The sequence below is a fragment of the Cyprinus carpio genome, chromosome A10 (assembly GCF_018340385.1).
Source record: "Cyprinus carpio isolate SPL01 chromosome A10, ASM1834038v1, whole genome shotgun sequence".
NCBI classification, from domain to species: domain Eukaryota; kingdom Metazoa; phylum Chordata; class Actinopteri; order Cypriniformes; family Cyprinidae; genus Cyprinus; species Cyprinus carpio.
In genome coordinates this window covers 1134370-1278548 of record NC_056581.1, presented here as the reverse complement: position 1 = coordinate 1278548, position 144179 = coordinate 1134370, and the positions used below count along the sequence as shown (strand labels likewise).

The following is a 144179-nucleotide window of genomic DNA, read 5'->3' as shown; positions in this document are numbered from 1 at the left end:
TGGTATTTAATACAATCACCCAAAACATCTTAAACATGTCAAAACATATCATATTTCCTAAAAGGTGAGGGGAGTAGAGTAGTTCTTGGAAGGAAGTGCTGCTAGAAGAAAATGAAAATATTTAGGCAGTGAGGGATTTTTTTTACCCTGCAGGGATTCAGTGGAAAGAGTGAGGTAATGTAACTTTCACAAGAATCTGAAATGTGTCATTTCTCTGAGCTAGAAGTGACTCGTGCTGTTTTCCTCAACCAACTGCTGCCACGGCACATCCAGAAAAATGATCTAGAGGTATTTTGGGAGCTTTGTTGAAGAATGCGTCACCATTCTGTACAGACACTGAGAAAATCAGGGAGAGATTATTTACTTAAGTTAATGGGGATGAAAGGTGTTGAGCTTCATAAAGGCAAACAAAGCACCAATTATATTTAATTACAGATTGTTAAGATTGTTACGAGTATAAAAAGAGTAAGCATGAAGCTCCAGATTGTACGGATGCGTACAAATGAAAATATATGAATTCAGATGAATTTACCAAAATGTAAAATAGTTACAAACTGTCATAGAAGTGTGTTTGCACCTTAAGTTCAAATGTATGCAAGCATAAATTAGTTTGGGTACAGATTCGACCACAGCTACAGCAAAATGGATGCTATTCAGTAAATGTCAGTAAAATGTCCATTTCAACGTTCATTTCCAGAAATAAAAGGCCACATTAGGACTTGGAATATAGCTGATGAGTTATACGGAAAATGCCTCAAGCTTGTGTGTGTGTGTGTGTGTGTGTGTGTGTGTGTGTGTGTGTGTGTGTGTGTGTGTGTGTGTGTGTGTGTGTGTGTGCTGGGTAGTAACTGATTACATGTAATCTGGATTATGTAATCAGATTCCAAAAATGAAGTGCTTGTGATTACATTATATTACATTTTAAAATACTCATAATCAGACAACAGTTACTTTTTTATTGATTAGATTGAATATTCCCACAATAGCAATAAAATTACTCAAAATGTACTGATTCTCCCTAATTCTTCTTTTTTATCTTTTAAATGTTCCTTAAGTATATTCAGAAAATCTGTGACTTTTCAAATTTGGTTAATGGAAATGTGACATGCAGGTAAAAAACATTTTTAGTAAGTTGTTGTTTTAAAATTATTTATTTTAACTTTATATTTGTATTGTTTAATTAATCATTAGCTTTTCATTAAATTCACAAACTTCAGTTTGGGAAAACATTGACCTAATGTAATGTTTAATGCACTTCATTTTATGCACTTTATTAATTATTCAAATTATTCAATTATTCAAATGATGGCAACATTTTTATTTTGGAGTGAACCAAACAAGGAAACATGTACTCTACACATGCAACTAAGTAATGCATTTTCATATTGTAATAATAATAATAATAATAATAATAATATGGGACATACTGTGGAGTGTTATAGTTTAACTGAGTGATCTTGAAGTTTAGCAATCTTAAGTGGAAGAAAGCCGAGTTGAAATTATTTTCAGAAATTATGATCAGAATGTGAGAAAATGACTCGAGTTGGACTGATCAGGGCCTTTCGAACCGCATTAGTTCCAGAACTAAATGTACAGTACTAAAGTACTGGGACAATTTTGCGTGAACTATTTCCCAGTACCATTTAAAGGGTTGCATTCGCACCAACAGTGTGTACTAGGAAGTTACGTACGGTGGTCGACAGCGACGTCATTTGTGCGTGGCGTTCAACAACGAAAACAAAAAAAAACAATGTTAACAACAGGAGGATAGAGGACACTGTGATCAGAGCTGTGTTTTTGTTGTATCTTGTGGGTTTCACAAAAATGGACATGGAATGTCAACATATATGTAAAGCGATTGAAAGAACGGAAAGGGGGACTAAGAATCTCCAACGACAACTGGCAGTGCTACATTTGCTACAAGTACCTGCACTTCAGCATCCGTCCACCTATCGCTGTTCATCATACTTGCGAAATAAGTTGACAATGTTTACAGTATGTTTACACAGCTTTTTAAATCATGGGGGGTGAGAGTGTTTTCGCACACATTTGGCCAATTAATGTATACTTACGTCACGGGTAGTACCAGTTGTGCTGGTTAGACCCTGCTCTGGAGTAGGAGCTAATTTGGTTCTCAAAAAAGGCAGTCCAGTACTAAAATCGTACCCAGTTCCGGTGGTGCGAAAACACCAAAAAGTGGGTAGTTCCACAGTTTGTTCTGGTACTTCGAAAAGGTTCCTTGCGGTGCGAAAGGCCCCATTGGGTCTTTTTGAAGAACTAAACCATTATCCAAAAGACAAAAGGATACAGTACCTCATATTGTCAAGAAAGAAAGTTGTTCTGAGGTTATACAGTCCCCGGAGAGCATTCAGACAGACAAACCACAGTTTGACCATCACACTTGCTTTGCTCTCAGACAACCAAAACCAGCCATGAGTCAACACATCTACAACACATTTAACTGTCCCTCAAAACAATAGAAACATCAGGATCCAAGTCTCCAGTGAGCACTTCACCTTGTTTTGCAAAAGTTGCCATGAGAACTTTTCACATTTTTTTGGTGGAAACTTTTAGAGAATACATATCCTGAATGGTCAACACAAGTGGAAAAGGTCTTGTCCCCAAATATAATTTGGTGGGGCTAGATGTTATAAAGTAAAACACCCTACTGAAACATTTCCCTTCTTTTTTTAGAGACAAGAACCAAATTGCTTGTAGATGTACTGGGAGGAAGGGAGGGATCATAAAGTCCCGTCTGAATGCAGGTGCACATATGAGCGCCATGTTTGAGTGTTTTAAAGACCCTCCGAGGAGCAATAGGGAACATTCATAGTTTAATAACCTCCTAACCTCATAGAGAAGAACACTTTGAGGCTTGGACTTCACACATGGTTTTGTGGGTTGTGTTCATAACACTTTATTTCATTGTGTAAGAACAATCTCTTAAGGTTCAGCCAGACTGCTTGGACTAGGGTCAAATTATCAACAGATGGTTGGATGTCAATTGCTTCATTGCTCCGTTTTGTGTGACCAATTTTAAGACCCTATACCTGAGGGTAAAAAATAAATAAATTAATTAAAAATAGTGATATTTAGCAAACAACACTAACAAACATTCCCAGAAAAGGATGCAGTTATTCAGGTTGAAAACAAAATGATCAATATCCCACCACAAATCTGCTTCTAACTGGCGCTATCAACAGAACTTAGCGATAATATCTGTCAAATGTGAAATAAAGAGCGTAAGTCTGGCAATTTGCTAAGAAAGGCAAATGCCATATCAACCTCCATTGACAGTAGGAGTTCCCCCATATGTACTGTTTTTTTCCATGAAGTTTTCTCAGGCGGGAACGACATACCCATCAACATACAGTAGGTTTTTTTATCCCTCTCACATTGTGTAGCTGATTGGGTGGAGGTAGACTTCAGTCTGAGTGTGTATGTTGTAACTACTGGTTAAGTATAAGGGCTGGCTATAGAAAGGGAGGACAAGGCATTCCTTCATACAGTTTTAGCTGTGAACACACCTTGGCAAAGGAGCTTTGTGTGGAAGTGGGTGTGTGATGATTACATACGCCGCAACATTCATGTGATTTTATCACTACAGGAACCAAAACTGAATTTTCTCATGAGCTGGACGTCTGAATTTCCATTTATTCATTTCAATGACAATTAATGGATTGCACATCTGGCCTTTTTTCCTTTGATCTCTTCGAAATACATTTTGAATTTAACCCAAATCTCTTAACCCATGCCACTGCGCTACTTTTCTATTGGTTTTCCATGTAAACATGTGCTAGTCCAGAGGTCTCCAAACTCACAGGAGGGCCGCTGTCCTGCAGAGTATAGCTCCAAACCTAATTAAACACACATGAACCAGCTAATTAAGGTCTTACTAGGCATACTAGAAACTTCCAGGCAGGTGTGTTGAGGCAAGTTGGAGCTAAACTCTGCAGGACCCCGGGCAGGACCGAGTTTGGACACCCCATTGCTAGACATCTGTGTTTGAATGTTGCACTCTTTTGAAGAATCAGGAAAATGACACAGGAAAATGACACAGCATTCTAAATACACACTCCTCAAAAAAAACACACTGGTTTTTATTATTATTTTTTTACCCAAATTTCACACAAATCCTGAACATAAAAACTGGGTACATGCTGTTTTAATATTTTATGAAATACCTTATAGTATTTATTTCTAATTTATAATTAAATAACTGATTTAATATTTACACAATTTCATGACATATAAATAGGCTTTAATTCCTGCTAATTTGGACTAGCTAATGACCAACTCCCATGTTTCCAAAACACAGATACCAGCTTAAAATGGATTTTCCAGGATTTGGATTTTTCCATGGATTTGGTTTACGGCTAACTTCAAAAATAACTGGTTTAAATAAGGGCTTTCTGCCACACCAAGACACAAGGAGTAAATCAAGCAAGAGTGAAAAATGTTAAAAGGGACTAAAAGCCTTCATTCTAGTATTGAACTTGTAGGTACAAAGTGGGATTGTTCCATTCCTGGGTGTTAGCTTACTGGACAGGAAGTGCACATTAGGGTCACTTGGGAATGATTGGCTACAGGCCTGCCCACATCTGTTAAAATAAGAAATACCTTTGAATTTGAGAGGAAACTTAAAAAAAAATCTATTCACAAAGTGAGCTGTGTGACTGCCTGTCTGATCAAGCCTTTCCAAGAAAAAGGTTATGGCTAATACTGGAGGGGTAATACACAATTAAGTTTAACAGTGGCCTTTCATTCTGAAATGTCACAGAAATAACTAGTTTGAAAATCTGATTTGTGCAGATTCTCAGCTGTTTATATAATGATACTGATACCTGATAATCAGACAAAACATTTTACAGCAGTGGATCTCAATTGGTATTGCTTAATTCCTATGAAATCCACATTTAATGTAATCTGGTATGAATTTCAGATAATTTTTTTGACAAAATTGTGCCAGCAGTTTTCTGATTTGGGAGTTTTAACTCCATTAACACATCATTAACACATCATTGTTACACATCATTAACACATCATTGTTACACATGTAAGATACCCATAAGTCCATAAAGTGGGGTGAAGATGGTTGAATTATTTTTTATTATAATTATTTTAAAGAAAGAAAGAAAGAAAGAAAGAAAGAAAGAAAGAAAGAAAGAAAAAATGATTCCTAAATCCAAGATCTCTGAGATGCTACTGTAACGAACGTGGCACCTGATGACTACTTCACTTTTTTTTCTCTCTGTTATTTTGCTTTATTTGATGTTTGATACATTGCTAGTTCCCTCATATGTCATACTATGGGGTTCCCTTGAGTCCACATATCTTAAATCCACATATCATACTAACTATTTCTATAAATTCATTTCAGTCTGACTGCTCAGATGGGATTTTGTGTAGCTTTTTGGCCTATATGTCACTTTCTCACACCATGTAAAATGTAAACACATAGTATCGTGTATCGATGATAGTCAGAGATATCGATGATAGCAGATATCAGTATATTATTTAGATTACTCTCTCTTGCCCCCAACCACCCATGCACGATAATATCTCACTGCTATCGGCGATCTCACAAGCTGGTGATATGACGATTTGAAAAATGACCATATCGCCCAACACTAAAACATATAAGACATTGTTTGTAGAAAACATGATGAATGTCTTTGTAGAAACAAGGCTGTGTTGTTACGAGTCAAGCAAGTCAAGCAGAATTAGAATAACATATACAGAATACAGAATACGTAAACAGAATAAAGTCTTTCTATGTTCTGCCACTGCCTCATATGACACAATATAATCCAGTGACAACATCTGTACTGCTTGTCAACTGTATTGATGTTACTGTTGTTTTTAGTGTAGGCTTACCAACACAACTTGGTTTCCATAGAAACCAATGCAACTATTCAGTAAAACGAAAGAGCGCCATGCACGGACACCCAAATCAGATCTGAACAGTTGTGATGGACAGTCAAACATTTAAACCAGATTTCAATCGTATGCACAAATGATAAGATTTGGATAGTCTAAACAAGGCTAACATTGGTAACATTGGAACTTGTGACTATAGTTGGTGACTAAATCTGCTTTGGCAAACTCCTGAAATTAACTTCAAACTAATTTTGTTTTTGTCTGATTTTGTTCAAAATGAAGTTGCACCAATTTGTTCTTCAGTTTCACTTTAATTATTTAAAGGGATAGTTCACCCTAAAAAGAAAATGACCCCATAATTTACTCACCCTTAAGCCATCCTTCTTTCAGACAGATACAATCAGAGCTAAATTTAAAAATGTCCTGGCTTTTCCAAGCTTTATAATGGCAGTGAATGGTGGTTGAGATTTTGAAGCCCAAAACAGTTCATCCATCCATCATAAAAAGTACTCAACATGGCTCCAGGGGGTTAATAAAGGCCTTCTGAAGCAATGCATTTGTGTAAGAAAAATATACATATTTTAAACTTATAAAATTTCTCACCACAGCTTACGCTACTCCTACGTCCTACGTCATCCACTGGAACGCCACTCTCTCGTGAACGCGTGTATGACAGTTAGAGGAAGCTAGAGACTGCAGTTTATAAAGTGGGAACTGATTGATTATGTGCCCATGTGGAACACAGAGTTGATCATGTTACTTTAAGAAGTTACTCCTAATGTCAGCTCGTTAGTTGTATAATGGCGCTTTTCCACTGCATGGTACGGCACAGTACGGCTCAGTACGGTTCACTTTTGGGGGGTTTTCCACTGGGTTCAGTACCTGGTCCTTTTTTTAGTAACACTTTGGCTGAGGTTCCAAGTGAACTGTACCGTTACCGAAATTGATGTGTAAACGTTACCGAAATTGATGTGTAAACTTGATGTGTAAAGAGAGAATTGTCGCTACCTGCGTCACTGAACTTGCAACACAAACACAAAAGAACCGCTAGATTTAAATCAGCACAGCCAGCGAAGGATCGAACGCAACTGTTTTGAACCAGCGCACCTTTTTTTAACAACCAAAAAGTTTTGTTTCTGTTGAGGAAGTACAGACGTTCCTCTCGTTGATAGCAGAGGAGTGGATCCAGCGAGAGTTTGATTGGGCGACGCGGAATGAAAAAGTTTTTTTAGGAGTCGTGGCAGTAGAGGCGGTGCAACTATAACGACATGTAAATAATCCCGCCCTCTCTAAAGCGATACTTAACTGCAGTGGAAATGCAAACCGTGCTGAGCCAAGCCGTGCCGTACCGTACTGAGCCGTGCCGAGTCATATCACACGGTGGAAAAGTGCCATAAGACACCTGTCCACACAATCTGTATCTTTCATTCCAACCTCTCCCAGCACCATGGGCAAGACTCAAGAGCTGTCAAAGGATGTCACAGACAAGATTGTAGATCTGCACATGGCTTGAATGGGCTACAAGACCATCAGCAAGAAGCTTGGTGAGAAGGAGACAACTGTTAGTGTGATTATTCGGAAATGGAATAAATACAAAACGACCGTCATTCAGCCTCAGTCTGGAGCTCCATGCAAGATCTTGCCTCATGGGGTAAGGATGACCATGGTGGTGTTTGGGAAAGTTAGGGGTAATACACGGGATGAGCTTGTTGATGTTGTTAATGAAGTTGGGACCACAGTCACCAAGCAAAACATTGGTAACACACCACGCTGCAATGGACGGAAATCCTGCAGCGCCCACCAAGTTCCCCCTGCTCAAGAAGGCACATGTACAGGTCCGTCTGAAGCTTGCAAATGAACATCTTAATGATTCAGAGAAGGCTTAGGAGAAAGTGCTGTGGTCAGATGAGACCAAAACTGAGCTCTTTGGCATTAACTCAACTCGCCATGTTTGGAGGAAGAGAAATGCTGGCTATGACCCCAAGTCAAGCATGGAGGTGGAAACATTATGCTTTGGGGCAGTTTTTCTGCTAAAGGTACATGATAACTTCACTGCATTGGGGGGCAACTGGACAGTGCCATATACTGTAAAATTTTGGAGGAGAACCTCCCTCCCTCAGCCAGAACACTGAAGATGGATCGTGGATGGGTCTCCCAGCATGACAATGACCCAAAACCAAAGTTCAAGCCTCAAAGTCAAACCACAAAGCTTGGCAGGAACTTACTAAGATGAAATATGTGAGCGGTGTCAAACAGAGGAGTAATTCACCATTGCCGCACACCTGCTGTCTCTGAATCCACAGAGCTGAGCATGACTTTCCCCACACAACTGTTACTTAGTCAAAGAATGTGCTGTATGCCCATAGAATAGGGGAGTATTGTCTATCCATGTAATTCTGGAAACAACTGCACATCCTCTAACAAATGGACTCCTGTATATCTGGATTGGAACACAACATTGGATTCGTTGTGCTTGTTACCTAATCTTTTCTTTGTACTATAGGATACTATAAGAGTAGTTTATCATAATGCACTTTCACTTGTTATCTACTGCAAAATTGTTTAGTCCAATGACAATGGGGGTCAACAAAAAAGTAAAGAAAACTTCTAAATCTCTTGAAAGATTTGTTTGTAACCTTAAAGTTGCTGCTGCTGCTGACACCCAACAACAATTTTTAAATAATTTTTATCCAGTCCAGATTTTGAAAATTCAATGATTTTATTACAGTTTAGTTAAAAGCATAATTCATAGAACAGATATAACAATGCAAGGCCGAGGAGTGTTGTTTTGGACCCCACTGACTTTCAACATACTGTATGCATACAGGTTTGGAGCGACGTGGTGAGTTATCGATGACAGAGTTTTCTTCATTTTGTTTTGACTGAACTCTGTGATTTATACAGTAAGTCAGTTTGGATAAATTTGATCTCAATGGCAAATTAGTAATTATGCGTTCAAACATTAGCTTTCTAGATGATTGCAGTGAAACAGACTTCTTAAAACTCAACCCGGATCAACCAGAACAAACACATGTGCAGAGGTGGGTAGAGTACCCAAAAACTGAACTTAAGTAAAAGTACTTATAGAAATATTTACTCAAGTAAAAGAAAAAGTACTAGTCTGAATAGTTACTTGAGTAAGAGTAAAAAAGTATCGGATAAAAAAAACTACTCAAGTAGTTAGTTACTAGTTACTTTGGGTCATATAGACTGAATATCTATAGTCTATTTATATTTAGATATATAGATAAAATGTATATAATGTATGTATATATATCATCAGCCTTTACTCCAGTCTTCAGTGTCACATAATCCTTCAGAACTCATTCCAATATGTTGATCTACTATCAATGATGTTCTTTTTATCTTTCTATTCATCAAACAATCCTAAACAAAATGTCACAGGTTCCAAACAATATTAAGCAACAAAACTGTTTTCAGCACTGGTAATAAATCAATATATTATAATTATTTTTTGAAGGATCATGACTCTGAAAACTGGAGTAACAGCTGATGAAAATTCTGATTTGCATCACTGAAATAAATTATATTTTAAAGTATCTATTATATATGTATAAATAACCTCTGACACAGAGAAGAGTCAAAACGCCTCACATGATGGCTAAGTTACCGAACATCTGAACATAATAAACCAAATGCACATTGATGGATCCTCTTCTGTCTGTTCTGCAAAATGTATATTTCTGCAAGCATAAATATTGTGGAAATATCAGTATTAATTGTGTCTAGGCAAAGGCATTCCTCCTGGAACAGAGCTTACACGGGATTGGAGGGTATTTATTTCACAATCTGTGACAGCTTATTTAAAAAATATATAAAAATAATATTTTATTTAATGTATAAGCAGGGGAGTCATGCACTCATTACTTTTGAGGGGGCACAAGGGAAGGGGGTGGGGGGGGGTTGGGGTGTTGTCATGTGACACACAGCAGCCACAACAGCATATTGGCAAATTATTATTAAGCATAATTTATTTATTTATTTATTTATTTATTTATTTTTTTTTTTCATTTTTAATTTAAACATTCCCAGACGCATGAACTATATCATGAAATATCTCGATTCTCACCTTCATAGATTATGTTTGATAATATGCAATGGTCAAAGTAGCCTAATAATGTAATCTATTAATTATGCATAAAAAGCTGTCTGTTTACTTAAGTAACAGATATGGGTGTCATGCCATAACATATTTTTATATTTTATATCTTTATATTAAATGTGAATTTAACATACAAAGTTAATGTGATATAAAAACGGCTAATCTTTCATTGTACAGAAAGAGAGCAAATAACATTTACATTATCAAAGAACATTTTCACTGACAGTCTAGAGTTCAATCACTCTCAGAAACTCCCATTAAAATAGATGAAACTGTTAACACTGTGAAATCAATCTTATTTACAGATTCGTACACACATCTGCACTTTGTTGTTTCTGATGAGAGAACGCAGACGTGAATTTAGCAGCTGATGATAGACTCGCTGAATGATCTCACGCCGGTATGATTGTATCAAATATAGAAAATATTAATCGGCTATTTTTTGTCTATTGGAAGCTGCTTTCAACTTGGCTCCTCTCTGTTATAAGTTACAGGTACAACAAACTAATCTCATACCTAATCAAATGTAAGTTATACCTGTCGAACCGTAGACAGCACACGCGGTGTTCATCTAATAAAGATCTTCATCGCAAGCAAACAATATTCTTTGCAGATTTGCTTTCAATTCAGTGCAGATCCAAAGCCACGTCTTCAACGCTCTTGATGTTCTTAAATTTTCTGTTATAACTCTGAGTGAACCGCTTCAGACGCTCAGCGCGTGCTGATTCACGAATCAATTCACTGGTTTGCCAACTGGTTTGATCAAGCCTTTGAACAGAATTGACTCAAAAGAATGAATCATTTGCGAATGGGCATCGCTCATTGCCCAGAGAAAAGTAGACAGCGTGTTTGGAATAAACTGAAGCATTTTTAACATTTATTGCATTAAGATAAAGTAACGAGAGGAGCGTCGCCCACAGTAACGAAGTAAAAGTACAGATTTTCCCCAAAAAAATTACTTAAGTAAAAGTACCCATCTTTAAATATACTCCAAAAGTATTAGTTACCCCAAAAATTTACTCAAGTAAATGAATGGAGTAAATGTAACTCGTTACTACCCACCTCTGCACATGTGTATTTGGGCCACATTTGCATTTTGGATGCGCATCCTGTTTCCACTTGCCTCAAATTCAAATGACAATCTCTATGCTTCAATGACTGAGAATTTATACGTTGTTGTGAAGAGAGCCAGCCTGAGGGAGTCAAGATGTTTACAGCACCACCTATTATGACAGTGTATTGTTGTCTTTTCCACAAACCACCAAACTTCATCACGCTATTCTTTCCTCATGGAAATTCTTCCCTAGATGTGCCTCATAATGATGTTTTTTGCCCAACTTAACTTTTATTGCTCAGATGTTGCTCTTTCAAAACACTGGTGACTTAATATTGGAGTTATGGAGTTATTGCTATGAGAATTTTAGCAGGTAAACAGAAAATAAATATGAGATTATTGATATCCATTAATATTTAAATTTTATAATTAACATGGAGATTATTGCTCTTGTAATATTTTGTTGAGACTTATATTACACATATACAGTTCAAAAGTTTGGAGTTGGTAAGTTTTTATTAAGTTGTTTATTTATTTATTTTTTTTTATTTATTTTTTTTATTTAAATACTGTTGTAAACTGTGTAATATTTCTTATCTGTTGTTTTTTTATATATGTTTTTTATATTTTTATTTATTGCTGTGATCACAGCTGAAATTTTAACATAATTTCTGCACTCTTCAGTGTCACATGATCCTTCAGAAATCATTCTAATATGCTGATTTGATGCTCAAGAAATATTTTTGATTATTTATTTGTTTGTTTGTTTGTTTGCTTATTTATCTAGCTATGTTGAAAACTGCTTCATCATTTTTTTTGTGGAAGCGGTGATATATATATATATATATATATATATATATATATATATATATATATATATTATATATATAATATATATATATATATATAATATATATATATATATATATATATTCATTCATTTATTTATTTATTTATTGTTTTCCTGTTACAATGTAAAATTATTTACTGTCACTTTCGAACAGTGTAATGATTCCTTGCTGAGCAAAAATATTAATTAAAAAAAAAAAATTCTGGGAAGCAATGGACTGTGGAAAAAGCCCCAATTTGCTCTCAGTTTAATGTCACTGCTGTCAAGAAGTATAAAAAGAGACATTAACAAGTGATTTTCTTCCTACAAAATAGAGGTGTCTTTGAAAACCTTTTTGACTTCATGCAAGAGCATTTATTGTCATTTTATAGCCAGCAGAGGTGTCATCTAACAAGAAATCACGAAAACAACAGCAAAATTCATCTCTCAAGGTCACCAGACTGTTCTCCAAAAACAACAAACTTTATGCTTCATTAGAGCATTTAAACTAACATGTAGTTACACTTGGCTTGGTCCAGACAGTAAATAATTCAGGTTTGTTAATGGACAGCTCCAGACTGTGTTGACGTGATATTCACTGTTTCTTTGTATTACAAAGGATGTGACCTTTTAATTTCCCCATGCCTCAGAGAATAACCAATTCAGTTGTTCCTGCTGCAAGCAGGGGCTGAAACAAAGGCAAGCGGCGTAAACTGAAATACAGAGACCTTCTGGAATCCTACATAGCTGCCTCACACCCTGCAGAATCATTTAACTCAGGCTGGGAGTTGCAAAAAGGCAGCATGGGAGTTCCCTGGGACGGCTGTTTTTATACAGCCCCTCCGTGAAACGCTGTTTCAGTGACCCGATCAGCCTGAGAGCTCACGTCAGCTCGTAAAAACTAGGACATGGAGCTAAAGGAAAGATGCTTTTCAGATTTACACCATTCAGTTATCTGGAACCACCTAAAGTGCACATAAACACGTTGCATATAAACATTTTCATAAACATGAACATAGGATTTATAGGATCTTACAGGCATGTACACAACGTCAAGAGTCTTTTATAATAGGCTGTGATTTCTTCTATTAGAGAAGCATATAGATTATTAGTGAGTCATGATTTTAATTTGTATTTTTTCAGCAGGTTTTGCGTAATAGTCCTCCAGTGCAGTTCAGGCCGACTCACATGGCACAAGCACATGTCACACTTCCTGCTTTTGTGCCCCATCTAGTGGATCAAACAGCAGAGACACAACTGTGATTGGTCCATTTTCTCTGTACTGCTTGCATACAAATGTGGACACATATTCCATAATATAATTCATTCCACATAACACTGCATATAAGTATTAGTATGCTTAGTCTGGACTACTACATTATATTTTACATACAGTATTGTATATTCAATTATGTGTTTTATTGAACGTAAGACTGTATATTGTATATTTAATATTATATTTATTCTGGTCCACTTCTATTGCTCTTATTTTATTGTACACTTGAGTAATAATCAATAATTGTAATTGTAATAATAATAAAATATGCAATTTATTTATATAATATAATATAATATGCATGCATTTTTTCTTTTTATGTTATTGATATTTTAATATGAATATTTTTTTAAAGATGTGCTTCATGATGTTTTTGCCCAAATAAAAGTGTATTTCTCTGAAATTTTATTGCTAAAATATGCATATAAATTCTTCATATGACAACTTTGGCAATAATATGGAAATAGCATATATATAATAGATTATATATTATATATATATATATATATATATATTATATCTATATATATATATATATAATATATATAGTTTTATTTGGTTCTACTCCTTATTTGTTTTTGTAATTTTGTTTTTTGTGTTGCATAGTATGGTATGTCTTGTAATATTTTGAGATTTTGTAATATTTATTATTTAATAATGAAAAACACGTTTCTTGTGCTCACAAAGGCTGCATTTATTTGATCAGAAATAAAGTTAAACAGTAATATTGTGAAATATTATTACAATTTCTATTGTAATATATTTTAGAATTTAATTTATTCATGTGATTCCAAAATTAAATCAATCAATCCATCCATTCATTCATTCATTTATTCTTTGATGAATAGAAAAGTTTACAAGATATGATTTGTTTTATTTTAGAAATCTTTTGTAATGTTAAAAATGTCTTTACTACCAATTTGGATCAATTCAATGCATCCGTGCTGAATGAAAGTGTCAGTTTCTTAAAGGGTCTATATTGGTACCCTAAAGATACACATTATTACCAAAAAAGTACAAAAGTGTACCTTTTGAAAAGTGACAGTTTTTGTACTTTTCTAATAGTACAAATGTGGACAATATATTGTGATGTACTGTAAAATTATAAATGCCTAGTGATATAAATATAACCATTAACTAATATTAATTGTGTATACAATATATTCATGATTTAATTTATTTCTTATTTAATTTAATTTAATTTAATTTTTTTTTTTTTTTTTTTTTTTTTTTTTTTTTTTTTTTTTTTTTTTTTTATTTTGTTTTAATTTAATTTAATTGTGTGTGTGTGTGTGTGTGTGTGTGTGTTGGAAAGTATAATCTATAATACAATTAATCAATAATTGTAATTGTAATAATAATAAAATATGCAATTTATCTCACCCTATGGAAGGATGGAACATCGAGTTCTGAATTATATCGCAGCCTCTGTCTCCTGATTTCTTCTTAATAAATGGCAAAGAGTGTACAGCTGTACCAGATGTCTAGAATCTATCCGTAGATGCTGCTTTTGTTTCTCTTTTGTAAAACGCTTTGGATAAAACTGTCTGCTAAATGCTCACATGTCAATAGAAATATCAGTAGCAAATTTAAGAACACATTATCAGACCCATGGATTATCTGGAGATCATGGATGAGGACACCTCAGGAGCAGCTGGGATACAACATCCTTATTGGAGCATTATGAATCAAATAAGCTGAATACCATATGCTGGTGCACCATATTGAAAACTCATTGACCCTCACATCCCAGAGAGCTTGGTACTTTTTATCAAGGTTGAAATATAAGGCTCTGTGAGTCTGGCATTTTAAGATTTAGAGCTGTTTGATTAATTTAATTTCAAATAAATAAATAAAGAAATAAATAAATAATAATAATTAAATAAATAATAATAATAATAATAATAATAATAATAATAATAATAATAATAATAATAATAATAATAATAATAATAAATAAATTCTTTAAATCTGAGGAATTTCATTTGGGAATTGTCAGACCATTGGGAATATTTAGGTAAAGCATTTGGTGGACTTACTGTGTATGCAATCCAGAATTTCTGAATATTAACAAGGTTAATTAAACTCCTCCACCATATGGTGTCTGGTACTTCAAGAAAATGAATCCTGACGTTTCGAGTGAAATCCACAGACAGTATGTAGCTTTTGGCTCAATCTTACCTCAAGCAGCAATGGATATTTCTCTCTGCAGCCTGCAGATCTCAAAATAAGGGAGCTCCAATGAAAATATTATGACATATTTCATTTCAAATCTCTCACCCTATGGTGAACTCCCAGAAGTGTGAAGGATGGAACATCGAGTTCTGAATTATATCGCAGCCTCTGTCTCCTTTAAAACCCAGAAAACACATTTTGTTCTGAATTCTCTTTATTTTTGCTTTCTCGTGTAGCAGTTAAGAAGACTTCAAAACCTGAGAATGAACTATGCTGACACCACAACCAGCCTTTCATTATGCAGTTATTCCCCTCAGAGCCGACCTACCGTCTGTTAATTGGTTGCTCCATTTCAGTGCTGTTTGACGCCAGCGCTCCACTCACCTTGTGTTAGACCAGACTGACTAGATTAAGATGTTGCTCCTTAAGAAGCATGAGAAATGTGGACTCTCACAGCGGAGGAGATAGTCTGACGCGGTAGAGGGAGAAGACAGAACTTAGGGGAGCAAACGATGATTTGAAGGTTATGGAGTTCAACCAGGAGTTGATGCTCTCTAATTAAGCCAGTTGGGACCGTGAAGCCGAACACATCATTTACTTTTCTGGGTCAAACAGAATGCCTAATAAGAGCTTCATTCAAGACATTCAAAGCAAATCCTAAACCTAAATGTTTCATATTTGTTTGATACCAAATACAATGATTCAAAATATACCTTTAGAGCAAACGCAGCGCAGGCTTTGAGTTTTGCACACGTTTAATGAACCTATAACTGCTAACTCTACTACATTCTGTACTCTGATTCAGGACCTATATGTTAATCAACGTGTCAAAAGTACAAATAACAGTGGTATAAATCTCAGAGACAAAAAATATCCTTTACACATTTAAGAACCTAAATGCAGATGTGAATGCTTGGTTAACGCATTGCGGAGGCAAAAAACTGACAGTGGAAGAAGACATTTTGTGCTAATTAAACTCAGTTGGACTGGCGTAATAAAACCATGCTTTCATTTTTTATTTTTATTTTTACTTTTTTATTTTTTTTGTGTGTGTAAAGCTTGTTTCGAGCCTAAGACTGAGTGAGGTATAGTCAAGTGCTGAAAATAACATTTTACAGTGAAAGAATGCATATGTTGAGTCTAGCTTGAGCAAATTCAGTTTCAGTTTTAAAAGTGCTTATGATGTTTTAAGATAAACCACCATCAGAATGCAAATATTTGAAGCAAATGATTTAATAAAGCAGTCATAATGGGGATTATTCATGACAAGGATGTTGTTAATTTGCTTGAAATGTCTTTAAAAAAAGCTTGGATTTTATTTTACAGTGTCCTTGTTACATTACTCAATAGTAATAAAGCAGTAAATTATACGTAATTACGAACAGCTGACCCTATAATCCTAACCCTATACTATAGAATGTTGTCAATTAATATTACTCAGTACTCTGTTGTATAATTGCACTGTAACAAGGATACCTTAATGAAGACAGAGTTATATGAGAACCAAAATATATTTGTGCTTTTGTGATTAAAGTTCAATGATTTTTTTTCTTTAATATTTATATTATTTAAGGGGATTTTATTAAATATTAACATCGCTGATATGCCAAATTTTTGGTCAGTGCACACGCTCGCTGACTGAATTCTTCACTTTGGCAAATTCTCTAATCAGAAACAACAAAGTGCAGATGTACATGCAATATAGCCTAAATAAGATTTTTTTTTTTATGCACTGCAGACAGCTTCACTTAGTATAATTGGGGCTTTTTTGTTGTTGAGTGCTTAGTCTCCATCTCCGCCAAGGGTTGAGGGTCCTCTGTCTATGCCTCCAGCATCCAAGTCATGGACTCCATCTTGGTCTTCCCACCCACTGGCTCCGCCTTGGCTCATTTCTCCCTCTTCTCCGCCGTGGCCCATCATCCCACTGGCTCCACTGGGCTCCCTTGTCCCTCTGGCTCTGCCTTGGTCAGTTGTCGACCCACCTCTGCTACGGGATTCCACTCCTCTGGCTTCACCTCGTCCCGCCATTCCCTCTTGCTCATTTTGGCCTCTCCTTCCCTCTGCCTCCACCTTGGTCCTTAGTCACTAAGGTCTTCCGGGTCTCCGCCTCAGCCTTAGTCGCATGACCCTTCAACTCTGCTTTGGCCCTCCAGACCCACAGCTCTCCATCTTTGCCTGGGGCTCCTCCCCATTGGCTCTGTCTCTGTCAGTTGGCATCCTGGTGTTGTCAGTCTTAACTCCACAATGGCTCCTGCCTCTGTCAACTATGCAGTGGGCTGACATCCCTGCTTTGCTCTGCTGCAGTGGGCATCATCCGTCACTTCCGCTGGGGCTCTGTCGTTTGCCTGTTGCCGGTGCTCTGTCTGTGAATGCCATCCCTTTGCCTGCTCCTCTTGCCATCACTGCGCTTTCTCCTCTACCTCCTCCAAATGCCCCTCCGGCCATCCCTTTTCTGTTTTTATGGTGTGAGTCTGCACCTTCTCAGAGGGAGGCATAATGTCACCATCATGTTCAGTTAGTTTCAGTTTTATGGACTTTTAGCTTGTATTCTTTAGTTACTGTCAGCCTTGGTTTGGTTAGTACTTAAGTTCATCCTTTTCCTGTGTTCAGTGTCTGGTCTCAGTTATGTTAAGAGTGTTGACTACTACCTTCTGTCCTGTTTATCTGTGCTTTAATATTAAAGACTCGATCGTGTAACTAGTCTGACCATCTGCAACACTTCATAACAGTTCAAGTTTTCAGATTTATAAATTTAAAATAGCATATCAAAAGATCTTGAAAACAAGTTTGTATTTTCACAATTGCTTGTTTTGTTTAGAAATGGTTTGTTGGTTTTTAAAAGAACAGTAACTGTTTTAATTGAAAAAATGTATCCTTCAAATTCTAACTCCAAAATTGTATTTATATAATAGTTTTCATACAAATAAGTAAAATACATTACATTTACATTTATGCATTTAGCAGACGCTTTTATCCAAAGCGACCTACAGTGCATTTTATTTTATTTTTTACCAGTATGTCAAAAAGACAAAATTCACATGGGCATAAATCAAGGGCAAACAACTATGTAAAAAAAAAATATATATAATAATTAAATAAAAAAATACATTCCAACCAACATTATTAAAGTACTAAATGTTGAGGCAGGTTGTGACATCATTATTAAATGTATTTTAAAAGACCTTTGACAATGTACCGGCAATTGTCAAGCACTCAGCCAGTGCTGAACCAGTAGGAGGCAGCAGTCTTTATTGTATCAGACAGCTGAGACATACGACAGATGTGTGTGTGTGTGTACATGTGTTGGGGATCTTCTTGCAGGAGTCTAAGCGCTTTTAGGGGGCACTATCATGTTTGTTTATAGAAGTGAGATGGAGGTGTAATTAAATGGGTAAGCTACACCATGCTCCCATTAGTATTGATCCACTGCTGCACGGTTACACCAACAAAGTAGCCCCTAGCTGGCAGGGGAAGGGAGTTTTATGTTTCCTCCAATCGGCAGCTTTTTTATATTTAATGGATACATTTTATCCAGTGGATATACCTGTAATCTTAGCTGAGAGACCACCCTGAAGAGGAACTGTTAAAATGGCAGGTTAGCAGCTCTCATGCCACAAACACCTCAACACTGAAGAGTCACATGTGCGCTTATCATTAAACAAGGATGTGTGCGATGTGACGGATTACATCAGCTCGGCTATTGTAATAACCATCAGCATGTAATCTTGGAAAGGACACCTTTGTAAAGCAATAATCATAAATTTGTGGTCTAACAGAAAAATCTGACAGCAAGTTTTCAGGTCAAAAACACTATTAGTATCGCTCATCTTCTATAAATAACAGCGCTAATATAATCACAGTGGATCCAGATGCAGTATGAAAGGCTTTTTTAAAACCATGAATGCGTTTATGTACAGACTGAAATGCCATGCCAACAGTTTCTTATCACAGGCTAAGAATTCAACAACAACAACAACATCAACAACAATAATAATATAAATAAATAAATAAATAAAATGTTTTCTCCTTGGCCTTTGACACCTGATGTTGACTTTTTGTTTAATTATTTTAGTGTTTCTATGGTATGTTTTATGTCTCTTAATTTGTTTTATTTGAATTTTATGTCTTGTATTGAGTTGTATTTTATCTTTGTAGTTACCATTGTTACCAATATTTCGAACAGTTCAATAATTATATGTAATTAGTTATACCACTATACACTATAATTTATTCATTATTAAACTGAATTAAAACTTAATTAATCGTTTATTGCATTAACTGAATTGATGTTATCCTAAATTCAAACTGAAATATCATATATTCCAATATATAACATTAAGACTATGTACACTTATATTCAGTATTAGTTATTATTGTACAGTATAATAATTATAATTCCAACAAACCTTACAGCAAATAAAATGGACTACTTATGTGAAACATTTAGGGTGCTTTGGCATTCTTTTTAAAGTTTTCCGGGGGCCGGGGAAGGTTAGCACATTCAAAGTATGCAATGACTTTGGCAACTTTAACATTTGAAAGGATACTATGGCAAAGTTATTGCTTTCTTTATTCAAACTGATTTTCTTTTTCATTAATATATGGTTGAACTGAAGAATGAAATCTATATCATACACTTGGAAAATTATGAGCTATATCACCGCTTATCGACACTAGGGGTGTGAAAATACACTTAGCTCACGAGATGAGACAAAATACAGATACTTGGTTCACTAGAACATGACAATATTTTAATACTATTTTAAAGAAAATTTCAGTGACAAAACATTTGTCTTTTACTTAAAAATTTTCTATTTTAATTTGGTTTTTTTTTTAAATATTTTAACTAATCTAGGGCTGTAACTAATGATTATTTTGGTAATCAAGTAATCTACTGATTATATCGACAACTGAGTAATCTGATATTTTTTTAGTAACACAAACAGACCTAAGTGAAAACCATGACTATTTATATATATATAAAAAAAGATGAGGCAATAATAAGTGGCTCAAATAAAATATCAAAACCAATAAATTACATGAGTGTGTTGAACAACACTGTTAAAATGCATAATGTAATATGCCCATACATAATATGAACATAACCAACTTAAGTACATGATGTGTTAAAACGAATACCTGCAGAGGGCGCCAACGGCCTGGTGACGTTTCACTTTACAGCGTGATTAAATGTTTAAATCCATTACATTTTAATATTTGGCCACATGCAGAAACTTTTATTTTGATATCGCGATGTACAATACATGGAATATTTAGACATAGGTTGATGTATTCTCCTGTGTTGGCAAAGGTTTATAAATGATTTACGATACAAATCTACTGAGATAATGCACACTGTTTTTCAAGATGAACGTTATTGCAATTCAAATTCACAATACAGAGGAAGAGTTTAGCCTTTCACACATACAGACTTTACTGGTAAATTACTGGTAAGTTACAATTAATAGATCATGTGTGAACAGGACCTTTTCAAAAATCTCAGTAAATATGTTCTGGCAATCATATAATTTTTATGGAGTTGACAGGATTACTCTGAGCAGGTTACAGAGCTCTGCTGCTTTATAATTATCTAATATGCACTAGATGGACCATTGCACCTAGCAGCTTTTTGTCGCGTTTCTCCATTTATCAGGGATGGGACTCTGCAACTGGATACTATTATGTGTGTCTCGTGTTTATGAGAGCAAAACATTCTGATTGACTTGTAATGTTAGTTTGGTTGAGAGTACAGGCTGCTCCTCTCATACCATTGGTAGTTGAACTCATGGACTCGAAAGTGATTTCAATCAACAATATTTTTTTTTAAATGTAGGATTATTTTTTTCTGCAGCCAAACGCTGCACGCCAGAGATCCAGCACAGTGTCGGAGAACTTTAAGCCCTGCAGTCCCCATGGGGGACTAATTGCATGAGTAAGAGCAATCAGTACAATTCCCCACTTTGTGTTTCAAAAAGAACGTAAATCATATGGGTTTGGAACAACACTTGTATACAGAATTGGGCCTCTTCATCCTTGCACTTTACAATTTATACTTGCCTGTGTGTAACGGAGGCCAGCTAGTAAGAGCTGTGCAAGTTAACCTCAATCCCCTGATCTCAAGAGGTGCTCCAGCAATGTTAATGGCTGCGGTCTTTGGCGTCTTTGTTAGCATGACCACCTCCCAAAATGTAGACATCAATTTGAATTTGTGGGTGTTCCACAAGGCTCTGCTCTGGGTTCTCTACTTTTTCTATTTTTATTAATGATCTATCTCTAATATGTTCAAATTGTTCTGTACATCTCTTACTATTGAGTTTTAAATGCCAACAAAGATTTTAGTTGTATTTCTGTTTTAATAAATAAACTGTTATTTTTAAAATGTCTAAAATGGGAAGTTATTATTTTTTGTGTTCATATACTTTATGCACTTAAAATGAATCTTGTACTGTTTTCTTCTAATTAGCCTTTGTCTATCTATGTTTTTATTCATTTTCCTTCAACTCCTCATAATTTATAATTATCACTTTCGTCCAAATTCATAATGTCAGCAGTCTAATTGACACAAACAAGCATTTTCACACTTGCTATCTATTCATGAGTTACGACCACACCATGGTGAGATTTACACTCAAGATGCAAATGACTGTGGATTTAGACATGCTGCTGATCTGTACCTTCAAGGCATCTGCACTGTATGTTATTACTCACAATTCAGAGCTAACCACATCCATTTAAAATTGGATAGACTACATTTTCTGCCCTGTTCCTCTGTTCTTAAAGTTTGTTATAGCAGTGAATAAAAAGTTGAGCAAAGATACCTGACATTGAGGAACCTTGTCATTATGCTGTTCATTACAACCTCTTATTGTTTTTTTTTTTTTGTTTTTGTTTTTTTTACTTGTGTGTTGAAATTCACTGATAATGTCCCTCTCCACTGTAGCATTCATATTGTTTTTGCATGTCACCCTTAGTTCTTGGCTAACTAACACATATTAGATTTGAACTTACACTTCAGTCTGCTCCTAACTCAAAGCTATGAAATGGCTTCAGAAGACTTACACTCTTGATATACACTCTTAAAAATAAAGGTTACAAAAGGGCAATTTGGCATAGGTTTGTGATGCCAACATTTTTGTTTCTCCAAAGAAACTTTCAGTGAAGAGTGAACCATTTATTTGATTAATATTCTTAAACCCTTTTACAAATCTGAAGAACCTTTTCCACTATAAAGAAACAGAAAGAGGCGGGGTTTAACCAGACTAAATGATTGGAGAACTCCAGCATAATATCTGACATTTTCACCAGAAGATCTAGTGACATTTATGACCCTGGACCCTTGAAATTGATATTTATACATCTTAAAGCTGAATAAATAAGCTTTCCTTTGACGTTTGTTTTTTTTTTTTTTTTTTTTTTTTTAGGATAGGACACTATTTGGCCGAGATAAATCTGGAAATCTAATGGTGCAAAAAAATATTAAATACTGAGAAAATCACTTTTAAAGTTGTCCAAATGAACTCCTTAGTAATGCATATTACTAATGATACATATATATTTTTTTTGATATATCTACTGTAGGAAATTTACAAAATATCTTCATGGAACATGATCTGTACTTAATATCCTAGTGAGTTTTGGCATTAAAGAAAAATTGATAATTTTGACCCATGCAATGTATTTTTGTCTATTGTTACAGATATACCTGTGCTACTTATTACTAGTTTTGTGGTCCAGTGTCAAATTTTGATAAAAAATTAAGCAAATTTGTAAAAAAAAAAAAATTTTTTATTTTTTTTTATTTTTTTAATGAAACATGCACATTGATGACTGGTTCACAAAAAGACCAATAAGATGCATTTAGAAACTAGATTAATACATTTCATGTAGGATATGCATTGACCACTTTTCTTTTAAGGTGCATTTTTGCAGAGCCTAACAGGATCTATTCCAGTTTTTTCATATTGAAAACAGAAGCACAAACGTCATGCCTAACTTCTCATGTTATGTTTAACAGAAGAAAGGAAGTCATTTGGGTTTGGAACAACATCAGAGTGAGTAAATTACTTTTTTTTTTTTTTTTTTTTTTTTTTTTTTTTTTTGGAGCAAACTATATTCCTATTCCTATGCCATCATTTGTTACAGTAATTGGTGTAAACAGGCAAGAAATAATGAAGATGTTTTCTACAGACTTTTGCCGTATTTCTTCTACTTATATTTCCTCAGGCATGTCTACCGGAGCACTGTCTCTTGAGGGCCCCCTACAGGGCACTTCTGCAAATGAATATCATATGCTTTCCTCCAGAACTCTGTCTGGCAGATTGCTTATTCTGTTTGTCAAAAGTTTAAGCTGATGCAATAAACTTATTTTGACCTTTCCAGTTTGCCAGAAAAAAAAAAAAAAAAAAAAAAAACCTTCTACAGACTCACCGCTCCTTTGGGAAAGGTCTGACTTCTTTACTTCTTGTACATGCTGCAATTTTCAGGAAATCAGCCAGAGAAGGAATACGAATGAAGTTATTCCCACCCGAAAGTCTTCTTTATTGAAAAAAACACTCGTTGCACTAGTAGCTTTTGATCGGGACACAGGGCTTCATCGCAGAGACCAGATGAAAGCAAAAAGGCCGTTTAATGAACAAATAATAAAGCCTTTTAAAAGTTCCCACTGGAGCTGTCTGAACTGTTACAAATGCCACTTTTCTGCTCCTCACATCCACTATTTGAAATGATCAGGATCCATGGTGAAGGCACATAATGAAAAATTAATTGTATCAATCTTTTCATTGTTGTGAGTGAAACAGCTCATTTACAGATGGTCATTCCCCACCTGCTCAGCCAACTGGTGACAGCTTGCATGCCAATGATACACACACACACACACACACACACACACACACACACACACACACACACACACACACACACACACGAACACTCAACATGGCTGCATCTCTAAATGCTTAAAACAAGAGTTTTACATGTCTTTAAACACACTGGTAAGGAGGCACAGCAATAGTAATGAGAGAGGCCAGTAGGGTAAGAGTAAACAGACCAGTACTAGACTCATAGCAAGGATGTGTATAACACATGCCAGTCTTGCTACAAAATTGTTTGAATTTGGTAGAATGTGTTGTAATGTGTGAAACATGTAATTCTGAGATTTTAAATCAAACGTGTGAAAGGCATTAATAAAATAGTATGCATCATTCCATGAATAATGTACAAAACTGTCTCTCCTTACTTTTCATAAAGCAATAAAGGCACAAATCAAATGCACTTATATTAGATATGTTACATTTACATTTAGTCATTTAGCAGACGCTTTTATCCAAAGCGACTCACAAGTGAGGACAGTGGAAGCAATCAAAATCAACAAAAGAGCAATGATATACAAGTGCTATAACAAGTCTCAGTTAGCTTAAACGCAGTACACATAGCAAGGGCTTTTAAATAATATAATAAATAAAAAGAAAGGCTTTTTATGTTTATATGTTAGATAAACAATATTTAGCTGTATCTAACATTTTGCATGCAATACCATTTATGTGGTTTTCTCATGATTTCTTAAAATTGTAACCTATTTATAACTTCAGCTAGAGCCTTTCTACAGCATAGCAGGGACTAATGTAAATACTTTTACTCCATTTTTAATATTTTTTTTTAAACAAATTGTTGATTACAGTTGAGTGAGTGAGTGACGTGACATACAGCCAAGTATGGTGACCCATACTCAGAATTCATGCTCTTCATTTAACCCATCCAAAGCGGACACGCACGCACACGCACACACGGAGCAGTGGGAAGCCATTTATGCTGCGGCGCCCGGGGAGCAGTTGGGGGTTCAGTGTCTTGCTCAAGGGCACCTCAGTCGTGGTATTGCCGGCCCGAGACTCGAACCCACAACTTTAGGGTTAGGAGTTAAACTCTCTAACCATTAGGCCACGACTCCCCCCATTTGTTGAATCAAATCCTGTTCCCCGAAATGTTTTTAATGTTATTATTAGATTGTAAATAAATTTCTACAGCCAGTTCTGTTATTGTTAACTAAAGATAAGAGTAAAAAAAAAAAAAAAAAAAAAAAAAAAAAAAATTAAAATTAAAATAAAAAAATAATAATTTTTGAATGCAAAGCTGAAATAAAATCAAATAAAACATAAATATTCAATAATAAAAAATAAACATTAGTGCAAACTTAAAAAAAATATGAAAAAAGAAAAAAATGAAATAACTATAAAATTATTGAAAATTGTATACAGCATATATTTCTGTATACTGAAATTTTCCTAACTGAATTAAAATTAGTAAAATGACTAAAACTTAAACATTTTTACATTTTAAAATGACTAAAACTTTGATACTTAAAAATATGCTAATAAAATGTTAATAAATGCTATAATATAAAACAAATAATATTAGAATAAAAAATAAAAAAATAAAAAAAGGGGATTGCATTAATCACAAACCTCATAAAAATAAAACTTATATATATAAAAGCTTATATTTAGATTTGAAAACAAATTCCACAAAATTTCCAAAATATTTTTTTCAGGATATAGAATGAAATATTTACCATCTAAGACCCATTCCAGCATTACAAGCACCTATTAAGGTAATCAAAATCATTTGCATGACTATCTGGTTTACCACTGCACATACAGCCTATACCTTGCAGAGTTTGTGTGTGCACCGGCAGACATTGGGTCCAAACCCCAGGTGCTGGCCTGCACAGGCACTGATATTGCTCTGGCTGGAGATGCATATTTGATCCCCTTATGAGACAGGCAGATGGCTTCCTTTGTGTAGCCATGGCTGTTATTAGCCATGACTCTCATCCATATGTTCTAATGGAAGGGCAGCTTGCCCGCAGATGAGTTTTTTAAGCATGTATACTATGACTCTATCTGCACTCAGTGTTCCCCAATGTGTCATCACTGGCGTCTCCAATGTCATTAAAATTAAAATCTACAGTATACACCATTTCTTTTCTTCTTTTCTGTCATGTGTCTGTCAGCAAGGGCCTTTGTCAGCTGATTGTGCAGTAACTCTTGCCATGCAGAGACGGTTGTAAGCGAGAGCCACCTTCCCCAAGAGGAGGTGAACCTTCATCCACTATCCTCCTCTTCATCAGGTCATTAGTTCCAAACCCTGCTGCCTCACTGTCCTACCCAGCATCCTTTGGGGGAGCAGAGCAAAGCAGAACTGGCAAGGAGAAAGGGAGGACATTTGTTAAGAGGAAGGAGGCAGATAATCACAAAGGCCACTTGAGTGTGAACTCGACAGTGAGAAATCCCACTGCAAGAGTGTGAAAAGAAAAGAGCTACACAGAGCCGCAGCGCGGGAAGCTCTCCTGTCAGAGGAATGATAAAAACATTAAAGGGATTAAACTCTTTCTCTGAGGAGGCGAAGGAGGCAGTGCTTTCTCAAACAAGTAATACATAAATAAAAATGAGGAGAAAATAATCAACAGTACAAAAATAAAACAAGAGATATTAGGAAATATGAGATGACAATGTGTAAAGCACTATTTTTTATTTTTTTTTGTCAATAACACTGTTCAACACTGACACCCGTGAATAGAGTTCATGAACTACAGTAAGCCAACCAGCTACAAAGTGAACCATTACAAACTTTTATTTTATTTAAACAAACAAACAAACAAACAAAAAAATAATACATAGAAAATCAATCAAAAAGATAAAGGCACAAGCTTTATAAACTATGGAGAAATATAAAACTATTTATTTAAATGTTAATAATGTAATTAAATAGAAGAACGTTTTCAGTGATTCCTGCTGCGCGTTAACACGTGCTAATACAGGATTTTGACATCTGACATTTTTTTTTCCCACATTTGTCATTACAACAACATTATGACAGCATGTAGATAGAAGGATTCATGCAAGGTATGAAACAGAAGAACATGAGAAGAAAATATTGTGAATTTCCAGAAAAAAAAAAAAATGCTGTTGTTTTATTATTATTATTATTATTATTAATATTATTATTATTATTATTTAGTTTAATGTGTTCACATTCAGATTTTACTTACCCTTTATTGCTGGCATGCGATCTGTCTTACCATATTCACCATTGTGTTGACTCAAACCATAGCAAGTAGTTGGAAAGAATCATGGAAAGAAAGAAGCAGAGAAGAATGTGTTCAGAAATACAGTGGCTTTCTAGAATATAAGATTCATGCTGCACTTTTGCACAAGCTAATACAATTATATGTTTACCATTATAGCAGCTCAAACATGTAGATGGAAGAATGCAAAGAAAAATCAGAGAAGAACATGTTCAAAAATACTGATTTTCAGAATTAAAGGTTAATCATATAAAACCTTGAGATTTGAATTACCTTTTATTGCTGCCATATGACATTTTTCACCAAGTCTGCCACTTGAGAGGGCTCAAACCATGTAGATAGAAAGAGCCATGCAAATAAAAAAACAGAAGAGCATGCTCAGAAATACAGTGACATTTTCCACATAAAAGATTCACGCTGCACTTTAACACAAGTTAGTACCATTTTTAATGTATTCATAGGCTGCACATTCAGATTTTTTTGTAAATTTAAAATTATCTAACCTTTTATTGCTGTCTTGCCACTCTTACCATTCAGTCCTAGTCAAACACACAATAAAAGATAAATAATAAATAAATAAACACTGCTGTTCAAGTCCATTACATCATAAAAGCAGCGGAATGTTCAGGTATGAATTCAAGTAATCTATTTGACCTGTAACCATAGCGACAGTGACTAACGTAAATATCAAAGATGGCGACGTCCGAGACTGCATAGTCTAATCACATCTGATACGACAAAAGTTCAATCAAGGCACAATTCCTTAATTATGTTGTTTATACTTTTGAAAAGTGAGGGCTAATTAAAATAAAACAGTTTTCAGTTTGTTTGGGAATGAATGCGAGGTGATAGTTAGGAAGCGGATTTTACCCAGGTTTAGACAATGCTGGGTAAGTTACACAAAACAGAAGTCCATTGCCATTTACTAATTATTTGAGTTAACTTAAGCAAGTTTTCTAAAAACCCATGCAAACACTTTTAAACTAGAAAAAAAAATAAAAAAAATTGTGCATGTACGTACAGCATATATGTTCAGGTGTCTCGGTATGTCTGTTAGTTTGTGTACCTGAAATGAATCTCCTGCTCAGATAAACTCTACGTCAGAAAGGCTAGTGTTTTCCTCCCCAACGAATTCCAAATTGTCTTTTAAGACCTTGTCCGTTGCCACAAGCAAGCCATACCAAAGTCCCTTTTGCTGGTACAACATAGATTTATTTATAAAGGAACCATTTTGCCAAACAACCAATTTGATACTATTGTCTATTGCATGTGTTTTGTGTGTGTGTGTGTGTGTGTGTGTGTGTGTGTGTGTGTGTGTGTGTGTGTGTGTGTGTGTGTGTGTGTGTGTGTGTGTGTGTTTTTGTATCCTGGTGGGGACTTAAACCTGAATACACACTGACACAGCTTCCAGCTTGACCGCAAGTCAACAGCAGGAACAAATGAATATGCAGTCGGTCAATAATGCACAGATTTCTATGCACAGTTGTGAACAAGTTAATGTTGGTCCTGAGCTTATGCTAATGGGTTTTAAGCAAGGAACCAGCGGATCTGTCAAATCTAAACCTGATGCACAATATCAGTCCAGTCTGAATCGGTTGGCTGATATACTTGCGCAGTTGATTGACGTCTTGAAGAAGAAAGAGGAGAGTAAGCCTGAATATGTGTTTCCTGGGAAAGCTTGTGGAAAGACTGCAGTTGGGCTAAAGGAATGCAGGATTTGCGGTGAAACAACACACACGACAATTGACACTGAACACTTGTGCTTTAAACGTTATGCTACTGGACTTTCCAAGTGCGATTGTACAAAGAAATTCCCTATTTTTTTTTCCTGCTTCAGGCTCATATGGCGGTCAGGGAAACTGAGTCAGATTTGGAAGCCCTTTAAATGGCTGACTCCCTGATCAGTGCCCTGACTACTGAACTAGGGAGCTGACCCAGATAGCACACTGTCTGCAAGATATCTGTTAAAGATCGCTTCATCTGGAAAGCATCTGCTGTGTACAAACATCTCATAGACATCTTTCAGACGTCAGTTTTACATGCATTCTAAATCATAAAGACATCTTAAAGACATCTTCTAAACGTCTGTTTGACATTTGATAGAAAACGTCCTGTAGACATAATGCAGATGAGCATATACGTCTTTCAGATGTACAAGTGTTATCAGGGGTGGATTCATATTGAAGATGAGGATTTTGGTTGCATTATGCACACAGACCAGACCGACTCTGCTTGCATTTGTGTCCTTTTTTTAAATCGAGCTTTTTATGGTTTGAGCTTTTATTGTTTTGATTAATTGTTGTGGTTTTTAATTGCTGAGCTTTACTTGTTCCTTTTTACAGAAGATGTTGCTTTAGTTCAATTTGATAAAGATATGATACAGAAGATGTTAATTTTAGTTCAATTAACAAAATCCCAACAGAGGTGATTTGTTCTATTCATTTCAGAAATCCACAATTAAACTTTATGCTTTTGTATTATTTTTTGTTATGGTAGTTTATGTATCTGTTGAGTTGTGCTTGCCAAAGCTGACATGAATGATATACACCACAACAATCACTGATCACTTTCTATAAGAAAGAGTTTGTGTGAAAACAATGTCTAACTCTTGCAAACTACCACACTTATTTTTCTAACGTTTAGCGGATGCTTGCATTTTAAAAATGCCATTAGTCAAACGTGCACAGGCACAAAAAAAAACATATGCATCCTTTGGACTACCTTTTGAGCAATTTATTTCTTGTATAAATCAAAGAGAAATTCAGTCTTTTTAGTTGGGTAAAAACTCATTCATGTTTCATGAGGTGCCAGAACGCAAGACCTAGTTCGATTGAAATAGAGATCCTATCAACAGGCGCTTTGTGTTGGCTCTACTTTGCCACCACGAGTGCGATTATATCTTCACACATTAATAGGCAAGGAAGGGCTGCATTACAGGAGGATTTCAAGTGTGCGTCACCGAGAGAAAATGCCAATGAAAAACAATCCACTAAGCTAATTTAAAGACGCACAAAGCATTTTTTAGTTCAGTGACGGCCCTACACCAGGGTGATTTCGGGGGGGGCTATCAGCACTGTAAACAGAATTTTTAATAGCCCTGTTTACAGTAACCCCCAAGAGTGTAGATACTGCAGGAACACATGTCTCTGAGGGGGGCCAAAGAAGAAGAAAATAAAGAGGAGTCAGAGAGAGAAAGTTTTGAGAGAGAAACTCCCGAGTCAAGAGTTGAGGGAGAGGAGCAGTTTGTTGCTGCTGCTCCACAGGTTCCACAAAGTTGGACTGGAGGATCGCTACTTTAATCGTAATTGCTATGAGGATTAGAGGTCTGACACGATGAGTCCATTCGGGCCGGGCTCGGGCCATTAATTTTTCTTTTTTTTTTACAGATTAGGCTCGGGTCAGGCTTGGGCTCATTTAGCTTCTCTCCTTTTATTGTGCGTCACCTACGTGCAATAGACAAGCACACATAGGCTACTGTATGAAATATTGTTATAATGATTATATTAGAAAATATTATACATCACCTATGCAATTCGCAATGCATATACGCACGCATTAGCATAAGAGGTGACAGTGTGACCAGGCATGTATCTAAGAGTGTAGATACTGCAGGAACACATGTCTCTGAGGGAGAAGTTGGAGCGTGGATGGTTTTTGTAAGTTTTTTGTTTTTATTTAGAAGGTGAATTTTGTGAGAGTTTTGATTTGATTGTGATGGCAATCTCCTCATTAGTCGCACCTTTAAGAAATGCATCTATACAGATTATGATTATGATGAAAGAGTTTTTGTTTTCTATCTGTTTTATTTCGTAAAGTACTAATTTAAAGCTTTCTATAGATATATTTATCATGTCTGTAAGGCTTGTATTCGCTGAGTTTCAGTTAATTTTTTTGTTTTTTTGATGTTTTAGTGTTGAAGGCGGGAAGGGAGTAATGTTTTTTTTTTTTTTTTTTTTATTCACAATGTTTTGTAGATATTGTGAGTGAACAAAAATAAAAGTAGACCCTTTACAGTTACGAATGACAAATTACTCTTACCTTATGAGCAAAAATTAAGGTGTATCCACGGAAAACATGCAAGTGATCGCGCTGGTGCCTCCATGTCCTGCAAAGCGTGCTTTAGCTTCAACTCTCCGCAAGAACTATTGGATATAGTGCACATTTATCTGGGTTTAACATTTAAACATTGTTATATGCTTGTTTTAGTATATCTATAGATTTTATTTTAGGCAAGTCGTGATGATTTCAGAAGGCTAAATTGATCAAAGAGGCTATGATCAGCACAATGTCTGCTACTGGCTGCTTGTATAAGTATAAGCTGTTTTGGGAGAAGGGGGAAAAAATGCGTGCTCGGGTTGGTAATTCTGATAAGCTGTCGGTCTTGGGCTAGGCCCTAAATTTGAGGCCCGTTAAGTGCTGTAATGAGGATTACAACTGGTTGGAATATTCTATTTTAAAGGACTGTGCTTTCTGCTTCGCATGCTGCCACTGTCAATGTCCAGGAAACTATGGGGAGAAGACAGCACTTACCCAGGGTGGCTACCATATATAATAATAATAATAATAATAATATATATATATATATATATATATATATATATATATATAATATATATAATGTATATAAATTAAAATATAATGAATATGGGTGTGTCAGGTACCGTAGCTGCTAAAAACGACGAAAATCTTTATGAAGTAATACGTCATCAATATCATTTATTTTCTTAGCACCCCCACATATATACCCCCCCCACCAAGCCCCACCCCCCTTAGCACGGGTAGAGAAAATATTCTGGCACCGTGCCTGCATCTAGTTAAACTGCACGATGTTCACGATTGCATAAATGAGTTTAGAATGACAACAAGCTTCTACAATATTGTAGAAAACTCATGGAGCATTACGTTATTTTACTGACATGATGCTATAAGCAGGATGATCGTGCCTTTCTCATAAAAGATCAGATTTTAACCTCTAAAAGTCCAAAGAAAAATGATTAAAGCAACTAAACTGACGACTTGCTTGGGGGTAATATTGGTGTTTTTGCTGCAGGAAAGTGACCCCAGATTGCTACACGTTTTTTTGGATGATCGATTACAGTCATTAGTGGCACCACTGTAGAACAGAGCAAATACAAAGTGTGATGAAAGGTTAACCTTCTGGTTCTGGCCACAACTGTGGACATAGTTCATTTCTCACTGTCAGGTGACTCAAGGTGAATTATGCTATGATGCACTGATTGGACCACAGCTGGTGAACACTTCCCAAGCTATCATTCATTCATTGGCAGTGCTGTTGTGTCATTTCAAAAGCATGTCATTAAATATATATGTATATTTTTTAGGAAACATTTAAGATGAAGTTAATGCTTTGTATTTGCTTCACTGCCTTCCTTCAAGCATTGCATATTTTGGTTGACTCCAGACTGGTAACCACTGAAGAAACAAATCTTCACCATCTTCACAGACACGCCTTGAGGTTCATCATCCGAGTGTCAAGATGTCAGAACAGGAAAGTAATTCATCATAAGACATTTGGAGTTAAAGTGTTCCATCATGGAGGTCACAGTTCTTCAGTGTCACATGATCCTTCAGAAATCACTCCAGCACCATTAATCATTATTGGTGCCCAAATATTAGTAATGGTTCTTATTAATACCAATGCTGAAAACTGCTATCTATCTATCTATCTATCTATCTATCTATCTATCTATCTATCTATCTATCTATCTATCTATCTATCTATCTATCTATCTATCTATCTATCTATCTGTCCGTCCGTCTGTCTGTCTATCTATCTATATGTCCATCTATCCATATATCTCACTCCTTTCTCGATCGTGGGGGCGGGGCAGTTAACGCAGGGGCAGAGCTGGGTTGGCTACCCCACTCACAACTGCTGCTACTGTCTTCTTTATGACCATATCAAACAGGAGATTTTTCAGACACGCACTGCAACTTCGCCTCAGCACCAGGCTCTAGTGAAACAAGTGCGGAAAAGCTACAGATGACGAGGAGCTTCAGTAGAACAACAGTGAACTGAGGTCAGATGAGATGTTGTCAGGTCGTATGCTCTAGTGATATGCTCTTCATGGCTCGTATGTGCCCATGCAGTGGTAAAAACAAATGCATTGCAATGTCACAATTATGTCGTGTGGTCATTTTCCAAAAAAACTGTTATACAGGAATTTGTTATACAGGAGTCACGTTTAAGAGCATGTCTTTGAAATGCAGTGGTTTTCCAAACTGTCCTGGAGCAGCAGCACTGTCTTCAGAAAAGGTAAAGAGTTATGAGGAAATATGATGCATGTCAGATATTCGTCATGAAGCAGCAGCTCTTAAATCAGCCAAAATCATTAAAAAATAATAACTAGCTACTGTGATGTCTGTTAATAAAATAATAAATGAAAAAAGTGGAAGTCAACAACTTTTATATCTATATTTAATTTAGAATTTAGTGTTTGATAACTTTATTCAATTTCTTTACATTTCCTACTTGCTGAAGGGCTCAGATAGCTTAATATGATGTTTATTATAGGGTCTATGTGAAGATTATTTTAAGTTCAATTAAAATAGAAGTTGTTATTTAAAAAAAAAAAAAAAACGTCTAATAAATGTTAAAATCAATATCTCTCAGTAACTGTAATGTTGAATGGCTATAGTCACTGGTTAAATATTAGGAAAACTAAAACAATTTCCTAGAGACATCAGTATTATCGGTATCAGTGATACTCCCTTCAGGCATAAACAAAGATGCTATTAAACAATTAAAAATATATTGTCTTTATGTTGTTACTACATTAATTTGAAGCTTGATTTATTGCAATGTAAATGTATGTTTAAAAACATTAATGTTAGGTGGGATTAATCGCGATTAAAAAAAAGTGAGATTTTGCTGATTTTGAAAATGCACATGCATGAAATATATAATATGTTACAACTATAATGATGAGTGAGACTTTTGCGTTCTTGTTGCCAGTTCCAGGAAAATTAAATTGTAACACAGTAAATTGAGCAATCAAAGTTCCCAAGGTACAGTATAATCCTCCACTACTACTCTGAAATATCACTCTTTTTTTAATGGCATTTTAAAGCATAACTGTGAGTCCATGCAGATGAATCACACGGCATCCCTGATTGCTCTTGAAAGTGCTCCCATCTGGAGTTCGCTGACAGATGATGGAGCATCCTGGACCACTCTGGCTCTGAAAACTCCCCTCGCTCATCAGTATAATGAGGACGATCATTTGTGAACTCATGCTGTGGCTTATGGCTGCCACCGGTGCTCTCAAGTGATTTCTGCTACAAGAACGTCCACACAGCTCATTACTTTGAATATGTCTGCATACCGCAACCAAGCCTGAGTGTCTCTGGGTAGCGAGGCAGAATAAGTAGGCTACAATCACATTTGCTTCACCGCAGGCAAAGTGCTGTGTCATTCAGCAAAAACCAGCTTTAGAAGCATTAAGATGCCTGTATTGAATAGAGTTTATTTGAATGGCAAGAACACTGGGTTATGGGACAGTTGTTATGGTAGATTAAAGAAAAGTTCACCTGAGAATGGAAATTCAGTCATTATTTATATTTTACTACAATGGAGTAAGATATGTTGTGTTTTGGTAGTGGCATGAAAATGTGGGACAGCATTTTAAAATAAAGACTTTTATTATTATTATTATTATTATTATTATTATTATTATTGTCATTTCCATTATTATTTTATTTCCCTTCACAAATAATAATAATAATAATAATAATAATAATAATAATAATAATAATAAGGAAACAAACAAACAAACAAACAAATAAATAAATAAATAAATAAATAAATAAACACCAAATTACAAAAATGACTACATATTAAATTATTAATAATAATAATAATAATAATAATAATAATTATTATTATTATTATTCTTCTTATTATTATTATTATTATTATTATTATTATTATTTACAAATAATATAACATTTTCATGCCAAAACCAAATCACAGTATATGATATAATACAAATATTTGTATAAACTACTTTTATTATACATTTAGTGTACTTTTTGCACTTGACAAACATGATTTATATGAACCTTAAAATTCTTCAGCTGTTTCACAAACAAATAAATAAATAAATAAATAAATAAATAAATAAATAAATAAATAAAAACAGCATACAGTCTTGGAAAGTATGAGAAAATGATGACACAATACACATTCATGAGTGAACTATCTCTGTAAGTTTAGGTAGTCCCACACAATGGCTTCAACACATTAACAATTCATTATGATTTGCAGAAAAGAAGCATAGAAAAGGAGCGTAATTCTAAAGAGAAGAGCTCAGGGAGTAGATAACAGCACTCTCCATGCCCTCTGAACGCCGATGACAGTGCTCATTAGAGAGAAATAATGGCGCTCCTTACATGCATTGGCCATTATTAATATGCCTGAGCTCAGGGATGTCACAGGTTAACTACTATTTCATTTCACCTTGGATGACCTCCAGCGAAAAATGCCTAATAACGCTGTCAGCTCCCCTGCTGACAATAGCAATTTAGCGCGCCCACACTTACTACAGGGATAGAACACTTTTAAAACACGGGAGACCTTGAGAGTTCTGCTGAAGTGACACACACAATGACCCTCATCACACACTTGTGCGGTCGTTGTGCGCACCTTTCAGGATCTCCTGGGCCTGGGCCTGTGGATTCCCATAACACCACAGAGGCTGGCAAGCACAGGCTAACGACAAAGGCCAGAATTATTAAGATCACATGTCACGACCGAGATCAATACGAGGGCATTGGCGGGTAAATAAGAGGGAAATACCGCAAGAGCCTGGAGCAAAGAGCATGTAATTGCACTGGCTGTTTATAGCAGGAGGGATGTTAGCCACACAGGCATATTAGCATGCGCTAGACAAAAAGGTTACTGGATAATTGGTTGTTGGTGCTAGGTGGTACTGGGGGATGAATGGTATATTTAGGTCGTGTCTTAGAGAATTGTTGCTAAAAAGCTTCCTTTTGAAGCTTAGTGCTAAGCTAATATTAGAGCTATGGATTTATGTTTTGTGATGTAAGGGTGGGGTGTGGACAGACTTTTTAGTGAATGTGTATTCTTTTGTGTTCAACAGGAACAAATATTTGTGTGTGTGTGTGGGGGGGGGGTCTAATGGTTTAATAACTTGCAATGTAATTTTATTACATTAATATGTTGTTTCAATTATATAAAAAGCACAACAAAAATAAACTATATATATTTATCCGATTTATGTACTTAAAAAAGTATAAACTTTCTATAAAAAATTGAATCTTTGTAAGATATTAATCAATATTTAAAGCCCTTTAGTTATTTGCTCTGGGCTGTGAAGGAACTATCTATTGTTATCCACCTCCAAAGGGCACTTTATAGTAAGAAAAATCATGACTGCCATATTGAAGGGTCACTCCACACTGAAGTGCTCAAAACTGGCTACTTCAAAAGGCCCTTCGAAATGAAGGATTTCAGTGGGTACAAGTGGTGGACACTCTTTGCCCCCATTATTAAATTGTGTGACGGCAGCCCCTACTTCTTTGACTCAGCAAGATGATGCAGAAGTGCATTACAAATAAGAGTTTTTTGGTCCCCTACATCCTTCATCCCTTCGAAGCAGCATTTGAAGGAGCCTTCGAATGGACCTTCGTTGCGCCACTTTGATGCTTTTGGTGTTCATATGTGGCCTTTGAAGGATGCAGTCTCTGAATTGGACACAGCTGAAATGTCCAGTGAACTAAACATTACTGTAGCATCAACAAAAGCTATCATGAGATAAAAAAACACATTTGCTAAAGCAATTATTGTCATTTTAGTTCACTTCTGAACTTGGTTCTTAAGTGCAGTCCTGTACCAGGTGTGCTACTGAGCAAGTTTACTACATCAGAAAAGTCATTCATATGGAGCTGATTATGTGATGCAAACATCAAAATGTATTATTTTACAAATCACGAGGCCATAACAGCATTGTGCATAGAAGCACACAAAAATAACTGGATAATAATCAATAATCTCATCCTTTAATTATAATTTGTGTGGAAATGAATACATTTGTTTATGTTTTACTTGCTTTAGTGCTTATTGCAGCTGGAAGCTGGAGTGAATTCTATATATAGATATGCTTTTGGAAAGTTTTAGTTTTTGCAGACATAAAGCACTTTTTCAAACGAGCCTATGCTAAAAAATAAAAAAGGCTTTATAGAGCAGATGAGTTGATATAAAGAGTGTTAAAATACGCTCTTAGTAGAAACGAGTCATATAAACCCTCCATTCTGGCAGGACTGGTGACACTCTGATGAAGGTCATTCATAATGATTAAAATCCAAATGATTCCTAAATGACCCAAGGGATTGTGGGTCTAGTGGCACCTCTATACCTGAAAATTGCATTACTAGTCAAAGACACTGTCCAGAGACTCACACCTCCAACATTAGCACAGACACCCAGTGCCGCGAGCAATGAGCCATCAAAGGAGCAATCAAATATGACGTGAGGCAAGGCAGCACTAGCAGATGAATGGTACAGAGGGGTTTCTTGTATTGCTGATATGGAATCTTTGGCCATTTCGATGTTTGATATGATGACGATGCCCTTGAGGTTGAGAAACATGGATTGATAATTAACACCCATGGCGATGTTTAGCAACGTGATTTCCCAAAGGAGCGCATTGGTTAGATGAGATTTTGTGCCATAACAAACAACTGGGTTGGTGTGAAATACAAAAGAGGTGATATTAACATACATAGTAGCCTACATTTATTGGTACTTTAAGGTAGCGAGCGGTGAAGAGGACAAGTGAAGCACTTGTCCCATATTAACATAATGTGTAAAAAATGAATAGCAGAATGCCAGATTGCATGGATTCCTGTTGGAATTACATTTTTGAATGAACTATCCCTTTAATGAAGTGATCATGGAATAATAGCTTTAAATCTGTCAAATTTAAACATATTGGTCTTGTTTTAGATAGATTGAAAGAAGTGAAGCACATAATACCCATATTTGCTTTACAACAGCCATCTGCACTTTATTCATAATGCACTGTTGTAATTATACACACTCTGAACATTTTAATTAAGTGATTCCGATACATTTGCAGCAATGGGGTCAAGACAGTCTTGTTAATTTCTGTCAGCCATACATGGCTACAAATAAAACTATAAGTTATTCATGTAAGAGATTCATGCAAGAATACAATTATTAATGGAACACCCAATATGATACAGATCCTTCACATAGCATAAGCATAGATTTATAGATGTATCCATCAGTCTGGAAACTTTGTTAATTAATCAGCGGAGACTGAACTTCTAAGAACATATATTGTATGCAAATGCACCCTTGTTATAAAGAACACTTTAACATACTTTTAAAAAGATTCTGGGCATGCTAATTGCAAATACTTGAAAATGTATTATAGTTTAAATTTCTATGAAATGCAATTGATTGAACACACTTATATAAAACTTCATAAGTCTTTTGTGTATGAAATATGGTTAAAGTGTACTGTCGAATGGACTGAAAAGCATTTGTGACTTTACTAACATATACTGTATGAAATTTATGCATTTCAATATTTTTGTTGTTACACATTTGTTATGATGAAGTTGCAGTTTAATACACTTAATATAGATTAAGTATTAATGTAATACTGAAAAACCCTGATGGCTACTGCACAACTTTTTTTTTTTTTTTTTTTTTTTGAAAAAAAAAACAAAACAATATACAACAGAAAAAAAAAAAACAAGTCAACAGGGGTAGAACAGAAAAAAAAAAAAAAAACATTTACACTGAAAATTAACTCTATGACAGCCAGAAAAAAAAAAAATGAAAATCATAAAAAATAAATCTTTATTGTTCTTTATCCCATTTTTTTATTAATGCTAATGCCAATTTTGGCTGCAATCTTGTTCTTGTGGCCTGCTTTTATCTTTATCATATTCTTAGTCAATAAATAATATGTTAATGTTTTAGGAATATAACAAATAATTTTAATTTAATTTTTTTCGGGTGTTACATATTTACCAAGAAGCACAATGGTATTTAACAACATGTTTTCTTCTTCATATTACACACCCCAAATTATATATATTGGTGACATAAGTAAAATAAGTCCTTGCTCATATAACCAAGCTGCCACCTTATGCCAAAAACGAGCTACATCTGGACAATACCAGAACAAATGTAAAATGTCTTCCTCTTCTTCTCCACAATATCTGCAATTTTTATCCTCAGTTATTCTCCAGATTTTTAACATTTTCTTTGTTGGTAAAATCTTGTAGAAAATTTTAACTTGAAAGGCCTATAAATATGTTGAACAAGATGATTTGTACAAATTCTTAAAAATATTTAACCAAGGAAGCGGAGTATCAAAAAAACTCTTCCAATAATCATGAAAATAATATGGAGAAATTGCTGTATTTTTAAATGATACAAAGAAAGTGTACATATCAAGATTAACTTTTCTATGTCCCAACCATTTATAGTTTTTTATTGCCGGACGGCAAACGCCTAGATATTTATTTGAGTCAATTAATATTGTTTTCCAAGCTGGAGAAATTGCTGATATCAACTGCAGATACCGTAATTTTGAACAAAAGTTTCCATATATTGAAGTAAAGGATTCATAGCTAAGAAAATCTCCTTTATCATTCAGTAAATCATTTACAAAAAGTTCATTATTATCTAAAAAGGACTGCCAATATACAGGTTTTTTATCTATGCAAATATTTGAATTTAGCCACAATATCTGCGGTTTAATCTCTAATATATTATCTGGCGTAGAAAACTGAAAGCAAAACCACATAGACAAACAATTTCTAAAAAAAAGGGAGAGATCAGGGAAAAAATTATTTAAAGTTACTTTTGATTCTTGATCTAGTTGAAAAAAAGGATAAAGTTTAGCTATTGATGGTGCACCACATTGCGCTATGAATAATTTAGATGAAAACCAGTGTTGGTTATTATATAATCGTTGGATCCAAGCACCTTTTAAAGCCATATCAAGTGTTGCAAGACTCTTCAATCCTAAACCTCCATTTTCACGTGTATTATACACATATGTACGTTATATTTTGTCAGTTTTACCATTCCAAATAAAATTAAAAATAACCTTTTCATATGTTTTTTTATGAACAGTGTATCAGGTGAAGGTAAGGCTTGCAATAAGTATGTAAATTGTGAAAGTATCAATGAGTTAATTACAGTTACTTTTCCAAATATAGAAAGATATTTGCCTCTCCAAGCCTGAAGAATTTTATTCATTTTTTGGAGTTTTATCTCAAAATTAATCTTTACAAGGAGCTCTTTATCTACTGGTATATGTATACCTAGAAGATTAACAGGGCCTTCTGAACATTGAATAGGTACATTAAAGGAAAATTGATTTGATCTTTTTAGAGATCCAATTCTAAGAATAGAGCATTTATCGTAATTTGGTTTTAATCCAGAAAGTAAGGCAAAAGAATCCAATTCTGTAATAAGTGAATCTAATGACAAAACATCTGGATTTATGTAAAATGAGGCATCATCTGCATATAGGAAGACTTTGATTCTAACCCATTCACTTCCAATCCCTTAATATTTGGATTATTCCTTATTCTAATGGCCAACATTTCAATTGAAAGAATAAATAAATAAGCTGAAAGGGGGCAGCCTTGTCTCACTCCTTTCGATAAAACAATTTTATCAGAAATATGTCCATAGTTAATTATTTTACTGCATGGGTTTTGATATAGTACATGAATCCATTTAATAAAACTCTCAACAAAGTTGTAAATGTTTAGACATTGATATTTAAAATTCCAATTTATCGTATCAAAAGCCTTCTCAAAATCAGCTATAAATATCAATCCAGGGAAATTTTCTTTATCATAATAATCCATTATTTCAAGTAGGCATCTAATGTTATCGACTATGAAGCGTCCTTTTAAAGAAACCTGTTTGATCAGGGTGAATTAAATCCTGAATAACTTTTTTTTAATCTCAGTGCTAAACATTTGGCCAAAATACGTGTATCACAACATAAAAGTGTAAGGGGTCTCCAATTTTTTAATTTCACAGGGTCCTTGTCCTGACCCTCTACGTCATGTTTCAAAAGTAGTGAAATTAAACCTTCTTTCCGAGAATTTGATTGACAACCAATCTCAAAAGAGTAATTGTAGCATGCCAGTAAAGAATCTTTAATCTCTGTATAGAATGTTTTGTATACCTCCACTGGTATTCCATCTAAACCTGGTGTTTTTCCATTTTGAAAGGAACAAATTGCATCATATAACTCCTTCTTAGTAACAAGACCTTCACATAATTTTTGTTGAGCATTGGTAAGTTCTGGGTGGGGATACATTTCCATATGCTCAGACAAAGAAAGATAAGATAAATGAGGTGCCTTTTCATTAAATATCCCATTATAATACTCCATCAATGTTTCCAAAATGCCATTTGTTGAAATAATATTTGTTCTGTCATCTTTCAAAATTTTTGATATATTCTTTCTGGGATAATTTCTATTTTGGAGTTGCAAAAAATACTTATTACATTTTTCACCTTGTTCCATCCAATTGGCTTTAGTTCTATATATAATTCCTTTGATTTTATTCTGATAGAACCTCTCTAATTCTTTTTCTTTTTCATCTAATTTTTGTAAATCTTGCTCAATGCAATCACATTTGTTTGTATTCAAGCAATTTTTAATGCTGTGCACCTCATTTAATAAAATTCTTTCTCTATTACAAGTTTGTTTATATTTCCATGAAGAAAATTTTATAGCATGGCCTCCAAAAGCACATTTAAATGCCTCCCAAACAATATGTGGATTTGCTGAGTCAGTGTTAAAAAGAAAAAAATCTGAAATGAATTGTTTTGTTTTAATAATAAAATTACTATCTTCTAACAATGATTGATTGAATTTCCAATAGCCTTTACCCCTATCAATGTCAACAAAAATTTAAATTTTATTATAATAAGATGATGATCAGATCTAAATCTTTCAGCAATTGTTACTTGAATAGCTTTTGCTATAAGAGAGAAAGAAATCAAGAAAAAATCTATTCTACTTGCAGAAGCATTCCGCCGCCAAGTATATCTAATTAAGTCAGGATTTTTTTAATCTCCAAACATCAAAAAGATCCACTGCAGACATCATAGATGTAAGTGCATGTCTTTTTTGTCCATGACAGTCCCTGCTCTCTCCGGCTCTATCTTTAGAAGGCTGAAGGGCAATATTATAGTCTCCAGCTTGAATTATAGGAATATCATAACGTGAATACTGACACTGACTGTCATGAGAGCAGCAAAGTTAAAAGATGCTGTCGTAATTGCACTATTCTACAATAAAAAGAAATCATGCAAAAAAAAAAAAAAAAAAAATACTGAAAAACACACTACAGTAAAAACTATAATCAAGTACCCCACATGTGCTTAAGTATGTTAGTCAGCACATCAAAACAAGTATACTTTTTTAAAGTATGACAAAAGATTACTAAAACATACTGATTTAAAATATACTTTAATGTAAAATGTTTAATTTGACATTATTACAGTGCAAACTTTTTAATAGTCTACTTAAGTGTCTCAGGAAACAATCACTAAAAGTGTACACTTAAGGGGCTTTTTATTGCATAAATATTATATTATCTGCAATTATTATTTTTATTATTATTATTATTATTTAAATAGACTTGAAAGATTGCTACAAGGGGACATTCAGTGCCATTAAGTGCACTTCTCACAAGACCACAAACACAAATGCAACGCATTGCAAACATGAAGCCATATTGAATGTTATTCAAAGAATCTCAGTACTCAAGGGGGAAATAGAGTTGCTTTCAAATTTGTTATTATTCAGCAGCCAGATAATCATGTGTACAGTTAGCAAACTGTGACTAACTTGCTCAGCAAGATTCAGACTGTTGCTCCACCATGGCAGTAGTCAACCTGAAAGAGAAAAACGACCGTAGAAAACAATTTAAGCCAGGATTTTTCCATTCTGCTCTGAGGTTCACTGTCCAGCAGAGTTTAAAACAAACCCCGATCAAACTCACCTCAACAAGTTCATCAGAGTCTTCAGGGTTAATACAAAATTACAGGCCAGTGCGTTTGATCAGGGTTGGAACTAATAGCCGCGTTTCCACCGCTGGGACTTTACCCAGAACCTAGGGACTTTGGGCTGGTACTCGGTGTGTTTCCACCGCAGGAACCAAAAAATTGCCCCTCAGAAAGTCCCTGCTGGCGAGGTAGTACTTTTTCAAAGGTCCGGAACTTTTGGGGGTGGGACTTGAGCGCTGAACATGCTGATTGGTTGAGTTCACGCAGCATTGTGATTTCAACCGCCATTTATTCGGATAATTTTCAAAATATTACTGTTACTGTGTCATGAAATGTAGTTTTAAAAGTATTTCAGGTGAGAATGTAGTTGTTTAAAACTCAAATCTGTGGTTTATTTATAAAGACAGCACCTATTTAAAAATGTGTTTCGCCGATTTCGGAGACGGTCAGCTCAACGCGATCAGTGGGAGCTCAGTGATCATGTATAATATTTTGTTTCATTGTAATGTAGGCTGTATACACTGCTCAAAAAAATAAAGGGAACACTTAAGCAACACATCCTAGATCTGAATGAATGAAATAGTCTTATTAAATACTTTGTTCTTTATATAGTTGAATGTGCTGACAACAAAATCACACAAAAATTATCAATGAAAATCAAATTTATTAACCCTACACACTACAGGCTGATCCAACTTTGATGTAATGTCCTAAAAACAAGTCAAAATGAGGCTCAGTAGTGTGTGTGGCCTGTATGACCTCCCTACAACGCCTGGGCATGCTCCTGATGAGGTGGCGGATGGTCTCCTGAGGGATCTCCTCCCAGAACTGGACTAAAGCATCCGCCAACTCCTGGACAGTCTGTGCAATGTGGCGTTGGTGGATGGAGCGCGACATGAAGTCCCAGATGTGCTCAATTGGATTCAGGTCTGGGGAAGGGGCGGGCAAGTCCATAGCATCAATGCCTTCGTCTTGCAGGAACTGTTGACACACTCCAGCCACATGAGGTCTAGCATTGTCTTGCATTAGGAGGAACCCAGGGCCAACCGCACCGGCATATGGTCTCACAAGGGGTCTGAGGATCTCATCTCGGTACCTAATGACAGTCAGGCTACCTCTGGCGAGCACATGGAGGGCTGTGCGGCCCTCCAAAGAAATGCCACCCCACACCATTACTGACCCACTGCCAAACCGGTCATGCTGGAGGATGTTGCAGGCAGCAGAACGTTGTCCACGGCGTCTCCAGACTGTGTCACGTCTGTCACATGTGCTCAGTGTGAACCTGCTTTCATCTGTGAAGAGCACAGGGCGCCAGTGGCGAATTTGCCAGTCTTGATGTTCTCTGGCAAATGCCAAACGTCTTGCCCTTTTTGTAAGCACAACCCCCACCTGTGGACGTCGGGCCCTCATACCACCCTTAATGGAGTCTGTTTCTGACCATTTGAGCAGACACATGCACATTTATGGCCTGCTGGAGGTAATTTTGCAGGGCTCTGGCAGTGCTCCTCCTGTTCCTCCTTGCACAAAGGTGGAGGTAGCTGTCCTGCTGCTGGGTTGTTGCCCTCCTACGGCCTCCTCCACGTCTCCTGATGTACTGGCCTGTCTCCTGGTAGCGCCTCTATGCTCTGTACACTACGCTGACAGACACAGCAAACCTTCTTGCCACAGCTCGCATTGATGTGCCATCCTGGATGAACTGCACTACCTGAGCCACTTGTGTGGGTTGTAGACTCCGTCTCATGCTACCACTAGAGTGAAAGCACCGCCAGCATTCAAAAGTGACCAAAACTTCAGCCAGAAAGCATAGGAACTGAGAAGTGGTCTGTGGTCACCACGTGCAGAACCATTCCTTTATTGGGGGTGTCTTGCTAATTGCCTATAATTTCCACCTGTTGTCTATTCCATTTGCACAACAGCATGTGAAATTGATTGTCAATAAGTGTTGCTTCCTAGGTGGGCAGTTTGATTTCACAGAAGTGTGATTGACTTGGAGTTACATTATCTTGTTTAAGTGTTCCCTTTTTTTGAACAGTGTATATACACATTTCCCTGAACTAAGTACATTTCTGCGGCTATTATTATGTTTAAATAAAAACGAAAGGAGGCAGTGGTATTTGATATTCTATTTCGTCTTATTATAAATATACAATGAGGAAAATTGCAGTAGCCAAGGTGAGCTGACTGATGTTATCAAGTACGCTGCTGTTTGCAGAATTAACGGACTTGCGTCGTCCTGTCCGCGGGAGATCACACTCCCGAGTCGAACTCGCGAAGTCCGAACTACCGAGGATGCAAGTCTGAAATTTGCGTACTTTGTATTGAGAAACACATGCAGACCTACGTCACCAGACTATTTCCCTAATCTTCCCGGTACTTTACACCGCGGTGGAAACGCAGAAAGCAACAGGTCTGGGGGGAAAATAGTTCCTGAGGAAAAAAAGTTCCTGGTACAATTGTTCCGGGTAATTTTGGTGGAAACCCGCCAAATGTGTATGTTTTGAGTCTGGATATGTTTGGAAAGTGAATTTTGAGTGGCGTCTTGCTCTTTTAACATAAACATTGTGGAAATCAAGGCCACTTCACCTGGCATTTGTGAATATCAAGACATCAGCTAGAATTGCGATACTGCATTGCATAGAGAACTCAGCAATATTGGGTTTCTCTCCAGTTTATTCCAAAAAATATAAAATGTAATATATTACACTACAAAAGACATTTACACAACAAAACACACAGCAGAAGGTAATGGACAAACAATTATCACATAGAAACTACTTTTTTTTCTGTGCTTTTCTTTCTTTCCCCACTCTTTATTGGACCAAATATGATAATGACAGTAATTAATGCTGATGCATTTGTAATACACAGCCCACCAATACTATGCATATCATTTTGCATTAGTATAAATGTTTGGAAATGATTTGATACACGCAACATCAATGCTTTATGCTAAAGTCATTGTTTTAAATGTGTTTTCGGAGGATGGTAGGCTAATTTAACAAAGATCAAATAGGTTATAGGGGTAAATTTTCTTACTTTGTGCTTGTTGTTATTCAGAAACACCAAACTAACCAGAAAGGATCTTAATTGCAGCTCCATTTGACATTTCCATGTGTGAATTAGATGTATTTTGTGTAACCAAAATCATAAATGTCAAATGAAAGGCATACATCTTCTACTGTATGTTTACGACTACAGATTAAAATCATCTGAATGTATATATTCTGAGTAAACAAGCTGATAATAGGGCAAACATGCTTGTAGAACATGATGAATCTGGCTTTTCATTCTGGCAGATATGATCAATGGTTATGGAGAAATATCACTACAATAAACAACGGCCACAAATCTGAAAACACTCAAGAATTCTACAATATTGGTTGTGCTAAAATGTTTTGGCAACACTTTATTTTAAGGTGTCCTTGTTACATGTTACATGTACTTACTATTATAATAACGATAAATTATGAATAATTACATGCAAGTAACCCTAAGCCAAACCCTAATCCTAAACCCTAACCATATAGTATGTACATGTAGTTAATTAATATTGCTCATTGCTTAAATGTATAATTACACTGTAACAAGGACACCTTAAAATAAAGTGTAACCAATTTTTTTTCAATCTACAGTATCATTTGTGAAACTATTTGCCCTTATTTTGAAAATAAAATGGGGTTAAAGCACATGTATAAATTTAAACTAAAACCCAAATTTCACAAAGCAAATTTCAGTGCAAAATACCAAATGAAGGGCAACTGCACTGTGTAAAAGACCCGTTACCTAGTATGTTAATAGTAACATTCATTGCAACAAATAACACTATATAAAAAAAAAAGACAAAATCAGATTCATTGAAAATTTGTAACTAACTTTGCCATTAAGATTTTTGATCATTATTAATTTTGTCAATGAACCTCTGATTAGCTCCTCAGTGATATTTATGGATTTTTATAATGTACTCACACATTCACAGGCACTTGAGCACTTTCAGTTAACTAATTAAGGAGCATTAGGTTGCTAAGATCAAATTTCATGAAATTAAAATTCAAAAATCTACCAGAGTGGACTTATTCAAAATACTTATACGGACCATAATTCTAAGCAATTCTAATAGGTTTTGAGAAAATATGTGACATACTTGAGCACTTATTAATACAATCTTGTGGCCTTTCAGAAGTGTTGACAGCATAATAATTTGCTGTAATAACTGTGGTCTAAAATATGGGAAGAAATGACCTAATGTCCCGAATTTGGTTTTGAGTGATTACTTTCTGATTATGAGTCCTAACGTTCAACATTTCCTTTTATTATGAGATCTATAGAGTAGTATCTGTAATGCGTGGCATGTTGTCTGTTACCACAGATGATCATTTCGGCTTGTACCTCAGTGTATGTACAAATGGAAGAAAATGGGATTGGGACACAATAAAACACTACTCCTGGAATTTGAGAGGTCGGAAAAGGACACGGGCAACTGATAACATTAGCATGCTAGGCTAACTACATTACCGTCATCTTCTACTACATGTGCAATGCTATGGAGATGTTATGTAAAATGTGTCATTATGTTGATAAGTTGTCCAACCATAAAATGACACTGTAGACAACTTCACAGCTCTTTTTTTGTTGTTCTCCCCAGAAATGTTCTTTACAATAATAATAGCTTTTAAAGGAATAATTCACCCAAAAAATCTGTTTCCACTTGTAAATGGCTTGATCTGTGCAGATTTCTCTCCTGATTCAGCAGAAAAGCAATATTATGGAACAATTAAATAAACTATTAATAATGGATTTGTTTCTTACAAACATGCATTCTGACGGCACCCATTCACTGCAGAGGATCAAATGCTGAGGAAGTGATGCAATGCTTCATTTCTCCAAATCTGTTCTGATGAAAAAAACTCATCTACATATGTTATGGCCTGAGGTTGAGTAAATTTTCAGCAAATTTTCATTTTTGGGTGAAATATTCTTTTAATCTTCCTGGCCTACTTTTGTGATAACATTGATAGTCTATTAACTGTAAATAATCACAATTCACAGCTTGTTTGTATACAGAGGGACGAGTCTAAATTATTGTCTTCAGTAAATGACAGGCTGTCTCAGATGTAGCACAGATCTTTAACTTATTTTCACTGATTTTACTAATGTCTGACATACTGAACCGGCTCAAAGCCAACATGAAATGATAATCACAACCCATTTTACTTCCATAATGTGACGTATTCCACTGTATCATGACGTATTGTTATTTGCTACTGTTAGTTGCCAAAGTAGATATTTTTGCAGCCATGGTGACATCAGCCGAAAAAAGAATGTTGTTTCATATGGAGCAAATTAAAGGTTATACAAAAAGCAATTATTATTTGTGCACAATAAAACCCCAAATCCTAATTAAGAAAGTAAATAGGGTCCATTTCGATTTCATGTTGACTTTAATATCCTCCTAGCTGTGAAAACTGAGTGAGGCAAAATAATGGGTAGCAGAATACAGTAGAGATCACACATCAACGGTAAAACAATTCATTTTCTATCTAATGAAGCACTGAAAGGCAATATAAACATTTATTGACCGGACTGAATATACATAGTATGTTAGCCCACCTGTGCACTAAAGAATATCAACCTCACATGATCATTAATGGATGCATTTGAGCTCCACTTCAACTACGCAACTGTACACTATTTACACATAAAACACCAAAACATCAGTGCAACTAAAATACACGTTTGTGGTTTTGAAACTTGTCACATTTTCAAAAACAGATACATTTCCTCCGCCCTTCATGACGCATACATTGTGCAAAAGGAAAACAATCCTGTCCATTGCTTTGTCCTCTTTTTGAAACAAGAAAGCAATCATTTTAAATGAAGTAAAATCAACATCAAGCTCGAAATCTTCTATTGCTTTGATTAACACCGCCATACTGTACATTTCCTCAGCCCGTGATATGACTTCAGTCTTACGGTCTGAATTCGCCACAGGTGAACTTGTTTTGAAAAAAACAAAAAACATCTGAGCTGAAAGCGACCACAGTCTCTCGTGGATTTCCAGAGGTAATAATATTGTTGAATGAGGTCATGGAAAAATGCTATACATTCAGCCCAGAGACACTTGATCCCAAGTCAGCAGTCCTACCTGGAGATGTGCCACACTTTTCCAAAATATTCCACTCAACATTTCAGTCCAGTTCCTCTTGTCACTTTAGTTTGGAGGCTTTGCACAAACAAAACAGTAACCGTTTGTCCATCTGTCCAGCGTTTTCTTTTTTTTTTCATCAGTGTCAATTTTTTTTGTTTTCATTAAATAGTTCCGTTCAATAAATACGTGTCCGTAGAAAGTGCTAGGCTACTGTTGGAGGTTCCTCTGAGGCCGCTCTCAGATGGGCATAGTGGCGTTCATCATCTGGACTCGCATCTCCTGAATGCTGTTGAGGATCTTTTTCTGATGGCCGGCCAAAGTGACTCCAACCCTCCTAAGATCTCTGCAAAAGAACAACAAATCAGTCTTTTATTTATTTATTCATTTATTTATTTAAACTTTTTTTAATAGATATAAAATATATTTCTGTTAGGGTTCCCTGATAATGATTAAACAACCTGGAGTCAGTCAAAAAATTAAGATTTATCTAGTTTAACTGGACTAAACTTTAAATGACTTGTGAAATTTTAATTTTGAATAATGAAAGTAAAATGTTTCAACTCTATTTTTGTCTGTAAATTTTGGCTGTAATTTTGGCACTACTTTTGTTTCTTGTTGTTACACAAAAATGAAAAAAAAAAGGATCTTGAAAAGTTTGCTTCACAAATAACATTGCTGTTCATTTTCTATGAAAGCTAATCAAAATTAAATCACATGTGGTTTAAACAAGTTGTTGTTAACTAAAACTAAAACAATTAAACAACATTTTTGTTCACTGTAAAAAAATCTAGAATTAATGAATGAATGGATGAATGAAAAAAAAAAGAATCTGACCTTGACAACTTCAAATTAATAAATAAATAATAAGCACTAAAACTGCTCAAACAAAAGCTAAAATAAAAATAAAGCTAAATAGATATAAAAAAAATAATACAATGACAAAGCACATAAAATTACCAAAAAATGTAATTAATTAAAAAAATAAATTAAATGTAAACTGAAAATATCAAAAAGCTATTTCAAAATAATAATGACTATAATACTATAAAAATAATACCAAAATAACTGTTTAAAACACACAATTACACCCAATATTGAGAACTCACATATTCCAAATGCTATATGACTTTCTTCCATCGAACACAAATGCAAATATTTTGCAGAATGTCTAAGCTGCGGATTACCATTCAACAAAACTGAATGTTGACTTTTGTGACAAAAGATCTTTTAATCTTTTCGCTGAAATGTTTCATTTGACATCAAACATGCTTTTGACAGGCCATCCTCACCAGTCTCCATTTGTTAGACTATTAGTTCTAAAAACTTCAATTAGTGTTAAACTCTACCCTTAATTTTGTCTTTATTAGTGCAGCCTATTCTGAAAGAACATGAAGTTACATTTCAACTCTGGAAACAATTACCTTAATTGCAGTACATTATTCTGCATCTCTTTCGCATCATAAACTGCAACAGTTAGAAATGCATCCAAATTCCCCCTGATAAAAACACTCTCAGTACACTCTATACATTACATGAAAACCAAAGAGGCTCCATGACCTCCACAAAAGAGGACTTACTCCAAGGTCATTTGAGTGACTACATCCAGAGAAGTGTATCCTCTTTCCATGAAAAGCTCAGTGTATCGACCCATTTTTATGGCCTCCAACCATTCCTCCACCGATCTGAATACACAGCCCTCAGGGCTCCCATGCTCCACTAATAAATTGGACACTCTGTGGGAGAGACAGGTACAGTGGTGAACAAATGGATGTATAAACCTGACATTACAGTTGAAGGCTGGATAATAATAAAAACATTTACAGATCTGAGCGGACTCAAAGAATAATACACCATCTAACATAATTTTTAGTACATTTATGATGCAAGTTTTTGCCTCAAAATGTGTAATATAATAATAATAGTGTCATTATACTATAATAACTGTGTTATTATACTGTAATAACTGTTCTATTATACAAAAGTATGAGCCTAAACTGGAAATATGAGATTTTTTTTTTCTTCACAAAATTCTTGAAATAAACAAAGTTTTATTATTAAACTATTTTAATGGAGTTTGCAATAAAATGTTTAATTAAAAACATTTTAAATGGGGTCTCAATCTTTTCAAGTACACTATATTTGCTATTTGACAAAATATTTTAAAAATGCAGAGCAAATATTAGTATGAAACTCAGTTTATAACTCTGCTTTCATATGCATGTTAAATTAAGTCGTATTATGACTATAAATATTAATATAATCAGTGATCGCTTGGCCACACTTGCTAATATTATCATCCAAGGCAAATAAAGAAAATTATGGTGCAATAACGCAGCCCCCAAAACATTCCCAGACTCCAAATCAATTTCATATTAAACCTGGACATAATTGCATAACACAATTACAGATAATGGATGATTCCAACATGTAAGAATACATACGGCAAATGTATTCCATACTTATAATCACAGTAATTGGAAGTCATTTGCACACTGTCACTTCTGTTTAACGCGACATTAAATCATGAAATGTGAGTGCGTATTTGTCACAAGTGTCATTAAACCTTGATTTCTTGTGACAACCGTGTTCCAGGGTGCTTAGCCCTCGGTTATCAATGATTCACAGACGTGCCATCATTTGTGATCTCACAGTCGATGTTAATCACATGCTGTAAATAACAGCATAATTAGCATATACTCTGATGGGAACAATAAAGAACAAGAACAAAGGAACAACCAATAACGGCTGGTCGTCTACCTGTTTGATGGGTTAACTAGACCCTTGAGGCTGCTGGGATTGCGGATGAGTTTGTCCAGTATGCTGACAATCTCCTCGAATTTGGGCCGGCTGTTCCTGTCTTTCTGCCAGCAGTCCATCATGAGATGATAGAGGGCGGTCGGACAGTCCATGGGACCCGGCAGCCTGTAGTTCTCCTCCACCGCCTTTATCACCTGAGACAACAGAAGAGATTGCAGGCACTTTACATCATGTTCCACGATAAATATATGATGTGCCTTCAGTGTCCGAACACGGATTGTTCTGCTTCATGAATTCTTGCTGAGAGCAGGTGGTGAAGTCACACGCTGACCTTGCCATCTACTAGCTGCCTTCTAAGTGAACTGGAACCTCAAAAAACAGACTTATTTGAATGCTCAACTTCGGCAACAGCTACACGTAATATAAAGTAATGCTACTCATATGAGGCACACAGGAGACTCCACTCTTGGCTAACAATTCCATGCTCTAATAAGCATTAAATACATATAGTAATACTTATAGTATAATTATAAAACTATATTATTGTATTTATGTAATGCTTAATAGAGTACAGTTACAGCATTATTAATAGTAATATTAATATTAGTGGTATATTACTTTATATAGTACTGAACAAAATATAATTAAAATTTATAATATAAAATTATAGGCCTATATTATAAACATTTAAATGTTTGGAGTCAGTTTTTTTATACAAAAATATTTAGCAAATTATTACTATATATTACTATATTGTATTTATGCAATGCTTGTTAGAGTACTGTTACAGCATCATTAATATTAATATTAATATTAGTACTACACACAGTAATATAGTATTAATAGTAATATTAATAATGCTGTAACAGTACTGAATAAAATATGAATAAAATGTATAATATGTATTTAAAAATATAGGCCTATATTCGGATTTCTTCCGATTTTTTTTTTTATTTTTTATATAAATTATTTTATTTAGCAAATTATTACTTTTATTTGCATTGAACTGATCAAAAATGAAAGTAAAGTAACATTCTATTGAAAGTTATTTTCAGCTTTCTACTGTGTACATTTTAATGTAATATTAATATTATTAATACTGTAACAGTACTGAATGAAATATTTGTAAAATATATAATACAAATATAGGCCTATACTTATAACCATTAAAACGTTTGAGGTAACTGTAACGTATATATATATATATATATATATATATATATATATATATATATATATATATATATATATATATATATATATATATATTAGCCAATTAATCATTTTTATTTACATTAAATTTATCAAAAGATACAGTAAAGTAGCTTTCTATTAAAGGTTTTTCCAACATAAATACTTTTTACATAAATACTATATATACACATGAACTATATATACTATAAATACTTTATGTTCTATTTATATACATAAATACTTTATATGTGAACTTTCTTAAAAAAAAATAATAATCAATTGCTGCAGAAATATTAAGCAGCACATTTCACAGTTAACATTTCGTTAGTTTTTACTGTATTTTTGATTAAATAAATGCAGCACTGGTGAGCAGAAGAATCATCTTTTGAATGGGATATATGTTGTTGTTGTAGTGTATCAGTTGACAGATATTATATATAATTAAAGAAGATGTGCTGTATGTGTTGCAGGGTGAATTTGATATGTCTATTAGATAAGTTTCACTTTTTCTGCGATTCGAAATCTGGCAGCATACATCAGAGCCCTGAATCAACAAAGAGCATCTTCTCTCTAAACCCCCCCACCCCACTCCCACATCACAAAGAGCAGCACTACAACAAGAGCGGCTCAGAGAGAAATCCCTCGTGGAAAAGACTCAGAGAGAGAAAACACAGACAGAGAAAGAGACCGACTGACAGACAGACAGAGCCAGAGAAACACACAAGCGTCTAGCTGAGCAGAGGAAGCCGAGATCTGAGGGGAACCCTCAAGAAACTGCTAAATAAAACATCAAATAACTCTCCCTTCCCAAGCGTCTGTGAAACAGATTAATGATGGAGCACAGAACGAGATGAAGCCGTCACTGACAACTGTAAAGGAGGAAAAAAGGTCAGTCGTGCTTGATAAAACCGTGACTGCTATGTGCACCTCCTTCTGGGATATGCTGGGAAAACTTAGGCATCGCCTTGTGTTTCATCTCTGCCTGCAAATATACTTGTCATCTCATATGTTGACATATGACATGCACATCTACATAACAAAGGCAGAGAGGTGGCTGTTCACCATGTACTGCGTGTTTTTCAGTATCTGAGGCTGCAGTGCTTTAATAATAGTTAAAAAGATGTAATGTTTTCACTGCATTAATATTTGTAGGTATTCATATTTTACATTTAGGCCTATATGTTGGTTTGTTTGGATAGACACTGATACATAAACTGCCGTTTAAAAGTTTGGGGTCTGAAAAACCTTTTCCACAAAGATATGAAGCAGCACTGTTCTGAACATTGATAACAATCAGAAATGTTTCTTGAGCAGTAAGTCAGCATATTAGAATGTTTTCTGAAGGATCATGTGACACTGAAGACTGAAGTAATGATGCTGAAAATCACAGCAATCAGCTACACTTGTACATATATTCAAATAGAAAACAGTTATTTTCAATTATAATAAAATTTACAATATTACTGTTTTACTGCATTTTTTATTAAACAAATGCATTTTTTGGTGAGCATAAGAGACTTCTCAAAAATACAACAACACACACACTCAAAATGTCATATTGACATGAAAAAAAAAACATTCATATTTCTTTCTTTTTTAATTAATTGATTTATTTTTATACTGACTGTTTACTTGAATTATTAATGAAATCAATATTTACTTAACTTAGAAATTCTGGAAGGCTAATTTGTTAATATTTATATTATATATATATATATATATATATATATATATATATATATATATATATATATATATATATATATATATATATATATATATATATATATATATATATATATATATATATCAATATTTTACTTTTTAAATAGTATATAGTATAAATATAGTATCACATAGTATATACTGTAGTATACTTCCCCCTTTTCCGTGGTATAAAATTAGTATTATCAAAATGTATGTCAAAACTAGATAAATGTGTTTTATGTAATTATTTTTAAATGTTAACATTCATGTTAAAGTATTAGTAATTTTCTAGGTCTAATAAAAATCTAAGCCTTTATTAGCATTAATAAATTATTACATAAAACCTGTTTTATATTAGTATAATTGAGATAATATTATTGTGTTTATCAGTATTTTGATCATATATATATATATATATATATATATATATATATATATATATATATATATATATATATATATATATATATATATATATAGTGTTTTTGTCATATTTATATTTTATCATTTTTACTATTTTTATTTATTTATTTAAAAAAAAATGTTTTAAGTTTAATATCCCTGGTCTACACTTTATAAGCTGCTCATATGTTATTATTTACTGAATGTATCAGTGTCTATCCAGTGAGATCATGTTTGTATTTAGACAGAGACAGGGGAACAATAGATGACGCTTCTGGTAAATGCTACTGTACATAATGTCTTTTAAAGAAACTCTATGCCTGAGCCGAACTCCATTACGCTGGCAGATTTCTGTCTACAGAGAGCTGATGCTCTTTCTGTGCAGAAAAGCTAAGACTACAATTCTTATGGCTAAAACCCGAAACTCACATTTTCAACCCTGATATCCATTACCCAGCATCCTGTGTGTTCCTATTCTGCTGAAAAGCAGGTGACCTTTGACTGGACCTCAGGCAGATGTACCGCGGTGGGAAAAAGAGTTCATCCAGCCCCCAACTCAACCCCAAAATCCGCATGGATCTCCCCCACTGACTGTGTTCGATATGTCAGTTCAGCTCAGATTTTACCCTCACTTCCTGATCTATTTATAGACATCAGCATTCTATTGCTCTCATTTCCCCTAAGGCAAATATGAGAGAGCATGTGAGCGCTTAAAACGGCCATGGGAAGCAATTATTGTGGTGTAGTGTTAAAAGACTGCAGGGGGAAACTGCACTTTAGCTTTACTGTTGCCCAGAAATTGAATCTTTTCATAAAAGTATACTATATTGTCACTAGATATATATCATATTTAAAAAGTGATTAAATTTTGAATTAAAATTAATTGCACATTAACTAAGAAATCCCCCCCCCCCAAAAGATAATTTAAAATCATTATTGTTTTAAATGATTAAAAACATTAAATAGACTTGTTTTTCATACTGAAAAAAAAAAAACAAAAAAAAAAACACCAGTAGGTGGCGCCAAGTCACTGCCTTAATAAATGAGTCATTCAGTCATGCATTCATCCGATTCATTCAAATGGCTGATTCATTTCAAAACAAAGCAAGTGACTGGCTGCATCTGAAATTGCATACTTCCCTACTATATAGCAGGAGAACAAGGTATGTGACATTGACTACATAGCTAATGTAGTTTGTCCATTAATAATAAGAATACATTAATACTTAAGAATACATTAATTAAGAATACATTAATACTTCACATATTCATACTATAAAGAGCATTCTCTTTTTGCGGTTGTGAAGTAATTAAAGTACCTACTCAAGAGGGTGTTCGATTTCAGACAGTCCCTATCTTATTTATTAATTAGTCACTGAATCATTGGCTCACGATTCATTCAAAAAGCCAATTCATTCATAAAACAAAGCAAATAACTTGTCTTTATGAATTAATCACTGAATCAATGACTCACTTGATGTGTTCAAATGGCCAATTCATTCAGAAACAAAGCAAGTGACTGTCTTTATGAAAGAATCAATGAATCATTGACTCACTCAATTCGTTCAAAATGCAAACTCATTCAGTTAGGAAACATCACAGTGTGTTGACTGGATACTCAAAACAGGTCTGCTGTGGCTTTGTTTGGAACTGTTTTTGTTTGTGAAATTGAGAAAACAGACAACATTATGTCTAAAATGTAACACAATATTAAAATTATATATTATTTTAACTTTATTCAACTATTATATGAAATCAATAACACATTTGCAATCATGCAGATATGGGGGGGCATTCTTGTGAAATGAAGCAAATAACTGTCTTTCTGAATGAGTTACTGAATCATTGACTCCCTCGATTCATTCAGAAACAAAGCAAGTGACTGTCTTTATGTATGAGTCTCTGAATCATTCCTTCACTCGATTGATTCAAAACTGTGGATTCATTCAGTAACGAAACACTTCTGTATGTTGCTCCGAAAGACAACGATTCTTCTGTGGCTTTGAATGGAACTATTTTTGTTTGTGAATTTGAACAAAACATACAATATTGACAGTATTGTGTCTAAAATTTAACACATTTTCACTTATAAAGACACAACGTAGTGCCAGTAAGACCACATGAACCGCAATTTAATAGAATTCTGGGCTCATTTCGACTTACGTCTTGATTGCTCATCTGCCAGTATGGTCTCTCGCCGTACGACATCACTTCCCACATCACAATGCCGTAGCTCCACACATCACTGGCCGAGGTGAACTTCCTGTAGGCGATGGCCTCTGGAGCCGTCCACCTGATGGGAATCTTTCCTCCCTGCAAGACAAACAGCACGCTGACATCATCCACATCTCACATCAGAAACGTGTCTTGTCAGAGCATCTTAACAGGTGATTATCGCTGGGAAGGAATGGTGTCAGGCTGTGAAATGTGACAGGAAGCATTAGGTCTGTGGACGGCTGCTGCATGCTAATCGCTAATTGACTGTCCCGGTGTTAGTGCTTTCCATCTCTGACAGCACTGAGGAGACATGTCTTAATTTACTTCGCCAACATCAGCCATAAAACACTTCCCTCAGTGTGACATACCAAAACAAGAAACAGATGACAAAGAACGCTATGCCATGCTGATTATGACAGCCACCACCAAACCTCTAATGATCCTCTATCAGAATAAAAGCAGCTTCATTTTCAGAGCTCAACAACAATTTGCACCGTTGAATTTTTGTTCCCTTCAAAATTTCACTGGTTATATATATATATTTGGGGACAAAATTCACAAAATATTCTTAAAAAATAAAATAGGTCTGCCACTTTCCATTTGCTTCTTGCAATTCTTGCATGCAGGACTTATTCCTTTTAGAGATACAGCTAGAAAAACAGAGTGGGAATGAATGCATTTAAAAATAATTATTTAAAATATAAAAACGCGTGACAGAACACTGAATTCCTGTCAAGCCAGTCACAATGAAAATAGTGTGTGCAGCTTATGATTATTATGGTAATTTATAAGCAGTGCATAAACATCAAACTACCTACAGAGACCTTATTACTCACAAGATTTCAATATTCATTGAGTTAATCACTGAGTCTTCAAGAAGAACAAGCATACAATCAGATAACAGCAAAGCCTGTCTCTCTCTCTCTTAAGAAAAAAAAAATGTTCTTACGAATACTTAAGTTTTCAGGAGTTGCACACTCATGATTATTACAGTAATCTGCAGGCTGTGCAAAAATGTAGACTTTGAGGTCATTTTATTGAATTCATTGAGTCACACCACAGCCTGTCATGTTAAGACAATTCTTGAAACCTTAAAGAATTGTTGAAAAGTTGAACTTAGAAAAAGTAAACTCCTGCCATGCCAGTTGCTATGAACATAATGCATGCCTATTATGATTATTATTAAAAACACGATCTTTGATGTATTTTGCATTTTTCAATTGTTAAGGATTTTTCAAGAGTTCTATTTATTAAACATTCTTAAATTTTATTCTATTTTATTTTATTTTTTTTTTCCTGACTTTACAGGTCCGTTCAGTATGGAATATTATTTTTGCAACAGAATGAATGAATGAATGTAATTGCAAAAAGTCAGATTTGTGACATAAACATGCAATTGTGAGAAAAATAGTCATACAGTACTTATGATACAAACTTGCAACTGTGAGAAAAAAAAGTCAGGATCGTGAAATATAAACTCAATTGAGTAAAAAACAAATAAAAGTAAGACTTGTAAGCTGTAAAGTCAGAATTACAAATTTATAACTTGCATATGTGAAATATAAACTTATTTCTGACAATTCTGTGGTGGAAATAAGTTTCCATAGTTCAGGGTTCAAGGTTGTGGAGGATGCAGCATGATCGTGTAGTGTGTGTAAAATGCCTATAATGCACTCTTAGATGGAAGTGTCCAGCTTAATAAGTGCATTATAAGAGAGCAGGAATGGAACAGTAGTGAAAAGTAGGGTGCTGGGTTTGAATTTTGGTTTAAAACAAAGCCCTGCTGTGAGGCAGCTAATAGATGCAAGGTGTAGGTTAGCTGTTAGCGTGACTCAGCGTTTATCCTCTGTAGCACGTACGCGTGTTGTGTAGGCCGCCTCTGGGTCGTCCTCCAGCACTCTCGACAAGCCGAAGTCGGACACCTTACACACCAGGTTGCTGTTGACCAGGATGTTGCGGGCAGCCAGGTCACGGTGCACATAGCCCATCTCAGAGAGATAGCGCATGCCAGAAGCAATGCCACGCAGCATGCCAACCAACTGGATAACAGTGAACTGACCATCGTTCTTCTGTTGGAGCAGTAAAGATATAATACACACAAATATGAGATTAATACATCAAACCAAATGTTTATACTTTAGGAAAAAAAATGGCTTTTTCAGTTATTTTTCAGAAAGAACGCACAAACTGAGGGGAGCAGCTGTTTGGTGAGTTTAAATTAATTAATTCAAAATAAATGATAAATATATTAATTCCAACTTATATGGATATATGTATACACACACACACACACACACACACACACACACACACATATATATATATATATATATATATATATATATATATATACTTCTAGTATACCCCTTCATCTAGTGTGTTATGAATGAGAAAATCCATAAATGTTGTTATATTTAGTGTTACCATTTTATATTTCATTTTTAGTTTTTGTTTATTTCATGTAATTTCTCAACAAATATTTATGTACTTTTTCAATAAAAGTATATATAATTTAATAAATTTACTCACACATATGCAAATTAAAATATATATAATTTGTAAACTAAATAGGAAAATGAAAAAAAGGAAAAAAAAATATTTTGCAAGGCATATATGTGTATGTATGTGTGTGTGTGTGTTTGTGTGTGTGTGTGCCTGTGTGTGTAAATTTATTAAATTATATATACTTTTATTGAAAAAGTACATAAATATTTGTTGAGAAATTTCATGAAAAAAACAAAAACTAAAAATGAAATATATAATGGTAACACTTTAAATATAACAAAACGTTTATGGATTTTCTCATTCATAACTAGATAAATGATGCTTATATAAACACTTTTTCATCATAACAAAATAAGATTCTTATATTTCTATTTCATTTGGTGCACAAGAACACACAATAGTACAATTTGTATGGATTTGCTCATTCACAAAGTGACACAAATAAATAAATACCTTTTTTCATTATAACAAAATGAACACTTTAAAAGTGTTCCTTTTAAACATTACAAATACTATTTTAATAACAGTAAATTATGCATAATTAAAGCAACTAACACTAAACCAACTTGAAACCTCACAAGTACTTTTAATTAATGTTACTCAGTAATTATTTGTGTAATTACACTGCAACAAGGGACGTTTATAATAAAGTGTAACTAATCATGTAACTTTTCATGACATGTCCATAAATTTCATAGAATGATGCATGATATATAATTTAATAATGGTCAACAAACATTTTAATAAATGTCAATAAAAGTGTTGGGCTGTAACGCATTACTTAGTAATGCATTATTATAATTTGATTACTTTTTTAGTAATGGAGTAATTTAAAACATTATAATTTTTTTAAATAGTAATTAGACTATAGTTACAAGCTGAGGTCTCTATACGTTACTGCTGCGTTACATTGCTGACAGAATGCAGTGTTTTATAATCTAGAAATTGTAAAAAGGATGTAGCACACGCACTGTTGAGTCAAGCACCAGTGGATTAGAGACCTGCTCCCGCGAGACCCGACGCAACAGAGTGCAGCGTGGGACAAGATAGGCGAGTGCTGGTGCGGGCAGGTAGACACTTGTATGTGTGCGGGATGCGGGAGAATAAAATTATTCATGGGATTCCCACAAAATAGAAATATCTAAACATAAAATATCTAAAACAAATAAATTGTTATTCATCTATTGCACAAAAGCAACATGAACTAATAAAAAATATAAACGATTAACATGTGCAAGCGTATGCTGAGTTTCTATTTAGGCACGTGTTTGCAGCGTTGAGCAATGCAGTGCTGAAATTTGCATGATCATGAATCCTCTCATTATAACATACAAATTGTAGACATGATGAAAGATTCATTATGCATATATTTATTGTGCTATAACAGAGATTTGTGAGACTGCGATGAACTGAGATGTCTTTTAGAGATTATGCAGCGCTCTTTGCTGGCATTCTGCCAAACCATGCATGCAGCGCCTCATTTGTAATGGGCTTGATAACAGTGTTCTGTGAATGTTGATGCTTTAATAACAAATATTTATTGGGAGCGTGTATGCTGGGATTTCATAAATTTCATGGAGAAAAAAGTAACAACTAGTAATGTAACTAATTACTAATTACTTTTGAAATAAAGTAATCAGAACAGTAACGTGATCAGTAATCAGTAATTTGATTTGATTTTCAGAGTAACTTGCCTAACACTGGTCAATAAGCATGTCACATTAGTGTCTTTGTTGCCTGAGAAAAACAGAAATGTACCTTCAAAAAGGTGTCCAGGGATCCATTCTCCATATATTCTGTTATTATCATCACTGGTTTACCTGCAGAAATAAAACACATGCATTTCAGCTTCAAGGTCATTGTTATGTTATCATTATATGACATATAATAAGACACAAAACTGGTAACATAAAAATTTGGTAACATCTCATTTAACGTTTTTTTATTCAAATCAAAAACATTTCTTAACATTATTTTTCAACTGAAGCAACCTTAATATTTTAGGTTGCACCAACAAAACTATACTGAGGGGTAAAATCAAGTATAAGCAGCTCTTTAAGATAACAATTGCAGGTTTACACTTTTTGCAGTGTAATACAGAAACAATAATTTTCAAAGACAATCATAATGTAAGACCTCCTAGAACTCACTCTTAGTGACGACCCCCTTGAGGTGGATGATGTTGGGATGGTCAAACTGGCCCATGATGCTGGCCTCCCCCAGGAAGTCCCTCCTCTGCTTTTCAGTGTAACCGGCTTTCAGAGTTTTAATGGCCACTGGGATCTCTCTCTTCCCTGGCAGCCGCAGCAAACCACTGCACACCTCACCGAACTCACCTGCAACCACGAGGCAGAGCCATCAGTGAACCGTGCCAGACAATGAAACGCCTCATTGTGCTCGGCCAGATTTCCCTCGCAAGGTGACAAAGTGCAAAGCTACTGAGGGATGTACTTCCTTCTGAATGAATAAAGTCTGCCAGCGAACGCCAGTATTTATAATGCGACACTTCCAGAGTGGGATTTGAAAACAGATGTTTAATCCAAACCTCTTGTTTTTAGGATGCTTATAATAATTTATAAAATGTAAGTCAGAGGTTACCTGCACTTTGAGAGTCAAAAAAGAATATCAGACAACACTAAATTAATACCTGTGGCTCTTGATGATATATTGAGGCCTTATGAAGCGAAACAACCAGTCTGTGCAAGAAACTGAACATTATTTACAACATTATTACCTGTAATCCAGAGCCTCAGATTCCGATTCTTTTCTGCGAACTGGTTCTTTTCAGTGAACTATAGTTCAGGTCACTGGTTTGTTTATGTAATCACACAATGAATAACGAATACACAATTATATTACATAATTAAAGCACCCAGTAATGATGTGAAATGTGGATGTTTCACATGTCTTAAGCATTTAAAGTGAATAACAATTCTTCATCAACTCACCTTTTTACATAAACAAGGAGAAACCATTAAAACAAAAATGTTAATTTCTCCCTTTCATTCAAGTGCTTTGCTTTATAGGATCTCAATATATCGTCAGTGTATCCCAACAGGTATTCATTTTGTGTTGTCTGATATGCTTTTTCATATTCTTAAAGATGGGCCATTGGCTTTTCATGAATCACTTATGCATTTTATGCATAATCAAGGACCACAGTTTTAGCTAAAAATCTTTGGTAACACTAGTTTAGGGACCAATTCTCACTATTAACTAGTTGCTTATTAACATGACTACTATTAACATATTGCCTGTTTATTAGTACTTATAAAGCACATATTCTGCCAATGACCAAATTCTACATCCCTAATCAATACTTAAAATTAATAACTACCTTACTACTATTAATAAGCAGCAAATTAGGAGTTTATTGAGGCTGAAGTCATAGTTGATGGTTTGGAGAATTGGACCTTAAAATAAAGTCTGACCAAATTGTCTTTATTGTTCTACTGAAGAACAAAAGTCTCCTACATCTTGGATGGCCTGAGGGTGAATAAATTAACAGCAAATTTTCATTTTTGGGTGAACTATTCCTTTATGTAACTATGCGGTTGCTAGGGCATTCTGGGTGGTTGCTAGGGTGTTGTTAGGCAGTTTATCAAGCATAATTTATCCAGCATAATGATCCACAGTATCTAAACAGATTTCATCTCATATAAAACGCTGCACAGTCAGTCCAGACGCTCCAAACGTCTCACATTCCCCTTCTCAGCAGTAAATGTTCTCCATGTTAGCTAAATGTAATTCTGTGCCTAAGGCCTGTTTTGTTTTAGTCACTCATAACTCACTCACCGGCTCCAATGACCCGCTCAATGGTGATACAGGACACATCAATCTCCTTGGCGAACTCGTGGACGGCCTGGTTGGGATCTTCGTAGGTGTGAGGATCGATATACGTGCGGACAGCTGGGAATTTGACTGTGATGAAGAGAGAGAGAGAGAGAGAGAGAGAGAGAGAGAGAGAGAAGCACATGTTGAATCCTGGCCCTGCACAGCTCTGGGGTTGGGTTATGTGATGTACCGTAAGAGGATGCACGCAGGAGATGCTGTTTGAGGTTTCATCTCTAGAGACCGTGTTTGTTTTTCTCTGCTGCGCCAAGCACAACACATTGATGGATTGCTTTAGAACTACATAATAAGAATACACCAAAATATGCCACACTTCTGTGTGTCACTGTATTATTGGCTAATTGGTTAATGTGGTTGTAGCCTAATGGGCTGGTGAGGTTTTCGGGTTACAAATGGGTGTCCCAGTAACTGCAATGTTACAAAACAAAGAATTTAAGTCTATTGAACTTTTTGTCAGTCCTTCTATTGCTAATCAGTGAATAATAATAATAATAATAATAATAATAATAATAATAATAATAATAATAATAATATTAAAACAATATTAATACAAAAATATATTGCTGTTAATAAATGTCATTAATATAATGTAATGTCATTAATTGTATTATTATTATTATTATTATTATTATTATTATTATTATTATTATTATTATTATTATTATTATTATTATTATATTATTAACAGCAATAAAAGAAATATTTAACAAAAATGACAAAACATTATTATTATTATTATTATTATTATTATGCAACACTGCATTGTTAATAAGAATTATTAATACTGTGAAAATATATTTGAACATTTATTTATATTTTCTAAACGATTAGTATTTTCTGTTTTGTATATATATATATATATATATATGTGTGTGCATGCGTGCGCGTGCGTGCGTGTGTGTATGTATATATATATATATATATATATATATATATATATATATATATATATATATTATATATATATATATATATAATATATGCACACATAGGATGATAGTTTGTAAAAAAATATGTATTATCATTATTAATAATAATAATAATAATAATAATAATAATAATAATAATAATGATGATGATGATGATGATGATGATGATGATGTTGATGATGATGTGGGGGCTGTAAAAGTTTTGTTAAAAAAAAAATCATTCATGCCAAGCTGTCTTGACGTCATTTTTAAGCTTATGATAGGTTGAGACTATAGCCCACTGAACTCGGGCTGAACCCAGACGTGTCTGTCTCTTTCAGTTAGACTTACTGTGTCCATTGTGGAAGTGCATCTTCTCCTCATCTGGATCTTGCTTGGCTTTGCTGTAGCCACAACGCCTGCGAAAAAGAAGAGCTGTGTTATTGTTTATACTTCACACTTGTCTTTCTCTAAAAGCCATTTCTCTTAAAAAAAAACAACAACAACCCTGCACTCATTTACTCTCATTTTTAGATGCTGTGCTGCTATTTGAATGATTGGATACAGGGATGGTAATGGTTTTATCTGCTTTCAGCACAAGAATCCTCCAGAGGAGACTATCCAAACACACATGCAGTGTGACAGCAGTCTTAAACGAACCCAATGCATCAATGCTTTATATGTCAGCAGAGTGTTTGTAGGTGTGAAATGAGAAAGTGAACATTCAGACACAATGAGCTGCAGAAACAAAGCGATATCCACTACAGAGCTGAGATACAGTACAGCCAGCAGAGTAAAATTATTTGACCACCTGTACATGATCACTGTATATTATCTTCTATTTTGCAAATAAGTTAAGTGAAAATACAATTATTAGTGCATAAAATATTAATTATCATCAAGAAATATAAAATAGGATTTATATTTTATTACTGATTTTAAATTATTGCTATAAAATTATATATGACAAATGTCTTAAATTAACATCAGAAAATACTAAAATAACACTGTTTTAAACAAATGACATTGATAATTGTTATTGATTTTATGATTATTAATAATAATAGTTTCAAATGTTATTCTAGAGTTTGAACTGCATACTACCACAATATTTTTGCAGTATGCCACAGTATTGTAATTTTCTGCATTTAATGAAAAAACGCATGTGTACTGCATGATATACAGTGCATGCTGCCAGGAAAAGTAAATGTGATTGTGAACTTCACATATAGTGCATATGCATATTACATACTATTTCCTTGGCAACTTCAGTATATATAATGCAGTACACTAATATTTCATTATCACTGTCCATAAAATACCATTTACCGGAAGCTTACTATGAATGTCAGTTTATGGCCCAAATTCCAAACAAGCCATTTCCTTTTCAGGCCGCCCCTTCTCTGTTTAGATGTGAATGAGCGTGTATAAATGTGTGTGAATCTCGTGGGATCTGGCTTTATGGCTGCAGTCTCAGGGGAGATACACATGCAGAGCTGATGAGTCTGACCAGCATGTCAACCCTGAAGCCCCGCCTCTTCCTGTGCTCCACTTTCTTCTGAGAAAATGATTGGACCTCTGTGCTGTCACTCAGTCTGACATATTAAGCTATAAAACCAAAATCCCCACTGGAAGAAAGGCTACTCTTCTGAGTAGTATAAGCTTTATATGTATATAAGGCTGCATGTATTTGATTAAGAGTAAAAATGCTGCTGAAAATTCAGCTTTGCATCACAGGTATAAATTACATTTTAAAATATATTACATTATAAAACAGTTATTTTAAATTGTAATAATATTTCACTATATTACTATTTCATTGCCTCGGTGAGCATAAAATAATCACTAATCGTTTATTTCTTTATATTAAAGAACCATGGAAAAAAGCATCAGAGTTTCCACAAAAAAAAATAAAAAAATAAAAAATAAAAAAATGAAATATTAACTGTTTTCAGCAGTTATTGATTGGCTGATCTGAGCAGTAAATTGACATTGGAATGATTTCTGAAGGATCATGTGACTCTGAAAACCTGGAATAATGATGCTGAAAATTCAGCTTTGCATTCAAGAAATAAATTACGTTTCACTATATATTAAATAAGAAAACTGTTATTTTAAATGATGATAATATTTAATAATATTTCTGTATTTTTCAATAAAATAAATGTAGTCTTGATGTAAAAAATAAATAAATACATATTCCCAACCCTGATATTTCTGAACGGTTCCTTTAATGATGGTATGTCGGTACCTTTCAACACATGAATATTTCTTGCATATGTGAAGTGTGATATTGTGTACATTCTGAGCCAGTGTCCTTGACTCAACCCAAAACCTTCACACCATCACCTTCAAATGTCTGCGAGGATCGTTCTCTGACAGCTTTACTAACAGCCCTGTCCAGCAGGAGCCTGTTCTCCAGTCAGCCTGCTGTAATAGGCTTCTGACGGTGCCCTCGCAGCTCATTCATGAACACATCTTGCCCTAGTAAGGCCAAGAAGGCTATTAACAACCCCGATTGCTTCCTGCAGGAGGAAGCGTGCTTCAAACCCTTCTGTGACATGAAAGGTGACGGAAGTGTCAAGGCTGTGGCTTGCTTGATACACTGATATACACTTTAAGAGTAATTGCCTGAAATGGTCGCACCCTTGAGGGACATCCTAACCCTTGCTTAAACAATTCAACTGCCTTTCAAGTGGCAATCTCAAGGCTTCTGAGCAATTCAGCCTGCTGATGTCTGTTTGAGGTCTTGCTTTGATTGTCAATCTCAAGGTGGACTTGACAGCATTGAATTAAAGGCTGCGGCTGGGTTCAGGGGTGAAGGGTGAGGAGAGACGAACATTGTTTGAGGTTAGCATTGGCTAGTAAGCCCGTTCTCCATCGACAGACATGTATATATAACTGTACTTGCATATATGTTAATAAAATAAAAGGCCATTTAAAAGAGATACTTTCATGATTTTCTTAACACAATTAAGTATGCTTTTAAAAAGTGCACTTTGCAATAATGCTGTAATAACATAGTAATAAGTAATAAACATTAACAAGTACATTTTAAATCTTTGTTTTAATCTTTCAATAACTGTACTTTAAAATACACTTAGTCTGACTAACATACTAAAGAAGATGTTGTATAGTAGTACTTGTTTATTATTTTTTTTGTTGTGTGTTGTTTGTTGACGTGTTATTTTTAAATGTGTGTTTTTAAATATTTGCATACATGACATACTGTACAAGAGTGAATAGAAATTACATTCAAATATATTTAAGTTACATATAAATGACAATATAATTAGTTACCTTTCAAAGGCAATATAAATAATTGTGAAATTACATATGAAGAATTAATTAAATCCTATTTGGGTCGAAAAAGCACTGTAAAGTTCATCTAAATTAATTGAATATACATTTCATCCATGTTAAATTGAAATTTAATTGCAAAAACTACTCAATAAGTTATAAGTATGCTAGAGTGTACTTCTTTTTCATAGTATCTAGCCATGTATTTGGATGGAATAACATTTTAAGTTGTGTACTTCCATCAGGAATGAATGGAAATGCTTACGGATTCTAATGCTAATGATAACTCTAACACTAACAGAACATGTTCTTCAGAAGTAAAATGGAGATGTTAAATCAAACTTACATGACTTAGGTTCACGTATAGTCCCTGGATGCAGGAAATTATTATTATTTTTTTCTCAGACAATCTCTCTTTACACTTCAAACACAATATTCCATCTATTCTGAATAGACTAAGCATTTTCATAAGCGCAAACAGAAATGAACAAGTTTACATCTGCACCTACTGCACTTCCAGGATAATTCCAGTAAATTGCAGACTGTTTATTATAGATAGACAGAACATGGCTCCATTTGTTTCCTCTAGCTAGCGAGGACAATAGCATGCATAACTGTCTCATTTTAAAATGTTATGGCTGAAATGCTAAATAGGACAGTGTGTATGAAACAGGATATTGTTTTTGGCTCCTCGTCTTGCTCTGCCATTGTGTTTTGTGATTATGGAAACACCGCTCCCATTATTTACATTAAGAAGCAAACAGGAACATATTTTTCCTACTGTAGAACTGTGGCCAGTGATCAGAGACGTAGATATGTGTGCTTGTAATTCCCTTGGTAACCAGCTCAATACATGACAGAGAAGACTGACAGCTACATCCATTTATATGTTCAAATATATTCACATGGCTGTGAATTCACATGGCATTCTCATGTTTCCTTTTTTTTCTCCCATGTTTCTCATTTGTGTGAACTTACGTTTTAGGCAATACCACCGTTATTAATGTATAATAAGTAAAAGTCATGAGACCTCCTTACAATAATTTAAGAATCCTCCAGTAAAATAATTTATCTTTTGTTTTATTATAATAATGTGATTAGAGCTATGGCTATTTTTTTTTTTTTTTTTTGATAATCAATTAATTTGTTAATTACGTATACAATTAATCAGATTTTTTTTTTTTTTTTCAAAAAGCCACATTTAAGTATTTATTCATTAATTTATTTGTTTGCTTGTTTCCTTACTTCTGACTTATTTACTTACTAAAAAAATAAAATAAAACAAAATAAATACAATAAATAAATATATTCTACAGCCCAATGTTGTCCTCCAGGGAAAAAAACAAAACAAAACAAAACAAAACAAAACAAAATAAAATAAAATAAAATAAATAAAATAAAATAAAATAAAATAAAATAAAATAAAATAAAATAAAATAAAATAAAATAAAATAAAATTAAATTAAATTACAATAAAATAAAATAAAATAAAATAAAATAAATGAATAAAATAAAATAAAATAAAATAAAATAAAATAAAACAAAACAAAACAAAACAAAACAAAATAAAATAAAATAAAATAAAATAAAATAAAATAAAATAAAAATAATAATAATGAATGCATGCATGCATGCATGAATGAATGAATGAATGAATGAATGAATAAATACATTTAATGTTCTACAAACTGCATATTAAATGCAGCAAAATGCATATTTTGGTTATTTTTTCCCCCTCTTGTACTGTGCTCCTTTAGTGAAGTTTATCAGATAAATGGAAATACTCACATGACTTTCTAACATTTGCAAATACAGTAAGGATCCAATCGTAAGATGTAGTTTATGTTCTGAGGAAATCATGTCTCAAATGCATCAAATATCACACATATCTGTCTAAGCACCTGACAGGGCAAGCCGTGCTAAATACTTATGAGTTTGTTTGAAGCGCTTGATATAAAGAATGTCTCATCATTCATTCCTGTAGCAGCTCACTTTGCAAGCTCCCCTGTTTTCCAGATGCATTTTGTCCATAGAAATGCTAATTCACTACTTTAAAGTAACATGACAGACTGAGATTTTCTGTGCACAGTGCACAAATGGGATAATCACTTACCTGCCACTCATCAAGAAACCTGTGACCAAGGCGATGAGGATGATGGCCACAGTGACGGCGACAGCGATGATGGGCACCTGACCCTGATCACTGGAGGCCGCTACTGCTGGAACACAGACACAAGAGAGACACACGAGCACGGTTTGAGAGCAGCTCTCAATCACTACCTTGTTTCCTGCTAAATCCATAGATAATAACTTTAACTGTACTGTGAAATATCAATTATTACACACAGCCAACACTATGTGGCATATTAATACAACATTTACAAGATCTGAAGAGCTCATCCTTTTACCCGTTGGAATATTGTGTGTGTGAGTGTGTGTGTGTGTGTGTGTGTGTGTGTGTGTGTGTGTGTGTTTTGTGCATAAAAGAACTATAATAATCAATAATCAAAGTCACAAGCATAGGATCACATGTAGCATTTTCTGCATATTTGAACCCTTTATAGTAGTGACTATATGATTGGGATCCATCTTTTCATACTGGTGATAACTGATGGACTCATACACCTACAACTATTATAAAGGTTAAAAACACTCACTGATGCTCAAAAAAGTTAATAAATATGCAGAAAATGCCAGATGGAAAAATGCAAGCAAGATAAAGTTCACATACGTTTTCACAACACTATGAATGGGACATGTTTATTAAGGACATGAAATATTATAATTGTTTGTGCGTTGATAGCTTAAGCACATTGTGTTCGTCTATACTTGTGACTTTGATGAAGAATCAATGCAGAAAACCAACCAATCCCAATAGGTTCACATACATTTTCTTGCCACTGTACATATATCAGAATCAGTTCATTGTGTTATGAACTGAACATCTGCTAAACAAGAATTTCATAATTGCCTCAATGAATTGGTTAAATGAGGCATTTTGCATTTAGTGAACAAAAACATTGAAATGTACAACATTTTTAAGACAGCAGAACAAATCTGAAAGCATCAAATTCCCTTTTTACAATCAATATATTTTTATTTCACAATGACTTTTAATGTGGCTCATCCATTTAGATTTAATTTTATTTGTTTGTTTTATGTTTCACTTACAGTAAGGGCTTGTTTCAAACTCAAAGCGTCGACTGAACCCTCCGTAGCCCGCAGAGGTGCGTGCTCTAATTTGAAAGATGTACGCTGAGGAAGGTTTAAGGCCGTCCACCAAAACATCCGTCTCCTTTGACTTTATGATGGTGTAGCTTGTTTCCTGATCCTACAGAACCACCAGAATAAAAGAGAAGACAAAAACGGTCAGAGAGGGAGAAAACGAGGGATAAAGGCCTCACATCTCATGAGAGAACAGCAAAGTGTGTGTGTGTGTTGTGGCCAGTAGTGAGGATCAGTTTCATGGTCTTCAATGGCTTTGTTTTAAAGCCCTGTGTTAAGTGCTCTGTCCATTAGCTTTCATATGAGTTGCTGTGGGTCGTCATAGCTTTTTCGTTTTCTAAGTGCATCGTATCAGGGTTTCACAGAACAGTCAAAAACACTGAGGTCATGAGGAGCTGAGGCTCCTTTTCAGCCATATTCTGTCTTTAAATGGCTCAACAAAGCAACCGGCAAATGCTGCAAGGTGAGGAGCAATCAGAGACGGCGATCGGAGAGCAGATTTAGTTTCGGGCTTTGTGAGGGTTGTCGCCAGTGGGGTGGTCGACTGAGACGCCCAACAACAACCCTTACTTCATTAGAGGATGAATCCTTTCATCATTTACTCAACCTCATGGTGGTGCACTGATGCATGACTTTCTGTCTTCTGGAGTCATTTGGAATCATATGCTGGTCGCTTTTTTTTCATGAATTTACAGTGACTATGGACTACAGTGTTCAAGCTTGAAAAAGAACACCGAAGGCCAGATTTACTAAAATTTCACACCAGCACTTAAAAAAAAATAAATAAAAAAAATATCTGTCAGGATTTAGTAAAGACACGCAAGTTTTTACAGAGACTGTGTTTCAAAAGACACAAAGTCCTTTAGGAAAACTATGGCTAAAATCAATGTAATACTATCAGAACATTATCATAAACATAGTCTATACGAATTCTGCATTGTAATCCAAATCATCTGATGCCAAAACCCACTTTGTGTGAGGAACGTTACCAAATTTAAGTTGTTATTCGTCAATCATAATCTCTAGTGAGCAGTTAAATGCTGGTACTGGATCAATAAATCACTTGAGGACCAGAAGAATGAAACATTCAGACTGGTTTTGTGAGTTTTGTGGATTTCATTCAAAATATCCAAACTAAATAATGATTTGTTCATAAATTATACACTTCTGTAAACAAATCTTAGATAAATTATAATATAATAATATTGTATTAAAGTTATTATTTCCGGGTTTACATTTCGATAAACGAGCGTGTAGTAGGCTATTACAATTATGAACAATTCTGTAAGGTGACATTTCAGCACTTGACAAACGGATAGCGACTCCTAAGTAGCACTTAAAGCACAGCTACGTGCGATTGTGTTAAGTGCATTTTTGGGAAACGCATGTGAAACAATAACAAGCAATCATAAAATTATTTGTAGAAAACGCTCTTAAGTGCTAAGATCAATTGTTATCGGGAAACCCGGCCCAGGTCAGATTTCTGGGCCATTTAGTTCTTTAGAACACGCACAAAAAAACAGACATTTTTAGACAAAAAACTTGATTTTTTTCATGATTATTTGATTAAGTCTTTTAAAGTCTTTTGCAATATTATAAATGTTTTTACTGTCATTTTTATTCAGCAAAGATGCATAAAATTTTTTCTTTCTTTCTTTTTTTTAAATCAATCTAACAAAAACTTTTCAATTGCAGTGTATCATGCTTTCCTCAAAAATATGAATCAGCACAACTGTTTTCATCACTGATAATAATTAGAAATGTTTCTTGAGCAGCAAATCGGCATATCAGAATGATTTCTGAAGGATCATGTGACACTGGAGACTGGAGTAATGATGCTGAAAATACAGCTTTGATCACAGGAATAAATTACAATTGAACATATATTCACATAGGAAACAGCTGTTTTAAACTGTAACCATATTTGGTATTACTACTGTTTTAACTGTGTTTTTTAATCAAATAAATGCAGTTCTGGTGAGCAGAAGAGATCTCTGAACTGTATGCGTACTGTAGACCTCTCTAAATATTCTAGACTTTTGTTTCTTTGTTTCTTTTGATTTTGGCGTGAAATGTAACCTGTGCACCTTTACAACATGCGGTATTTACCTTCTCGAAATACTTGATCTCATACTCCAGGATGATGCCGTTGGGTCGGTCGGGTTCCTGCCAGGACACCGAGATGCTATTCTTTGCCGTCTTGCCTTTCTTCACCACGGTTATAGGAGACGGAGCTGAGAACAAAACAGTCACATCTCACCTTTCTTTTCACCTCAAATCAAGCAGAAAATGTATTTTCTTGCATGATGCAGTGAAGACCTGATGCAATGTGCTGTAATTGTCATTTGAAAGTTTCCAAGTCAATATACTTGAGACTTATATTTGATAAGTCTAACCCCTCAGCAATTCCTAATTAAATGAAGATATCATATAGTGCTAATTACTTGAATGAGCTTCATATTGTTCAGAGGAAAAGCAAATCAGAAATATGAAATATTCTATACTTCAGTAGTAGAGACAATCAGAGGGAATGTCTTTCATCTTAACTAGCTGATCGCTTTGAGAAAACGCTTTGAACGTGGATTCAGGCAATGACGTACTTCAGTGTTTGTCCAACCTAATTATTGCAGATGAAAAATGCATGGTGTAATCTGTCCTGATTTACCCCTTTCCCATAAAGTCCCAGACATGACATCACTCAACAAGTATGAATTTATTTTATGGTTTATATAATTTATCCATAAAACACTGATACTACTTGGAATAACTTTTGATAAATATTCACAATGTTACATTATAGTTTTACAATTCAAATGGAGTTTAAACTCTACATGGCAAGAGTGGTTTTGATATATTGAGTGTATATTACAAATATTTTACTGGGTAAGAGTCATCTTTGTATATTAAAAACACAAGAAAGCATAACCTGAAGTGGCTATATATAAAACACACACACACACACACATACATATATATATTATATATATATATATATATATATATATATATATATATATATATAGATATATATAGATATATATATATATATATATATATTATATATATACCCAAATTTAAGGACCAAATTTACTGGATCAGTGAGAATCACATCAGTCCAAATGTATATGAATCATTCAGTCTGGTTTTGTGACCTTCATTAAAAAAACATCCAAACTAAAAGAACAAATTTGATTATTCTATATGCAAATCTCAGATACTTAGTGTTTTTGCATATTTTTATTTTTATTTTAATCTTTAGCTGTTAAAATGAGGTATCTTGCAATTTTTTTTTTTTTTATGCTATGATTCATATATACTGTGTGGCTACAGTGCAAATAATATCTGGTATATTATATATTATATACATTTGAGACGGACTTTATACTGTTACTAGTTTCTGTTGCACTGTAGGGATTAGAAAATAAGAAAAGCTCACAAAACTCACATCCTGTGTAAAATAAACACATAAAACATATTGCAAACTAAAACTTTAAATTCAATTGATTTTCCAAATTCTTTCTCTTTCACCCCTCAGTTTTCCTCCCATACGGCTGTTTGGTGTCACTTAAATGAGAGCACACATGGGAAAAAAACAAACAAAAAAAGATCCTATCTGTCTATATGTGGAGCATTGAAATCAAACCCGGCTTTATATTCCTCAACAGAAGTGTCGGACTGTGTCCACGAGATAAATCGTGTTTAAGTTCTCCGGACGATCCCTCAGGCGCTGATCCAATAGCTCAATAGAAGCCCATGATAGGAGAGCAAAGAAAAGCCTTTTTCCCCATCCTCTCTTCCCCAAACAAAGAGTAACTGTATCCTTTTTGCTCAGACAAAACTGTAATCATTCCTATCTTAAAAGCCTGAAATGGTATACTTGGCAACCTGATCTTCAGGCCTGCAGGAGAAGAGAGGTATTGTGGAGGGTAGATGGGCCACTTAAACGGTCTGGCAGCCTGTTAAATGTTTGACTTTCAGTCAGGCAGGAGACACGGCCCTTTGAGTTATTGATTCTCAATAATCCTTAAGGTCAGCACAGGGAATTTTGATTTATATTGGTGATGGCAAGAAACAAAAAACATCAGCAGGGGAGCCATCAAACAAAATAGTCATGCTGTGTGACAGTGAGTGAGAACATATCCAAATACATGAAAATAGGAAGGCACACGCAAAATCTTTGGCCACAGGATGTCCCATAGATTTACACAGAATCTGAATGCCTGTAATTAATGCTTTAGAATAATTTTACACTGTTCATGTTCATGTTAGTTCATGTTAACTAATGTTATTAACTAAGGAAGTTTATTGCAAAAGTGTTAAATCTTCCTTAAAGTGTACTGAAATCCAACTTTAACACACGGGTGGTAAATAGAAAGTCACATGACGAATAAAAGTTCAAAGTAGCTTTTCCACAAGTAGTCACACACACAAACACAACTTTTTTTTTTTTTTAACTGTATTTAAAATAAAAATGTGTGCAGATTTAGTGCAGACCTATATGACAGCACAAAAGCAGCGAAACCTTCCTCTGTGTGAAATTTCACAGTCCTATTTTTAGCTTAGTGAGAGATTTCATCTACCACGCTCCACAGAGTACACTGTGGACCATTTAATAAGTGTGATAAATCTAGATACTGTTTATTACCCTAACATTTGTCAATAATTCACAACAGTTTACAGTGAGTTACAAAACACAGTTAGTTATAAAATGCAAAGGTAATAAAGTCCTCGACAGACTTGTCACCAGTGAAAGCTCATGGTGCAAAGGTCCCGCCAAAGTGCCGCCTCCTCTCAGTTCATTAACAGATGGAACGGCAGCATTCTCTGGGAAGCGTGTCAGAGGAAGTGTGATGATAGCACTCTGATTAATGCCTCCAAATGGGAAGTGTTGCCTTCTTCTAGTGTGAGAATCTTCAAACTTGAAAGGCTTGGTATCTGTGCCAGCCGACGAAACAGCACTCATGTAGCAAACTATTTTTGTCTTTTTTTCACACAACCCAAGCCACTTGGTTAATTGCAGCTGCCAACATGAATCCAGCTTAGCGTAAGCAGCATCAAAAAGGCGCATCACTTCCTGGCTATACAACACTGACGCCAGGCAGCATTGGTTTTTGTGTAGGCGAAATCTTCTAAGTAAATATTTGCATGGAATTTAATTGAAGTTAGCATGCCGGGCCGTGGTAAGAAAGGTCATCTCCTCCGCTCCGGCCCTGAATGACTGCCAACGGCAGGATCTCAACAGACCGTGTGTTTGTAAACAAGTGTTGTTTGGGGAGCCCAGCTGAGAAGCAAGTGAAAAACCCCTGGCAGAGCTGAGCGGCCCATCGGCCAAATCTAGGCCTGAGACATAACTTCTGCCAACAGATGCCTGACCTGAGAACTATTACCTACCAAACACAACCTTAACTCTTTGACAAGAAAATCTGTCCTTATGTATAGCATCTGTCTAGAAACAAGAGTGCAGATTCTAGGACAACGCTTGTTTTCTATAAAAAAAATAAATAAATAAAAAATAAAATCTGCTTGAAAAACAAAATAGATTTGAAACTTGAAAACTGAAATTGTACTCCAATAATCTTTGTTTCATTTACAACTTCAAAATCCTTTTTTTTTTTTTTTTTTACATTGTACTTTAAAACTGTTGTTGGTAGAAAATTTAAAGTAGTCAAAATATCAATAGGGCTGAAACGATTAGTCGACATTACCGACAATGTCGACAATAAAAAATTGTCGACAAATCTTGTTTGTCATTTGATCTCATATGCCCTAATGTAAGAACCTGCAATAATATGGTTTGACCAGTGTGGCGCTGTAGCACAAGACTGTAATGCAGCCCTCCTGGATGCAGTTCAAGAGAAGAAGACACAATGCTTCAGTTCAGAGCAAACGCAGCTGAACCTGAAGCTGCTGAGCGGCGTTTGGATCAGTGGTGAAGATAACGAATTACAACTACTCACGTTACTGTAATGAAAGTAGTTTTTTTTGGGTACTTGTACTTTTTTGAGTATATTTTTAAAGCTGTACTTTTACTTGTACTTAAGTACAAATTAAGCAAAATAATCTACTTAATTACTTTTAAATCATAGTTTGTTACTGAGTACGCACACAATTTGAACTGATATTCAATTCACTTCAGTAGCCAATAAAAATATCAGATCGTAAAGGGACCAATAACATCCCTGATATCTGAACCGGGAAAAGCGCCGCTGCAGACAGTGAGGGAGCTCAGTGTAATTTATGGACTCAAAGCTTGGATAAACAAACTAAATGGTAGTTTTCATAAATATCCATATTCTGATACCGATACTGAAATATCTGACACGGTTCCATTACTTATTTTCCAAAGTATCTACCGAATATACACCAATACAATCTGTGTCTCTCTTTCCTCTCCGACAGTGAGTTTGACACGCATCCACCTCCTGTAAATTACAGAGTCTGAATATCCACACGGAATTGCAGGTATTCCGCATAATTTTAATAATCCCCGCACAAATGTGGCGAGCGCTTTATTGTAACATGATAACACTGTCATGTAATCGCAGAAAACTGGATGCGAGCTCTCAAATAGGCCTAAATTATACAAATGAACTGCTTGTGCGCAGACTGTGTGCAGTCGCGATCTCTCCGTGTTTTTAAAGTAGGAATTATTTATCTTTGCGTCTGGATTAAACTTTGTCAAAAATTATCAACCATTCAGAATAGATCCACACCTGATCGATGAAAATCCTTCTAGAAATTTTATTGGTTGTAAGTTAAATGCACCAGAAAGTCTTTCAACAATCAAAGATTTAACTTTAATTTATTTACAATTTAAGTTTAAGCTAGAAATGTTTTTGAATGGGATATTTGTCTGATCTGTATATATAAATATCCTAGTCTGCCTAACTGCATCACTACATTGTACAGTCATTACAGGTCAAAGACATCTGATGTTCAATTTATCTAAATACATAGGCCTAACATACTGTATATGGCTCTTAAATCACTGCTTATAAAAATTCAGTGTTGTCATATTTTGAATACCTCAACTGAGGTCATTTGTTTTATAATTTTATTACTGAATGTGTACTTGATTTATTTTTTTATTTTTTGTAAATTCAATTCAGTTTGAAATCAAATTTAAAATCAAGCTTCCTTGCGCTGTAAGCTTTTACAACAAAGTCACCCTGTTTTAAAGACACAAATACACAGAATGAGCAAATGTTTAAGATTGAGATTTTTTGATCAATATTTATATATGTAAATAAAAGCCTATGTAAAATCTGTTCATCGTATAAAGTGAACGTGTCTTTTTAGAAAATTTGGAGTAAACCAATTTCAAAGCTTGAAATTATAAGCTTGAAATAATGAGTGCATTGAAAAAAATGGATGGACAAAAAAATAAATAAATAAAATATCTATATGGCAGTGTACAGTATGTGCTAGTTTTGACAATCTGCTGTATCTGCATCACAGCCTGTAAGTGTGCTGCTTTATCTGTTGTTGTGTGTTATTTATGTTAAGTATGTTTAATGCAGTTTCTGCAATGTAATACATATTACCATTGCACTTATCAGTACATAGTAAATGCAGTTGTTTTCAAGCGGTTGTTGACATCCTATCTAAAACGTGATTTAAAAAAAAAACAACAAAAAAAAACAACAACAACAACAACAATAACGTTACCACTGTATGTCTTGTAATATCCGTGCGTGCAAAGGTTCTACGCGATCCTCTTGTTTAATATGCTCAGGGTCTGAATCCGGCTTAAATTGATATGGCAATCCTTAACTAAACCAGAGCAGAGGGAACTTGCTGCTTTGGCAAGGGGTGGGGCAGTACTGAAACACCGTCTGAGCTGTTCGCCAATCACTACGTGCTGGGACAGCTAAACAATCACAACACATTTCGTTTTTCAGAAGGCGGGCCTTCATCAAACCCGGAACTAATCGAGCCGTTTGTGCCAGGCTGGGGAGAAAGGTATTGTAATAATGTAAATTGTGAAAAATAATGCATTTTTCGAACCACCAGGCATGAGAGCATGTTCTAGATAAAAGTGGGTTTTGTTCAAAGTTGCTATTATCCACATAGATCTTTGATATAAATATTTTTTGGTAATTAAATATCACCGGCTAAAAAACAACTAGTAACTAGTACTCTGAGTAGTTTTTGAGAGGAGTACTTTGTACTTTTACTTAAGAACTGTTTTGACACCAGTACTTTTGCTTGTAATTGAGTATTATTTCAGCAATGTAACGGTACTTGTACTCAAGTACAAATTTTCAGTCCTCTTTCCACCACTGGTTTGGTTGAATATGTAAATATATGCTGCACACTTTCCTCTCAACACCAAAATAAACACAACAAAAACTGACCGCAGTGTGAAAGCAGCAGTTAAGATAGCATCTGATTACAGCAATGTGGATGTTACATGAGCTCTGCAGTTCTGTACTCCAGTAAAGTCCAGTCACATCATGTTTATATATGTACATCATGACTTATTACTTTGTGCAGTAGATAGGCTTAAATCAAGCAGCTTTACAGTATTAAACATGAAAAAACAGAGTCAGTGTCGCTTTCAGTTAGAATTACAACTTGATTTTCTGTTATAAAGCAGCTCTCCAGTGTGAAGCTAGCTAATAATAAAATATTTTTATTAGTGAAGAAAACAAATAAAAAATAAAATAAAAATAATAATAATTAAAAAAAAAACACTATAAGGTATTTTAAGAGAGATTATGTTATGAATAAAATAGTTTATCAAAAATAAGATGTCTTATCACTTCCCTTCATTTGTTTCTTATTCATATGACTTACGAAAAGAGATGTCAGGCATATTGATTTGTCATTCAGTTACTTTTTCAAATAGCTAATTAAATGGTGAATAAGCAAGTTTCTCTGTCATCTCATTTAATGTGCCAAATATATTTATTGGTAAAAATTAATTGCATAATTGGAATGTAATATGACTTTCAAAAGCTGAAGTGATCACCTTAATTAATTTGTTAGAATATGTATAACTAAATATTTTAACTAATTGCAAAAGCTGAATAATCAATAAATGCCTACTGATTAATCAGTGAAATAATCGATGATTAGTCAATTAATCGTTCAAATGATCATTAGATTAATCGATTATAAAAATAATCGTTGGTTGCAGCCCTAACTACCAACCCAGGCTCATTGGAAATACGTACTTGTTGCGACACAACATTTATATCACATACCTCATGGCACATTTTGTGACAGTTTCATAGTGAAAAGTCCAGTGAAAGGCGCTAAAATGCACATTCAATATGTGACAGTGGCACTTTTTATTATGTTGGTACAGACATTTATTGCAATACTTTTATTATGTTACTGCAGGAAAATATTGCAGTTGTTCAGAATTCAAATGTCCAGTGAGTGTTGCTAAAAGTTTAATGCTCTATCGTGTCTGAATATAACAAACTCCACACCAAACCCAACCCAAATCCTACCCAATAGTGTTAACGAAAGCAAAAGTGATTTAAAAACACATTCGCTAATGCAACCATGCTCTTTTAACTTTTTTCTATGCGGGTTTAAGCTATTTAGTTAAACCGTAGTTTCACAGGATTCATATCTGAACTCTTCACCTCACAAGTGCAATGCTATATCGCGAGAGCTACTGAGCAAACCCATACATATGAAGCTGTATGTGTGACTCTAACATTCAAAAGTATCAGTTTTCAAATCTCACAGCATACAAAACAATTGTTTTGAAGTCATAACATACGATTGTGCAAGGAATTGTGCAAAAATGAAGAATCTTAACAGAAACTCTAGCCCTGTAAATCAACATTTGTGTGAATAAGGTAAACGTGTCTGAATTTCACTGCGTCTAGTGTTCATTTGAACTGGAAACTGCAGCAATTTGTACAGTTAGGTAGTTTTTTGTTTTTTTGTTTGTTTGTTTGTTTTGCGGAAACGTAGGTAAATGCACTTTGTAACATTGTATGTGAGAAGCAAGCATGTTTTGATATTTTGATATTAGCTCACTTAGCTCTATGCGTATTGCGCAATATAACGTGACACTAATGGTTGCGAAGGGTGAACGTGTTAATGGAAAGCTACACCATTTTAAAAAAGTCTGTCAACCAGTTGAAAGTTAGTTGCGCTGCTACTTTTAGTTACAATAGTTAATCCCTAAAATCGATCAAGTCACCATCTGCAGAGACTCAAACGACACAGTGACGTTTAGTAAAGCACAAGTGCTCACAGCCGTGTGCCAGAAGAGCTTTGCTGAGAGGCTTTGAGAATACTTAGTGTCACAACTCTTTTCAGACCGATGCGTCATGCACTCGGCTGTCAATGAGAAAATAGTCAAGGCTCACAAAATAATTCGGCAAAAAGAGCTCCACAAAAGCCTCCACTCATGAGTCTGTCGTCATTTATCAGGGAAAGCACTTGAGAGGCACGCCAATGCTACACGCTAATCACTCGCACCTGCAAACTATCCAGTTTGTTTTGAAATCCCACTCGAAACCGTTAGAAATTAGTGAGCATTTGATCAACCTGTACAATCCGCTCCCAGTTCTAAAAAATCCCTCCACTTGTGAAGTAAAAACAGAATTTATGTCATCTACGTCTTAGTAAAGATTCACATTAGCGAGCTAGCGTTCCGCACACAAGCTTTGTTGACTATGCGTGGCAGCTCGCCATGTGCTGCAAAAATTATCATTTTGCTTGTCATAATTAATAGTGTTTTAAAGAGCATAATTCCTCTGTTGATTTGAGAGTAACTTAATGAGCTGAGCAGATGTTGAAGTCGCCTCTTCAGTGGGGAAATACTGTAGCCTCACAAGCCCAGTGAAATAAATTAGCACCTTAAGTCTGTTTCTATTCGCCTCGTAACCGCATCTGCTGCGCTTTTGTGACAGAGATGCATCGGCACGGAAATAGGCACAAATATGATGTTAAATATTTCTCCCTAAATTAGAATGCAGCGGTTGTGTGTAAAGGTTTGCAAGAAAGGCCTAAGAGTTTAGGATAATGGATTGGGCAAAGTGAAAATAAATGTTTTTAGTTTGACGGCACCTGCGCCTGTTATTGCGTTGCAGCATTGTGGGTGTGTAAGCAGGCGAGACTCTTGCCTATTCTAATATTGATTTATAGGTCACTAGCGGGTTGAAGATTTCATGGTGTTTAACATTGCTTTGATTGTCAAAGCATTCAATAATGAAAATAAGAATCTGACTGACCAATGCTACACGGCCAGAAGTATTTCATTTCTGTTATCAAGATCCTTTTGTCTCTGTAACTTAAAGAATAAAATGTATATGTTTGAGAAGGTATTTCTGAGTCATATTGGTTATTTTACCATTATTATTATCAGAATTTTATCACAATATTATTATAATACCAAACTGTGTAATCATATCAGACATTATAGAGTGTGATACAAATCAACTAATAACACACACACAAAAAAATTAAAATAAATCAGAATCCATCAAATACATTGCTAATACTGATGTTTGTTTTCCTTCTAAAAATGATGTCACTTCCTGCAAAACTAAATTCCCAAGAAAACTGTTTTGCTTTAAACAATTAGATTAGAAATATTTAAATAATTTAAATTACTCTCTGTTCTATTATGATGATTACCAAAAAAAAATTACGGAACACATATATTCAATAAAGCAAGGCAGTTGATGTAGCATGTGCTTTATAAGTACTTATAAACAGCCAATATGCTAGTAATATGCATGTTAATAATCAACTAGTTATTATGAATATATGGCATTTAAATTGTTAACCATTTTTTTAAGTTTTAGTTAAAAACAACAACACCGATTTAATTATGATACCATGATAATGAAAAGTTGTCAGTTTAATATTTTAGACAATATATTAAGACATAAACGCAATGTACTGCATTGTAGGAATGTCCCATAATGTGTTTGCTTTGAATTCTGGCCTACAAAAGATCCTCAAATGGAGCTGTGCTTCAAACGAGGGAAGACAAAAGCAAGATAATGGAAAAGTGATTTCCAGTCAGACAACACATAAAGGCCTGTATTCCCCCTCAATATTTCAATAGCGATCCACGTTCAGACAGTCAAGCACCTTTGTGAGCACATCTGGTCTCAGAACTCCAGCCAAACCTCTCGTTTAGCCTCCAGCCATCCAGTTCACTTAAAACATGACCGCTTCTCGACACATAGACCAAACGGATTATCCAGACCGCAGCGGCAGAGCGCTCATATTCTGCTGCAACCTGCACTCGCCTCACACGAAACCCTTCGTTTCAAAGGGGCCTTATCAACACTAACACCTCCGCGATACACACAACAGACTCGACACACACACACACACACACACACACACACACACAGAGGAGTCCCTTCCCGCCGTCTCTGGCCAGTCCCCGGCAATTACAGACCCTCTTTCAGATAAAGCAGATTACTCTTCAGTGTCCATTAGGGTCATCATTAGCTTAATGAAAAGTCAATAGCAGTCAGAAAATGTGCCACTGCATTGAAAAGGGTTTAGGGGCGGGTACCCCTATTATCCCCACCCCCCTGCCCTTATATATGTGATAAAGATGTCTCATGACAAACATAAAAAAATGACTAGTCAGAGAGCGTAAAAAAAAAAAAAAAAAAAAAAAATTGTAATACAATTTTACTTTATAAGATTTTTCCCTATTTAATTATAGTATTATTATGCACATTATTCTAAATTAAAATGTTTGTGTTCTTGAGCTCTCCTAAAATCTAATTACTCCCTCCATCCCTAAAGTGATTTTCCTTTTCTAATAATATGAACAAGACCATGTGTGTGAAAAAAAAAAAAAACATTAACCAATATTATCATCCTGTTGAAAAGATTAATCACTTTTAATGCAGTTCAATATCTCAACTGTCTCTGTACACTCTTAAAGAAAACAATAAAAAAAAAAACAATCACAAATCAAAAAGTCATTTTTAGTGTAACAAGGTTCTTTAGATTATTCATCATCATATATGCTCATCATACCAAGGGGGAAAAAAGATATTATAATATTACAGAATATTAATTTAATATTTCAGAAATAATTACATTGAAAAGTTTGAATTTTAGTGCAAACTAAATGTTTTTTTTTTTTTTTCATACGCTTAATTAAATGAAGAGTTTAAGAAGTAGGACTTCATAATTACACATTTTTAAAGATGAAGCTGCATTTTAGTCCATTCAAAATACATTACATGTAAATGTACTGAATAACCAAGTATTTCACACGTGCTTTAATGTATTAGTCAACATGTCAAAATAAATTAGTATACTATAAATTTGTGTAAAAAGTGGCTTTTTATTTCATTAATATAAAACTTTCATGCCCAGTTTATAATATATTATATGTTATAATAGCATTATTTCAAGCCAAATATTCTGTTTCACTTTTAAGTGTTTCTCATTACATAAGTTAAATTGCAAATGACATTTTAAGCTCTTGCAGACAGTATGAACTGTCATGTGAAGCTTTAGCATGTTATGGGAACAATTCCAGAGGGTCAAATCTACTCACCGGCCTGGTTGGTGGTGACATTGAGCGAGACGTACTGGCGTAAAGGGGCAGTTAGTTCCGACACCCCGTTCACAGCCTCCACCTCAAAGGTGTAGTTGGTGTGAGCCAGGAGATCCATGACCATAATGGAGGTGTTTTTCAGGCCTGTCCGCTGAGGCAGATATCGCACATGACTTCCACACGGTTCATACTGGCCCGAATCTGTGCTGATCTTACTGCACACAATGTTGTATCGAACATCTTTCCGACCGCCTGTCTCCTCCGGGGCGCTCCACTCCAGGAAGACGCTGGTCTCATTCACATTGGAAATAGCATTACGTGGGGCCGAAGGTGCCTCTGCAAGATAATAAAGTATCATGACAAAATTATAAATATTGTACCAAAAATACAGCATAAGAATACACTTAAAAAATAGTTCAGCAGTTCAGACAAAAATTTGAATTTGCAGGCCATCCAAGATGTAGGTGACTTGTTATCTTCAGTAGAACAGTAAAGCAGATTTTTAGCAATAACCGTGGTCCTTGGTGATTCATAAACTGCAAGTCAATGGGTACCGGCACTTTCAGAAGCAAAAAATAAAAAAAAGAGGCATATAAGGGTAACATAAAAATTAATACCAGTGGCTCCTGATGATCTTCTAAGGTCTTATAAATCAAAATGATTGGTCTGAATATTATTTTCAACATTACTACCAGCCTCAGGCAAACAGAGATGTCTGATTCTTTTCTGTGAACTGGTTCTTTCGGACAGTTTGTTTCCATGAACTGGTTAAAATAACGGATTCACCGGTTCGTTTACATAATCACGCAATGACGTAACATATTAAAGGACCCAATAATGGACGCAGCTCATTGAGTCAAACTGTTTCCTCAGTTCAGTGACGGTTGGAGGAACTGTAACACTGAATGAGTTCATTCATTACAGGATCAGATACGCTGCTATTTCAGCTCATTTCCAGTCGGAGTGACTGTCAGGCATCTGAAAGTGAGTTTTGAATGAGTAACTTCTGTGCTGCTCCAGCAGTGAACTGGTTCAATGAACTGGTTCAACTAGTTCACCAAAAAGAACCGGTTCAAAATAATTTGGTTCAAATGATTCGTTTGTGAACCGCAAATCACTCAATAATGTTGTAAATAATGTTCAGTTTCTTGCACAGACCGGTCATTTTGCTTCATAAGACCTCAATATATCATCAAGAGCCATGGGTATTAATTTTGTCTTGCCTGTAAATGTTATTTTTGTTTGTTTGTTTTTTTTTTTTTTTACTCTCAAAGTGACGGTAGCCATTGACTTGCATCTTCTGAATCCCCAAGACCACGGTAACAGCTAAAAATCTACTGAAGAAAAAAGTCACCTACATCTTGGACTGAGGGTGAGTAAATTAACAGCAAATCTTCATTTCTGGGATAATTATCCCTATAATGGAAGTAGCTCTTACTTGTGCAGGCCATGTTGCTGGGGTCTGATTCGGTCCGGTAGTATCCCTGCTCACACTGACAGGAGGTGGAGGCCTCCACTTTGGTGAAACTTCTGGGAGGACATTTACTGCAGCTTTTGGTCTGAAGAGCTGATCTGTAAAAGCCCGGCTTGCACACTGCAGAGATATCAAGCACAAATGGAGGTGATTACATTACTAATGCCCTTGATCAGTGCCTTTGTACTGCTTGTTCAGAGCTGATGAGAAAATTTAGTCGTTAAAGTCAAACATTCAGCAGCTTCATTATAAAGAACAGGTGCTTATTTCAATGGAGAGATGATGCTTTGGACACACGGGTTTAATGAATAGTTCAATGAATTTGAGTCTACTTCATTTTCTTGGCTATCAACCCTGAATTAGTCTTTTACTGGATTTATAAATGATGGGAAACATCACCCTCTGAATTATTAATAATTAGCATCTGTTTATTTTAAATGTTAATCTTATTGATGTGCAAGGCAAACAGGTAAGCCCCTTTCACACTGCACGTTGGACCCGGAAAATTGCCGGGTCACCTTCTGTGTGAACGCAAACACATTCCGGGATTGATTCCGGGATTGATCCCGGGTTGGGGACCTAGTGACATTGCCGGGTTCAGTCCCGGAATGAGCACTGTGTGAACAAAAGCCAGAACTAATGCCGTAAAGGGTGTGTTGTAGTGATGACGCACGTTATCGCGCGACTCTTTTAGCGGGTGTTTTGAAGACAGATCAACGTTCGTGACGAAACAAATGTGTGCAAACTGTTACGAAGCAGAGGTCAGTTAGTTCCTCACTTTCCGCGCTGAAGCTGAGATCGTTCACCAGCTTCAGTGATTATTAAACATGCCTAGCGTTTTCGACTCGTACATTACAAGTCACACCCTAATATCACGTGTCTTCACGTGTCTTTACGGGTTGTGTGTGAACGCACGCACATATTCCGGGTAATCACTGGCAGTGTGAAAGGGGCAAAATCTAGCAACCCGGGAACAATTGCTGGGACACATTACCCGTGTATTTTCCGGAATTGCAGTGTGAAAGGGGCTGTAGAAAGATATTGTGTACAGTAGCGTTCAAAAGTTTGGGGTCAGGTGATTTTTTAATTTTTTTACTTTTTTGTGTTTTTGAAAGGAGTCCCTTTTGCTCACCAAGGCTGCATTTATTTGATCAACAATACAGTAAAAACAGCAATTTGTGAACGATTATTTTTATTTAAAATAAATGTTTTTCTATTTTACATGCATGCATGGCATGAAGGAAAAAATTCTAACGCTAAATCGTGTGCATGATTTATTAATTCCCTCAATTTTTAAATTGTGCACACGATTTACTAATTGCCTCGATTTGCTAAATCGTGCACGACTTGTAAATCGAGAGAACAAATTAGTAAATTGTGTGCACGATTTAGCAAATCAAGGGAACGAATTAACAAATTGAGGGAACAAAATAGCAATCGTGTGCACATTTTAGTACATCAAAGAAACAAATTAGTATTTTTTTTTTCTTGCATGTCATGTGCAGGGCTCCATACTATTTGAATAAATTGTAAAATGTAATTTATTCCTGTGACGCAATGCTGAATTTTCAGCATCATTACACCAGTCTTCAATGTCACATGCGAGTAATCTTTGTAACATTGTGAATGTCTTTACTGTAACTTTTGATCAATTTAATGCATTGTTACTGAATAAAGCATTAATTTAATTAAAACTGACCCAAACTTTTAAATGGTAGTATATATGCATGAATAAAGACAGTTAGCAGAATGTTCAAGCTGCTCTTTTCCATACAATGAAAGTGATTTGGGACAGAGCTGTAAAACAAATGAAATGAAATAAAATAAAAATGTTTAATTCAATATTGCTAAAAATCTTTACTCTCTGGGTGAGATGCCTCTCAGAAATCTCATTTGCATATGACACATTAACATGTATGTTACAGGTTTGGCATCAGTTATGATAAATAACATTTGAAATTTACTGTATGGTGAAGGGCAATGACTTAATTTTTAGTCCATTCCTCAATCAAAATTGAGGTGTCATTTTAGGAGCTTTTCGTCAATATGCTTTCATTGTCTGTGAAAGAGCAGCCTGAACATTTCGCTAAACTTCCTCATATGGGTTCTGAATGATATGAGGGTAAGTAAACAATAACACGAGTTGTTTTTTAGGTGAACTATACCTTTAAAAAAAACAATTATGCATAAATCTTCACATTCACTCAAACACCACTCTCATCCAACCTCTTACACAACAACATGCCCACAAAGCATGAAAACCACAATTCACAATGTTACACCCACAAGCGGGACAAATGGATTCAGTAGATTTGGTTTTTGCAACTACTTAAATGCTTCTCCATTCAGGACAGGTGCTTATGCACAGCAGACATCCTGTCAGCGCAAAATACATTTAGATAATGTATTGCCATGGAGAGAAAGAGAGAGATAGATTATCAATGGCCTCGGCAGTCCAAAGTGCACACAAAGACATTAATTAAAGCCTCCCTGGTGTGCATTAAGAGGCAGACAGCAGAGGTGCGCTGTGAATTCAACCCCACTCTGAGCTACGGCGAGAACAAGCTGAAAGAGGCAGCTCATGCAGAATAATATGATATATAATATCATTCAGCATTTAACTATTATAAATGCACCATATTTAGCACTTCTGTAGTATTTTATGTTTTTCCCTGAAGTTCACTTCAATGCACCAAAATGCCATAAAAGTCAACATGAAATCAAAACTTTAACTTTTTAATACGCATTCAATCTTATTGTAAAATGATTTTGCACTTTATTCCAATAAAAACTGATTATCTTTTTCAATGAAAAATGTAATAGCCTGCCCTGCTTCTTTCCTTTTCCGTTCACATCACTATCTGGCTCCATTCTGAAACATAACATACATCCACATTCACATAAATCCAGATATATTTCAAAAAGACACACTGACACATCTGAAAAAAAAAAAAAAAATAAATAAATAAATAAATAAATAACAAATTATATATTTTATTGATATAAATCACCTTGCTGCGCATGCATAAAAAAAGTTATAAATGCTCACTGAGATGATACAGAGAGACCAGACATAATGAAGTTCTCCAGCTCACAGTTATTTTATTAGCAAAATGTCTCACCACCCGTCACACGAGTCACACTCAGAATAAATAAATAAATAAATAATCTTCTATTATACATATACATATATATATATATATATATATATATATATATATATATATATATATATATATATATACACACACACACACACACACACTAGTCAGCATTTGAAGTGGATCAAAACCTTTCATCAAGGTTGTTCTAAAACATAAAACCTTAGGTTAGTCCAACTTTGATGAGCATTTTTGATCCAATACACGTTGACTACAACAGTGTGCGTGTGCGTGTGTGTGTGTGTGTGTTTATATATATATATATATATATATATATATATATATATATATATATATATATATATATATATATATATATATTTTTATTTTTTTTATTTTTTTTTCACATTTTCAAAACTCATCAGTTCTATCTGAAGAAATAAATCTTGGAATAACTGAAAAAAAAAAGAAAAAAAAAAAAGGTATGTTCATTGTAAAAATGTCCATGTAGTTTTAGGAATGTATTAATTTACATTAGATTTTAAATCATATGAGTCTAGAAATCATATGTTTAAAATCGTACAGTATATCCTGTTTTTCCCAAGACCACATCTTGAGTCCTGGTTCTTTCCAAAAAGGGGGTGGAACAAAATAAGAAATATCTTGATTTTTTTTCTTTCTTTTTTTTTCTCAACCATAAATACATATGCATGTTGGTCCAATATGCATCACATGACTAAATACCAAGTGGTGGCTGTCAGGGCCTTCTCTGCTTGCCCTATAAAAAATAAAATTGAGTAAAAAAAAAAATATTTTAGGTTATGTTTTATTATTATTATTATTATTATTATTTAGGTATCATTTTTCATTTGTGTAATGTCCACTAAATGGCCTATGATTAGTTTCGTTGAGGTTGAACTGGAATATCCTACATAAAAAAAAGTCTGCGGCCAGCACATAGACTGTATAAAGACAGGGCCAGCACTACAGATTTTGTTCAAAGACGTCGCATCTGGTTTGTAATGAGCATCAGTGACAGAATCATCAGCCAATCAAATTTTGACGTTCCATGACAGCACTATGTGAAACACAATGTGAAAATGGTATTTGCGGATTCATTCACATCGTAAAACATTTTGCTCTGAGCAAAAATGTCATCTCAGGGAGGACGAAATGCCAAAATGTAGAGAAGCTAAAGTAGTAAACGTAGTAAGTTAAATCATATGGATTAATGTAAAATTACCCTTACTTGTCACGGTGTAATCAATATCAGATTGATAAATTCATGATTTTCTTCTTCTTATTGAATTAACCAGTTTTACTTGAAAATACGTCAATAACTATATTAGTGTCAAACCCAAGCAATTACATGTGTTTAAAAGTCTAAAGTCAAGTGAATTCTGATTGGCTGTCAGTGTTTTTATTGTTCATCAGCTGTTAAAAAAAATAAAAAATAAACATATTTTGAAAGTAAACCATTATGTTCCTCTGCATTGTTATTGTTATAGTTATGATGTGGACTTCCCTGTTCTCATATAATTAGATTTTTATAACTTTATAGTTATAGTTTTCATTATAGTTATCGCGCTTGGTGTGAACGACCCCTTACACTGATATTCTGTAAAAGCTTAGACTGAATTGCAATTCTAATCTTTCAGAGTGACTGGCAAATATGTTTTGCTAAAATTGACAAAAACATGAAGTAAATGTTTTAAAATATTATCAAACAGGAAACATGTATTGCAGTTTGTGCATTAGGATGATATGACATTCTGTGGCCTAATTATCCCCGTGCTCAATTCTCTCTTCATCTGTTGCCAAATCACCTGAACTAAAGCATGGCAAGACACTCTCATGACTTCCTCTTCTGCATAAGCAACATATCCATCTTTTTCAGAGTGGCACTGCTGTGGCCTCCAGACGAGATTTGCTCAGCTGTAGCCGCCTGTCTGAGGCCGTAAATAGATCATCTTTGCCCTATTGGCAGCGTTTAGATGAGACTATCCTCGCATGAGCTAAATGGATTGCTTGTTTCAGGTTAGTATGGTGAAAAATTGTGTTCCACAGAAGAAAGATGCGTACAGGTTTCGAGGTTGAGTAAATGACAGAATTTTCATTTTTAGGTAACTATTGCTTTAAATCTCCTGTCATACTTGCCCTGATGTTCTTTTAGAGAACAGAGATTGACTCTAAATAACACACGACTCTAAGTGACCTTGCAATTAGCATTTACCTGCGTCCTGCTGGAAAACACTAATGCATTCTGAAGCTCAAAGTCTTATTATTATCTAAATGGCCATAAAAGAGGTAACAGTTTTCCAACAGCATGTGATTTAGTGAGATTATGTGTCATTCGTATAATATATGACATTTAAAGTGAAAAAAAGTGAAAAAAGTGAAAGTCGTGACATTTGCCAAGTATGGTAACCCATACTCGGAATTGGTGCTCTGCATTTAACCCGTCCAAGTGCACACACACACACACCGTGAACACACACCCGGAGCAGTGGGCAGTTATATATCCAGCGCCCGGGGAGCAAGTGGGGGTTCAGTGCCTTGCTCAAGGGCACTTCAGCCATGGGTATTGAGGGTGGAAGAGAGAGCTGTTCATTCACTCCCGCCCACCTACAACTCCTGCCAGCACCGAGACTCAAACCTGCAACCTTCTGGTAACTAGTCCGGCTCTCTAACCATTAGGCCAAAGCTGTCCCACCAACATGAAACTATATGTATGGTGAAAAGCGCTGTACAAATAAATAATAACATAAATCAAATTTGAATTGAACTGATATTTCATATAAGTAAAAAAAAAAAAAAAAACATTAACAGACACTGAATATTGCACTGTGTCACTGAATATTGTAAGATAAAACAAATGTCACATTTTACTATTACATTAAAAAATTATATAAAATACCAGAACATAAAAATGAAAAAATCTTTCATTATAAAGGCTATAAACGTGTACACAACACAACAAATTAATTTAATGTTATTAATAACAGAATAGACGTGACAAAAACAAATGAAGAGTTTGGTTTCTGCCAAAATCAGTATAGTATCTGTTTGGTATTGAAAAGTCCATTTTTAATTTTTACGCAAAATATGATATCCGTCGAGTTATTAGTTCATGTTTTCTCCCTTTTTTTCCAAACCGCGACAAACGCCAGTCTCCTTTCTCTGCAGAATGTGATATATCCTCTGAACCAATCACAGCGCACTATTCCACACATTGTAAACAGTGACAACTGATCACAGCGCACCATTCCACGCACTCTAGACAGTAATGCATGATAAATCACATGTGAATGTCATGCGCATCTCGTCAGTAAAGCCGGTTCTGTGATAAATCTCTATCACGTGCTTTCAGATGGAGCGTCATTTAATACACAGAGCCGTACATCACTGACAAGTTATGCAATATCACATTCATAATCGCAGATGAGTCACATTCATTTTTGAACACGATATTGCGTAGCTTGTCAGTGTAAGTGTTTTTATTAATGCCATTAATGTTTTTGTTAATACAGCGTATAGCACTTGTCAACTACAGTAAAGTAACATGGCAAAGATTAATGCACTTTACGAAGTTGAATGTAAGGGAAATGTCATTTTGGAATTTCTGTGGTTTAATGTGATATTGTTGTTCATGTATGTTCATGATTAAATTTTATTTTATTGTTGTAGGCCTTAATTCATTTATAGCATTAGCAAGATGACCCGCTGAATTCATTTTGGGAGCGATGACTGGTTGAATGTTTTTTTGGTCCAGTGCCTGTAAATAAGATTAGTAAGTTCATAGCCTGTCATATGTGGATCAACTTAATATGTTGTGTATTTTCAACAGTTTTAATATATATATATATATATATATATATATATATATATATATATATATATATATATATATATATATATATATATATATATATATAATATATATAAAAAAAATATTTTATATTGATTTAATGAAATTTTTTTTAAAAATAAAACCAATAAATGTTATTCTTTTGAATTTTCTATTCATCATTTCATAAATTTTCTGATTTATGATAAAATAGAAAACATATTACTGTTTCTACTGTATATTTGATTAAATAAATGCAGCCTTGGTAAGCATTTAAAAAAAAAAAAAATACCAGCCCTATCTTTTCAAACAATATATTACATATCTGAATGTAATGGTAATGAGTTTAGACCAGAATAAGCGCCATTACATTCAGCCTGTCGATGAGATGAGATGAGATGAGATGGCAAGCTGACAGATACAGATCACAACATGGCCAAATACATTTTTCCACTCTTCACTCAACTCCACACAGCACAATCCCCACAAATGACACGCAGCATTATGATCTAAAAGCCCATATTAATGGAAACCTGACGAGTTTTGATTGAATAAAGCATCAGTGCTGGGCTGCACTAATGGAGCTTGTAGGAACCTTTGATTGCATTAGACACAGCGCTAGTGTGCATTCGATCGGACACACGTGTCTTTATTAAATGAACAGCTCAGACGACAAGATTATTCAACAGTATATCTGCATAATGAAGTCACAAGACAGGTATATATCTGTTCTGACATGCTCGGCACAAACTGGCACACAACTGAAATGTAAAAATATCTAAAAATGCATATTTCATGAAATTGTTTCATGAACCGTGCAGATGCCTTCATGAAGAATAGGGGACAGATGCATTCTGTTTACAAAAGTGCTTAAAGCTATACTCCAATAGCTCCAAAAGGAAGGATTTTCTAGTCTTATTTAATGTTTTTTATTTAATTTCCAAAGATCTTTTCCCTTTGCAAACCTTACTGGCCTTTTTTCTCCGACTGATCTACCAACAGAAAGTCTCTAGTCATGCAACATTAGACTAGGAAACACAACACACTGAAATCTTTTTCTTTCTTTCTTTCTTTCTTTGTTTGGTTTTTTTTATTCTTTTTTTTTTTTTATAGTTGTTTTGTAGTGATGGAATTTGGATGTCTTTGTATTGATTTCTAAACTGAATATAATCATATAATTATCGATTTGTTTTTGCATTTTTGACAAACCTATTAACAGCGGCGAGGAAATAAAGCAGAAATTAAAGCATTCCCAGAAGTACCCCGGGATAACAGAAACATAACACGGTCGGTGATATAACATCAGAATTAAAAGACGGAAACTGGGTCATAGACAGACATTATATGAGCCGCATCATCTTATCGTTAGAGAAATGCGTCGTTAGGTTTAGATAACATTATCACTTTTTAATGGATATGTTTTCCTCTATGATTACTGTCATATCCTTGGCATTTTCATCGACAAATCTCATTATCTCAACAAGTAAAAAAAAAAAAAAAAAAAAAAAAAAAATCATCAATCATGTGTTAAATGGAGCTGACAGCATACTGGTAGTTAAAGCATGGTAAAAATATTAAATAACCAAATTAAGTTGTATAAGTTTGTATTTTATAAATGAATACATTTTACCAGCCTTTCAATGAAGTTTTAAAATATTAATTGAAACAAAACCCTAAATTCTGATTCCCATATAATTTCTATAAATTATAATTAAATTATATAATATTATATATTAACACACAGACAGACAGATACTGTACTGAATGGCAACCGACAGTCTGTTATATGATGAGCTCTCCTGATATGCCCCAGATATCTTTAAGAAAAGATTCTTGGCACAGATTATTAGCTAACAAGCACACACACACACACACACACACACACCTGATAGCCAGCTGCTCTGTTTATCACCTCTCAATGGCTCAGTCTTTTGTGAGACCTGGTCACAAGCTTGATTCATCACTGTCACCCGGCTCTTTCAATGATCGCTCACACACACACACACACACACACACACACACACACACACACACACACACACACACACACTCTTATCGCTCTTCAGCTGGGTGGTAACTCAATCATCACCTCTGTGTCTCTCCAACACAAGAGTGCCAAAGATGTCTCAGCCAATCAGTTTTTTGCCTGTGAAACGAGAAAAATGACTTCAATGTTGTCATTTGTTCACTTATTGAGCTGACAATGACAGTAGAAACGTAAGCTATTTTTGTTTCATGTCAGAGAACTTTGTTGAAATTTGTATTTAAAATAGAATTGACAGTCAATTAAACATTTGTATCAAAATAACTACATTATGTGCTCATTATTCAATTCAATTAAAGTATTGTATCAATATTTGTAATGGGACTGCCTGTTTCTTCTATTTATTTATTTTTTAAGCTAACATGCCATTAAAATATTTTAATTTTCATTATTATTATTATTATTATTATTATTATTATTATTATTATTATTATTATTATTATTATTATTATTATTATTATTATTAATAATAATAATAATAATAATAAGTAATTTGCCTAAACATTTAATATGATACAATCACAATGAATAAGAACATATCTGATGTTAAATATGTTTTGTGGAATAGACTGTAGAATGACAAAAATACTAAAAACTAAAAATAAAGTTTAAATGAAGTTAATAAATAAATACAATTATATAATAAATTAATTAATACATAATAAATTATAAAACAATAAATGATATACTGTAATAAATAAATAAAATTAATACAAATAAAATGTATGTGTAACTTTATTTTTATTTTTAGTATATATATATGACAGTTTTGACAGTTTTTATTTATCCTTTGTATTTATTGGTTTCAGTTTACTTAGCTTTATTTACTGTAGTTATTCAAGTAAAAAATAAAAAATAAATAATAAAATACATTCATATTTTTAGATTTTATGTGGTATGTTTCAGTTCATTTAAGCTTATATGATTTTATTTTTTATGCATTTTTTATTGTGTATTATTCGCATTATTCATGAGTGCATGGTATTTCAAAAAGGTCAGATGTCATAAATCGCAATGCAAAGAATAAATAAATAAATGAACAGATATATAAATAAATAAACACCATTATAGTCAAACATATTGAACCAGTTGAGGTTTTCTTCATTACATCAGCTGCTAACCACCTCCAAACTTTCACTTTACCTCCATTTTACAACACCACTCCACATCTAACCCAAACAACATCCCACCGAACAATGACAGATGCTAAATATTATTTTACAATCCCTTCAAGCAAAACGGTAGCCATGAACTGTCGAAATCACTCTGGTGCACTCTGGCCTTGACTTGAATGTGATGTGATTTGGACATGCTCGACTGCAGCATCTCATTGACGATGCAGTGATGATCTCTGCTCACAGCGGCAGGGAGTCCAGCCAAAGTCATAATGCGCTGTGCAAAAGGCTAATAGGTAATTAATATGCAGCAAACAGTGGTGGGCCTGGCAATTAACGAGTAGCAAAAATCCCAATATGTGCACCTTTAATAGAGAGACATTCTGAGACAAGAACTGCTGATTAATAAGCTTTCATATTTACCAGAGAAAAAGTGTTTCAAACAAGCGCTGATAGCAGATATGTCCAATAATTGAAACTATGATGCTCACTATAAGAGGCAGAGTACGTTAACAAAAGCTAATTGGTTGGAGAACAGTATGATGAAAGCGGTTGATAAATGCCCTGACAAATAGATTTGATGCTAATTAGAAAAGGAAGTTCAGTGTTTGACATGCATTTAATAAAGGGCACATTGAGCTACATGTTAGAAGAGAATAGTCTGTTGTATGTGCTTAATTGATGTTTTTTTTTTTTTTTTAATCTTAATATAATTTTTAATAAAATTATAACTTACAATACAAAAAACAACAGACCAACATATAACCAATAGAAAATAATAATAATAATAAATAAATAAATAAATAAATAAATAAATAAACACACCATTAACACACTCTCTAGATTATGTAGTAAAACCAAGCTCGGTTCTGACAAGGGGCACATGAAGATTATTAATTTGATTGAGGATATAATGAGTAATTTAAATGAAAAAACAGAGATAAAATGGCAAATAACCCAATATGGCTTTATATATCAACAGATACCAATGTATTTTTCTCCGAAAGAAATAAGGTTAAAATGTAACTGCTGAATGTACTGCCAAACATTCATGGTAAACTAAAATATACTTTAATGTAATTTCTATTGAAACTTGAATGTCATGCTTTTAAATATATTTGTAATTATACATTTTCGGTAATTTACTGCATTTAAAATATACAGTATAAACTTTAAATGTGACACTGAATAAACAATATAATTAAAATTATATTCAATTACATATTTCAGTATGTTAGCTTTAATATGTTTGTCAGTAGGTCAATATACTGTAAGTGTAAAGTATAATAAATCAACAATTTAAAATGTACTTTAAAATTAATCTTTAAATTTGACATATCAAAGTGAACTTTTAAAAAGTATACTTAAGTGTGATAAGAGATATACAGGTCCTTCTCAAAAAAATAGCATATTGTGATAAAAGTTCATTATTTTCCATAATGTAATGATAAAAATTAAACTTTCATATATTTTAGATTCATTGCACACCAACTGAAATATTTCAGGTCTTTTATTGTTTTAATACTGATGATTTTGGCATACAGCTCATGAAAACCCAAAATTCCTATCTCAAAAAATTAGCATATCATGAAAAGGTTCTCTAAACGAGCTATTAACCTAATCATCTGAATCAACTAATTAAGTCTAAACACCTGCAAAAGATTCCTGAGGCTTTTAAAAACTCCCAGCCTGGTTCATTACTCAAAAACCGCAATCATGGGTAAGACTGCCGACCTGACTGCTGTCCAGAAGCGAGAGGGTAAGACACAGAAAGAAATTTCTGAACGAATAGGCTGTTCCCAGAGTGCTGTATCAAGGCACCTCAGTGGGAAGTCTGTGGGAAGGAAAAAGTGTGGCAAAAAACGCTGCACAACGAGAATAGGTGACCGGACCCTGAGGAAGATTGTGGAGAAGGACCGATTCCAGACCTTGGGGGACCAGCGGAAGCAGTGGGACTGAGTCTGGAGTAGAAACATCCAGAGCCACCGTGCACAGGCGTGTGCTTTTGAACCAGAAACAGCGGCAGAAGCGCCTGACCTGGGCTACAGAGAAGCAGCACTGGACTGTTGCTCAGTGGTCCAAAGTACTTTTTTCGGATGAAAGCAATTTTTGCATGTCATTCGGAAATCAAGGTGCCAGAGTCTGGAGGAAGACTGGGGAGAAGGAAATGCCAAAATGCCTGAAGTCCAGTGTCAAGTACCCACAGTCAGTGAAGGTCTGGGGTGCCATGTCAGCTGCTGGTGTTGGTCCACTGTGTTTTATCAAGGGCAGGGTCAATGCAGCTAGCTATCAGGAGATTTTGGAGCACTTCATGCTTCCATCTGCTGAAAAGCTTTATGGAGATGAAGATTTCATTTTTCAGCACGACCTGGCACCTGCTCACAGTGCCAAAACCACTGGTAAATGGTTTACTGACCATGGTATTACTGTGCTCAATTGGCCTGCCAACTCTCCTGACCTGAACCCCATAGAGAATCTGTGGGATATTGTGAAGAGAAAGTTGAGAGACGCAAGACCCAACACTCTGGATGAGCTTAAGGCCGCTAACGAAGCATCCTGGGCCTCCATAACACCTCAGCAGTGCCACAGGCTGATTGCCTCCATGCCACGCCGCACTGAAGCAGTCATTTCTGCAAAAGGATTCCCGACCAAGTATTGAGTGCATAACTGAACATAATTATTTGAAGGTTGACTTTTTTTGTATTAAAAACACTTTTCTTTTATTGGTCAGATGAAATATGCTAATTTTTTGAGATAGGAATTTTGGGTTTTCATGAGCTGTATGCCAAAATCATCAGTATTAAAACAATAAAAGACCTGAAATATTTCAGTTGGTGTGCAATGAATCTAAAATATATGAAAGTTTAATTTTTATCATTACATTATGGAAAATAATGAACTTTTATCACAATATGCTAATTTTTTGAGAAGGACCTGTATAGTCATGAAAGTGAATTCTCTTTAATATATTTTCCCTTTTATTTCATTAATATTATGTTTTCCGTATAATATAATATTAATCTACAGTTAATAAAGCAGTTTTTTTAATATACTGTTTTAAACTTTTAAGTACACAACAAAATAGATGTCTAAATGGATTTATTTTATTTTATTTATTACTTGGCTGCTTTTAATAACAAAATACAGTGCAACCACTAAAGACTAACTGATGAATGAATGAATGAATACATGAATGAATGAATATTATAACCTAGCTATTTTCAGTCAAAAATATTTGCGAACTTATAAGTTCACAGGGAATGTTCTCAGAACCTTAGCAAACATTCTGGAAAGATTATTTCAAAGTTATCTTGTCTTTAATAATGTTCTCAAAAAAAAGAAAAGAAAAAAAAAAGTGACATTTTGCTTCTAAAATGTTTTAAAATGTTAATTGTTTGTCTAATATTTTTTTTAAATGTTACCACTTGTTTAAGAACGCTAAGATAACATTTAAACTGATGTTCCCACAATGTTTGTAAAATGAATAATAATGAAAAAAAAAAAAAAAACTTAACATGTATATAACTAAGAAAAACATTTTTAAAACAAACAAAACAAAAACAAACTGGACATTATGAATGTTTAGAGAACATTCAGAAATAACACATTTCATTACTTAATAGGAACATTACAAAAAAATTCTTACAGCATATGTCTGTTAGTTAAAAACTCACTGACTGAATTGATCAGAACAGTCTGAGCCTGCATTGATAAATTCCTTAAGATTTCCATCTCTTGCTGAAATCTATGATATGTTATTCAACATAGCCAGGATAATATCAATATGTCAAACAAAAACCAGTGAGAAAAACTTGCTTTTCCAAGAATGCATTTTAAAACAGAAACAGACAGCAAAGTAAACCGCAACAATGGCACCCCAGATGGCTATTGAGCGCCGCCAATAAACTTCCTTTTCCTGTGTTTAATGTCCTGAGTACATGCCACTATAAACCAATACATTCAACTGACAATATGCAAACAAGTGATTGGCAGCGACTAGTGTTGGTCTTTGTGCTCGGCTATTGTCGAGGCCAAACTTGTGTATTTTTCTTTAATGCTTTTTATGAAAAGCGGGCTGGACTGAAGCTGATTTATAGCATAGCAAATCTGCTATCTAAATTCCATTATGTCAGTGACATCTAGTTGGACGTCTGCTAATACCCACATCATGTCATCTCTAGCTGATGCCTGCTATAGGCAGGCCTGGAAACGCATCAGAAATGCCATTGTTGGCTTTTGTCATTCATGCTGAGATATGAAAAGTGTTTAGAATGGATGTAATGCTGCACTATTTACTGCACAAAACTGGAAATAATCAATTAGATTGTCTCCATTTTTGGTGCAAAATTTGCACCAAAACTTCATTTGCACCATTTGCACATAGAAGTCCTGCACAATCCGTAAAATTACTCATCATAAAATGTGACCCTGGACCTGTCATAAGTAGCGCAGGTATATTTGTAGCAATAGCCAAAAATACATTGTATGGGTCAAAATTATTATTTTTTCTTTTATGCCAAAAATCATTAGGAAATTAAGTAAAGATCATGTTCCACGAAGATATTTTGTAAATTTACTACTGTAAATATATCAAATGTATTAGCATAAGTAATATGCATTGCTAAGGACTTCAGTTGGACAACTTTAAAGGTGATTTTCTCAATATTTAATTTTTTGTTTGTTTTTTTGTTTTTAGCACCCTCTGATTCCAGATTTTCGGCCAAATATGGTCCTATCCTAACAAATCATACATCAATGGAAAGCGTTATTATTCAGCTTTCAGATGATGTATAAATCTCAATTTAAGAAAAAAAAAGACCCTTATGACTCATTTTGTGGTCCAGGTACACAAATAAGAAATAAACACAGATATCCAGAATTTATAGCTTCTTTCTTGAGAAATTACAACAAGGGAACATAGCTTGATGTTAGACTTCAGATTTAGAAACTTGAAATTAAAGAAATCTCAAAGAAAAAGGGTGTTTGAAATCACACTACACTGCAGTTTAGTTGACTGTTTAAGCAAATAACATGTATTAAGAAGTCAAAGTTCCAACTAGTGTTGCTTTCGTCAATGAAAATTATGACTAAATATCGTCGTCAACGAACCTTTATCGTGTGATGAAAACGAGACGAGACACAATGTAAATGCTGGTCATGTGACGATGACTATAATTAAATGTATAATGCAATATTGTTGACGAATAAAAACGAGACTAAATGTGGTTTACAAAATAAAAACTATGCTAAAATGTCTCTTCATTTTCGTTGACCAAAACGAAACGAAATGTTATAATGTTTTTTCGTCTCGTTTAGTCGTGTTATTATTATTTAGCAGTATTTCTGTTTCTGCGCAGGCGCAACCCACGTCACTTCTTCAAGTCCCACTCGCGGCAATATTTATATTTATTTAAGACGACAACAAACAAAGTTAAGCAGGATTTATTGTTTATTTTGGCTTTGGTGTGTGTGAGCTGACTTTGAGAGAAGGTTGGGGATTTTATGATTGTCGTGTTCACCGTTGTACTATTCTTTGAAACGACAGGGGAGCGACGAGGAGTAATTGTCCTCTAAAACCATCGGGAATCACTGGTGAGAAGTAATTTGCCAGTACAAGTCTTGTGATGAATGAGTTGATGAATTAATCATTTCTTTATGTACAAACTTAAAACAATCTTAAACTATTGGCTGTATTTCGCATCAAACACAAGACAACTTTAAGCACATAGTGTATAATTAATATCTAAATGAATTCTAATTCTATTTTATACAATAAAAATAAAACAAACCTCAATAAGAAGCCTTGGACAACCTATGCAAACTTTAAAAAAAAAAAAAATTATATTATGGAGTTTGAACTTCACATTAAACTGCTTCTGTTTCACACAAACGCCGACACAGACTTGCATGTTCGGCTAGAATCGCCCTGAACTAGTGCATGTTCGGATGCGGAGTTATGCAGAAAGTTATAAAAAATGCTGTGTACTCCGCCATGCGAAATGAGTTCACATGCACTCAAAGCGAACTTCTGGCAACACCGCAATATTTTCCGCGCTCACCCAAGCGAAATTACGGACACATCGAGTATAAATCAGCCTTGACACAGAGAAAGGGACCGATGGCCGGCCAGCTGGGGTTTGTTTTTGGGGGGAAAAATTTGCAGATTTATTTATTTATTTTTTATTTAATTATTGTTTTTATATATCTTATTTAAATGTATGTGTGTGTACTTCTTACATGTTTGGTTGGTAAAATAAATGTTGTAAATTCAAATCAGAGCATCTTCCGTGTCTGGAATGGATGTATTCTTGAGTCTCTAAGGTAACAATAATATAATAAGATAACCTTGTTTGAAATGGGTTTGGCTAAAATAACATTTTGGTTTCGTCTATACTTCTAGGTACTTAGATTATATTGACTGGGTTAAATAGAATGGCATTACTAAAAAGAGACTAAAATACCATTTTCATTGACTAAAACTAGACTAAATGTCTAAAACTAGACTAAATGTCATCAGTTTTCGTCGACTAAAACTAGACTCGACTAAAAAGAGTATGAACGTGACTAAAACTAATAAAAACTAAAATGACAGCTTCACATAAAGACTAGACTAAAACTAATATTTAAACAGGCCGCCAAAAACACTAGTTCCAACATTTACATGACAGTAAAACCTGTTTAGCAGATGTCTGCTGAAAACACAATGAATGATCTCCTCTGCTAATTTTATGCCTGTGAAACAAATGCATTGCCATTTGTTCATATGGCATCTTCTTAAAATTGGGGATATTCCAAATCTGACTTGAATGAAATGCAGCATAAGGATCATGTATGTTAATCGACATAATTAGTCAGTAAAAGCTAAAATATCAATGTTTCACCAACATTTGGATGATTTAACAAATCGTGAGCTTTTGATAAAGGTTTTCATCATTCGTTTTGATCCCCCAAAAACATGTTAAAAAGCAGTGATTAGCATTCAGAAACTGTAGCATGCTGCTTGTAAAAGGAATAAAGGAATTGAGTGCAGGTGCTACAGGTATTCATAGGGAATATAATAGAGACAAAAATTGGACATAATTATGCATAATTGCAGCATTTCTGTCATTTTATCAAATTCAGTTTTTCATCTGGTGGGTCACCACCCCGAAAAAACACATTGCAGATTCAATCTGATCAAGAATCTAAAAATCTAACTACAAATAACAACATGCAACTATTTTTACAATATAAAATTATACACATTAAGGATAGCCTTATAAACTTTTCAAAGGGAAGAGAAAATGCTTTCCATTTATTCTCTCTCTCTCCCTCTCTCTCTCTCTCTCTCTCTCTCTCTCTCTCTACATATAGTTAAAAGTAAAATTAAGTTTAAATAACTTAAAAATAAAACAAAATTAAAAAAGTTAATGAACTATTTTAATAAAATTATAATAAAATTAAGCAAGTTAATGAACTATTTTAATAAAATTATAATAAAATTAAATTGTATGATAAATAGTTTATATATATATATATATATATATATATATATATATATATATATATACACACAATTTTAAAAAAAGTATACATTTTTGAAAAAAAAAACTGATTTATACTATAATACTACTGCTGCTGCTGCTACTACTACTACTACTTATAAAGAAAATTATATTAGTTTTTGAGAAAAAAAAAATGAACAAAAGTCATTGAAACATATGTAAACAGCAATAGCTTCTCAGTGTGTTTGAATAAGGCAAAACCTGTGCTTGATTTGCATTTGACTGCAACTCCAAAATAACCTCCAAAGACCTTGCATTTCTTTAGTGTCAATGCAGACCTAGTTTGCTCAAGAACAACCTACATACCACACTTCAGTCTGCTCAGATCCATGTTCCCCCACGCATAATGACATCAAAAATGCTTATTCCACATATAACTGCCATCTAAAAATATTACGACTCAAACCACGGACATGTTAGACACGTCTGACCTGTGAAATGCCTGCAACTGTTGACAGACTTTTTGAGAAAGTAACTGCAGAATGGTATGAACCACACATTGTGTGCTCGCTGAAATGCTGAATTAAACACAACCTGGGCGGCTTCACGCACAGTAGCACATGTGGACGGCTTAGGCCATGTTATTTTCACATGTACGTGTGAAGCTGGGCTTCTTGTGCCAGCAGGGCCCACAGATGAGGTGAGAAGACTTTCTGAATGAAGCTGTCAGTTCCTGACATATCCGACGTACTGCTTTCAGAGCGACATTTTTGCACTGCAATGGGTGAAATCACAGGTAGAACGGCTTACAAATGAGCCCATAAAAAACCCCTATTAAATTCTCACACTGGCAGCACAGGAAAGTGAAGTTGATCACTACAAAATTACCATCCTACTGAAGTAGCAAGCCATTTATGAACAGTGCATTGAAATAAATCAATCACTAATTCGGTTTCTATATTTCTATGATATCACATGCCACAAAAGATTGGGAAATTGTCAGCTGATATGAAAAAAATATGAAGAATAATTCATCCAAAATAGAATATTCTGTTGCGATTTACTTGCCCTGATGCCGTTCCAAACCTGAATGCATCACTTTATTCCATGGAGCACAAAAGATGTTTATGCTGTCAATGCTGTTATTTTTCCTTAAAGATAGATAGATAGATAGATAGATAGATAGATAGATAGATAGACATTTCCACAGTAGCTCAATCCCTTGGTACGTAGCGAGTGACTGGATCGAGTTTGACATCTGCAGCAGTAACGGATGACAGGAATGAAAATAGAGAGAGATCAGTGGAGATCCAGCTCTTTCAGAAAGCTTCCAGCCAGGAGAGCCGACTCAATCCCACAGATGCTGTTCCATCCCATCCACAACCCTCCTGTACTTCAGTCCATCTCGCTCTGTGCTTCTCTCCAGCACTCACACCTCCACAGGCCTAGCAGGACAGCCCGTTCCAATTAGTCTGTTATGTTCACCAATGTTCATTTGTAGAAGACATGGAATGGCATTTCATTTTGATGCAAATGACATGAATTTTCAGTTCAGCCGTGTGTGATTGGGGTACAACGAGACAGAAGATTCCTTTCCCTTTCGTCTCCACTACTATATTAATCTTTTGTCTGACAATCATTGAGGGTTTTAAGAGGACATGGCAATATTAAGTTACATCGAGACTCTAAATTTAGTCTAAATACTTTGTTGCTCTTGGTTTATTAATTATATTTATCAGAATCTACTGGAATAAAATCAATATGATTTAACATAACACAACTGAAATACTGTACTTTAAGTAATAGTAACCTGCATGTGTTTTATAATTCTAGATAAAATTTTTACATTAATCAGAAAAAGGTAGTTTAGACATTCCATTCAGATGAAATGAACTGCTCATAGTCTCTGCAAAAATCCCACTGCTTAACTACCATAGTATGATGCATTGCTTAAGAAACTAACTAGCAAGACTGTTTCCTAAAACTGCAGAAACTTTCCCACCTATTTGTTATTCAAATCATGTTGGTTACAACTGTTAATGACATCAAGCAGGTGGTGGGTTGATGACTTCTGCTAATTAAGATCAAATTTATGTCAGATTATTGCTGCAAAAAAACAGCATTGCTATTTCTGTTGTGTTATTTTGCTTTATTTGCACAGGTTTCCTCACGTCACTCCAGGCTTCCCCATGGTATTAGAGCAAGTACGCACATGCAGGCTCTTTAAAAATGCTGTTTTAATTCTTCATGCAAGTTAAAAAAATTCTAGCTGATCCCCCAGCTTGAGTCTTTTAGGCGACTGTTATTTTAGAATGTATCACCTTATTGTTTCCACGGTGACGCGTCATGCTTGTCATGTGACACACCGCAGCCACAATAGCTGTGCATGAGTGATGTATCACTTTTAAATAATTTTTCCTTTTTTATTCAAAATATTCACAAATGTGTTATATTATGAAATATCTGCTTTTCCAATTCTCCAAAATGTAAATGTATTGTAAAAGTGTGTAAAAAATGTAAATGTAAAAGTAAAAGTAAATGAATTCAGTGGTTTAAACACCTTTATAATGACCATGCTATTTTTTATTTAAGTTTTTATTATTTTCAAAGTAGCATATATATTACAATAAATAAGTAGTATACAAGAAAATATAACTAACAACTACTACTAAAATGGGTAATGATACCCACTTTATATTTGACTGATATAGTTGATATAGTTGATGATGTGAACTTTCTAATCACAGATTTGATCTGTGGGTTACATACGTGGAATGAAATTTGTGTATGTATATATTGATTGCACTACATGTTCATTTGCTTATTTGGCTTGAGTGCATGATCTATTAAAGTCCACATGTCATATTAAAAATACACTGCTTCTAACTTCTGGTTGAGAGCTGTAGTTCCAAATATTAATTGGAACTGTGGATTCAGGAAACACCAAATATTTGAACTGTTTAGTAATGATGGAACTTTCGACCATAACTGGCAAACAATGCTTTTGAGAAGCGTTCCCCTGAATGGCTAAATACACAAATTTCATAAGTATGTTTTCTGTAACAATACCTGCATCATATGAATTTATTTCAATATGTTGGTCTATTTTTTTTTTAATCTCTTTAATATTAATGTATATATATATATATATATATATATATATATATATATATATATATATATATATATATATATATATATATATATATATATATATATATATTTTTTTTTTTTTTTTTTTTTTTTTTTTTTTTTTAAATTGGTCACCTTACATGTCAGTCAGATATCTTGTCCAAGTGGGTGGTTATTGGCCACAATATGACAGAGTGCTGACCAGACTTCATGCCACAAGTCAAAAGTCTGGCTACGTGAGACAAAATGTGTCATACATTTATGAAGACAAAAGGATGCTTGACTCTACACTAGTCACAACTATGTGCACAAATTAAAGTTAATTTATTTAAATGTAAATGTCTAAAGGCATGTTCACGACAAGAACATCTCGGTTACATATGGTAACCCTCGTTCTCTGAAGGAGGGAACAGAGACGTCATGTCGGTAACCAATGAATTGTGATATCGCTTCGATAGACCAATCTACTTCGAGTGTAAACTAAATGAGCCAATGCACATTGGCATGCAATTATTGCATCCAGCTGCCGCTGATCACAGCGTGAGTACAATAAGGCAGCAGGTGCAATACATACCAGGTTTTCGCTGAGGAGCTGAGCCGTTCACCAGTGGTACTGCAACCGTGGCAACGGGACATGACATCTTTGTTCCCTCCTTCAAGGAACGAGGGTTGCCATACGTACCAAGATATAATACAGAGACGTTCCCTTTCAGTCGGTCACTCTTGACGTCACACTGGTGACTGATAAATTGGGATACCTACCAAAGCGCCATGGATGCTGCCCCTTCCAGTGCCCTGTACGAGCCACCTGCTCCCCTATTTGGTGTAGGCTGGGGCTCGGAACAAGTAGGTCCACTCACCATTTTCAAAGCACTACCTCAATGAGTGAGATTGGATAACACTAAGAAAAATGTGGAACAGGGACGCTGCGGAAGCCTCATCCTTCCCGAAGGAATTTTTCGGAAGCAAATACACATATAGCATCTGTTTAGGTGTATATGAAGAAATTGGAGGTGATTGTAACCCTTTTGGTAAGGCAGAAGTCTGCCGGAGAAAAACGTGCTCTAAGGCTATACCGTGGACTATACACATAAGTACTTAGGTCTCAATATGGAACCCAGCCTTCCATGGTTCTCACAGATTCGTGAAGGCCTGGTGCCGGACATTCCACCGCTTCCAGCTGCCGAAGGTGATGGAGGATCTCAACAGGGTCTACAGTATGGACACTCTGGAGCAGTTTCAGCAAGCCGACACTAACCGGGGACTCTAGGTGAGAACAAAGGAGGATACCGGCTCTACACAAAGGCTATAGAATCTAGCGAACGTGTTGGGGGTTGCCCAGCCCGCAGCTCTACAAATATCTGTCAGCGAGGCACCACAAGCCAGCACCCAGGAGGATGCAACACTTCTAGTTGAGTGAGTGAGCAACCTGAATGGGCAGGGCACACCCTGTGCCTGATAAGCCAGGATGATGGCATCCACAATCCAGTGGGCCATCCTCTGCATAGAGACGGCCTTCCCCTTCTGCAGGCCTCCGTAACAGACAAAGAGCTGGTCTGAGGTCCTGAAGCTTTTTTGTCTAGTCTACATAGCATCTTATTGCTCGGACAGGACAGAGCAAAACCAGGGCTGGGTCTGCCTCCTCGGGGGCAGCACTTGCAGGTTCACCACTTGGTCTTTGAAGGATGTAGTGGAAACCTTGGGCATGTAGTCAGGCCGGGGCTCAACTGAATGCAAAGGCTCGAAAGGGCCCTGCTGTAGTGATTTTAGCACTAGAGACACAAGAGGGTATAGAGAGGGGTTGGAAGTATTTAACCTCCTGATGACAAGGTCATGCTTACCCAAAGACTTCCCATTCACAGGGTCATGGTATGCAGCAATAGCAGCAACCTGGACTTTGAGGGTGGAGGGAGACAGCCTTCGCTCTAGCCCTTTCTGCAGAAAGGAAAGCATGACCACAATCGGGCATCTCCGGGGGGCTTCTCGGTGAGAAGAACACCACTCGATGAACAGATTCCACTTCAAGGCGTAAGCATATCTTATAGACGGTGCTCTCGCCGAAGTGATGGTGTTCACTACCTCCTGGGGAAGGTCAACTAGAACCTCTGTGTCCCATCCAGGGACCAGACATGGAGTTTCCAAAGGTCTGGATGTGGGTGCCAAACGGTTCAGGGAGCACTAGTTCAGGGAACCAGGTCCGAGTGGGCCAATATGGCGCCACTAGCAAGACTCGCTCCTTGTCCAGGACTTTGCACAATGTCTGTGCGAGAAGGCTCACTGGGGCGACGCATATTTGCGTAGGCCCCGTGGCCAGCTGTGTGCCAGTGCATCTGTGCCAAGTGTTCAGGGAGAAGACAAACTGGCAGTGAGAGGTCTCTAGAGAAGCAAACAGGTCTACCGGAGCTACCTACGAAACGTCTCCAAATCAGCTAGACCGTCTGGGGATGGCTAGCAGGCTAGCACCGACCGTGCATGTTCCTCTGTGAGGCGTGCTGTCTGTTCGACCGAATCCAACTCCATACTGAGAAAAGAGATCCTCTGCGTCAGAGAGAGTTTGCTCTTTTCCCAGTTGACCTGAAGGCCCAACAGGCTGACGTGCCGAAACACAAGTCCCTGTGTTTGCACAACTGGTCTCGAGACTGTGCTAGAATAAGGCAATAGTCGAGATAGTTGAGGATGCGAACACCTGAGCCAGAGCCCCCTCCGGGACAGGGACAGCCCGAAGGGCAGGACTCTGTACTGATATGCACGCCCCTCAAATGCGAACCACAGAAATGGTCTGTGGCGCGGAAGGATTGACACATGAAAGTACACATCCTTCAGGTCAATCTCTGCAAACCAATCTGGGGGACGGACGTACCTGAAGATGTGTTTCTGCATCAACATCTTGAATGGTAACCAATGAAGGGCCCAGTTCCACACTCACAGATCCAAGATTGGCCGTAACCCACCACCTATCTCGGGGACAATGAAGTAAGGGCTGTAAAACCCCAACCTCATATTGGCTGGAGGGACCGGCTCTATCGAATCCTTTGCCAGTAGGACTGTGATCTCTGCCCACAGAACAGGAGCATCGGCTGCCTTCACTGTAGTGAGATGGGCTGGGTTGCGCTGACCAGGCACCCAGAAACCATACAAGCGGGACCAGTGGAACCACAGCTGTAACTGCAGTGGGGCAGCGAGGTGGAACACAGGGACCCAACTCGGGCAGCTTGTGAGTGGGCCGGAGAGGGGTGTGAGTGTGGGGTGCAAGGCTCACCTGGTTCCACAGGTTGGCAGAGGGTGCCTGAGTAGGGCCTTTGTTGATGCTCTCGATCCACCCGCTGCTGCCATCTGGTGAAGGAGGAGGATGAGTGAGGTCCAGTGTTTGGCTGTCCGCAACTCTCTGTGCCCTCCCGGGACCCAGAGATAAAGGAAACTACTCTTTTGTGGAAAATTTGGGTACCGTCAGCCCTGAGGCCAATGGCAGGAATAAACAAAACAAAAGATTCTCCACCTGGCCCTCCTCTGGGTCACCTGTCTCATAGCTGCTTGCTCTGCCGCTTGCCTCTAGGTTTGATGGGGGCCTGCCCATGCCCGGTTCCATGACACTGCTGTGCTGGAGGCTGCTGCAGATGCGGTGCGGGAGCAGGGGCGGACACGGGGGCCCGCCCTCGGTGATGAGCAGACTGGGGCGCTGCAGCCAGTGGATGGGTGAAGGCAGCAGCTGCCCACCAGGGGAGGATGTGTCCGATCACCTCAGTCTGCTTCTGGGCAGCCGAGAACTGCTGGGCAAAGCTCTCGACTGCGTCGCCGAAGAGGCCAGTCTGGGACACAGGGGCACTGAGGAACTGAACCTTTTCGGCGTCCCTCATGTCTGCCAGACACACCCAGAGATGGCATTCCTGGACCACAAGCGTGGACATCGCACGACCCAGAGAACTTGTGGTGACCTTCATCGCTCAGAGCGCAAGGTCAGTGGTGGTTCGGAGTTCCTTCAGAACTTCCGGATCGTGACCACCTTTGTGCAGGTCCTTCAGTGCCTTTGCCTGGTGCACCTGCAGTAACGCCATAGCGTGTAAGGCAGAAGCAGCTTCCCCACAAGCCATATAGGCACTGCCGGTTAGACCAGACGAATGCCTACAGGCCCGGGAAAGGAGCATCGAGTCTCCCTGCCATATGGAGGAAGTGGACTTAGAACACAACTGCATCGCTACCGACCGCTCCACCAGGAAAAAATAAAAAAAATAAAAAAAATTGCCGAATACCCCTTTGCTGCACTGCCATCGAGGGTGGTGAGGGGGGAGGAGGAGCCCACTGGCCGGTTTCTGGCATTAAAAGGTGTCGTTCACGACCTGGTGAGCTCATCATGCACTTCCGGGAAGAAAGGCACCAGGGCGGGGCGCTAAGAACACCCCAAGAAACCAATCATCTAGCCTTGAGGGCTCAGGAAAAAAAAAATAGATGTCATCTCTGGATCCGATTCAGGCTTTGCCACCGTCCCGGAGGGTGGCAGCGTGGCCGAATCTTCAGAGAGCTCTCCCACCGATGTTGAAATCGACATCTGGTCTGGGGGAGGTCCACTGGATACCGCTGGCACGCTCATTGAAGAGGGCCCAACGCATTCCGTGGGTCGCTCTACTGGATCGGAGGTGCAAGAGGAATGATGGTCCCCTGAGGGTTGGTTCCCTGAGGGGTTTGCCATCACTGTAAACCTCAAACTGCCCGCACTACTGCTGGAAGTGGTTCTCGTTTGTCGCCCACTAGAACGAGCCCCAGATCACGGCAACGGGACTCCACACTGGAGATAGCAGAGCCTGGTTCGCAGCTCCGAGATGGTCATCTTCCCGCAGTGGGAACATGACTTATCCACGAACACCACCTAAGTGTTCTTAATGCCCAGACACATGAGGCAGCGATCTTGACCATCACCCGGTGCCAGGTAACGACCACACCCAGAAACGCACATATGAAATAGCATCTTTAAAAAGTCGATCCGACGTCTTTACAAAGATGCACCCGTGGAGCTCTTTTAGAGAAAATTGCTCTTTTAGGAAATGCTCCTTTAGTGCTGAGGTGCACAGAGATGGCCGCTTGCAGGATGACAGGGGCTAGTGCAGCCTGAAGTGCGCAACCCACTCAACTCCGCTGAAGCGCCATCTCGCCAACTCGTAGCTCTCGAAGACACAGTAGAGCAGAACGATGTTGTCGCTCGGCTCCGAAAAACTGCATGTCAATGTGCATTGGCTCGTTTAGTTTACGCTCATTTAGTTTACACTCGAAGTGGATTGGTCTATCAAAGCGATACCCCAATTCAAAAGGCAACAATAAATACAACCTCAAAGTTTTAAAAACTGTTCTGAATTTAAAGGTGCAGTCATGTTTAACACTGTTGGTGAATATTTTTTGCAGGCGAAATCCAGTCGTTTCATTTGGAATCCACATTATCCGGGTTTCTGCACAAAAATTTGCCTGTGCAGGTTTGAAAGTGATCGTAAAATTTTTTACCACAGACGATCAACCTTATTTGCCCTCCAAATTTCACTAATGTGACCACAATTAAAGAGAAGAGCAGGCACTACAACATTAAATATATAATTGGAATCACGTTCAGCACATTTTCAGATTGTCCGTCGGTGTGGAGGCTAACATAGTTATCACTAAAGTTTCTGTTCTTGATGTGAACGGGTCTTAAGGCCTTTTCTTCTGGTTAATTGCACAAGCTGTCATAGTTCAACTCATAAGATTTATTCTATTCTAATTGCAAGAGGAATAAACTCTCATCTAAGCCATCAACCTTGTCATTATTGCTATTCTGCTCTGATAAAATGTCCTTGTTTGTGTGAAAAACTGAATGTATTCAGTGTGTCTCCCTAAAGAGCAGCCAGGCTGCCCCTTTCCTCTTTATCTCAAGTGACTGTCATGTTTACATTCATTTTATAATTGCCTGCATGAAACATCTGAATAGGAACAGCATTGTACACCCACACCCAAAGCTCCAACTACTCATTGTACAATTTTGCCAACTGAATTGCAGTCCATCCTCCAGACAAAAGCCCTGAAACCGTTTCCGACACTTTGTCACCTGGTCTGTTTGGAAACCTGGCCAACTGCACAAACCAACTCCCTGTATAGCTTCCATTGCAGAGGCACTGGACATTCCCTCAGGACAGCTCAATGGAAATTAATTCGCACAGAAATCACAATGCACTCAAAAATAATCCTTATCGCAAAGCACCAACTCTGGCAGCAGACAAAGGAAGCAATCTGAGGTGAGGAGGATGAGGATGAGCGGACCGTTTCATTCACAGGACACACTGCCCTCCTCCAGCACTGGAGCGTGGATCCCTCAATCACTTCCTGTCTCCTCTATCCAAACCATCATTATATTCTCTGGGCTCCAGTGGTGTGGATGGGGGTTAGGTAAAGCCATCAAAACTAAGACATAAACGAAATAGAAAACGGCACTTCATTTAAAACTGGTAGGGTAAGGATTAAAAGGTAAACTAACTAAATTTTAATTGTGTTACTATATAACTATATGTCAGTAGGATTTAAAAAGGAAAAATAAGAATCTTCATGTTGCTCTTTTCCATATCAACAATTAATAATGCTTATGTGATGTCAAGCCCCAGAGAAACAGCATTAAAGTGTCGTAGTCCATACAATTTGTGCATAGCACATTGTATTTCAGGTCTTTGGAAGTCATATGGTAGGTTTATCAGAGGAACGTAATTGGATTTATTTATTAATAAAGACCAGACCAAAGCTGATTAAGCCAAAAATCTAACTTAATTAACAGTTGGATGATTTTCACTGCTCTGTGAAACAACAATTCCTCTGAAATCTCTGAGTTTCTGAGATGGAACAATCTGCTAGCCACGTGCATTTCAAAAGGATGGTGAAGAAAGCAAATGCATGGATCAAAGGGAATGAAACTCAACAGTACTTTCATTATCCTGCAACAGCAATAAAAGACAGAACGCAGGATATATTTACCAACTTTACTTGATGCTGACAAGGAAAAACAGAAAGATTAAAGTATTTAGAAGAACAAAGATTTGAGGGCAACATGAACTTTGAAAAAAAAAAAAAGCCAACCTCAGATCGTTGATTGCTGTTTGGTTTTTGAGTAGACACTTGTTCGTTGTAAATTCAGCATTTGTATGTACATTTTACTTGCTATCATCGAATTGGCATACTCATACTGCCATTATATAAGTCACTGGTCACTCTTCTGTAAAGATATTGGCACCGGCCATCAATGATATGGTGCCCTATAGCAACAATTCATTTTAGGCCACTTGGATCAACTAATCAGGACTAATTTCATGATAATAATGATTAATAATTATGATTAATTCATAATTAGATTTTGTTTTCATTTATATTGTAGAGCACATGTAGTGTTTCAGCTGTAGTATTTTTTTCTTTTTTTTTTTTCAATTTTCCTTTTTTTAATTTAATATTGTTAATTAGATGTATTTATTGTTTGTTTGTAACTCTTTCATTGATTTATGGGTACTGTACAGTATGTGAGCTTTCAAATTTGAGTTTTCTTGCCATTTCAACTTGGCAACAATAATTTTGCATTTACACAAAGAATGCCTAATATTTTTTTTTTTTTTTTTTTTGTAGTGCTGAGTAGTAAGAAGTTATTTGGTTGGTGTGTGCATCTGAGAAAAATGACTTTAAAGTTTTTTACTTGTCCAGCCAAATTAATTGTAGGTAGGACACTGGAAATTTAACAGTTAGATGTTTTAGTAATGAAAATTATCTACATTAAAAAATTGTGAGCTCCAACTTGATTTTTACCCCTATTTTGAAGTTAATGTACTCTGCCTTTGCATTGTCTGCAAAACGTGAGAAGTCACACCACTGCAAAATACAGTAACTTCGACATTAAAAATATTTGGTTGCTGATCACCATTTACAAAATCGTTATAGTAACACCTGTATACAATCTAGTGATCATGGGCTGTCTAATATAGACTAATGCATATAGTATTTTTTTTGATCGTAACAAGCAGGCTAAAAGTTAAACATGAGTGTATACCGTGGATACCAATTTATTTGCTATGCTCAGTAATGTAAAATAATGCTAGACATAGCATAATTGCTTTTAGATTGTATGAAATAGCCTAAACTTGTGGATTGATGTGAACGCATTAAATGGGAATAATGCTCAGAATGCTTGTGGATTAAACATCTCCAGTGACGTTCATCACCATGGATTTATTTAATCGGGTTACAAGAAAAACTTGGATATGGATTTAATTGCAAACTGTAAGTGGTTTACTGATTTTATGATTGATCATGCAAGCTATGGCATTCGAGTCCACACGCATCCAACTAGAAGTGATAGCTTGATGAATAATCTCCATTACAAAATGAAAAAGAAAAATCTTTAAAGGTTCTTTACAATTACGTATTGCTGCCAAGGTATCTAGTCTTTACAGTGCTTTCTTATATGGAGCGGTTTGGTAGATTGCAATCTATCTAATTCGTTTGTCTACACCATAATTAAAATGCGGCAGACTTTAATGGACAGTAAAACAAAGGCAGAACACAGTATACCTCTAAACCGGCACCGTAACTTCATATTAACGCAGCAAAACAATTCAATTTGAGCGTTCCAAACAAAGTGAAAGAACGGTAACTGGTGTTATATGCTGTTCTGCCTTGGTTTCTCCGTGCCTTTTCGAAGTTACGGTTGAGACGACCCATTATTTTCTCGGAAAAACAACAAAACTGACTCAAGATACTTATACACATGATAAAGGATGTCTTGAATGTCCCAAAAATATCAATAACTCATTTTTGACAAAAATTGAAGTTACAATCTTGTGTCTTTGCATGGCAGTATTATATATACCTACAGTAACTTAAAAAAAAAAAAACATTCCTGTCAAAAGTTATTATTTGTGAGGCACAAGCATTTTGCACACGCTTCACATAATCATCAAACTAGATTGTCTCAGTGCAAGTTTGTTGCAGTGTAAGTAAATGGTGTCATCTGAAAAAACAGACTCCGGCATGAAGTGGGCTGCTATCCAGTTAGGCTCATTGTATTGTTCAACTCAGTGAATCATCTGCCTGTCATTCTTACACTTTCTGAAAGCTGTTACACTACCAACCCACTTCTATCATTTCCTCCATGATTAACACCGCCTGTCAGCATTGAGTCACGTAAATCCTTCTAACCAGCCTGAAAAAAGTACCTGCCGAGTTCTCCAAGTACCTTAAATATACACGCAACCATTATAAACATCTTAAATATAAACTCTGTCTGCCATAATACATGAGAAATGAAAACTGTAAAATCACTAGATTGTGAAATGAATGTCACAGTCTGCCCATACCACACAAAGAGGTCAGGTTCTCATCAGTGTGTGTGACATTCAGAGATGCAGTTCAAGGGGATACGTCACACATGTGTGACACTGGCAGCGCTCACATTTGCATAATAATGAAGATGTTCACCAACCTTGACAGGAGCCATTAACTTCCTCATGGCCCGCCTGGCACATGCACCTCCCAATGGGCACCAGCCACTCCCCCTCTGCGCTGCAATACATTCTGGGAAGTTCATCAGCTACTGAGTTGTTGACGCAGGTCCCTGACACCTCCAGAAGCTGGGCGGAATCTGGCCCAGTTATAGTATCCGGGAAGAGGGCCAAATTCCTGACCACAAAAGGACACTTTTTGTAGAAGACACGGACGGACACGAGCGCGATACACGCTCCCAGGTCTTGGAAAGCCAGGTAGAAGCCTTTCTTGGACAACGGACACAGATCCCGAACTTCCGTGTTCAGCTTCATGACTCTATCTCCGAGATCAAGCTCTGTGAAGCTCTCGTCGGCCGCGATGGTGTCGATCTTCGTGTATTGGCTTTCCCGAATATTCCTCCTCTCCTCGTCATTGGTTTCATAATAGTAGACGTTGAACGTCTCCTTGCACGTGCCCAGACCTCCGGGGAGACTGTTGCAGTCCCGTAGAGTGAACTTGAGCTCCAAGAACACTCGCTGGGCACCTTGGTTTAATATAAAGTTTGTCTGCAACCAGTTGTTCTGGTTTTGCTCCATCACCTTACACACCTGGTACGTGTGGATGGGTGCATAGTTCTCATCCACCTCTCCGATTTCTTCCCACTGAAATACAAGGATAAAAAAGCAGATCAAAAAGAGTAAATTTTCATTCATGTTTGGAGGTTCTTATGAGAGGACAGTCAAACAAAGACAGGAAACTTTATCAGGAGTCAAACTCTCATCACTCAAAGTACTGTTACATTATCTTTCGGAGCACATTCCACAAGGCTGTGGCTCTGACAAAAGTAGCTATGATTCAACCTCAGTGAACCTCCGTGTAGAAGAGCAGTGGTTCACAACCCTGGACCTGGAGTAACCCCAACATTTTGTATGCTTCCTTAATCAAACTCACCTGAATCTACTCATCAGCTCATTAGTAAAGACTCCAAGGAGGCAGAGTCGGGAGAAAAGTGGTGATGACTATTGGGGCCCACGGATATGGGGGCGTGGCCTGCAATTTCAACCAACTGCCCGAGGCCAGCATGAAAGACACACAGGGGTGCATTTCCCAAAAGCATTGTTAGCGAACTTTGGTTGTTAGTTCTACTGAACTCTATTGTTAACGACGGAACTTGCAACCATAGTTGCTTTTTGGAAACGCACCCCAGGACAGTTGGTGGGCCACTGTTGTGCATTGTCATGAAAACTTAACATCTGCAAGTGTTTTTATTTACATATGATTACGCAGTTTATGTACCTTAACACCTACAAACTTAAAAAAAAAAAAAAAAACTTAAATCAGTTTAATTTGTATCTTTGTTCTATATTGCAGAAACTTAATTTTCTGTAAAGTTGCTCTGCAATGATTTGTATCGTAAAAAGAGCTATACAAATAAACTTGAATTGAATATTTGTATATTTTTGCTATTTACAAAATTTTAAAAAGGGCCCATGGGAACAACCTGCACCAGGGCCCCGCGAACCCCCACTATGGCCCTGCAAGGGGGGATTTACGTGACACCATTTTCAACTAAAAACAGAAAACTTTTTATGTCTTGGCCTTTTATTGACACAACAATGGCGTTTTGGGAGCCCGAAAAATGCTTTGAAAATGGGTTTCAAAGTGCAAAGTTTTTGAAAACAATGTTGTGTAAAACTCTGTGTAAACTACAAGAATATGAATTTGTATCACAAGTTCAGATTTTTAGATATATGCATAGATGCATATTTTTTCTTTACATTTTTCATTACAGTAGTTAGTCAACTACTGTTCTGGCATGAATGATGCAGTATCATTCCAAAATGGGATAAATAAATCTTTTCCATTTTTACTACAATCATTGTCATGTAAATGTACCCAAGGCTTAAAATGGGTATGACAGATAAAGTGACATCCTAAAGATCTACTGTTGGGGATACTGCAGGATAAGGGTTGGGAACCACTGCAGAAGAGGGCCCCATCCCAAATACAGGCACACATTTGCACACAACATTTTGCCAGTAAAATTCCATTGAACACCATACTGAATACTTATACATTATAAGCATGTTAGGGAATGTTGTGCTGTGTACTGTAACATAATAGCTCAATAACCCCTAAAGCACACTGTGGCACCATTCACACACCACAACCGCCACATCTAACAAAATATGGCTGAATGTTTTGCTGTCCATAGAGATGCTCAATAACAATACATCAGGTGGCAGAGAGATTGGAAAAACGATCTGCCAGCTATATCTACGCAGTCAGGAGGCTTGTAACATGGCAGTTAACAAAGCAAGACCTCAGAATGCACCCTGAGGGCCCGAGCGCCCCTTCAGCGCTCTTCAAACGCACGGTCAATGACCAGAGAGACCCTCCTGAGGCCTCGTATTACCTCTGCCTGATGCTCTCTGAATGTGAGCGATTGTGACCTGCATGGACAGTAAAGAACTGAAGTCTGGACCGCCGGGAGTCATTCAGTGTGTGCTAACAGTGTGAGTCTCACAGTTCACACACTAAAAAGGTACTGTCTATATGTAGTATGACTTAAGGTGTGGTGACTCTGCATTTTTTGTTTAATTGACTTCCATAAACTTCAGCACTGCAGGAAAGTAACATTTTTTTTTACATTTTGGGTTTATCATAATTTGTTATGTGTTAAATTGAAATGATGTTAAAAGACATCATATCACAACAGCATGATCAAAGTACTGCACCGCAGCTTTAATGTTAGAAGGTGCGCAAATTAAGAAGTGCTATGCTATTAGTAAATTGTTTCTAATTTAATACATCTAAAGTTATTTTGGAAATGTCACAACTACTTCAAAATGTACTAAATACATCAAACACAGGGCTTTCATTTCATATGGCTCTGTCACAGAGTACTCTGTACAGTACACCCTGTGAAAAATAAGTACACTCTATATACAGTACTTTTAAAAATAGTATATCTTTATTGAAATAATATACTTTATAAAAAATATACGTAAGTGTGAACTGAATGTAATGTTTTCAAGCACTTAACTGCATGTTAATTGCAATTAAATTAACAATTTAAAATTTATATTAAATATAATTTGATGGACTTTAGAGTGCTTTTTTGAGCCACTTTAGGATGTAAGTTAATGTAATACGTAATTTCATAATTATTTCTATTCTCTTTTGAAATATGGTTAAAGTGTTACTCCTGAACATACTGACAAACATTTATGGTAAACTAAAATATACGTATGCAATTTTTTACTGAAACTTGTATGTGATATTTTTAAATGCATCTGTAATTACACATTTGTAAAGATGAAGTCACAATTAATTACATTTAAAATATATTCACTTTCAATGTAATATTGAAAAAAAAAAACACACTACAGGAAAAATTATAATAGGTATTTTACATGTGCTTTAGTATGTTAGTCTACACATTAAAATAAGTGTACTACTTTAAAGAAAAAAACTTTTAATTTGACATTATTACAAAGTGTACTTTTTAAAAGTGTTGTGGAAGTATGTATTCTAAGTACACTAATGTAGCCTTATTTATTTATGCTTTTTAAATTTGAAGTACACTACAATTGCAATACAATAATTAATTTAATACAAAAATAAAAAAATATTTTAATACGGTTTAGCACTTCTTTTTCATAGACTTATAAAGCTCATAAGTTACTCCATTTGTCAAAATATGCAATACACAACAGAGCACACTGAATATTCTTCAGTTACAAGTACATATTAACAAGATTTCAACTAAGAAATCAGCATCTATGCTATGGAAAGCACATTTAAAGCACATTTGATAATTAATTGGTTTAATGACCCATTCAATATCCATGCATATTCATTCAAAGCACCTTTAGTCGAGTATGAATTCTCTGGAATGGGTTCAACGTCATTCTGCAGCTAAGAAACTTATGGACTGCTTCCTTTATTCAATGTGCCACTAAGGTATAATATCGTCATGAAATGAACACTGTTTTGTATATTTCATAAAATTCTGACATGAGCTGTATCCAGTTTCAAAGTCACAGCTTAAGCACATCTCATGTGAAAAGCTGGAACATCTATTTCACTGCACCATTACCGCTCTTCCCTTTTCTATACCTCACGTTCGACAATCAAAGGATGTTCATGGCACATTTTAATTTCATTCTAATCAGCCAAACGTCCATATTACCATCTGAATTTTACTCGAGGTGATCATATTTAGCAAAGTGATGCATCAGAACCAGAATGATGCAGAAAAGTGTGTGTCACAGATTTTTTGACTACAAGTCAGCATGGCCACGATCTGGTAAATTGCATTGGCAAAACTGCAATTTAGAGAAAGGCGCCATTTGAAATGAAAATGCACCTGTGCGAATTCGGATCATGCAGACGTCCAAGGGCATTTGGATATTCGTTTTAACCTCTCATACCAGGCACTCTGGGGCGACAACATTTCTGACACACGGATGAAGACGAGTAGATAATTCGAAAAGGCTTTCAATACAAAAGCACATTGAGAAGGGAGATTGCACGAGGATGTGTGTCACATCTGTGTGTTGATGACATGAATCATATCAAGCCAAAGATTGAAATGGCACACCTGGGCATCAGCCTGTTATATTTGATGGCCCTAGTATGCTAGTGCATGCTAATGCAGACCATTTCTTAAAATTCTGACAGTCCATAAAGCCATTGTTTGTTACATAAAGAACACATCTGAAAATGAATTCCTTGTGACTGATTTGGAATATACAAATACCACAACTCACACAAAGAATCAACTAATTGATTTAAACAGTTTGGGTTAGCATGATGCTAAACTATCAGTAACACCCCAAACAGCATGAAAACACACACAAATCTTAAGAAACATAATACATTTGTAACTACACTGAACTATTTTAACAGTATGTTTCGGTAACTGGTTATAAACAGTTTGTTTTTGTTATAAATTGTTGTGTTCTCTATGTATGACATACAGTACAATGCAGTCTCTTGTGTTGTTGTTGTTGTTGTTTTCTACACAGAAGCTATTGCTGGTGAAATAACTACCCTAATAAAGAATTGTATTAAAAATATATTTATTTCATGAGAAGTATACTAAAAATAGATTGGCATGTCTACTAACTGAAAATGCACTGTTAAATGTAGTTATTTCATGCTTCCATCAAGCACAAATTTAGTGCATTACAAATTCATTTTTAAAATAGTATACCTTTACAAATGCTGTGGGGAAGGATGATATATATATATATATATATATATATATATATATATATATATATATATATATATATATATATATATATATATATATATATATATATATATATATATATATATATATATATATTCATCTTTAAGAAAGTACACTGGCTAGGTTGAAGTTTACGCTGAGTGAATTCTGCATTTGAAAACTTAATTACTGGATATTTAAAGTGTACTTAAGTATACTTGGAATAGTTCCACTTTAGCACAAACAAGTATATTTAATACAACTTTATTTGAACTCCAGCACTGCTCAAATGTATTTAGTACAAAATCAATCGTTCCATTTTAACAGACTTTATGTATACCAATTTATAGTGTGCCACAAATACATTTAGATATACTAAAGTACATATGAATAAATTGTGCTTAAGTATATACATTTTTCACTAGTGTAAAAACTCAAACCGGAAGCCTTTAATTTTAAAGGTAAAAATGCTCATGTCGGCTCTAACGTTTAAAATTAGGTGGATAATTAGTTTGCTGGAGTTCCACCTTAACTCCTTCTCAAATGTTGCTTGTGTGAAAACAGAGTAATTGATGAGAAGTTTGGGTCTGACACTGATCCAGTTCTCGGGTGAGGGAACAAATCCAATTAGTGCTGGTAAATCAAAGACTTGAAGGAAGCTTAAAACCAGATGGTACATTTAATGCAAAGACAAGAAACTACTTGAGTTACTTAACCTCAATATTTAACCTTTGGTTCAAAGTTCTCTGGTCAATGAATCCTTTTATTGTATAGAAAAGAGTGGCATTAACGGCCTACTACACCTCTTGTGTTTTGTGAAAGAAGGTGTTGAATGAGGGTGACAGACATTTCATTTTTTCTATGAACTTTAAAGGGACAGTTCATCCAAAAATCTAAATTCTGGCATGATTTACTCATTTACCCTCATGTCATTCCAAACCCATAAGGTTTTCATTCATCTCTGAAACACAAATGAAGATATTTATAATAAAATTGGAGAGATTTCTGTCCATACATTAAAATGTCTAGGTAACCAAAAAATGTATACAGTATTTCAAAAAGTCATTGTAAAGGTAACCCATATGAATCTAATAATTTAATCCAAGTCTTCTGAAGAGAAACAATGACTTTATAGAGTATAATAAACAGGTTTAATTTAGACATTCATTCACATTAACATTAATCAACACACATATATAGAGCACATCAAATATGGTAAACGGAGGTTCAAATGTGCTTCCTTGCCATGCACAACAAAACTCATTAGCTTGTTTAAAAAAAAAAAAAAAAAAAAACATACCAGAAGATGAACAAAAGTCATAGGTGGTTGAAACGACATGGGTAATTGATGTCATAATTTTTATTTTTGGGTGGACTATCCCTTAAACAACAGCAGTCAGTACTACCTTTACATATCTGCTATTATGTGTCAGAAACAGTCTAACAAACAATCCAAAAAAAAAACATATCATGTATTTTTCTCTTGGCTCTTTCACTTGTCAAGCCTTTCTGGATACAAATTTCTGTGAACTATCATCATTCAAACTCTCTTTCCTACCGTCCCCTACTGAGACCCTCTCCATTTTCTTGTTCTCTCTATCCAAATCCTTCCCTCCGCTATCCTGGCACACTTATTTACCAATGCTTTCCGCCCCTAAAACCCTCAATTCTCCCAGTGTGAGTTAGTGTGTGCTATAAACACCCCAGCTCCCAGAGCACTTCCTCTTTGGCTTATTACCGGCGCTACACCACAGAGAACGAGCAAGTATGACCCACTGCCTTTCAAACAGTAACCCCTCATTACCCACCAATCACCATCACCCAGCCACCCCTGTCATTGCCGCCCAGGGTCTACAGGGGGCGGAGCCGGACATGACTGACAAGCAGGGTTGAAAACAACTCCCTGCTATGATTCTGGCAAAATGTCTTTGCGTGAGAGTGTGGTGGGACACGTGAATGTGACTTTTCAGGGTGGGTGGATAGGTTCCTCTGTTGAGCATCACGTCAATGTGTTTTTCCCCTTCGGTAAGAGACAGGAATAAAGGACAGCGGTGTGAGCCAGAGGTGCCCTAGGCCTACACAAAGCCTGGATTCAGCTGAGCTCCTGTAAACCGCTTCGTTGACTTGGCAAATCTGGGACGCTCTGACAGCGGTTAAAGCAGCATGAAGCCAGGGTTGAAAACAAACAAACTGGGGAGAAAAGATAATCACTGGTGTTTTGTGATGTACCTGCAAGTACAGATTGCTGATTGTAGATCCAAAAGCCTTTGAGTCTTCAAAAACGCGCATTTGACCCAATTGCGTTACCTACATGAATCATGCAAACAAGAATTTAAACTGCTGTTATTAAACAGCTCTGTCCCAAAATCTAGTGAACGTCCTACTTAGGGTAGCATTTTAGGGAGCAATGTTATGCTACTGTATCTTCTAAAATGCTTGCGGAGAAGGCAGTCCCTGAAACTAAAAGAAGATATTTTGAAGAATGTGTGTAACCAAAAAATTGCTGCTCCCCATTGAGTTCTATTGCATTTTGTCCATACTATGGAAGTCAATGGGGACCAATTGGTTACGCTCATTCTTCAGAATAATGTCTCTTATGTCCCACAAAAGAAAGAAAGAAATTCATGCAGTTTTGGATCAACATGAGGATGAGTAAATGACAGAAGTTTCATTTTTGGGTGAACTATCCCTTTATTTGAAAATCTGATTCATCGTGATTTAGAAAAGTTGATTAAACTCTTTTTGATCATATATTTCAATGAGTAAAATAAAGCCTGTGATAAACATAACTTGAAAATAATTTGACAATATATTCTATGACACACCCATACTGAAAATGCTAATTATGAAGCAGTTACATAATTTTTTTCTTAAAATGCATGTGACTGGATAAGACGGTTTGAGGTGTTAATGTATGCATTTTGCGCTGTAGAACAAAACGGCAGAGTATCATCAAGTTATATTTACAGTACCAGAGGCTTTTTTTTACTCCTAAATAGAAAAAAAAATGTCCTGTAATATCTGATTCTTATCTTCAAAAGTTTCTCCTCATCCATACTTGACATTTAATATACACTGATGAGCAGTACTTCGGTTCAGTGAGATTTCAGTGTGTGCAGGTCTATGAGGAGGGTGGAGTGTTCCTCATCATGGTTGTGGCTGGTTAGGCCAAAATCATGGATTAACATCAAAGAGATACCTTTTATACTTGTGTCATTGTGTCAGGTCTAGATACAACATATTTTTAGAGTATGCTTCAATTAGCTTAGCAACATGCTATCATCTGTACATGAACTGTGAGTCTCCTGTGCTATTCATATATCTATATGTGAGAGGTTTCTGCCAATGAAGAGCACCTCAAATCACTTATGTTCATTTTCAGTCAGCAAAGGTAATGTCTGACCTTTGTTTTTTGAGTTATTATATAAGAATGCATATTAATCCTTAGAAGGTTTAGGTTTCTCTTGATATGTTAAAAACTTAAATAGCTGTTAACCAATACCTAGATAAATTAAGAGGGTTTATCTGCCATATTTCACACTTGCAGTGTAAGTGACTGGCTTTACTGAGTCTCTTGAAACTGCTGAGCTGTTGCTAAATCTCACACTCCAGACGCTCTGTTGAATTAATATGATTTTGAGTGTAGTCGACTCTAACAGCATAACAACATCCCGAGTCTTCCGGAAACGAGTATCTCCTCCCTAACTCACATAATCAGTCCGAAATCTCCTGGGAATTTTCAAACCTTTACCACAGAGTTGACCTATTGGATTATATAACTGTTTTACATTGCATGTGGGAACTCTCTCTCTCTAACTGAAATGTGTATGGTCATATACATAGTATCACTTTCTGTACCCACATCACTTTTCTTGTACAATCACTGGGAAAAAAATCTGTTTTTTTTTTTTTTTTTTTTCTTAAATGTGTAAAAACAATATGGATGTACAAATAGCTAAAGTTTAACATCGACATTACATAAACTGGGTGAAGTTTTTGCAACATTGTAACATTTTACAACTCAACTAACCTAAATGAACTAATATTTTAAGAGATTTATTGACCTATGTCAATATAATTTCTTATTTTATAATTATTATTTTTAAATAATGTGTATAATACAATGCCACATAATAATATCACTACTATTAAGGCTTTCTTTATGGGAAAACATAAGGAAAAGGAAAGAAAAAAATAATGAAACCTTTAACCATTAGGATATTAAGAGAGTTGCATTCATTGATTTATTTACTTATTTACATGTAAACTAAAACATGCTCATCATTCAATGTACATACTATATGTTTAATGTATTCCAAACAATTTAATAAATAGGACAAAGATAGCTTTTATATATTAATATCAAATACTACTATTAATTATATAAGATTATGATTAATCTTATTTAAATTATTAAAATTAAGATTAATAGTAGTTTTTAATATTAATATCTGTCTAAGGTTGGTACCTGGTAGTCTGTGATTGTTAACATGTTCCTACTTCACTTAAAGGCCTTTTGTGCCTTAATTTCCATGGAAATTATTTTGGAAAATACTAATTTAATGGACTTGAATGAATTAATGAATGATGTTACAAAAACAAATCTGTCAGACTGGTGGACCATATTTATTTCAGAAATATTAATCTGGTGATCTACCACAGAATATAGTCCTATAGGTATAGGACTATAGGTATACCGGCACAAGCTTTAAGAGTTACAGTAGTTATTTATTATAGTTATTTATCAAATTTTTACTCAAGTGTCTAGGATGTGCACACTCATAACTTAAATCCTGGAAAAGCGTGATGTTCTATGATTACAGTACAGTAAAAATGTAATTCACCATCCTCGGTACCCTCAGTCGATTTGCATTACAGTATTTGCGATGACCATCTCTTGTCCAAAATTGAGCGTACTGTCTAATAGAAAAGTTATGACTGCTGCGTATTTTCACTTGACTGAACATTGAGCTGTTCTAAATAAATAAATAAACTGATCGAAATAAAACAGGCTGGGTGCAGATTATTATTTCTGAAATAAATATGTCTGTGCAATGATTAGGATGCACAGAAGAAAGCCCAATCTAGGACCTGCCCTGTACAGTTTAAGAATGGGTACTGCTATAGCAGAAGAGGACTATTATTTTGTTGAGCAGAACTGAGGAACAACTGATAACATTACAGGTTCAGATTTGGTTGACCAATCAGCAGAAAGAGGCGTCTCATGACCGCCCACATGACGGAAACGAATTTTGAAGTCATTTATAATTTTTCTACCCATAAACCAAAAAAGGGTTGGTTATTTATTTATTTATTTATTTATTTATTTATTTATTTTGTTATTTTTTGAAGAAACAAAAAAACAAATAAAGGCGCCGTTTTCTCGTTCATGCTTATTTCATTTCAAATTGAAAAACAAACTATCAAAACATCCACAGACCGAGGAGGATGTGAAAAGCCCTCTGCTATATCTGACATTGATTTAGCATTCCCCAGATTTCACGTCATATTCAGGATATCACGTTTGTATTTCCATCTGAAAGGAGGAATAATCGTCTCCCATAGCAGGTGCTGTCCAGCGTGTCTGGATACTTAAGCATCTATTGTCAGCCCGTATTGTTGCATTGGAGGGCAGGTGTAGGTAGGCACAATGCAAGCGCTCTTTTTTACCATCACAACAGGAAAATGAATTAAGCTATAACTGCACACTGTCAACACTGGATGCAGGCAACACTAGATAACAATAAAGGTCTCTACACAGCAGCTGGGACGAGCAAGTTGATATCGAAAATGGAGAAATCACAATGTTTGCACAGTCCTAAAGCAAATATTTTTATAATCAAAATTTCTAAATCCAAAACTAGAAGTGAAAGCTGGGTCGATGATAGTTATCATCTGCGATAATATCGTAATTGTTGTTTTAAAAATATGCAAGCTGACATCACAGAGTATATATGTCACTCACTGCAAAAAAACAAACAAACAAACAAACAAAAAACGGTCTTGAGAATCCAAAAGCATTGACTGTGTGGTGAAACCTATAACAATGCAGGTAAATTGCCCTATAATTCAAGTTATGAAAGCCAAATATATCCCTTTATGTTTTTTATTTTTTTTTAAGTAATATCACACAAGAAACCGAGCTGTTTTCCTGAATATTAGTGCATAGCCACAATTGCAGACGTGATATTAATTTTATACAACAGTTCAAGAAACAAGAAATTAATGTTGAATGAGTTATATTTTAGATACAATATTTTTTTTTTTCTGTTTCACCAATGAATGTAGTTCCGAACAAATCCAGAGCAGATCATTTGCGCATCTCAGAGCAACACTGCAGTGTTTTGTTCCTGAATTAATCTTTTTTTGAACAAATCATTTGAGTCAGTGATTCAATGATCCATTCATAAAGACAGGCATTGCGTTCCAACATGCATACTGTCTATCCTAAATAGTATATGCAAGTTCCAAAGTCATAATTACGTGACAGAAACACGCAATTGTGAGAAAAATATCAGAACTGCGAGATAAACTTGTAATTAAGAGAAAATGTCTGAATTGTCAGATTCAACTCACAATATTGAGAAATAAAGTCACAATTGTGACTTTTGTTCTCAGAATTGGGAGTTTATATCTCAAAATTGTAGCTTTATAACATGCAGTTGCGAGTTACAGTATAAAGTCAGAATTGTGAGATATAAACTCGAAATTGTAAGAAAATAGTCTGACTTTATTCTGACTTTATAACACGAAATTGCGACTTTATTTCCCACAGTTATGACTTCCTATCTAGCAATCTCGAGTTTATAACACAGTACTGAGGGATAGTAAAAATCTTAGAAAAATCCAGAAATAGGGAGCAAAGCGCAGAGCAGTATGCAAGAACGTCCGAACGTTAGCGAAGCTGGAAGCAAAAAACAAATATATAAGCATATAAAGCATTTTTATTTTTATTTTTATATTCAGTGGCAGAAATGGGCCAGGGTACACTCAGCAAAATATTGTTTAATTAATGTTATCCAAAAAATCAGAATAAATATTGAGACTTTTTGTCAGTATCGCAGGCCTAGTCGGTGCATGTCATGATAAGAAGTTAACATGATGGTGATGTTTGTTTTTTGGGGTATGAAAACAACATGATACTGACAGACCTGAAGCAATATTGGGTTATTTATTTTTATGTTGTGTTCAAGTTTGTAGCTGCTTATTCCTGTCAGCCTGTCAAAAACAACCAAGACACTCAACACATGTTCCTTTTCTGCTGACAAACCGTTTCATGTAGCTCCAGCTTTCTTCACTTTGGTATTCTCAGTGGAAATAGGAAACAGAAAAACAGATACATATATAAACTTGGCCGTTTTCATTAAAATTAAACACATTGTTCAGCAGGTTTACCAATCAGCTAGCTCGACAGAAATGAATTACATTCCGAGTGTCACAAAGAAATTATACCAGCAGGTTTAGTGTGTCTTTGTGCCTCTTTTAGCTCAAAGAAGGGCTTTCCCTTCTTCTCTGTTTGTCTCTGACCTCTCGTAGTGCCTCTCTCTCTGTGCTGCGCTCTCCACGTTCTAATATTTCTCACTTTGAAACTGTCTGTTCCTGCCGTCTAGGGAATCAGAGACCTTGAGATGTTCTCCTAAGCCGGCTCTTAACTCAAAGTGCTGAGAAACAGGAAGATGTGTGGAACTTACCCCATTCTTCGGATAGGCGACCCACCCCAGGTCACCAATTACAGAGCGAGAGTCCAGCAAGTTCACTGCGGGAGAACGAGAAACGAGGACAAATCAATGATCTGGAGTTGTAAAAGCAATACAGAAAGAGCATTTATATGCAGAACACAGATCACATTAGATCTTCTGTATCACAATATCGACTTGCTTAGAATTGATCTGATTCATTTCTGTACAGTAGTTTTCAGTCACCCTTCATTTTACAGTGTCCTTGTTAAACAATACATGCACTTACTGTAGTAATTACAGTAAATTATGCATAATTACAAACAACTATTGTTAAACCAAACGTTAACTATATAGGAAGTACATGTTGTTAGCTATATTGCTCAGTACTTACACTGTAATTACACTGTAACAATATATATATATATATATATATATATATATATATATATATATATATATATATATATATATATATATAAATTGTACACACATTCTTCTACATTTTAAATACATTTACTTAAATTGCAATTATTATCAAATTAATTGTCCTATATCACAGTATTATATAGTTTAGGGTGATTGTATAAGATTCTGTAGGTGTTCATATGTATATACAGTATGTACACATACTCATTTCGTTTTTGTCTCTTTTTCCCTTTAATAACAATATAGTTCATATTGAGTCTTTGTTTTCAGAGGCATTCATAAGTAAAGTATGCAAATGCACATCAAACGGCAGGCCATTAAACATATTTAATCCAATCTATTCATTGTAGAATAAAAAGTCTATATGCCTAACATGAATGCAATAATCTACGACCCTTAAAATGTTTAGATGCCTGTCAATTTTTTGATATTGTAACAGGTCCAAAATAATTGAGGACTTGCAATCACAAAAAACAAATACATTTTCCCCTTAAAATTACATTTTATATTTTATACATTTAGGGGGGGGAAAGCCCCTAAAAAATCAATTCCAGATGGAAATAATTCTGCATCCAGACAATTCACATCTGAATACCTGCAAAAGCAAATGAAATCATATTGTCTTATTGTAATAATGTCTAAATGTTTCTGAACAATGAGGGTGATCATTTGAAAATGTACCCTACAGAAATGATGAAAGAACATGGAATAATATCTATTGCGTAATCTTTGCCCTTGCACATTCTATGTGAGATGTCTATTAAACAATCCAGTCTTTTTTTTAGATTATTGTGCCAGTATTTGATACCCAGAGTAGGTCACAGGTTCTTTTTTATCTGCTGGAAGCTTTTACGAAAGAGTATCGCCACAGCTAATTAGATGACCTTTACATTCACAGTCCGATCAGAGCTGAATTTTAATTTGACCTTGTGTTGATCAAAGGTTGTGTGGTGAGACTGTTTAGCATGTGTGAGATGACTCACAATAACAATACCATTTTGGGAATCAAAACAACAAGCTAATGACTAAGAAACCAACACAAATGTCACAATAGTGCTAAAAAAAAGAAGATGTAAAAGGGTAAAGATTAGTTTATCAGAGCTTCTGAAATTAAAAATGCCATGCCCTAATAAATAAGGCCAACAGCTGGATGTGAATGATGGTTATCGATCTTAAATGTTATGTAACCCAAATGTGATACTGATTTGTGAGAACAGTACAAATATGCAGAGAAGAAAAAAAGCTTGTGTTCTATTTAAATGTCTCTAAATGAGATCTAAATGTGTTTCTTTTGAATGACAGACATTAATGTACATGGTCCTAACTGAAAAAAAAATTTCTTTTGAATGACAGACATTAATTTATATATTATATATACATATATATATATATATATATATATATATATATATATATATATATATATATATATAACACACACACACACACACACACACACACATAAATCTAATTAGCACAAAGAAGTACAGTTCTCATCTAGATAAAAGAGAGGTTGTGTCCTTCCATGGAAGATTAGTGTATGGCTATATTCTGATTTGTTTGGCTGTTTGAGGTTAAACTGTCTAAACGTATCTGCAAAAATTGTTAATGTTAATTTTGAAGTGGATTTCCCTACAGATCACAGTTCACCGCAGGTCGCAGCTCTCCGAATCGACAGGTTTGTTCGAATTCTACCAGACTTGCCGCTCTTGTGGTTTTCGAGTGGCCGTTGTCCTTGTGCATCTGCTGGGCCATTGTGCCAGTCTGTGTAGGCACCCGAGCGCCCTCCCCCATCCTGCTCTCATTTTTATTGTGCCATCATCAGCGTACAATCAATCAACTCATCCCCACACTTGTCACCGCACTATCCATATGCTGACTTCTGCTCATTAGAATATTTACATATTCTATAGTCTGCGCACTTCACCCCTAATGATAAATTGGAACACATCGGTTTCACTTGCAGATAATTTGTTGACATTTCCCAAGGTAACGCCGGGTGAAATCTTTTGTACACTAGTTAAAACGTCCAGTAACTTGAAAGGGTTTCATAGGAATGCAGTTTCGTATCCTGGGAAATAAAGCTGTAAAATATGGAATATGATTTGTAGTCAGTGCCTGCTGTTCTCTGACCACTACAAAGCAAATTTAGGGAACTTTGATGAAGACGTGTCTGTGTTTCCTTTGTCTTTACGCCTCTAATGCAAATGCACCATCCCACGTGTACACATCAGCTCTCACAAAAAAGAGACGTCATATTTTTACCAAAAGTGCCATTGGGTTGGATATATCGGATATTTTAGTGAATTTAACCTTTGAAAATAAAATATTCATATATCTTTGTCTGTAGAAATTGTATCATAGGCATTCATTTTTGTTCTGCAATAATCTACCGCTTAATATCTGTGTCTTGAAAGAATATGCTAAAACAGGTCTTTAAATAGACCATTGAACCAACATGAATAACTCTTGTAAAGCTTGGCGGTTGAATAGTGCTTTCATTCTGATCTGAGCTGTGATTTCTGAACCGTCTGTGAATGGATGTTCTTAGTGAACAATACAATTCATAAAATCTTTAAAGGGACCCATTGAACGTGTTCAAAGGCAATGAAGCAATTCACAATATACTTTATGAATTCTCGTTTTCAGTCAATGTGCATTAGTGAACTGAGATGTTTAAAAGCCAGCTGGCTGGGAGTTTGGTTAAACTGTAATAACTGATGTTCAGGAACTTCTGCTCCATTAAACAGTCTGGTGTGAAATCACTGTTGGCTTAATGGAAGATATATTACATAATGCTTCACTTCTGACATGACATTTCACGCCGTGTACAGAGCATTTGTGTTGGACATATACGCCATATACCACAAAATGTACTAAAAGACCTATAAAACATGTTCTGGAGAAGATCTGACAGGTTTCTGATGTATTGATACTTCTCCATGTGTGTTTTGTGTGTACACTGTTTATGCATTCATTGTTATATATGTGATAAATTGTGTGTCGACCTTAAACTATATAATAATAATGCTTCAATTTAAAATCAAAGGGACTAATGCCATTGGAGAACCGTTTCACGTTCTACGCACAACAAAAAAATAATTATATAATATATATATATATATATATATATATATATATATATATATTATATATTATATATATATATATATATATATATATATATATATATATATATATATATATATATATATATATATATATATTGTTCTGGTCATTAAAAATAAATAAATAAATAAATAAATAAGCACTGTATCTTGATAATGTAGCGAGTTCAGAAACCGACGCACGGATCGGAGGAACCTTTAATTTATCATTAAGAACTTTTGTTTTAGTCTCCAAACATAGCAACCCAAGAACCGAATGGAGCCGAAAATTGTTCTTGATTAGAAGAGCGTTCTTTGCTGAACCTTTATTTCCAGAATTGTATTTTCTCCTTACGGAATCCAGTGACTGTCAACCATCAATGTTTGCAAATAGCACCGTTCCCAGATCCTGCGTCTTACCTTCATTACTGGGAATGCAGAAAGTCCTGAACGCGCCGAGACTGAAGACGCAAATCCAAGCGATGTAACTCCACCGTGAACGCATACTCATCGACTGAAGAAACGTGTCAAGTGAATGAATGTACTGGACTCACATCAGCACCGAAACAATCCTGAGAGAGTTACGGAGGACATGAGGAGCGCGTAACGTAGGTACGCAGGAAGAAAAGCACATTTGAGCGGAGAGCGGCGGCGCGCGCGTTGCGGCGTGTGTTCTGGCGCTCCGGATTGAGACTCACGGAGCTGTCAGACACCCACACAGCCGACAGCATGAGGAGGAGGAGGAGGAGTGAACGATTACAGCTCTCCAATAGACATCAATGACTGCTCATGACACAACACTCGTCCAGACTAATGAAGGTGTAAGTCAGAAGAATAATGTTTAAAAATCACAGCTATGTGCGCGTAGTGTCAGTCGTATAATATCGATTGTGTTGGACTAATATTACACTTCAATTTACAGAAAATACTTTCTATTAAGCCTGCATGCTTAAAAAAAAAAAAAAAAAAAAAAAAAAAAAAAAAATATATATATATATATATATATATATATATATATATATATATATATATATATATATATATATATATTCATATAATTTGTATGTATTAGGGTGAAGATGATAAATTCGGTAACTCTGTTTATAAACACTGTACAGTAGCATTAACCATAATGTATTAATGCAAACAATCTATAGTCTGTCCATCCATCTGTCCGTCTATCTATCTATCTATCTATCTATCTATCTATCTATCTATCTATCTATCTATCTATCTATCTATCTATCTATGTCTGTCTGTCTGTCTATCCATCATCCATCCTTCAAACAATCTATCAATATTTCCATCCTTTCATCCATCCATCCATCCATCCTTCTTCCCTTCAATCAATGTATCAATCTGTCATCCATCTTTCCTTCAAACAATCTATCAATCTGTCCATCTATCCATCCATCATCCTTCTTTCCTTCAATCATTGTATCAATCTGTCCATCCATCCATACTTCCTTATATCCATCTTTCCTTCAATCAATGTATCAATCTGTCAGTCCTTCCATCCTTTCATCCATCCATCCATCCTTCTTCCCTTCAATCAAGGTATCAGTCTGTCCATCTGTCCATCCATCCATTTTTCCTTCAAACAATATATCAATCTGTCCATCCATCAATCCTTCTTTCCTTCAATCAGTGTATTAATCTTTCCATCCATCCATCCTCCTCCCCTTAATGTATCAGTCTGTCCATCTGTCTATCCATCCATCCATCCATCCATCCATGCATCCATCTTCCCTTCCAACAATCTATCAATTTGTCCATCCATCCGTCCATCCTTCCTTCCATCCATCTTTCCTTCAATCATTGCATTAATCTGTCCATCCATCCATCCATCCATCCATCCATCCATCCATCCTTCTTTCCTTCAATCAATGTATCAATCTGTCCATCCTTCCATCCTTCCTTCCATCCATCTTTCCTTCAATCAAAGTATCAATCTGCCCATCCGTCCATCCTTCCTTCCATCCATCGTTCCTTCAATCAGTGTATCAGTCTGTCCATCCTTCCATCGTTCCTTCCATTTATGTGATGCTTGTCTTAAAATGTAAACAGTTGGAATATTGGACAAAAATGTCACTATGTTGTATCAGTTGTATACCTTATTTATTGAGGCATTTAAATAAATTTTCTACTTCATATTCATACTTAAACTATCTGTAGTACTTTGCACTATATGACCTACACTAAACTTGAACTACTCCTTAAAACAACAAGCTTTTACAACAAAATGTAAAGGTATCCAAAAGCAGGTCTGTATTCACAGAGCAAATGTGATTTAAGATCACATGGCCTTTTTTTCTGTGGCTCTATTTTTCACTGCATTCTTAAAATCCAAATGAAAGTGAAAGTGAAGTGACGTTAAGTTAAGTATGGTTATGGTTACTCATAATTAGGTTTTGTGCTTTTAATTTATCCGAAGTGCACACACACAGAGCAGTGAACACACACACACACTGTGAACCACCCCGGAGCAGTGGGCAGCCATTTTATGCTGCGGCGCATCGGGGAGCAGTTGGGGGTTCGATGCCTTGCTCAATTTCTAAATCGTGGTATTGAAGGTGGAGAGCCGAACTGTACATGCACTCCCCCCACCCACAATTCCTGCCGGCCCGGGACTCGAACTCACACCCTTCGATTGGGAGTCCGACTCTCTAACCATTAGGCCACGACTCCCCCAAATTTAAGTTGGATTAGCACTTCCACCCACAAGATAAATGTGGCTCAATGACAGCAGCTCAATCTCTTTCATCTGCATGATTATACATATTCCCGTGCCGTGCCCTCCCGACACATCCCACGCTCCTCAGCGCTTGTCTTCATTCACCAGACACAGTTTCTCAAATTCAGCAGCCGACATCAGACCCAGCTCCTGCTGAGTTCAAAATGACAAAGAACAACATTGATGGCTTTGTTTTCAGGTGTCAACAAAAACAGGGAAGAAAACGGGGATATACAAACTTATTCATAACAACATCATTGTCTCTATTGCATGTGACATCGCAAAATCATGATCAGGTTCTAATGCTAAATGTCTAGATAAAGAACAGAGCACAGTAAAATGAGGCCCAAACTCCCTGCAAAAGTCTTTAAATCTGATTAAATGTATTAAAGACATAATCTATCTAATCTAAGGTGTTCACAGTGGATTTCCGAGCACACCTATGCATTGCTGAGTCATCGATGGGCGGTTGCTGCTGTATAAGCTGCCAAAAGTCACTTCAGAGTCTTAGGCAACTTCAGTGTAAGTGTAATTGCGTCTATTGTGGAGTTGGAATAAATCCACCAAACGTGAATATGAAAAAGCTGCCAAACTATATCATGGTCTTGCTGTGATATGATAATAATAGTTACATTTTTCACAGTGTATATTAAATATTTGAAAATATTCAATATCAGTTCAACTTTTATTAATGTAATTGTGCAATTTGGGAAACAGGTTTGTATTTTTCGGTTGGTGGATTTCAGGCTTTTGAATTCAGGTGACAAATTGAAAATTCCTGGAGGAGTCAGTATGTGAAGTTTACACTGAACGGTAGAGTTAGAGATCTCTGCAAATCATTTGATTTCAATAGGGAAAGTGGTCTGCAATGAGGGGGAAAAAAACAACAACAACAAAAACAATGTATGTTTATGTGACACTGAAGACTGGAGTAATGATACTGAAAATTCAGCTTTACATTACAGGAATAAATTACATTTTAACATATTAACGTAGAACTGAACCCAACTGAAACCCTAGAAGTATTTCTTACATATTCCTATACACTGAGCTTTTCATCAAAACATTCTTTAAAGAAAGTACTTTTTCACACTTTTTTCCCCCCACTTTTTTTTTTTTTTTTTCCCTGCTGGCCAAAACTTGTAAATTTAATTGCTTAACCCTAAGTATGACCAATTATATCAGCGATGCTTGACTTAACAAGCAACACAAATGACATAAAACAAGCCGGAAAGACATAGGCTATGTGTTTTGTTGATATATATATATATTGTTGATATATATATTTTTTTTTTTTGTGGTGTATTGAATGATTTGATTTCATGCAGGCCTTGTTATGTCTCCTTTAAAATGAACAGGCTGTGACTTCTAAATAGAAGGGTGAACTGGACTTGTCATGGACTACAGTGGAGCCCAGTCCTGTGTGATCGAGAAGCAGCAGGGTCTTTGGCATCGCACTCAGAGGGGAGGCTCAGTTTGGGCAGACACAGCTGAGCTGTCACTACTGATAATCATGTCCTGGCATTAAAGAGAGAGAGGACATGGACAAAAGTACAGGAAGAAGAACAATTTGAGAGTCAGCACACACAATCTCAGAGCATTGTGGGATGCAGAGGGTGACTCAGAAGCCAGTGGGTAGTCATGACTGACAAAATACAAACTATAATACAGTTAGACATAAGCGGACACCTTACATTACCATTTACACACTAAAAATGTCTTGTGAAGACAATTTCTGCAATATGTGATTCTGCTATGTGATCACTGCATTATGCAGTCACAAATTGTTTGTATTTTTGTCCAATACAGACAATACATATATTTTATAGTTTCATCATCATACAACAATTTCAACTCATATACAGTAATTTGGTCAATAGCCATATATTGTGCAGTAAAGTATATATAAGTACTTCGTGTTTTTTTTTTTTTTTTTTTTTTTGCCCTCAGTGCATTTAAAGGGTCACACTTTAGTGTGGGGACCAGCTCTCACTATTAACTGACTATTAACAATAAACTCCATATTTGCTGCTTATTATTAGTTAGTAATTTAGTTGTTAGTTTAGTTATAGGACAGAGAAGGGCTCTAAAATATGCTCATGCAGAAGACATTAATTTGTGCTTAATAAGAACTAATAAACAGCCAATATGCTGGTAATATGCATAAATATTAAGCATAAGCATAAATAATAAGCGACTATAATAATAGTCTGCCTTGCGAGAAGTGAATCAAAACTGACTCTCTCCATGTTTTATGTAATTGGGTGTTTGCTGTAGTTGTCACACTTTCAGATGCATGTGCTCAATTAATAAACTCTGGATCAATCCATGAATTGGCAGAGAACGTTTATAGTGAGTGTTGTGAACCTGCTGAACCTGTTCTAAACCGGGTTGGATATATTTGGTTTTATCAACTCTAAACCTACTCACAAACTCTGAATTTGCTCAGCTCTGAATAACAGGCCTCGGATGCTTACAGCAATATTAATGTTTTCATCATCATATGTACTCCTTACTTTTGTAAACTTGGATAGTGGCGCTGAAGTTCCTAATTGTGCGTTTCACTTCCTTTGTGTCGCTATTCTACAAACATGAAGCTCACAGAGCCAGATTTTTCTATTCAAGGAGCTTGACAGTGTGACAGTGAAGAATAACAGTGATTGATTACCTCATTGTTACAAATGATTTCATTAACAATGAAAACAAAGCAGTTTGGAAGCTTTCAAAAACATTCCATTTCCAAGGGTGATTTGGTCTTTCAATGAAACCGAGAGGATTACTTAACGAAATTACTTTGAAATGAGACTGTTACATTTTCTAAAGACAATGTGAATGGTGCTTGTCCATGTAAAAGTCACTGGCTGTTGTGTCCTTGGTTTCCAGGGTGTTGCTATGTGGATGGGAAGTGTTCTGAGTGTTCTGAATGTTGCTATGCAGTTGCTAGGGTGTTATGAGTGGTTTATGAAGCATTGCTATGCAGTTGCTAGGTACTGTACTTGCTATGGTGTTCTGGGTAGTTACTAAGGGATTGCTTTCTGGTCTAAAGGCTCGTTCACACCATAAAAGATAACTTTATAGATAAGTATAATGGTAACTATATTAGCACCAACAGACAATAACATTCTGTTTATTAGCACAAGCCACATGATTCTATGATGTTGTATGATGGATTCTGATTGGCTGTCAATGTTTTTAATGTTCATCTGCTAGAAAACGTTGTTCCAGTATTGTGTTGTTATCATTGTAGAACAATTATTATATTGATATTTTTTTATAGTTATCATCCTTGGTGTAAACAGGCCTTAAGTGTGAATTAAAAAAAAATAAATAATAAAAATAATAATAATTGCATTATTTTATCTCACAATTTAAAGTTTACATGTCATATTTCTGAGAGTATATCTCATAATTACAAGTTTACATTTCACATTTCTGAACATATATTTCACAATTTTGAGTTTAAATCTCACAATCCCGAGTTTAAATATGAATTTATGTCACAATTCCAAGTTTACATCTCACAATTCTGAGTTTAGATCTCACAGTTTTGAGTTTGTATCTCCCAATTTTAAGTTTGACTCTCCCAATTATCAGTTCCAAATTTACATCTTAAAGGGATAGTTCACCCAAAAATGAAAATTTGATGTTTATCTGTTTACCCCCAGGGCATCCAAGATGTAGGTGTCTTTATTTCTTCAGTAGAACACAAAAGCAGATTTTTAACTCCAACCATTGCAGTCTGTTAGTCATATAATGGAAGTGAATGGGAATATCGGCTTTGAGAATCAAAAAAACATACACAAACAATGAAACCCTGCAGCTTGTGATGATACATTGATGTGTAAAGACACAAAATGATCGGTCTGTGCAAGAAACTGAACAGTATTTTTTATAGTTTTTTAACTCTGTTGAGAATGTGCTCAGGACAGGCTCAGGACAGTTCGGACATTGCGGTGAATTAGAGGTTAAAAAACTATATAAATACTGTTCAGTTTTTCAAGTTTCAATCGTTTTGTGTCTTTACATATCAATGTATCGTCATTGGGTTTAATTTGGTTTTCAAGCCGCAGGGTTTAATTTAGTTTTGTTTGTGTATGTTTTTTGACTCTCAAAGCCATGATTCCCATTCACTTCCATTATACGACTGACTGACTGCAACGGTTTGATTTAAAAATATTTGAATCTTTTCAATTACGCAAAGCGAAAACAAGGGCCATCCAATAAGATTTGAGCATTACATCCCGTGGCCAGAGTAACTGCTGTTACCCAAAAGGTTGACGCAGTGGTGCTAAAAGCTCAGAAGACTGTATTAAGCACGAGCATAAAAACATGTAAGTAGAGGACTTTCAAACAACATACAAAGAATATGGATGTTGAGATGTTGTTGTCGTTGGTGTCTGAACATAGAGAACTGTTTGACCGTTTTAAAAAATAGAGTGAAACATTTTTCTACACATGACATACAAAAGCAAATAGACATATGATTATAACGATATATTTTCTGTATGTGTTTTGTATGCAGCTCATGGTATTTTATAACAATAAAGCATATTGATCACATACTGTACAAAGAGTCTGCCTATTATAATCAAAATCAACTATAGATAACATTCAGAAGTTATTACAAGCACTTGCTGATGGTTTAAAGTGACTTTTAAACAAATACATTAATAATTACATATATTTTCAAGTGAAGCTTGATACTAATTGTACCTCTAATTATAAGAGCAATGTAAGCATTAAATATATTTGTGTTTCTGGTGTAGAACCAAACTTTATTTATCTTAATTAATGATGTATATTGAGCAGCGGACGAGATACATATCTAAGGAAAAATCGATTTTTGTTAGGGTGCCTGGCATGCAGGCGTGAATGCGAACAATCGTTTTGCGCACGGTGTGAAAGCACCGTTCATCCGCGATTCACCTTTCTTTTTTGCATCGCACTCAGTGTGGAAAGGCCTTTAAAGTTCAGAGTTTATATCTCACAATTTTGAGTTTATATCTCACATTTCTGACTTACAATTCTGAGTATGTTTTTATTTTTTACACAGTTCTGTTTTTTTGTTTCCCAATGGAATATAAAATAAAAAGGTAATTGCGACTTTTAATCTCACAGTTGCAAATTTATATCTAATAATTGTAAGAAATGTTAGCAGAAACAAGCTTCCAAAGTAAAGATCCCACCCTTCAAGTATTTATCATATTGGTCAATATACTTCATTTATAGAAATTTTTAACAAGAAAGTGTACACTGTCTCATATGGCTGTGGAAAGAAGCGGACTGGGTGTCAGAGAAGGTTATGTTTTGTGCATAAACCAAGTTCTTTCACTATGGCATTAATTATATTTGCCACTAGTAAATATTTTGCAATATTTACTTTGTATAGACACTTGGTTTCCCACATTTTGCCTGTTCCTCATCATTCCACCTCACATTCACTATGCTGTAGGATCTCAATGAGAACATAATGAGCTCAAGGGAGGGTCTCCCCAGAGAAAACATCCCTGAGTAAAAGTGTGGCTTGTCTTTTTGCTAATATACCTTGCAATGATGATCTACTGAGAATTTCCTAACAAAATTAAATATTTTGTGCTTCAGGTTGAGATTACTACAGTCTATGACTGAGTCTTCACATACATCTTAATATAAACTGAAAGAGATATTGAGAGTAATCCATGGCAGCATGTTTTACGTCAGTCCTTGAGCGTGTTGGAGGCTCCTGAGGTAACACTGTGAAACTCCAGCATATGGTGAGTGTGTGAGCTGTATACGAGCTGCTACAGAGGAGAAACAGACCAGACGTCTGCTACACTGCATCTCTGTATGACACCACTGCCAGCTGCAATTCACTCGCATCCAAACACTATTTCCATCTCAAATGCCAATTCTGAAAGCATACTTTTTATTATTTACTTTCAGAACATCATTCTTTATTTCAAGTCAACCCCGGGTGCTCTGTTATCAAATGCAATTTGCAAAATCCCACTTGCTATTGGGATTGTGGGTAAAAGGCTTAACCCCCCATGGTGAGGTTCAGCTGAGATCTTTCTGACATTGAGGAAATTCACACAAAATCAACAACAACTTTTATAATAGATGTGTTTTCTCATTAGATCAGTTTTTTTTATAGAAGTTGCTGTGCCTATGTATTCTTGTAGTAACATTAAAGAAAGAAATAATATGCAGTTACTTATTATATTACTAGAATTTATTTAGTTAAACAAAGCAAAGGTTACATTTTCAACGTAATGTGTTCAGAATTTTGCAACCCAAGCTCATTGGAAATACATGCTTGTGACGACATTTCTGTAACACATATACTACATACCTTACGGCACACTTCGTGGCAGTTTCAAAATAAAATGTCCAGTGAGTGAGTGAGGCGAAAATGCTCATTTAATACTTGACTATGGCCATGTTTTTATGGTGGTTCAGAATTCGAATGTCCAATGAGAGTTGCTAAAAGGTTAATGTTCTATCATGTTAGACAATAACAACCCCCTACGCCAAACCCAACCTTAAACCTATAGTAATAAGCTATTTTTTTTTTTCCAACAAGTAGCATTGTAGTGTAATTAATCATTGTATTACAGTTTAAGTCACACTGGCGAAAATAACTAAATGAAAGTAACTAAATAATTTTACTGTAATTCATCTACTTTATAAGTACTCTAGCTTGGAATGTGACAGTCCCCAATCCTTCATCACTTCATTATTCTGAAAGAATGTATGACACACATATGCATTTTGTCACAAAGACTTGATGAAATTCTGTGTGCAGTGTGCAGGAATTGTTGGATCATTATGCGTATTATTGCATTAAAATTTTCAAAATGTTGCTATAAAGTTAATTCATATGGATGTGAGCAGATATTTACATAATATCCCAATCTATCAACTGATAATTACTCTGAGATGTGTCTGGGGATGCTGGTAAATGCTGAGGAGGGTTGGTTTGAGCCATGAACTACCAGACCCAGCTGTCTGAACCACAAATCTTTTTAGTCCAAAGGGAGGGGGAGGAGACCAGTGTGTTGTTAAAAAGACAAGCCTGTCTGTTAGTGTATGAGTGTGCATGTATATCTTATACAGAAACATCCCTGTTCCCATAGTACACCGAAAACCTTCTCTGGGAATAAAACATACTCTAATCCTTTGACACATTGACCATGGCCCAAGGTTTTGGACTGCAAAGAGAAACCACCAACATTTGGACCCTGGTTACAGGGCTTGGTCTGTGTTTTACAGCTAGATAAGCTGATGTTGGATGTGTGTGTGGCTGTTGAGGTTGCACATGCATTTGACACTTCTAATCACACAACCCACAACACTGATAGGACCTCAGGGATTTGGGAACATGAGGATACTTAGCTGATGTGTGTTTTGTGATCGCTTGCTTTGCTTAATGGTTCAGCCAGTCAAAATACTTACAATGTCATTAGTGGCATATTGATTAAAGGCATATGGAGCATCACTGGTTTACACTTTGTTGGGACTAAAGTGCCCCTTTATACTTTGACTTTGTTGGGACTAAAGGGGCCAACCAATGCCGGCGGAGCCGAGGCGGAGATGGAGAGCCAATGAGCCACGGGAAAGCTGAGGATCCGGGGGGCCAGGGTGGAGTCAAGGGCTCTGGCGACCAAGGCAGAGCCAGAGGGATGAGGGATTTCGGTGGAGCTGGTGGATCGACGGTTGACGGTGGAGGCGAGGGAGCAAGGAACCCAGGTGGAGCTGCTGGGTCTATGGGCCGAGGCAGAGTCCAGGCCTCAGAGGCTAGAGACGGAGGTGAGGGATGCACCAGCCACAGTGACGATGGAGGATGGCAGACCCGCAGAGCTTGCACCATACAGATGGTGGGCTGAGGGTGAGCAGAGGGGCTGCCAGACAACAGAGGTGGAGGAGGCAGGAGCCGGTGGGAGGGCGGGCATTTGTGAGCCTCCAGGATTTCAGGCCAGAACCTAGGAATGGGAACCCTCTCCTCTTCGGTGTGGTGCCGTCGCCATGCCATACACAGCTCACCCTCAGCCGCGGTGGAGTGGGCGGAGCTCCACTCCGCACTCTCACTGTCCACAGCTTGCTTCCTCATGGTGGGCAATGTCGCCGGCTCTTGCAC

The 144179-nt window shown here is 35.5% G+C and overlaps 1 protein-coding gene across 4 annotated transcripts; it reads right to left on the bottom strand.

Moving 5' to 3' along the window:
- Positions 1-47778: 47778 nt before the first annotated feature.
- Positions 47779-134079, bottom strand: LOC109097568 (ephrin type-A receptor 5). 4 transcript variants are annotated; one of them, XM_042764669.1, is made up of 17 exons: positions 133750-134078; positions 129809-129873; positions 116874-117537; positions 86649-86804; positions 85211-85546; positions 73807-73931; positions 71644-71803; positions 70586-70691; positions 65524-65591; positions 64208-64333; positions 62563-62748; positions 62171-62232; positions 59767-59976; positions 57854-58003; positions 52388-52581; positions 51208-51363; positions 47779-49973 (listed from the first exon to the last, which is right to left on the bottom strand). In XM_042764669.1, exons 1-17 carry the CDS (start codon positions 133838-133840, stop codon positions 49868-49870), a joined length of 2961 nt encoding a protein of 986 aa, XP_042620603.1. In that variant the 5' UTR covers positions 133841-134078; the 3' UTR covers positions 47779-49867. The 4 variants fall into 4 exon arrangements, with proteins under 4 accessions (XP_042620603.1, XP_042620604.1, XP_042620605.1 ...); XM_042764670.1 differs by having other exon boundaries at positions 70586-70688; positions 133750-134076; XM_042764671.1 differs by lacking the exons at positions 129809-129873; positions 133750-134078 and adding an exon at positions 117675-117785.
- Positions 134080-144179: the final 10100 nt, after the last annotated feature.

Bases quoted from the DNA above. Each gene is read 5' to 3' on its own strand.
- LOC109097568 (XM_042764669.1), bottom strand. From the start codon at position 133,840: ATGAGTATGCGTTCACGGTGGAGTTACATCGCTTGGATTTGCGTCTTC. The intron at 129,874-133,749 runs GTAAGACGCAGG...GTTCTCCCGCAG, and splicing joins CTGCATTCCCAGTAATGAAG to TGAACTTGCTGGACTCTCGC. The intron at 52,582-57,853 runs GTAAGTCGAAAT...CTGTTGTCTCAG, and splicing joins GGCAGATGAGCAATCAAGAC to GTGATAAAGGCGGTGGAGGA.